Below are 131,229 nucleotides of genomic sequence, written 5' to 3' on the forward strand. Positions count from 1 at the left end.
ACTTCAAAGGATATACAGTAAATACTGGTGGTTTTGGTGTTGGCGGACACTTTGCTCTAGCATCTGCCTGCAGGCAGGGGGATCTTAGGGTGAGCAGCATAATAGTTTAAAGGTCTTGAGCAGGAGCTCTTTGAGGTGAAGGGATAAAGGTTTGCTCATACATTTGGAGTGTCTGCGTTATGACTGTTAAAGATTGGGGAACAAATGGCGAGCATTTAGGATTAAGAAGTGGAGGTTTCCTCTCTCTCTCAAAATTCTAAGGCAACAAACTTCAAGGTATTTTTAGGTGTAGGACTTCAACTTAACCACTTAAGTTTTGCTTTTGACTAATTACTAATTTCTACATTTTTGTAACTCAACCAAAAGTTGTAAAGACTTAAAATTGTAGGCTGTAAGAACTTTGATTCCTGAATTTACCCATCCCTTTTTTCCCCAGGGAGCATTGGGCTGCACAAACACCAGTTGAGCCCAGGAAGCATTCTGCAGTTAGGGACCTACAGGGACCATCTGAGTTTTGAACCAACAAACATTGCAGCCTCTCCAACCACTAGGCCACCAAATAACAAGTATAAGTCCTGATTACTGGTCACTTAACTATAAGTTGTAGTGTCTTAAATAATTCAATTCAAATTAAATTCAAAAACACTTTATTATTTTCTAATTTCCCCTTGGGGATCAATAAAGTATCTTTGAATTGAATTGAATTAATCCCAAAGGGAAATTAAATGTTGTAGCTCATTATGAGGGTTTCCTCAAAGAGCCGTTGTAGATGCTGATGGCTGTGGGCAGGAAGGATCTCCTGTAGCGCTCCGTCTTACAGCAGATCTGAAGAAGCCTCTGACTGAAGACACTCTGTTGTTGTAGGACAGTCTCATGAAGAGGATGCTCAGGGTTCTCCATAATGTTCTTCATTTTATGAAGAATCCGTCTTTCCACAATGATCTCCAGAGGTTCCAGAGGAGTCCCCAGAACAGAGCCAGCCTTTTTTATCAGCTTGTTGAGCTTTTTTAAGTCCCTGGCTCTGATGCTGCTTCCCCAGCAGATGATGGCAGAAGAGATCAGACTCTCCACAACAGTCTTATAGAAGATATGCAGCATCTTGCTGCAAACACCAAAGGACCTAAGCTTCCTCAAGAAGTACAGTCTGCTCTGTCCCTTCTTGTAGATGGCTTCACAGTTGCATCTCCACTCTAGTCTATTGTCCAAGTGAACACAGAGGTATTTATACTCCTCCACCACCTCCACTTCTTCTCCCATGATAGAAATAGTTTTTGACTTATTCCTGTTTCTCTTAAAATCTACAATCATCTCCTTTGTTTTAGTCACGTTCAAAATTAGATGATTGTTTCCACATCATGCCACAAAGAGGTCCACCACCTCCCTGTACTCAGCTTCTTGTCCATCTCTGATTCACCCCACGACTGCAGAATCATCCGAGTATTTCTGCAGATGACAGGAGTCTGTCTTGTACTGAAAGTCTGAGGTGTACAGAGTGAAAAGGAATGGTGAGAGTACAGTCCCCTGTGGTGCTCCTGTGCTGCTGACTACCTGGTTAGACTCACAACCCTTCAGTCTCACAAACTGTGGTCTGTTTGTCAGGTAGTCTTTGATCCAGGAGATTGTTGAGGCCTCCACCTGAGTTTTCTGGAGTTTCTGACAAAGGAAATCAGGTTGGATTGTATTAAATGCACTGGAGAAATCAAAGAACATGATCCTCACAGTGCTGCTGGCTTTGTCTAGATGACAGTGGGTTTGTTGAAGCAGGTGTATGATGGCATCTTCAACTCCAACTCCACCATGATAAGCAAATTGAAGGGGGTCCTGATGGTTTACTGTTTGCTTACCCAGGTGGGCCAACAGGAGTCTCTCTAGGACCTTCATGATGTGAGATGTCAGGGCAACAGGTCTATAGTCATTGAGGACTGATGGGTGAGTTTTCTTTGGTACCGGAACAAGACAGGAGGTCTTCCACAACACCGGAACCTTCTTCTGGGCCAGGCTAAGGTTGAAGAGGTGCAGCAGAATCCCACATAGCTGCTCTGCACAGGCCTTCTGGACTCTAGGGCTGACATGATCTGGACCTGCAGCCTTATTCCGATTCAGTCTCTCCAGTTGTCTCTTCACCTGACTTCTTGAGACACACAGGTGGAAGGGGGAAGCAAAGGAAGCATCAGCATCTTCTGATATGGTTGAAGGCAAACATGTAGAAGCAGAAGGGTCTAGGGCTGAGGTGGAAGATAAAAAATGTGTGGTGTTACTGGACAGCTGTGGGTCCTGTGGGTCAAAGGAAGGTGGAATGTCTGTTTGGCTGTGAGCAGGAGAGGAGGATGCGAAGCTTGTTTCTGAACTGAACCTATTGAAGAATGTGTTCAGTTCATTGGCTCTGTCCAGACCTCCATCGGTCTGATCATCCTTCTGCTTGAAGCCTGTGATCTTCTTCATCCCTGTCCACACATCTCTGATATTGTTTTGCTGGAGCTTGCTCTCCAGCTTCTTCTTATACACCTCCCTGCTGTCTCTTATCTTGACTTTAAGTTGCTTCTGTAAACTCCTCAATAATTCTCTGTCTCCCTCTCTGAAGGCTCTTTTTTTCTTGTTAAGCAGGTCCTTCAGGTCACTGGTGATCCAAGGTTTGTTATTGGGGAAGCATCTCACGGTTCTGGTGGGGATGATGTTATCCACACAGAAGTTTATATAGTCGGTTACACACTCAGTCATGGCATTGATCCCCTCTCCATGTGGCTGGCACAGTGCGTCCCAGTCTGTAGACAGCGCCCCCCTTGGATAATGGTAGGGAAACGCTCCCCTCAGTCAAACATGTTAGCAAAAACAGAATGTTCAAAAACTGACTATTAAATGAAAATCACTTTATTTAATCTGTTTAACTTGAACAATTAAATTGTAGGCATTTTATTCTTTTCAGCTCAAATTAAACATAAAGATAACTCTAATAACTAATAAACCTGCTTTTGTAATAACAAAAACTGGATCTCTTTTGAATTAGTCCCCAATAAACAGATATTTAAACCTACAAAATCAGCAACAGAACACTTAACAAGATAACTTTCAGGCTCACTATATCAGTTTGACGTTGTTTTCATCATTTAACTGAGCTTTAATGAGACACGTGAGATAGCTTGTCTTTGATAAGCTTTGATAGATCATTAGCAGAGCGTCGTGCAGGTGAACAGCAATGACACCCTTACTCTAGTCTTTCTCACCTATAGTTGCTATGTTGTAGTTTATTTTATTTTTGTCTCTTTTGGTTAATAAAAGCTTGGTGTATTTTACCCCTGGGTCATAATAAAGCATCACACATCCAAGAATCATCTCTGCTAACTGATAATATTTACCTGTAATCTTGGAAATAAAACATGAAATGTTTCCAGGTACCCCCTGCAATGTGCTCACGTACCACTAGGGGTACAATTACCCCCGATTGGGAATCACCTTTTTACATCATTTGCTATTTGTCTTTTCACCTGACAACATCTCTACCTAATGTTGCATTGTATCTCTATTTCCTATAAATCATTCTATAACAACGTTTGATTTGCACCAGATGTTCTGCTTGAAGCTCTTCTGTTAAGGTTCACGTTCCCTCACTTTTACATAACATTTCTCCTTCTTCTGGATTTAAGAACTCAGTTTGAGAGTTTGCTTTGGAAGCTTTACAGGAAGTCTCTGTGATTCCATCAGTCATGTTTACCTTAGTTTAATGCCAATTGTGTTGTTACTGACTTTTAACTTTATACTAGAAAATGTAGAAAATATCACATTAAAAGGTTGTAAATTGTTCTTAATTAACGTTCAAGTGTTTGTAGATATAAATCTTACTCTTACATTATATAAGGATTTATACATGCCAGTGATTTGACTATAAAGCACATATGTAAGTGTGGCTGTCATGATCCTCAGGTTTCGGACTTCTGTAGATGTCTACTTTTCTTGTTGTTTTGTATTCTCAGTGTTGCTATTTTAGTTAATCCCATGGTTTACTTATTTCTTAAGTTTATTCTTTAAATTTAGATATCCTCTGCTAGATTTCCTTTCTGTGTCCCCGTCTGTGGGTTCCTGCTCATTACTCTTCTCTCCCTCGGCTCTCTCACTCCATTGGTCTCAGCTGTTCCTCATATCCTCCAGATTACTCACACCTGGAGTCTTTGTCATGACTCCATTCATTCCTCAGTATCAAAGTTCAACTGTTGCATTTGCTCCCCGCTGGGTGCTTCCATTACTCTACCAGTTTTCATGTTGTTCTCTGTTGCTTGTGACTCCACTGTGTTCCTTGTCATGTTTCTTTGTAAGTTTCCCATTTTTGTTAAATAAAGTATGTTCATCCAACATTCCCGTCTGCACCAGGGTCTTGCTCTTCCACCACATTCTGTGACAGAGACAACCTTAACACATGAGAAAATGTCAAGTCTACAAAGATATATGCAACACCTTAAACTGTGAATGAATTATTACCATTTCATTTTCAGGAAGTTACTTCACAATAAATACATTTAAACATAAGGAAATGGAAAACAATACTCAAGATCATGTAATTGGCTTTACTGTAACTTGAATTGTCTTTATTACTTAAAAAAATAAAAAAATTGTTTTTAAATAAAATAAATTAAAAATAAATTTTAAAATGTATTCATTAAAATTATGTTTGCATTAATGTCTAGCTGAAGTCTAATTTTAAAGCTTATATATACAAATAACCAGCACAAGCACTTGTCCCAAACCTATGTGCACAGTAAAGCAAGGCAAGTTTATTTATATAGCACATTTCAGCAATTCTCTTAAGCATTTGGGTAATAAACCTGGGTCCTTACTTGCAGTTTTTAGTTCTGCTCACTTCATCTTAACTCACATATATGATAGAAACTATCTTAGATTTGGGCTGAAAATGCAAATCTGACACAGGTTAATTGGTGTAACCTTAAATGCTGTCGATAAAAAGTTGTAGACGTGCTGATCTGATGTGCCGGCCGCAGATGGAGCAGTTCTTACTGTAGTTGTCTTCACAACATCACAGACACAGGTCGATTTGTTAAAACGGATGTTCATTCACAGACATCTTTTCATGAAGGGTCAGTAGAACATAACTCATATCTTCTTGCCATCACCATCATGACATGGCAGTAGTGATGTGTCCTTCTGTGTCGAAACTTCAAAGTATGTGTTGAGTAATCCAGGAAAATGTTTGTGAAGCGGGTATCGAGGGTTGTGTTCATGATGCATGTGGTGGTGTTCAGAGCCTCTCAAGCCGGCCGTACCACGTGAATAATTTAGGAACTTGGTCGCCGGTTTGCACGTGATTCGAAATATAAGGGGCAGCAAAACGCTGCTGATTCCCCCGTCACATTTTGTTGTCTTGGGATTGTATCACGTGTGTGTTGGCAATCCGTTGGAGCTTCTTTGTTTGAGATGGAACACTGTCTGGCAACACTGATCTAATCTCTCCTAAAAAGTTATGCACGTGGTAACGAATCATTGATAATAAATACTGTTAATCAATAAACAACACACCTGATTCTGTGTTCTAATTTTAAGTTGTGTTCAACAGAGCCTTGCAGGAAACCTAAGCAAGACGTGCCAACTGATCTACAAACCAGATGCAAATTGCGTGTGTAAAATCAGCAAAACAGTGGGTGCAAGCTTTTTAGTGTGTTTGCCTTCATTGTAAATGGACTGAACTTATATAGTGCTTTTCCAGTCATGCAGACCACTCAAAGCACTTTACACTAGAGCCACTTTCACCCAATTGCACTCACTAACACTCACACATTCATACACTGATATGCAGATCAGTAGGCAACTCAAGGTTAAGTGCCTTGCCCAGGGACACATCAACATATGGCAGGAGGAAGCTGGAATCAAACCTACAACCTTCTGATTGCAAGACAACTACTCTTCCTACTGAGCCACAGTCGCCTTCATTAGGGCAAAATGACCCATGAGAGAATGACCCAAACGGGCAAATATATGGGAGGAGGATATGCAAATGTAATCCTCCCGCAATGTGATTTATCAAACCTGAAACATATTGCAGTTGCTGTTTTTGCGTCTATATTCTGCACTTCCTAAAGGCATTTGGCAACTGGCACACAAAAATGTTATTGAACAAACAAAATGGAACATTAACAGCCACAAGCCAAAGGGACATTGAAGGAAAAACAATTAAAACACTGTCCTGTGCACTCGCTGTGAGCAAGACAGATTATGAATTTTTTTTTCTCCCTTAATGTTCTGTTATGGGTCTGTACAAAGAGCATTCATGTTGTATTAAATTATTATGGGCGTACCTTGGTTTGCAATGTTTGTGTCAAGCAAGTCATATCTCTCACATAGCAGGTTGCAGACGGAGCTGCTGGAGCCTGCGCCGGATGGGTGGGAGGTTGATCTTGTCTAAATACAGATGTTTAGAGTTATATTTCAATGTACGTCTGACAGGGGCTGTGAGCTTTGCTATGTTTAATTATTGATACTTCATGGTTTAACTGTAGGTAGGTAGTATTTTCATGTTTGTAATTATGCAATTTAATATTATTATTATATTTTTCATTATTTTTACTATCTCCAACTCCATGGCTTCGAACTTTATCTTTCTTTTACGGCCACTCTGCTCTCTGACACTCTCCATGGTGACAGCCAGTAGCACATGCAATTTCCTCATTTAAATAGGGCAGTCTGCACCTCCTTTGTACATGTTTATCTGTTGTGCACGTAATCAATGAAGATCACATGCAAATGCGGACTTAAGGCGCATGCAAATTTTTTTTTTTGCACAAGCAATTTAGTGCTCCTTGTTTTGAATCTTCAAGATCAGGTCCACAGAGTACAAAATACAGGGGTTGGACAATGAAACTGAAACACCTGGTTTTAGACCACAATAATTTATTAGTATGGTGTAGGGCCTCCTTTTGTGGCCAATACAGCGTCAATTTGTCTCCGGTTAATGACATATACAAGTCCTGCACAGTGGTCAGAGGGATTTTAAGCCATTCATCTTGCAGGATAGTGGCCAGGTCACTACATGATACCGGTGGAGGAAAACGTTTCCTGACTCGCTCCTCCAAAACACCCCAAAGTGGCTCAATAATATTTAGATCTGGTGACTGTGCAGGCCATGGGAGATGTTCAACTTCACTTTCATGTTCATCAAACCAATCTTTCACCAGTCTTGCTGTGTGTATTGGTGCATTGTCATCCAGATACACGGCACCGCCTTCAGGATACAATGTTTGAACCATTGGATGCACATGGTCCTCAAGAATGGTTCGGTAGTCCTTGGCAGTGACGCGCCCATCTAGCACAATTATTGGGCCAAGGGAATGCCATGATATGGCATCCCAAACCATAACTGATCCACCCCCATGCTTCACTCTGGGCATGCAACAGTCTGGGTGATACGCTTCTTTGGGTCTTCTCCACACCGTAACTCTCCCGGATGTGGGGAAAACAGTAAAGGTGGACTCATCAGAGAACAATACATGTTTCACATTGTCCACAGCCCAAGATTTGCGCTCCTTGCACCATTGAAACCGACGTTTGGCATTGGCATGAGTGACCAAAGGTTTGGCTATAGCAGCCTGGCCGTGTATATTGACCCTGTGGAGTTCCTGATGGACAGTTGTGGTGGAAACAGGAGAGTTGAGGTGCACATTTAATTCTGCCATGATTTGGGCAGCCGTGGTTTTATGTTTCTTGGATACAATCCGGGTTAGCACCTGAACATCCCTTTCAGACAGCTTCCTCTTGCGTCCACAGTTAATCCTGTTGGATGTGGTTCGTCCTTCTTGGTGACATTGCTGGATACCGTGGCTCTTGATACATCACAAAGACTTGCTGTCTTGGTCACAGATGCGCCAGCAAGACGTGCACCAACAATTTGTCCTCTTTTGAACTCTGGTATGTCACCCATTATGTTGTGTGCATTTCAATATTTTGAGCAAAACTGTGCTCTTACCCTGCTAATTGAAGCTTCACACTCTGCTCTTACTGGTGCAATGTGCAATCAATGAAGACTGGCTACCAGGCTGGTCCAATTTAGCCATGAAACCTCCCACACTAAAATGACAGGTGTTTCAGTTTCATTGTCCAACCCCTGTACTTATCACCAAAATGTAAAGCATAACATGAGGGCTACAAATTCAACTAGCATTCTGCTGTGATAAATAAAGATAAAACAAAGTAAAAGATTTACCTCGTTGGCTGCTTGTCATGGAAAGAGGTTCTTAAGTCCATGAATTCTACTCGGTTTCAGTCCTTTAAGCATTGTTCAACTTCACAGCATTTTTCTGTGTTTACAATCTGGGCAATTTCTGCTGCCTTGTTGCGGGATTTCTAATTCAGGAGGGATTTCAGAGCCAACTTCACATAATATTTCAGTAACAAGAATGTAAAGACTTTTAAACAGAAGAACTTACATAATGGCATACCAAAATGAAATCTAAATGAGTTTAAACTTAAATTTAGTATGAAAAACGAATATTTGAAGGTACCTGTGACAGCAAATATTTCTTTATTCATTCCTTGAACTTATTTAACAGATGCACTATAAATAGTCAAACAAGAACACTTACAAAGAATCAAGCCTGAAGAAGTGATTCAGCAGTTCTGAATGGTTGAGGTTCTCTTTCATGTGCTGCAGGATGGATGATGTTTAGGCCCATTGAGGCTTCATTAAGAGAACATAAAGAGGACTAAAGCACGAGGACAAACACTCACATAGCTCATTGCCCCCTGTCTGCCGTGTACCTTTCACACAGCCCCTAAAAGTGTGTGTCTGCATGTGTTCTATGAGTTTTGTATCCGTGCAGGCAGGACCACACGTTAGGCTCTGTGGAAATAAGAACTGCACCGTTGTATTTGCACTTCATAGTAAAGGCTGCAAAAAGAGCGACTCACAGAAAGTTGATTTTAAATATGTACCTGATCCAAGTTGTCGGAGGATGTACAACCAAACCATTTATTTCCAGACAAATGTTTTTGCCTAAACCAAAAGAGAAGAAGAAAAATGCTTGTTACCAATGAAACCATCTATTGCATTAGCATCCATTAGCTTCCAGATCAGACCTAAACCAGTTTCACTGACTAAGCTGGTGGTTGGTCTATGGTGATGCAACTAGCCTGCCACCCTTTTACACCACAACGTGAGTTTGGAGCTTCTTGTATCCACTGTGCATTTAAAACACACACTGAGACACAGATACATTTAATTACCCATTACAATTGTCACATAGAGGCTATCTCTCAAAAGGCCATTAAAAAGAGAGTTTACATAAAGCAGAACATAAGTCACACTTTATGTACATACAGACTGCATATATTTAGTCGGTCTGACGCAACAGAGTTAGTGGGATGTCAAAAGGAAGTTTTTGTACCCAGGTGTTAAAACCTGCCCTGGAAAGACTCTGTCGTCACAGGATGACAAAGACCCTCAGAGAAGAAGTATATTTTCAGTCTGAGGCCGAGACTGAATTTTCCACGTTAAAACTGACCACCAGGGATGATGCTGAATGATGTTTCCACACAAGAGCAGGTCTAAAAGCAAGAATGAATCAGTTAATGTTCCCATTAACTGATTCTTATTTTTAGATAAACATGATTAAAATGTTTTATAAATCTCATTCTTTACCAACGGTTCAGTCAAAACCTCCTTAATTTATCTCTTTTCTTTAATTAATTCCTGTTTTAGCAAGTCTCCCTATTATGGAATAAAAAGTTAAAGAAGCAAAACAAAAAATTAAATGTCTGCAGCTGCTTTCAGTGCTTTTTGACGTCATATTGAAAAATAATAAAAATGTTAATGGTTAGTTTGTCCCAATAATCCTTTACTGTTATAAATAATTAATTACAGGTATGATCATAATGTTTCATTTAAATTCTAGATACCCACATAGAAATACAGAAAATTATTAAAGTATTTATAAATTACTAGATAATAATAGTGCACATTAGAGCAAAAACCATAAGAAAATGTTTTTTGGAGGAAAAAAAGTAGAAATGATAAACAGAAAAGCACCTTGCAGGTAATCAAAGTTTTCAGATTATATAATTTCCTTGCAGTGCAATTCTTCAAATGCTATTTGCTTGTGTTTTTTTTCATGTTTTCTGTTTTTCTAGATGTTTTTCCACTGCAATCAGTGATCAATTTATCACATAGTTAACAAGAAAATATTTGTTATTGTTGTCCGTTGTGGATGCTTATCAGGCGGATATGAACATGTTTTCACACCATAAATTATGGTACAACTTATTTTTGGAGATGTATTGACTGGAGTCAAATCTATCTCTTCTCCTTTCCTTCCTCCTTCTCTCCCACCCACCCCGGTGACTCCACCCTGCAGCAGATAAAAGCTCTGTCCTCAAGGTGAGAATCTCTTATTGGCACATCTGCCAGGAGGGGTTTTCTCTGTCTGCTGTTTTCTCTGTTGGTGTGTTTGCAGTGATTATTCCCTCATAAACAGGCCCCTCAAAAGGTAAGCTCCTCACCTTATTCAGCTCTTGTCTTGTTTGTTTTGATTTACAGGCAAATTTTACTGGACTATATGAATGTTGGCTTTAATTACTTTCCCTTTCAGTTCAATTATGACTTCACTTCTGCTCTATATTAATGATTCGAGTTTAAACTTGAACTTTTTTTCTCATTTAAATGTATACTATGTGGAATTGTGAAAAACAGTGAGGGTAAAACTTTATTACTGCTGCATTTACTTCGTTCATTTAAAGTGGAATGATCCATTCTAAATTGCCACATTTAGCTTTATGACCTTTTAGTGTTTATACCTAATTCTTATTTTTCATAACAATAAGGTTTGACAGGCTTTAGAAATTTGACCTTTAGCTGTGCAGCATCATGTCTACACGTCATCATGCGGAGACCTATGCAGAACATCTCTTAACACTGGAGTCTTTTAAGCTGCTGTATGCAGTGCAAGTATGACACAGAGCGCTAAATGCATCCGTCTGTGCGTGTCAGAAAGAGACAGACTGTGTTTAAAGGCAAATATCCTTTCAGTCCCACCAAACTGACAGATAAATGCGATGGGGGCGAGAGCAGCAGTTTGGTGAGAGGAGACTGCAGAGTAAACAGCACCTCAAGCCTGCAGGAGCTCTATCTCTTCCATCTCATATGCGGTGTAATGTGCTTTTTCTCTGGCATATCTTAGTTTCTTTCCAGTCACAGCTACATGAATCCTTAATAATGTGGTTAAATTTCTATTGAAGGCTTCTGAATTAAGAAGGAATGCATCAACTGAGGCATAAGGGCTGTTAAAATATGTTCTTCCGGTGTTTTTGTGATTATTAAAACACACATCAGGTATTTTGATTGGTAAAGTGTCCTAACAGAGCATGGGTCTTCAACTTGGTTCAGAGATGACACCTTTTAGCTGGTTTTATGCATTAAATTTCCACCACAGAATAACTTAAATGGTACACGAAATATTTTTGTCACTGGCCACAAACTGTAGGCGTCCCGCTATAGTATGACACCCTGGTACGTACAAATATACAATGAATAAATATTGGTTAATAACTAAAGAACTTTTCAGCTGTATTGATTTTATTTTGGTAGAATATTGCATGACTAAATTTTATCTAAAACATTTGCCCTTACTATTTTATTCCTAAAAATATTTCAGGTAGTAACTTTTGCTGTGATAAACTTTTTTTTCAACTTTTTTTTTATGTAAGAAAGTGTAAAAAGAAAAAAAAAAAGTTTTGGACTATCCTCTAAAATGACTAAATTCATCCATTCTGGTAATTTCACATTCATGGTCTTGTGTTCTTTTCTTTCTTTACTAATCTTGCTATGCTTTGCATCATTGTATCAAGGACTGGTGTGTGTATTGATCTGAGTGTGTGAATCGTCCAGCAGACAATAAGACCTCACATTTTTTGCAGCTTCTCTTCAGCAATACATAACCTTTTAAATGGACTGTGTGCTAATACAACATTGCAACCCCCATGTTTGCATTATTCAGTAACAACCAGGAATACACAGCACAAAAGGGCCTACAGAATGCCATGACGACCAAGACTGATGGCAGGGAAAGAATGGGGGGAGAAAGGAAGGTAAACACTTACCTCATTTAGCTGCACAGCTGTGGCAGCGTGTGTGGAGGAGCTGTGTTCCAATAGTACGTGCACAGCGTCTGTTTGACTGAGAAAGTTTGCGACGTGACTTAGGGAGATGGTAATTTTACTAGGTGCTTTGTTGGAAAAAAAAACGCATTCAGGGCGGTGAGGGGCTGCAAATGTTTTTTCCTTCCACTGAGAAACCACAACCGAAGGCCACATGAGAATATGTGCAAGTGTTTTTAGAGTTTTTGCAAAACCAAAAACCTGACAAATGATTGTTGGTGCAGAGAGGAAGTTAGGGTGGTTTGGATGAATGGACATCTTACCAGGACAAAAGCGGACTTCTGCCTACTTAAAATGCCAATCTCGAAGTCTTTGCACTGGTTTATTAGTACATTTAAAGTGTTTATGGTCAGAATAACTGTCTGACATAAAAGTAAAGTGGTAAAATGTGGTGAAATGCAAAAATATTATAACAATTTATGAGAATGCCATATTATTCATTATTACACTGCCTTAGATTTCATTTAGGTACTTACTCTGACCAGAAACACTATGCAGATACTATTCTAACCATAACATTGCCATCATGTTTGCATTGAGCTGCTTTTTAGATAAAAGGCAATGGCTGTTTGCATAAGAAATGGAGGTTTGAGGTGGTGCAACACCAATGAGCTTCCTATGTAAAACATGTATTGAGAGCAGAAAATGTAAAGGTTTTCCGTTCAGAGTGACTGTCTGAGAAAAAAAGCAACACAGGGTAAAAATCAATGCAAAGAGCATTCAATGAAACTGCTTTATTTTAGGTTTTTGCAGCATTTTACATTTATATCAAATACTTACACTGACTGGAAATGCTTTACATGTTCCATTATCAGTATCTGTTTCACACAGGAAGATCATTGGTAGTACCCCACCTCCTCTTTCCATTTGTTTTTGTTAATAACCATCCAATGTAAAGTAGACAATGGTTTCAATGTTCATAAAATAGAGTTAGCATAAATCTCTGTGATGTTTTTGAGGCTGGAGTTCAGATTTGACTGGAAATGTCAAATGTCAGTATATGTTTTACACACGAAGATCAATGACACAGCCCCCCCTCCTGTTTCCTGTGAAAATATTCTTTAGTTTCTGTGTAAATAGCTGCTCAATGCAAATGTCACATCAGTCTTAGGGATCAAAGCATTCTAACAGTTTATGCAAACTGCTATGACATATTTTATATTGAAGTTGTTTAAAAATGTTAAAAGTCCACTTCCATCTTGGCCTCTCTTATACAAACTCTTAGCCTCAGCCACCACGACCATCTTATCTGGATTTATACTTAATGAACATACCAGGAGATTTATTTACTGTTATTCAACTGTTTGTAACCTTTTAGCAGAATAATTCAAGACCACAAATAACCTGAACTGTCTCCTAAAGTGGATTTTGACCACTAACTATCTTCACCTTAAGTCAAGTATAAGTCTGAGATTATACATGCTAATTCTTCTGTTTTACACACACAAACACACAGCACTGACTCAGTAGCAGGGGTGAAAGTGAGCCAGTGTTCTGTCCAGTCAGCATACATCATCAGATCGACATACGCGTACCACAAACCGACAGCTATATCTATAAATTCATACAACGAAGCCCTACAATTATATTAAAAAATAATCATAAACATCATGTGCTTACCGTTTTTCTCGTCCGTATGTTGAATTGACGGCTCGAAGTAACAAGGGGAATCATGCGCTAATGCGCATGTGCATTAATGCAAGGTATGCCAATCTGATTTGTATGCTGTTTGGACAGAACACCGGTATGGTCCGGTACTGCGTACCACTAAAAGAATCTGCACTGGTACTCAGTACTGGGAAGAGGGAAGAACGGCTGTCTGCTATGAAGCCGTCATCCAGAACCAGTTACAGCAGCAAAAATTCACGAGCACACAAAGAAGATCAGATCCGCTACCAATAGGCAGTCTAAAACACGACGTAATCTGTTTATAAATATAGCTTTTTCCTCCTCATTCCAAATAGTTTCTGAACTGTTCTGCTATGATGGAGCCTCAATGCTCTTGCTTTGCTTCTCTCCCTTCTGAGCTCGAGGCTTTTGTGAACGGCCAGCCTTTAAAACGAGCACCGCTACGTTTAATGTCTGTCTGCGTGCTGCTAAATACCCCAGTTAAAAGCAAAGGGAGAGAAACTAGTTGTGGTTCATGTTATTTTGCTGAATTACAACAACACAGTACAGCTCGAAAATGCCGCTTATGGCCAGAGATTTCACATACGCTACACGAGAGCGCATGCGCACTTACCTTAAAAAAGAGCAGTTGCCAAGGAGATCGGTGCGTTCGGTTTAATGGACTGGGAGATTTTAAACTGGTGGTGCACAGACATAAAAAAAACGCCGCTTGCATTAGGACACGACGAAAAATAAATCACTTACCATCTACAGACTTTTAAATAAAAACTGCGAAAACAACCGAACTGTCAAATTTTTATTTAAATGAAATCAAAACTTGATCACAATGCAGAGAACAATAACTTCTTTGTTCAAAAGAAAAGACGGAAACTGAAGATGAAAAGTTATGCATCAGAAAATGGTTTATCATTGCTTCATACATGGCAGTTCTTTAACAATTGAAATATTCTACATTGTCTCAAGTGATTCTAATTTCTGCCTTATAAAATATTGATATGTTTCAATTAGTTTCAGTTTGGACCTCTAGCTCCGCCCCTAAGTACCGGCAAGAATTTAAATCTACTTTCACCCCTGCTCAGTACCCCCATTAAAAAACCTCTCTGTGCTCACATCTCATCACCTTTCTGAGACATGTCCCTCATCTGTTTGCAAATGAAACAAACGATGCTGTCCTCTTAGCTCCTTTGCAATCTCTGAGTGGCTGTTGGTGACTGATCCACTGTTCCAAAGACAAAAAGAGGCAATGGTGGACAAGCACACAGACAAAGTAGAAATAAAGTTTTATGCTGCCAAACAGTCACAGCTCTGTGCAAGCAGATACACAGGAAACACAGACAGAGAGAGAAGTCAGTCACACAGTGGAACAGAGCTCGTGGAGACTCATAGAAGCTCAGCTTCATATTTCCATCTTGTTCTGATCTGAGGAAAGTGTTTTTCAGGAAGAATGTTGCACATTGCCATGTTTTGTGTAAATGGCTGTCACATTCATCAGCTGAGATCTGACACTCTGTGGGTGTAAGTGGGTGCTTTTGCATGCTTGCGTGTGTGTACACGATTAATCGAAATTCAGGACACCAAACACAGGTGGGTTTCCAGGACCAAGGTACCTTTCTGCTCTCTTTCTTCAACAGTGTCTGTGATTCCATTATAATACCACTATAAACTTGTTTAGTATCTGTTCTGAAAGAAAATCCCATTTTATTTAAATGTAAAAAGGTTTTCACATATCAAATTTTTTTCTGAAACAGAGTTTGTTTCAACATGTAGTCGCACACCATAAGAACAGAGGAAGTTCATGTTAATATCCTGGAGTTTTGATAATATTCTATTTTTTACCCCTCCGCCCAGAATATTGAAATATGTGGACACTTTTAATGAGATTCTGGACATTGTAGCGTTTATAGACTAACATAGGTGATATCATCTCAGAATTACAGCACAGCTTGCAGCCAAAGGAGACCCTGGATACTCTCACTCTGCACAGCTGATGAACAAACCGGTTTTGTTTTTGTGAAATGTCTAAATAACCGATGCCTTTAAACCAATCTAGGTGGAAACACATATGCATAAGTAAAACACATCATTTAAATTTATATTTTTAGTGTGTCATAGCGAGAGGTGAGTGATGTGGGATCAAGCCTTAAAATCATTTTAACTGCAGGTAATCACGTCAGGACATTTATGTACTAACCCTGAAAACATATACCTGTCCCTGTAATGTTATATAATGATAAGAGAGAAACATTTCAGACAGGATTTTTCTCAGGCATGCTCGTTGGATTGCTTTTAGATGGAAATATCTGTCTTTTTGATCCTGCTGAAATACCCTTGTAACTATTAGATTGATTGCACTGCATTTTAAAATGGAGCATCATATTTAAAATATTATACATCTAAATAGTTCACCAAATCTTAGTGTAGTGTAATCTTAGTGTAACACTCTTTTCTAATTTTTTCTTTTTTTCTTGTTTCAACATAACTTCCTAGTTCCTTTTCGTGCACCCAGTTAGTGGACGGCTTCATGCGACCCACATAGATTGGAAACAAAAATAGTCTTTTGCTGAACCTTAAATCTCTGCTTCTCATTTTTAACTGTTTTAGTGTATTTAAAGAATCTATTTGTGCAGCATTAACGTTGAGACCAGAAAATCTCACACTCAAGATGGCCTCATTGTTTGCTGAATGTTGTTTACAAAACCCAACTTAAAATCACATAAACACCTTGTCAGGACAATAATATCCCCGATTTGTAAATAGGAAAAACAGTGGAGAGGGTGAATAATATTAATTTCTCCAAATGCTGCTAACTAAATGAGCTTGGTTAAATAATAACTAGCAATAAATGTAGATGTTTATTATTTTGGTGGTCTGGAGCACATAGGTGTGTAGCACAATAACAAGGCAAGCAATCGTTGCCACCCATCAATCTGTGAAGGGTTATAAAGGTCATTTGATGCAGGTATGTAGGACCAAGGACATATCTTTATGTTGCTCCAGCCCCGTCTTAGACTCTATGTTGTTTGGATGTTCAGCAGATTAAAAATGCCAAGGTTCTTGAAACATACCATTAGAAAAAGATTGAACAACAGACTGAACAATACTTTTTGAAAGGGTTGCCAAGAGTAATCTTCTTCTCTCTAGAACAAATATTGGAGGAAAATTTTAAAGTCCCAAACACAACAGCAAATGTTCAACAGAATGGTTGATAAAGAAAAGAATCAAAGTGTGATGATGGTCTGGTAAAAGTCAAACCAAATAAGTTGAAGATAGAAATACTGACAGAAACTTTCCACAAAAAAATAAAAATACTTTTTCACTTTGGAGACCGATATTTGAAAGCACAACAATAGGGCTTTAAAAGACTAAAAATAATCAAACTAACTTACATAATCTAGATTCCTCGTGGCTCTACCACATTTTTATGCAGTTGCCATCTGTACTGACCCAGATGGATGAAACAAACAGTTGATCATATATTCAGCCTGCATAATAAACTTTCTCCTCAGAGTGTTTTCTTTAAAAACAACTTTAAAACACTTGGAATGCAAGTCAGTGCTTATGTTAGGGTCTGAGAGTAGATGAACCACAGGGAAAGCAACACTCACACAGAACAATGTGTTGGAGGAAAACCCAGCAGGTACAGAAGCTTTTTCTTTCACTCTGCTACTATACAGCAGGCAAAATAAGTATTAAACGTTCTTGCTGCTATATGCAAATTATTAACTGCTGTTTCAAACAAAATTCAACAGAATAATCAAGAGTTGTCCAAGAGCCAATGTGCACTCATAGAGAGCATCAGAAATGGCCTCTTTGCACATTCACTGCACAAGACTCCACCACTGAATGCAAAACACATTGAGGCTTGTCTACAGTTTGCTTTATAAGATTTGGATAGTCCAGTGAAATATTTGGATAATTTACTCTAATCAGATGAGGACAACACTGAACTCTTTGGATGTCATTGCACACCATGTTAAGAGAAAGAATCATTCTGCACATTATCCCAAAAACAAAAGTGAGGTGCAGGTGGAAACATTATGGTGTGGGCTGTTTCACTGCAGATGGTACTGACAGACTAACAGGCAGATCGCTGGAAAAATGTACCAGGACATTCTTGATAACAATCAGAGCATGAAATGAGTGTGAATTTTCAAAAATACCAACAATCCCAAACACAAAGCCAAGGAAACTCTTAATTGGTTTTCAGAAAAAGAAAGTAAAACTCATAGAATGGGCCTGTCAGTCTGATGACTTATATCCAATTGAAAATCTGTGGAAAGAAATTAAAATCAAAGTGCATAGAAGGATGCCCAGAACCTTCAATGTTTGACAACAGTTTAAGTGGAAATATTTATTAAAATTACAACAAAGCAATGCATGTCACCTGTTTCTCCATACAGGTGATGTATTGAAATCATCAAGGAAGCTTTTTCCACAATGTATTGAAAGCCACTACTTATTCCCTGTGTCATTGTAGTTGTTTTTTACATATAACTTCATTTGTGGACTAATTTGCTTTGATTTCTTTGCATGTGTCATTTATTTGGATTGTTACTGATATCTGGTGTGGATTTCATGTCAGCAGAAATATTAGAAATATACAATATTTTGTCAAAAGTATGTGCTTACCTGCTTTGACTCGCATATAAACTTAAGTGACATCTTATTCTTAGTCAATAGGGATCAATCAGACGTTGATCCACCCTTTGCAGCTATAACAGCTTCAACTCTTCTGGGAAGGCTGTCCACAAGGATTAGGCGTGTTCATGGGAATTTGTGATCATTCTTCCAGAAGCACATTTGTCAGGTCATCGACTAATGTTGGACAAGAAGGCCTGGCTCTCAGTCTTCACTCTAATTCATCCTCAGTCTTCACTCTAATTCATCCCAAAGGTATCCTATTAGATTGAGATCAGGTCTCTGCGCAGGCCAGTCAGGCACATCCACATCAAACACTCTCATCCATGTCTTTATGTACCTTGCCTTGTGCACTGGTGGAATCCCTGAGCTCCTGAGAGCGACCAATTATTTCACTAATGTTTGTAGAAACAACCTGAATGCCTAGGTGCTTGATTTTAAACACGTGTGGCCATGGAAGTGATTGGAATCCCTGATTTCAATTATTTGGACAGGTGAGAAAATACTTTTGGAAATAAAGTGTATTTGCAAAAACACTCATGTGTTCAATACTTATTTTACCCACAGTATGTGACTATGAACAGAAACTGTTTTACGGGCCAACTGATTTTGGAGCTTAAGAGTACTTTTAACACTTTAAATATTATCACGGACACAGAGACACATACACAGTCTTTATGGGATACATCTAAAAGGCTTAGTTAACAAGAATACATTGATTATGCCCCAGCTACAGAGTCCTCATTGTTTTAGATCTTACATTCATCTACTTTTCCACCAACCAACTGTGCACTTAGTGAGTAAAGAAGCAAGAAGCACAAATGGGGGATCTACTAATTCCAATGGATATGTATTGCTCAATTGTCTCAAAACGCAAATAAAAGTAAATTTCTGAATACGTTTTTTCAGTAATGCCAAATAATTTGTAGATTTTTCCTGATTTAAATTCTGAGCTAATCCTCTCCATTAGCAGACTTGGAGATAGCTTCCTACCTTGAGTTTTTCTCAAGCTTCTGGTGATTTTGACATAGCTGTGTAACTGTCTGTTTCAATGACAGATAGCCTTTGAAGGAGAGATCCTACTCTTGATGCCTTAAAGGCCAGGCATACCAAGACGAGCACAGCAATAATAAATTTAGCCAAAAATATGTCTTTCAACTAGAACTGGGACTTTTTGCCTCATGGCTGGAAGTGGTGGTCGCCATTATCACGATGGCTGTATTGGAATTAACTGTATTAAATTAAATTTAATTAAATGCATGCATTAGCTGCAAGGTATGAAACAGGATTTGAATTTGACCTGTTTGCTTTAATGCAAATTCCCTAAGTAGACTTCTGTTCTGAAATGGCACAACATAAAAAAGAGAACCAAATATTATGAAATAGAACATTCTGTAGCACCCAACCTTTGTTTTTAATAAAACCAACAAGATGATTGTAGATTTTAAGAGAAACAGGAATATATCAGACACTATTTCCATCATGGGAGAAGAAGTGGAGGTGGTGGGGGAGTATAAATACCTCGGTGTTCACCTGGACAACAGACTGGAGTGGAGATGCAACTCTGAAGCCATCTACAAGAAGGGACAGAGCAGACTGTACTTCTTGAGGAAGCTTTAGTCCTTCAGTTTTTGCAGCAAGATGCTGCATATCTTCTATAAGTCTGTTGTGGAGAGTGTGATCTCTTCTACCATCATCTGCTGGGGTAGCAGCATTAGAGCCAGGGACTTGAACAAGCTCAACAAGCTAATAAAGAAGGCTGGCTCTGTTCTGGGGACTCCTCTAGAACCTCTAGAGATCATTGTGGAAAGACGGATTCTTCATGAGGAACATTATGGAGAACCCTGAGCATCCTCTTCATCAGTACAACAACAGAGTGTCTTCAGTCAGAGGCTTCTTTAGATCTGCTGTAAGACGGACCGCTACAGGAGATCCTTCCTGCCCACAGCCATCAACATCTACAATGGCTCTTTGAAGAAACCTGCATAACGTGAGCTACAACAACATTTAAGTTCCCTTTGGGATGAATAAAGTATTTCTTAATTGAATTGAATTGTACTGAACCAACACCTGTCTGCACTGCAATGGACCAGTCAACTGTCTCTCAGGTACACCTTGGAAAGCAAAGCAAATATCCCTGGAAATGAAATAACTAACTCAGAATCTCAACTTATCTGATCTGAAAAGCTTTCTTCTTTCTTTCTTTATGTTTTAAATGTTCATTTTACAATTTCTTTTATATTACCTGTCATATATAATGTGTAATTCCTTTTTTGGTATTTCCTTTGACCTTTCTATTTTAATTTGGCTAAACAAATTTGTTTTGTTTTTTAAGTAGTTGGAAGATAATGTTTGATGTAATTTTCCATCATTTTTGAGGTTATTATTATTTAGTTTTTTTGCTACATAAATATTTGCAAGAATTAAACCCTAAAATTGAGTGAAAACAATGAAAGCATAGTTCAGGATTTTTCAGGTGAGGTTCTGGGAAAAGGTTATTAACAGATAATATGTTACCTGGAATGGATCACACTTCTCGTGTCTTTATCTAGTATAAAACCATTATAGGTTTTCCTGGAGGTTCAAGCTAATGGCTTGTCCAAGAGGGCCTTTGGTCTTGGCTCCTGTTGCACTCGCCATTAGCTTTAGTGTCTAGGATCAACTAATCTATCTTTTTTGCATAGGAAATGAAGGCAGTGTGCAACCCAGGATGTTCCTGTGTGAAGTGAAAAAAAAGCAAAAGTAGCATATCGAAAGCTACTTTGATGATTTATGCACAACCTTACATTTATATCCGATAGCTACTCGGAGCAGAAACGCTGTACATGTAACATTCTCAGTGCATATGCAGCACTGATTTTTTCCTGTGTAAATAATCATCAGCCCCAATGTAAATAACTGCCAAATGCAAATGTGATGACAGTTTAAAGGTGCATTAAATAACATTTACATGAAGCGGTGCGTGGTGTATAGGTGGAGTATAGAGAGACTAGGAGTCCTCGACGAAACCATCCAGGGTTTGATTCCCAGCCCTGCGACCTAAGCTGCATGTCTTCCCCGATCTCTCTCCCTGCCCATTCCCTATCTATACCATGGATAAAGGCAATTTTAAAAAGACAACAAACTTGATGTTTTGGAGATTGAAGTTATTTGTAGACAATAGACAAGTCCGATTTGTTCTTGGCCTCTCTCACAGTATCAGTTGGCTGCAACCTCCAGGACCAACTATTCTGGATGTATAATAAATTAAGATGCCAAGAACGTTATTAATTCTTTGAAATTACCTGTTTATAAACAAAAATTTTAATTTAAAAATTCGGACTGTCCCATTGGAAAGATAGGGGTGTAGTTGCTAGAATTTCCACAAGAGAGAGACAGAGTGTGGTTCTTGTTTCCTGTGTAAATGTTCAAAGGTAAATAATAAGAAATGTATTGTTTGTCTGCAAGAGATAAAACAGCTGTCTCCTATCCAGTGTTGTTACATATTTACTCTCTGCACAGGCTTAGGTCATGCCTCCCCTTCTTGGCCCCCTCATCACTGTTCTCCTGCTTGTAGTCTTCACAAATTTGACTAGTGGGGCATACTACGGACACAAGCAACACCCCCAGCCATACCAGCCAATGCAGCACATTCAACACATGAACATGGGCAAGGGAGGTTTTCCTCAGCAACAATACCTTGGCAAAGAAATGCCCTACATGCAGTATCCACACTACGGGAAGGAGCTCCCCCAGATCCCCATTCTCAAGGGCAAAGAAAATCCACGCAAAGGCGGAAACTACAATGGCGGCAAAGGCAAAGGTTAGAAATCCTATTGAACACAGTAACACATCACTCATGTGCATATACATGGACATATGGCAACATCTGTAGAAATGTGAAAACTATAGAATTGTTCTGTTATTTTCACATTTTATTGTGCAGATAATAAATAAAGTTTTTTGAAGTATCATTTGCACCTGGCTACCCTTACCCTGGTCATCTTACTGATGCAGCCACTGAGAGGTTAATCAAGGAATATTGCTAATTTTTGGGTGGATGTTAATTTCACATTCATTACATCCCTAAATATTTAGCAAAACTGTCCCACAACTCCTCATAAAAAGTCCCCTACAGGAGTGGCCCCCTTCAACAAGACAGCTCTGGTCCCCAAATAAACTAATGAAAACTCAAAGAACTTTACACTGAGTCAGATGAGTCATATGTTTTCAAAAAGGCCCAACCAAGCGACACAAGAACAGAGAAATTTGTTCTCACTCTCAGGGTGGAAAATGCAGAATGATGCCATTTCTGTTCTTGCAGTCCTGATTTTGGAGTTTGTGCAACTTGCTCTTGAAACATGTATGGGACAGAACGTTTTGCTTGTATGGTATGCTGCTATAGGAGGAATATATAAAAACTTCCAGTAGTTTTGCACTTGATTTATTGTTAAGTATAAAATGCCCATGCTTGAAAGATCTTTGTTTTTATTATTGCCACTTCAAATACAAATATCTCTGTTCTTGTAAAGTACTTCAAGGGCTTTACTCTTCAGATACCTATTTCAATCTGGAGAGAATATTTACCACAGTCCACTGAGTACAGTGATTATTTTGCTGATGTTCCAGAACCAGACATCTCTGGACAGCCTCATGTTTTAACTGTTTATTGCCTGATTGGTCATAGATGTTTTGGTCACATAAGAAGGCTTAACTGCTTCATCATAATATTATTGGAGGTCAGATTGGATCACGGTTTGTACAGGAATATGCTCTTTCATGATAATTTCAAAACTAAGTACTTCACTGTATTTTTGTCAATATATACTTTCTGTATTTAACATCTATATAATTACTCACAGGTCTAACAATTCCTAGTGCCGTGGCAGGAGTTGCCCAGGGAGAACAAGGCCCAGTTGGACCACCTGGACCAGAAGGACCTCCAGGACCTCCTGGACCACCGGGAAATGGACTACCTGGTCCTCAGGGCCACACTGGAACTCCGGGTCCACCAGGATTACCTGGAATAGCGAAACTAGGGTTGCCTGGACTGCCAGGGAAACCAGGTGTAAATGGCGAGCCTGGGCATCAAGGAAAAATGGGACCAAGAGGTGAAGAAGGTCCCACTGGTCAACCAGGTCCTCAGGGACCCCCAGGCCCGTCTGGGCTTCCTGGAATAGGTAAACCAGGGATACAGGGATTACCAGGTCAACCAGGTGCCAAAGGAGAGCCAGGTCACAAGGGTCTGCCAGGACTGCCAGGATTACTGGGGCCAAAAGGAGACAAAGGGATGGGCCTGCCAGGACAGCCTGGTCATAAAGGACTTCCTGGGCCTCCTGGACCTGCTGGCCCTAGAGGCCTGCCAGGTTTTGGAAAACCAGGGTTGGATGGTTTACCAGGTCCACAAGGACCCCCAGGGCATAAAGGACATCCTGGAGAATCAGGTCCCCCTGGGCCTGCTGGAGAACAAGGACAACCTGGCCCACCTGGTCTACCTGGTCAAGGAAAGTCAGGTCAAAATGGTCTGCCTGGACAGCCAGGAAGAACAGGTGAGAAAGGCCTTCCAGGACCACCAGGTTTGCCAGGAAAACCAGGACTTCCAGGATTTGGTAAGCAAGGACTCTTAGGACCAAAAGGTGATAAAGGATTGGGTGGACCACCTGGACCTCCAGGAGCCAAAGGAGAAAAGGGTCATGGTGGAGTGCCCGGGATGCTTGGACCCCCTGGACCAAATGGTCCACCAGGCCCTCCAGGACTGATTGGACGACCTGGAAGTATAGGTGCACCCGGTCCTAAAGGAGATTGTGGAGATGGAGGACCTAAAGGGCTTGATGGAGCTAAGGGTGACCTTGGTCCTCCAGGACTACCTGGTAAGAATGGTCTACCTGGGGAACTTGGGGAACCAGGTCCAAGAGGTCCACCTGGACCAAGTGGTCCTAAAGGTGCTGATGGGCATAAAGGTCTACCTGGTATGCCTGGCCCCCCTGGAACTCCTGGTTTAAGAGGACAGGCTGGATTAACTGGGGAAAGGGGTATTCAAGGACCTCAAGGAATCCCTGGAATAGATGGCACAGCTGGACCAATTGGGCCTCCGGGTCCTACAGGAGCTAAAGGCGAAAATGGTCTTCCTGGTCCACCAGGCACTGCAGACGTTGGGAGTCCAGGCCTGCCTGGTCCTGTGGGACCACAAGGAAGAGAGGGACCATCTGGACCCCCAGGACAGCCTGGCCAACCTGGTCCACCTGGACCACCTGGTGAACCTGTTTTTTCTCCAGAAATGGCTGGAGTACTTTCTGAAATGGGCCCAGGACTAGATGGTGTTAAAGCTGGAAGTTATGATAAAAAGATCAAATATGGTGGGGCTGAAGTAATGGGTTCCAGTGGGCTTGAAATGCCAGCATTTACCGCTGTAGCATCTACTCCCTTTCCACCTGTGGGTAGTCCAGTTATTTTTGATAAGCTCTTGTACAATGGCCGCCAAAACTACAATCCCCAGACAGGAATTTTCACCTGTGACATCCCGGGCATTTATTACTTTGCCTACCACATTCATTGCAAGGGAGAGAATGTGTGGGTGGCATTGATGAGAAACCACGAGCCTGTTATGTATACATATGATGAATACAAAAATGGTTTCTTAGACCAAGCATCAGGAAGTGCAGTACTACCTCTTCAACCCGGGGACACTGTGTACATTCAGATGCCATCAGATCAGGCCTCCGGACTTTACGCTGGACAGTATGTTCAGTCCTCCTTCTCTGGGTATTTGCTCTATCCAATGTAAAACCTCATACTTCAGGGAGAAGAAAAGGAGGAAGCTTATTTTGTATAATTGATGCTGGTATTATAAATTATCTTAGACTAAAGCACAAGAATTGTACTGTATAACCTAAAAGCCATTTCAAATGGGAGACCTAAGACTTGTTGTTGTTTTTCAGAAAGCACCTGAAAATAGTTAGAATTGTATTTTCTTTTTAAAAAACTTGTCACAAAACAAAGCAGTTTGTAATATGCCAAAAAGTAATATAGAGAGCTTATGGAGTGTATTTACAAGATGGTAAGATGAACAGCTCTCTGTTGATTACAGTGTTACAACAGTGTCAAATTCAGTCCCTGCACAGTGTCACAATTGGCAGCTAACCCATGCAGCAGGTAATGTGAAAACACCAGCAAAGATGACAACATAAATGCCTTTTGACAGGAAGAAATTATTTGTTTTTGCATTTGTACCATATGTCTCTCGGGATATTATTGTAAAAACATAAAACGACCATTTGTATGAATTTTGTTTTTTGAGTTAACACATTTATTGTTGTGCAAGTTGCAAATGTCTACATTCTGGGAAATTATCTGAATGCTGAATGACAAACATGACAACTTTGCAAAGAATATTGACTACAGTTTTTATAGGAGGCAAAACAGAAAATATGTTATTTTTACTTTGAAGTGTTTGCTGATAATTTTGTGAATCTGCTGCTGTGAAAAAACCCATTAGACTCTAGACACATTATTGCTCTGAACTATAAAGCCACTCAACAGACTACATTAGACCATTTCAACACAATGAAAATACTGACATTAAATATCATCACAAGCACCATACAGGTATGATGTCCTTGTTTGCTAGCATTCTTTAGTGAGGAATGGTATTCATTTAGATTTTCATAGATTACCACTTCACCGGTAAGAAGTAGTGGTTTTGTCCCTAATGACTTTAGTTGGACTAGTTTATTTTGTTACACTACATTAAAGCAGTGAATGTTCCTTTGTAATTATTTTTATATAACAGCTGTAATTTAAAATTCACCATTTCAAAACTGTTTTGCAGGACATGATTTCATATTAGAAGCATATCATTCATAATTTATTTACCATTTAATCGATTGTGATGCAAAATTGAAGTATGAAGGGTTTAATGAAGAGTAACCATGATGAAGTCGTCCCTGTAATGAAAACTTTACTGTGTTAATGTTTAAAGCTTGTTATGACCGTTTGTTTTTCTAAATAAAGGTTGTTTACTTAAAAAATGTCAGAGACCATCTTCCTAGTAAGTTGCAAGTGTAATGTAAAGTATTTTTGAAGTTGTTTAATGGTATTTTACTGTGAAGGATTAACATGCATTGGGAACATCTAAGTGTAAGATCGCTTATTTAGCCAAATCGCCATATTTGTGGGCAATATGGCTTTCCGTCCAGGGTGGCACAGCATAGGGGGCGGTACAATAACACACTCACAAAATGTTTGTTGTTAATAGCACCCTTAACGAGTGTTATATATATTATTGTCCAGTCCAGTCAATGGGAAAGGGCGCACCCCTGTGATGTGTGCCTTGTAAGAAAAACGTTGTTGTACACGTGGTAGATGAGACTGAAGTTGTTCTCTGAATCTGCAGTAAATTATAGGGCTAATTTAGCACATTTGGCTATCTCTAGCCCAAAATTGTACAGTTCTAAACTAATTAGATCTCAAATTCATAATTTTAAACTGAACAGAGATCCTGTAAGAAACAATTGGAGATTAGTGAAACCTTTATTTTGTTTAATACAACACAGAAAAAGGGTATTTTCAATGTTTTCTTGGCAATATGACCACTTTAGATTGAAACAGGCATTAAAGGAAAAGTTACAGTGGCCTTTTCCACCATAATTAACGATGGTTCAAAACACAGTTTGTGATTGGGGAAATCTCTGAAAAAAATTATTCTTAGTTTTCTGACAAATATTGTTGAACTCGTTTATATATCCCTTTTAATAGTTCTCAGCTCATATTTGAAAAATGTGTTAATATTTATTAAAAAAAGCAACACTGTGTCTGACAATCCTGGGGAAGTTTTTTTCCACATAGGGGCCAGCGACACAGTTGCAATGAAACAGATTATAGATGTTCTTTTAGTGTTTCCAAAAGAGGAGAAACAATTTCCCAACATGGGTGTCAGCAGGATCAACTGAAGTGAAAATAGCAGAGCATCAGTGGATATAGCTTTCATAAAAACACAGGAGGAGATAGCATCAAACAATGGCATATTATTTAGTGATAACAGGAAATTTGATAAGAAATTTTAAACTGGTCAAGAAGATTACTTTCTTGTCTTAACTGACTGACTGACTGTCAAAATTGTTTAAATCCTCTGTAGAGGAATCGTGATTTATTTTTAGAGCAAACAACTTTATTGTCTCATATAAAATATATTTTTGGAGAAAAAGTATGTCTCTATATTCAGTTTGCTCGTGGAAATGTGAAAAGCAGACCGAAATCTGTAAAATACAATAATTGGAGATCAAAACTCAATTATTAGAGGACACTCTGTTTATTTACTTTATTTACGTATCTAATTTCCCTTTGGGATTATGGAGATAAAGTATTTTTAATTGAACAGAACAGAATCTATATGAATTGGGGATACAATGCAAAATGCAATGGCCAATCCAGTTAATCTTGCACGTATTATTTATCGTATTGAAACCAGTGTAACTGCATGTTTTATTATAGCCGTTCATCAGAACAGATGTTCTGGGTGGGGTCAGAGTGGAGATGCTGATGCTGCGATCCGACTGTGCGCATGCGCACTGCTATCTCCAGTTTTTCCATCACTTCTTTTATGGTATTGTACCAACACGTTCAACCGCCGAGCTTGTCCAGGGAGGTAAGTTAATACGCAGCATTTAATAAATTATAACTTGACTTAGTCGTTAAGCGTCGTTCATGATGCTAAGACGAGGTTTGTCCAGGATTTGATGCGCAAATGTTAGAAGCAAATACAGGAAATAGCCAGCAGCTAATGCGCTAACCTGCTTTCAATGTTCTCCCGTATTATCGGCCTTAAGTTTTCGGTTTCATATCTAAACAGCAGTTTATTGTATACATGTTAGCCACACTAGAGTGTACTGCGGCAGATGTAGTGTTATTACCTAACCTTATATCCATCACATGATTACAGGACTGCTAAACATGTCAAATGCTTTTCATAGCTGTTTGTATTCATTTTAAAGCAACAAAAGTGATATATTAAAAGTGAATTATGTGATAGACTAGCAGAAAGCTTTGAATCATTGCAACCTGGAAATAAAAATGCATTATTTTTTTAAAATGAAAGTTTGAAAGGTTATGGCATTCATTAGTAGTCAGCCCCCTTTCCTAGATAATGCAAATCAGCTAAATAAAATTCGGTGCCACCAAGTGCTTTCAGAAGTTAATATTAGAGTCCATCTACAGTGCCTTGCGAAAGTATTCGGCCCCCTTGAACTGGTCAACCTCTTGCCACATTTCAGGCTTCAAATATAAAGATATAAAATTCTAATTTCTTGTGAAGAATCAACAACAAGTGGGACACAATCGTGAAGTGGAATGAAATTTATTGGATGTGTCAAACTTTTTTAACAAATAAAAAACTGAAAAGTGGGGTGTGCAATATTATTCGGCCTCTTTACTTTCAGTGCAACAAACTCACTCCAGAAGTTCAGTGAGGATCTCTGAATGATCCAATGTTGTCCCAAATGACTGATGATGATAAATAGAATCCACCTGTGTGTCATCAAGTCTCTGTATAAATGCACCTGCTCTGTGATAGTCTCAGGGTTCTGTTCAAAGCGCAGAGAGCATCATGAAGACCAAGGAACACACCAGGCAGGTCTGAGATACTGTGGTGGAGAAGTTTAAAGCCGGATTTGGATACAAAAAGATTTCCCAAGCTTTAAACATCCCAAGGAGCACTGTGCAAGCAGTCATATTGAAATGGAAGGAGTATCAGATCAATGCAAATCTACCAAGACCGGGCCGTCCCTCTAAACTTTCATCTCGAACAAGGAGAAGACTGATCAGAGATGCAGCCAAGAGGCCCATGATCACTCTGGATGAACTGCAGAGATCTACAGCTGAGGTGGGAGAGTCTGTCCATAGGACAACAATCAGTCGTACACTGCACAAATCTGGCCTTTATGGAAGAGTGGCAAGAAGAAAGCCATTTCTCAAAGATATCCATAAAAAGTCTTGTTTAAAGTTTGCCACAAGCCACCTGGGAGACACACCAAACATGTGGAAGAAGGTGCTCTGGTCAGATGAAACCAAAATTGAACTGTTTGGCCACAATACAAAACGTTATGTTTGGAGTAAAAGCAACACAGCTCATCACCCTGAACACACCATCCCCACTGTCAAACATGGTGGTGGCAGCATCATGGTTTGGGCCTGCTTTTCATCAGCAGGGACAGGGAAGATGGTCAAAATTCTGGAAGAATTCTGGAAGAAAACCTGTTGGAGTCTGCAAGAGACCTGAGACTGGGATGGAGATTTATCTTCCAACAAGACAATGATCCAAAACATAAAGCCAAATCTACAATGGAATGGTTCACAAATAAACGTATCCAGGTGTTGGAATGGCCAAGTCAAAGTCCAGACCTGAATCCAATCGAGAATCTGTGGAAAGAGCTGAAGACTACTGTTCATGAACGCTCTCCATCCAACCTCACTGAGCTCCAGCTGTTTTGCAAGGAAGAATGGGCAAGAATTTCAGTCTCTCGATGTGCAAAACTGATGGAGACATACCCCAAGTGACTTGCAGCTGTAATTGCAGCAAAGGGTGGGAGCCGAATAATATTGGACGTCCCACTTTTCAGTTTTTTATTTGTTAAAAAAGTTTGCCTTCAATTTTTCTGTCTAAACAATAAATGAAATTGTTGTGTCACATAATGTGTAAAGTTTTGTATTTTTTGTGGTGCAGGATTGTCCGAACATGACATCCCGTCTTGGCCCCAGAACAGCCAGTACAAATGGAACTGACTTCAAACACAGAGAGAAGGTGGTCTCACATTATCAGATGAGGCAAGTAAATTGTATATCGCAAATATTTACCTTTTTTTTTTCATATCCAAACAGCAGTCTGAATGTTGACTTTCTATGTTACAGTGCTTCCCTGAAGTCAGAGGTACGGAAGCTGAACTGGGTCCACCTTCTGATCTGGTTGCTAGTGGCTGCACAAGTGACTGTGAGCCATCTCAACCTGGTGTCACATGACACAGTGTCCATACCATACCAGTGGGAGTACCCCTACCTGCTCAGTCTCATCCCGCTCCTCTGTAGCAGCCTGTCACTCCCAATGAACAACATCAGCTACCTGGTCATATCCCTGATCAGTGCAGGGCTCTTCTCTGTGGCGCCTCTCATTTATGGTGGCATGGAGATGTTTCCTGTAGCTCAGCAGCTCTATCGCCATGGAAAAGCTTACCGCTTCATTTTTGGCTGCTCTGCTGTGACTGTTATGTACCTCATAATGGTGGTTGCTGTTCAAGTGCATGCATGGCAGATATATTACATGAAAAAACTTTTAGATTCATGGTTTGATGCCACTCAGGAAAAGAAGAAGAAGTGATCATGTAAAAGCAATTGCTACTGGAAAATGTATTTTTTTTTGTTTGATTTATAAATTATAAGTTTCATTCGGGTCTATTTATTTGGTCAGTAATGTCACACGACAAAGCATCTTTAGGATCCTAGAACAGCAATATTTATTAAAAGCATCAGGTTAGCTTGCATCTTGTGCCAGCAGTAACCAATGAAAACGTTGCGCCTTTATCAATATTAAGCTTTTCGCCTGCTTTTCTCTAAAAAGAATGAGAGGCAACTCAGGTTACAATGATTTCATTTTGAGGTAGTCATACTTACACTACAATAAAGACACAAACTATATCTGCCTACATTTGGCTTCTAAACTCTCACCGTGTTTATTCATAATTGGTGATTTAAATTGTCTCATCTGATTATGTTACCAGCAAATTATTATCATGTCTCATACAATAATTCTCAGTGAAACCTCTGCTCTGTTGTTCAATGCTTTTTCATGACACTGCCTCGTTGTAACTTGTAGAAACAAAATTAAACAGTTTTTTCCTGTTTACATTGTGTTTTATGTAAGCTATAGTATTAAAGTGTCCAAAATAAACAGTACAGTGCAACTGTAGTACATTTTATCATGGTAAATATGGTGGTAAATAAATTTGGCATTTGATAAATTATGACAAAGACTAGAGAGTAAAGAGCAGGGATCCTAAAATGGAGCTCTGGGGAACTCCTTTAGATGCTGGGGAAAATAATAAAAAGGACACAGCATAGTGGACGAGCTCACAAGTGATTTGAAAACCAACTTACAGCATTTGCAGACAATCCAGTGTGATGTCCCACAATGGTGTGGTCAGATGTGTCACAACTATTCTGTCATTTACCAGTTTAAAAGCAGTAGTTATTGTTCTGTGATATTTAATTTTGACTGATGCTTGAAAAGATTTAAAATTTTGTCCAAGGATTGTTTTAGTTCATCTCTGAGACTGTAAGCTTTTCAGTAACGTTTGCTTAAACATGCAGTTCAAATGAGGGCTTCTAGGTATTAACGACCATCTGTGAAAATATTGGTGGAATTCCACAGAGCAATATTCTACTTATTGTTACTAATAGTGATCTTGGATACATCTATGTACAATGTAGTGGAATGTATACTATGACAAAGGGTTTCGTGATATTCAACATAGTGACGATTTGACCCTGTTCATCCCTGCAATTAAGAGGGGAGTGGTACCAACGCACTTTGTTCCAGACGGTCTGCGGCTGCGCGTTGAGAATGCCACGTACTGGTTGACGTCGACAGTCTGGATGACACTTCCTGGTCCTTAGCTAGGCCAGCTAACAAATTAGAATTTCACGGTTGGGAGAAACCTGTGAAACACAGCGTGGTTAAGTCGCCTGATTCAGGTAAAATATCGCACTGGAATGGATGTTTAGCTGTGATCACATAGCGGTGTCATCACTGTCTGTTAGCTGCTAGGCTATGTAGCTAGCGGTAGCTGGCTAATGTTTCATTTGTTAACCATGTAGCTAATGATGCGTTGGTTCACCCAGAGACTGATTCAGCAAAATGTCAGTTCTAAATGACCCGTGTGTGCTATTCTTTATCAAATTTAGACATAGATCACGTTAATATATTGTAGGATTTAAAAACAAGCTGTCTTACCCGGCTGTATATTTTTGTTAAATGTAGAACCACTGAAAAGTCCCTTCTCACCTCCTTTTGGTTTAAACTGAAAATAAAGTAAGGCGTGTATTACAGTCGATGCTATTATGTATAGATTTTCTAATGTGATTGTTTAATTTTGTTCAGTTGGCGTGGTTTATTTTGTAAACATTGACAAGTCAAGTACCGAACGGGCCTGGATTGTCAAAGTTGAGTCAGTAATTTGTTGTTAATGTGCTAAACTGGGTGACTTTGTTGCGACCAGTAAACGCAAAGCTGCCGTTTACCATCAATATAACCGTCAAATTCCTGTTTTTTTTTTTTGGGGGGGGGGGCCATGAACTCGGAAAAACTGCGGAAAAAATCTGTTTCTCAGTGTCGCCATTTGATGTGCTTGTGTGCTAAACGTTAGCTACAACACAATCCTTAGCATCTAGCTAATTACTCATCTGGCCAGGACTGCCAGAGCAGTAGGATTCCTGCAAATAAATCCACAGTAGGGCTGTGTTCGGCCTAAACCCACAGACACTGAATATGCAGAGATAACTGACATGTTAGATCACAGCTGATGTTGACTAGGGATGGGCAAGATGGACTTAACGTTTATCACATTTTGTAGAATTTAATGTGACACTGAGAAAAGTCTCCCTGAAAAGTGTTTAAAAAAAATCCTCAGTTCAATAATCTGCATACAAATCTGTGAGGCTGCGTACAGTCAGAGCCTCACAAAAAACAAATGCTACTCTGAAAATGCAACTTGGACATTATTAGATGAGGATACTTCATTCAGTGGTTATATTTACCAGTACAACTGTCCTAATTGGATTCTATAATGAGAACGTTGTGTGCCATTAAATAAAATAGGCATTTGAATAAGAGAGGTTTCTTTAAAACATAAAATTAATTCTAATGACTATAGTAAATCATTATGGTTGATTATAAAATTAAGGTGAAAGGCTGTTCTTATCAACAAGATTGAGAGTTTTGATCAAAGTCAGCATAATATAATCTTTTCCACTTCACAGGCTGATGTTTGACCCTTAGACTCTTCAGTTTACTGAATTTCTCTGACATAATTATTATTGTGGTAGAGCTTTCAGTAAATCGGAGTGTACTTTAAACTTAACAAAGTAAATTTAAACGGCCAAAGTAAGAAAAAGCGAAGAACTGCTTAATACAATAGCATTCACCTTTCTACTGTAACATATTTCAGTCCTACATGCTTCTTACTGCAGTCAGCTACCTGACCTGCTAACCTACTTTTCAGGAATTTCTGCTCCACATTGTTTGAGTGGAATCCCAGACTGCAACCAAATGTATGGCAAAATGTTACAATTAGCATTAAAAAAATTCCTATTAGTCATACTTATATTAGCTTTTTCCATTGCAGGGATTTTCTGCCATTACCTGGGATTTTGAAAGCATTCTGTGTGTTGTGACAGTGGTACCGGAATAATTTCGGTTTCCTCTGTCCACACTTTCCTGATTAAAAAGTCCTAGTCTGGGCATAGAGTTTTTAGATTACTCAGAGATTGTTGTGGGGCGGAGTAATGTGCTAAGCAACAATGATTGGTGAACCAATAATGGGGATATTTAAGATCTGCGTGGTGGTGTCGTTTTCAACTTTATACAAGAATCGAATTAAAGCATACTTTTATACTTACAATGTCGTACAGCACCACAAGGAAAAAAGTCAGTTGTGCATTCTTCATCTTGTTTTGTAAAGAAATTGTGGGATACAGACGTCTCGGTCAGGAATTGCTTGTTTTGCCTTTGGCTTCTTATTTACCGCCACCTGCTGGGCTGGAGGTGTAGTGCAGTTTTCTTCAGAACCTTCCCGTACGTCATTAAGTTGATTTAAATAAATCTCCGCGGTCTGTCAGAGCAGTGCAAACAGAAAGCACACAAATTACCCAGGATTCCTTTTACCTGGGCAAAACTAATTCCTAGGCATTTAATTCCCGAGAATTTTGGTGTAAAAAGGGTTATTGTGAACCAGTGTAGTTTTCTATGAGGGATGTGCTTCCTCCAGACTCTTCTTCTGTTACCAGTTGATGCATAGAGGAACGTTTTCACTGCCGCTCATGACCTAAACATGCAGTATACCCAGAGTCTTATGTAGCGGTTTTTTTTCTGCTTGTCTAATAAATGTATTGATTAGCCTCATTTTTTAAAATGTTTATTTTATAGTAAATGTTAACTTTAACAGGAAAGGTTTTTTAAAAAAAACTTCAGGTAATAATATAATAATTTTAATACCATAACCAATATTCTTATTTCAGCCGTTTTGAAAGTCTAAACTTGAATCGAATTGTAAAAAAAGGGAAATAAAACTTAAAAACCAGGTTTATTTTTCTGGTTTTGTTTCTTTCTTGGTAAGGCAGTGGGAACAGTAGAGATCAGACGGCACCATGAACGGCCAGCTGGACCTGAGTGGCAAGCTGATCATCAAAGCCCAGCTGGGCGATGACATTAGACGCATCCCTATCCATAATGAAGACATTACATATGACGAGCTGGTGCTGATGATGCAGCGCGTCTTCAGAGGCAAGTTGCAGAGTAACGATGAGGTTACCGTCAAATACAAAGATGAAGGTGAGTCAGTCCTGTGTCCAGACATGTAGGTTAATTCTGCCCTAAATGCTCACAAGGGGTAAAGTGTGCATGTTTATCTCAGTGGTGTCATGCATTATAATTTCAACGTGATAACAGCGTGAACACTCATTCGGTTTCTCTTCTTTCTGTTTACAGATGATGACCTCATCACCATTTTTGACAGCTCTGACCTGTCCTTTGCCATCCAGTGCAGTAGAATACTCAAATTGACATTATTTGGTAGGAGTATTTTTTTCCTTCTGCATCCGTTTCATTTTTACAAAAATAAAGCATATTTTCTTTCTTTAAGCTGTTCCATCAGTCAGTCACTGGAGGGCAGTCCAGCTTATGTTATCTCCCAGAAAACCTTTGCTTTGAGCTGTCCAGATGAAGTTAAGGCACTGCCCTTTGACTCAATTTCTGTGGAATTTTAAAGTGGTCGAGCAAAAAATTGGTGACCAATCATGGACAGATTTCCCGCAAAAACCACAAATACTCTTCTCTAAAAAAAAAAGAAATAAAAAATAAGGGGTAATCACTCCAAATCCAAGCGGAGCGTTGACTTAATATCAACTGCTATGACCTCCTCTAGAAATTACACTCTTTAACTTGTGCCAAGATATAAAGCATACATCATGGCTATGATCTCAGGACGGCCAACACCTCGGGCCAGAACGTCATGTCCCGACAAGTCTGTTCAGCCGTATCCACAAACAAGGAAACCGATATTAGGGACTGATATGGAAAACTTCTATTCTGTTTATTCTTCAGATTTTTTTTCCTCAGTCAGTTCACAGTGGGAAGATGAGTGAGGGTTGAAGGTAGTTGTTGTCGAAAGAAACATAGATATTACATTTCGATTCTCTTCTGCACATAATCCTGCCAGTTTATTATTTATGTGAAAAATTCAAAGACATTTCCACAATTGTTCTTTCATAACGTTTAGCCAATGTACAAAACATGGGAGCAACACACAGAAACACTGCAAACATGACAGATATCACCGTAACCCTGTTTTACACTCTTCTAGGCAAGACTCATTCTGCAAACCAGCCTAACCATGTGGTTACTCAATGTTTTCTGTACCAATGCACAGTATTAACCAAATCATTGTTATTCAATTGTGCACGTTGTATAATACAACAAAACAAGACAATGTTTCCCTGGGATCTTTAATAGTTAGTGTGAGAAGACATTAAATGGATAAAAACAGGTGCAATAATGTAAAGTCCATTAGCTGAACAGCTGTTGAGCAATTTAACAGTAGTGTGGTTGTTCTGTTTCTGATGTTGAGGTACTGTTTGTCCGATGGCAGCACTGTAGAAAAATCTCATGAAGAAGGTATGAGGAGTCTCTGCCAATGTTCAGTGCCCTGCTTCTGCTGCAGCTCTGTAACAGATCCTGGACAGAGAGGGTAGGGAGGCTTTAAAGGCCTTTTTTTGGCTCCTCTCACTATCTTATGCATGGCCCTTTGTTCATATTACAGTATTTTGAAGGAAACCACCTTTAAAACTCTGTTGATTTGTTTTCTGTTTGGGGCAGTTGTTGCTGCTCCTGAGGTCTAGCTGAACAAAATATATAACTCCCTTAACTAATTGAAAATTTGAATAATGGTTAAGAAATTGCATGTAATTTTATTTTCTTGGATCTCCTCTCTTTGTGGTTTTATTTGCAGTGAATGGCCAGCCGCGGCCTTTGGAATCCAGTCAAGTGAAGTACCTACGCAGGGAGCTGATTGAGCTTAGGAATAAGGTCAACAACCTTCTTGACAGCCTGGAGCCCCCCTCAGAGCCTGGAATGACTTCCACAGCGCCTGAAAATGGTGAGCATCTCACCTTAATTTGATACAGCTACATCTAGATGTACATTCAATTCAATTCAATTCAAAGATACTTTATTGATCCCCGAGGGGAAATTAGACTTCCAGTACAACCCATCCAAACAGACATCATGACACAAGACAAGGGAGACGGGTCACCGAGGCTTTGCTGCCCACATCCAGATGCTACTAACTACTATTACTTCCCTGCATATAAGAAGGACTTAAAAATGTTCTGTTGTATTAAAATTGCACCATACTAAAATACATGGAAAGGTTAGGGGGTTTGCATGAAACACAAAAGAATAATTACTTCAAATCAAGCTAAAACTATGGCCAGATGCTTTGTGCATTAGCTCTTTCTAAGACATTTTTTCCCTGTTCTCCTAGAATTAGTGGATGGACGCGAAGGCAGAGTTTTGACAGCAGACTCAACAGTGAAACATGCACCTCCAGTCAGCGCAGCCAGCATGTCGGCCTTCGACCCATTAAAAAACCAGGATGAGGTCAACAAGAACGTCATTTCTGCTTTTGGTCTAAGCAAGGACCAGGCCCCAGGTAATGCACACTATGTGACTCTTGATGAGTGGAATGTTTTCCTGCTAAGCATTAATTTATGTCTCTAATATGCATCCCCTCTCTTTTTAAACAAATTTAGTTGCTCCCCCTGCTGTTGCAACAGAGGAGCGCTCAGGGACTCCTGACAGCATTGCTTCCTCTTCTTCTGCAGTGCCTCAGCCAGGAGTGCCCCCTCAGCCGCAGGCTCCCTATGCTGGGGTACAACAGGGACCCCCTGCTGGAGTTGATGGTAAGAAACTGGCCCACAAAGATGTTCTTTATAAACAGAGGAAAAAACGTGTACTTCCTTGGAGGTAGAAGACTGCCTAATAAAGGAAGCACAGTGGTGTACAACCTGAATAAGCAAAGAAAGGCTGTTTGGTTGGTCAAGTCCTTGTCTTACAGCTTGGCTTTCAGTGTTGCTGCCAAAGTAGCATTGCAAATACCATTCTTAAGTTATCTTGATAAAACTACCTTTCTTGCACTCCTAATTGGTCATTTTAATCATTTTTATTATTTGTGGAAACTGCTCTTTAAACAGGCGACCGTGCAACCACTGAATGTAACCACTGAATAAAAAAACTTTAGCCTTGATCCCACTTTGCCATCAAACTTTAGGCCTATTTCAAAGCTTCCCCTTTTCTCTAAGATTTTGGAGAAAATCCTTTACAACCAATTTCTGGAGGAAAATGAGGCTTCAGAAGTTTTTATGTCCAGCTTTCAATGTCTCCATAGCACAGAATCTGCTTTGTTGAGTGTTTTTAATGATATCCTCCTAGCTACAGATACAGGGAACCATGCAATCCTAGTTCTCCTAGATTTACCAGCTGTGTCTAACACAGTAGGCCATAACATTCTGATGTCCCACTCAGAGCATTGTGTAGGCATCTGGGCTATTGCACTGGAGTGGTTCAGATCATACATGGCTGAGAGAACGATTGTGTTGGACTAAAGGATTGCAGATCCTCCTGTTTTGTTGTTGTCTGGGGTCCCGCGGGGCTTGATTCTTGAACTTTTGCTATTTTCCCTGTATCTCTTACCTCTCTGACTGCTCCATTTTCAGAATGCATAAGATTGCTTTTCATTGTTATGTAAATGAGGCTCACGTTTGTGCCCCTTAAACAGAAAGATGACTACCGTATGTATGCAGGTTTTAAATGAACGTCTCGAGGAATTAAAGGCTTGAATGCCTTTTTAACATTTTAAGTTTCAATGAAAATAAGACTGAGGTGATGATTTTTAGTCTTAATGTCACTGGTGGGTCTTCTTCGCATGTAGACGTTGACTGTCTGGCAGATTACAGAAAATGTATTGTCACAAACCTGGGTTTTAAAATAGATTGTGATTTTAGACTGGACGGGCAGATCGGTGCAGTATTAAAATCCATCTTCTTAACAGTAATCCATTCCTGTGTTACAACTCGGCTGGATTACTGTAATTTTTTTTGGAGTTAGTCATCCTTATTGCACCTTAATTTGGTGCAAAACGCTGTTGCACGGCCTTTAACTGAAACATGGAGGAGAGACCATTTAACTCCCATTTTTATCCTCTCTGCACAGGTGTCTGTCCATTTTAGAGTTCGTTTTAAACTCTTTTATTGTTTTTTTAAGTCTTTAAATGGTCTTGCTCCTCCCTACCTCTGAGCTTTTGCATCTGCAATTCCCTTCTCTCGGTCACTCAATTCAGCTGACCAGCTGTATATTTTTGGTCCACGAATGGCCAAGAATGCTTTAGCCACCATTTTGATATCATTTTGTGAAATGGGTTTAAGTCCATTATTTGCTATATGTTGCAATAATGGATTGTCATGGATCCATAATAGTTTAGATATTGGAAAGTAAAGAGAAACACAGAGAAAAAGTAACTTAAGATAATTTAAGATGCACTTTATTCATTCTCCTTCACACTGACATGTTTTCTTTTTCTCCTTACTTACTCACAGCTGCATGCATTTTGAACTTGTTTTTTTTTTTTACTTTGGGAACTCACATTCTTGATGTTGAATCATATGTTTTGAATGAGAAATCACCACCCTAATCCTAAACAAAGTGTAAACAAAAGTATCCAAGGAGGTTATCTCACTAATCAGCGGTCTTTCCATTGCTCTTCTCAGCTTTGGTCCAAGCCAAAAGCCTGACAGTTATAGATGAACGAAGAAATGTGCATATTGCATATTGGAAAATGATTTTCCCAGTTCTTAACTTTGTATTTAGTGCTGCTAAAATAAGAAGATGCCTCATGTTGCTTCTTTTCAAAGAGCAACAAAGATCAACACTGCTGTTGTGTGGCTTCATTTAACAGGTGATTTTGCCTGGCTAGAGTCACAGAACTAAACCTGGCTAAACATCTGGGATGTTTTTGTAACACAAAAGGTAGTTTCTTGTCGATAGGTAAGTAGCTCTTCCTGACCTGAGCGCAGTGTCTGTTTGGGTGGTTGTGCCCAGAAAGTGCCTTTTTAAACTACAGGAACCTTTTCTGCAAAAACCCAGATGTTTGATTTTTTAAGTATGTTTTTAAAAATCATTTGCATCGTTTCCACTGCAGGAACCAGAGTCTAATTAGTTTGCTGGGTTACAAATCCACCCCACAATGCGGCCCTGTTAGTGAGGTAGTACTTGTTGGATGGGTGGTTGTGATGCTCGTTATTGTTACCTTTTAAATAATAGAACAAGAGTAAAGAGTAAAAGTCGGCAAAATTTTTTGAGAATGTTATTGAAACTAATTAAAATAAGCGATGTTCCTTTACATGTGTTGAGGCTGAGAGAGTAGATGCTCTCGTCAAAGATATTTTTTAGGAATTTCAACTTTCAGTGTTAGAAAGTCTTCCAGTATGTTCTGAGATACACATTGCAACAAACAGAAAGAGTGTGTTTTGTTCACTGAGTTTGACAGAAGTAGACGGGCTGCAGCTCCTGCTGCTTTGTTGTGCCATTGTTCTTCTAGTATGTGTCGCAGAGGCTTTAGTTTTCACAAATCTGTGGAGGGATACAAACTCATTGTGACCAAGAAGTGAATGTAATTCAGTTTCAGTGTGAAATGACCACAAGTTATGGCTACGTAGCAACAGGTGGTAATCCTGACCGCGGCGCGCTCTCTCTCTTCATATGCTCTGCAGCAAAGTCGAGTAAACACATAATTTTACATTGGTGAAATTTTAAAGTTTGTTGTGGTTCCACGGTTTCCATGAGGTTGGAAGTGACGCAGCATAAGTCATGAAGTGTGATTGCTGTAACAGAGTCAACCGGTACATCTTTATTGCTTCAAATCGCAGCTTTTTCACCACTGGGTCTCCTCCTCTCTTCCCTCCCTCGCACACACTCAGGAATTAAATCGGCACAGTTCGTTTAAAATCCGATGTAGTTACCGATTTCCTTAAATTTTGGAATTACTTTATTTGGCTGTGAAAGAAATCTGAGAAAGAAGATATATTCATTTGATTTCACTGTGCGATTGGTGTCCTCAGAACGCCAGGCAGCAGCACTCCTGCAGTCGGATGTCCACCTCTGCATCAACGGGTGTAATTTACGTCAACGGCCTAATTTGTGTGCCACAGAGGAAGAGCATGCAAGAAAAGCCGGGGTGACATTAAAGGTTCTGGTAAATACAGTGCTGGGGGGGGGGAAGCATTGTGGTTCACATAGTCAAAATGTGCTTGAGGTAAGCTCGCTTACATAAACCTGGTTGCAACCGAGCTTCGCTTGCTGCCAGAATTGTTTAAACCAAACAGGTTTTTAAACAACTTGTCAGCTGGATTTATTGAAGGGTGTGTAAACTCACATCTTTAATTGGTTTGACGTTTTGCTTGTCCTGCATGTAGCTCCATGCCAACCTCTTTCTGAATTCAAACAAAAACATTTCCCCCTCAGAAGTCAATACAGAGTAAAGTTTTCCTATCATACGTTGGCAGCTGTAATTGGAGATATCTTTTTGCTGTAAATACATCTTTGAGCCCAATATAGTGACAAGCAGTTTGTCTTCATAGGCTTTATTTCTCCTCACTTCCAAGGCTACAGATGGTTGGCACACAAAGATGATAAACCCACCCCTGTGGTTTCCTGACTCTCCACCCTCATACTAGTTTCTCTGGTTGCAGTCTGACAGCCTGGAGGCAAATCAGACCAGCCAGTCTGTGCACCAGATTTTATACAGTAAAATATGAGAGCTTGGATGCCAACAGAACATTTGTGTTAGCCAGAAGGTTACTTTTAATGGAACCGTAGGCTGCTTGTTAACTCAAGAATGCTGCTAAAACAATTTGTGAACAACTGGTAAAAGTTTCATCCTTTTTTTTTTTTTTTTTTTTTTGCTGACGCTGATTGAACAGTGGTAATAATTTCGATCTGTGCAAGAATAAAAAAACAGACGTATCTTTATCAGATGGACAGAAGTCGGTTTGGTGTAAAATGTACTTTTATCAATCAGGACTTTGTTTTGATGACTCCAGCTGTATCCATGTAAATACTTTTTTCTGATTAAAGTGAAAATGCTTTTGTTAGTTTTGGTGGAATCGATATTCTGATCCCTTTGTCTGTCTGTCCTTCTGTTACCCTTACATAAGTGTGGTCATAATGGACTACAGATGATGGCAACGCAAGAAAAAACTCTTTCACACATATGGCTCCTCTTACTATAAAGATCACTGTGTGCATGTTAAAAGAAGTTGCAGATGACTCTTGTCTTTTAAAAAGTTTGAAGTACGGTTCAGCCAGGCATTTAGTTGTCAGGTGTCTCTAATGCAGAGCATCATGGGAAGTTGTGACAATATATTTAGTCATTCTCGTCCTAAATGGAGACAAATATGATGTATATGGAAAACACTGGAATCATTGGATTCTTTATAATCTTTAACAACATTTGTTTTAATAGATTTATTAAAAATCATCTTGAATCTATCAGTTTTTTTTCTAAAGAGAAATCGCCAAACAATCTGCAGGTCCCTACGGGTGGTTGGAGATTGGAAATAAAATCTTGGATCGGTGCATTTTACGTATGATGTTTTTATTGTGCTGAGGTTTGCCCAGAACACTGTAGTTACTCTACTGGCTTTTACGTACTCCTGAACAGCAGAACATCAATAAGAACGTCTGTTTACTTGGAGTCTAGCTTTTTCAAAAAGTACTATGCCGTCTTCTCATGCTGCTTGTGTCATAACCGCAGTTATATACCCGGCTGCAGATCTGGAAGTACTATTGTGACGTGACCTCTTTTAGAGAAAGCACTAGTTTGTCAAGTCTCTGCATGCGTGTTGCACACTTGAGAATTTGATGGAAAATGTGATAAATAGGATCAGAAAAATGGATTGTGTGTCTTTTACATTTAAAATCATGCAGCTGTGTTGTGGTTTAGCAATAAATGTTTTATTTTTGTTCTTCTTTTGTCCAAAAGTAAAGAAATGGTCAAAGAAGTAAAAAAATATTAGACAATCAGAGGCCTTTTTGAGGAATATTATTCCGTCGCTTCAGTTCATAATTTTGATAATGTTTAACAGTGAAGACTCAGTTTGAGGAAGAAATTACTATTCTCAAGCACAGTTGTGGGTTGCAAATATCATTTACCTGTTGTGATACAGAAAAAAGGTGTTTTCTCTGTACAAATGGTGTGCTTTTAGCTGCTCAGGCTTTCTGCTCCCTAAGTGATAATCTGATTGTTCTGTTTCGTTACAGGAGATGTTACAAATCATTTACAGCCGTTTTCATTGAACCATTTATGTCATTTTATCTCCAGATAAATGCCAAAAACACATCTCATACAGACAAAACCGAAACCATCTGATCATTTAACAAATATGTAACCGAGCCCAGAATATTTCAGGATGTAGAAAAGATGTAAATGTGGCTTTGTTTTTCCTACTGCTGCTTCCCACTTTCCTACTATGGACGGTTGTTGGCCTAGCTGGTGTGTAAATTAGGTCATAATGGTATCAGGTAGTCATTTTATTGTCGGAGGGTAAGTAATACTGGCGTAATCATACTGTGTGTCTCTGCCTCTTCAGGTCAGGTGTATCAGCAGTATCAAGCTCCAGGTGGTTACCCTCCTCAGCAGCCAGCACCACCGCAGCAGCAGTACAGTATGCAGTACTCTGGTAAGATGGAAGGGTTTTAGGAAAAAGGGGCAGCTGCTATATTCACTTTATTTAATATTTAAAGAAAATTAATAAGATCTCCCATTTTCCAGCTGGATACAGTTCACAACCTGGAGCCCCTCAGCCTGTCCCTCCACAGCCCCAGCAGCAGCAGCAATTTCAGAATTACCCTCCACCTTCATCCCAGGCTCCAGGCACTGGTCCTGCCCCAACTCCTGGCTTCCAGACCGGGCAGCAGCAGCAGCCTCATCCACCTCAGGGAGCTCAACAGTATCCACCAGGAGCCTTCCCTCCCCAAAACTATACCTCCCAGGGCTCGCAGCCTGCCAACTACAGCATGCCACCTAGCTCCCAACCTGGCTCAGGGTTTCAACCCCGCCCAGGGTTCACCCCGCCCCCAGGCACTGCTGTCACTCCTCCACCCGGCGCTGCTAATCCCTACGCCCGCAATCGCCCCCATTACGGCACGGGCTACACTCAGCCAGGTCCTGGGTACCGGTAAAAGAGGGCAGCGGGTGGTAATAATCCCCCTCCCCACCCCCATTATGTGGCTCCAACTGTTTAAGGTGTGTGCAGAAAAAAAGGTCTACTGCTCTGCGCTCCACCCGTATAAAGTATAAAGTCCAAATATTTAAAAAAAACAGACGGTCCCTCCCTCCCAGTCTGAAGGTTAGTGTTTGTACACACCTCTCTGTTCTGGCCCTGATGTATTCTCCACATCTTATTTACCCCCCTTGTTCTCCTGCCAGCTCCGCTGGCTGTTCTGCCCTCTTGTATCTGTCATTGTAACAAAGTACCAGTCTGTTTGCACACACCTGGGAGACCAAAACATGCTGTTGCACAAACTACTATTGTCCTTTTCATGATAAGGTGTTGTTTTGCGAGTCGGATCAGAATTTGTGATGCAATTCTTAAACAGCTGTGAGTTTACCGTGTGTAGGACACTATCATGGCAAAAGTTATCCCAGTTTTTTTTTTTTTTTTTTCCTTTATTTGATTAACTTCACCACCATGTTGGTATTAATGTGTCTGCCCCATGTTGGGAACACTAGCTAAAGGTTCAGGTTATGAAGAAGGCTTCTGTTGTTTAGTTTCTCACTGTTTATCACCTCCAGCACAGCTTGTTTTCCTTTCTCTCTTCTCACTGGTTTTTACTAATATATCAAATCAAATTATTCTCTCAAGTGAGATTAGTTGTTTATGTAAAAATGTTAACTTTTCTTCTTCTGGAATCTAATAAAGAATTGAGACCCTGTTTGAGTCATTTGCCTTTTCTTAATGTTGTGCTGCTTTGAATTCAGTGTTTTGCTTCTTAATCTTCTATTTTCTGTGGTTTGTGAGTTCATTCCTGTTAAGTTTGGTTTGGCTCATCGTCTTCTCCTCACCCTGCTTTGGAAAAACTGCAGTAATGCTGGTATTCTTGCTTTGTTTTCTTGCCTGTGGGTTGGGGTTGGTTGGGATTTGTGACATGGAAGTATGTGGTCTGGTCTGCCATGTGAAACTGTCTGAAAACATGAGGTTATTAATAATTTGGAGAAGCATAAGCGTTGAAATCTCTTAGCTGACTCCATTATAATGAAGATTGAAAAAGAAAAAACCTTTGTTTGCCTGCTTTCTTATGCCACTGATTCTGAGCTGTAAGAAAGTTTTGAACTATTTATAAACTGCCGCGATGATTGATCCAGTCCGACACATAGTCCACACAATAGTCCAGGCGAGATATAATAAAAGCATTAATAACTTTCTCCAGAATCTTAAGAGATGAGGCTTTGCATTAGCAGTGAGCCGTAGTTGGAAAATCTTTACTTAATAAGGCACTTATCTGTCCAACTAAAGACAGGCATCAAGAAAACAAAAATTCCTAGTAGTAGTCCAAGTGTAAAGTACCAAGAACATCGGCTGCTCCGGGGGGTTACTTTCTTCAGACCAGATGACGTCAGTGTTGCTTTTAAGGTTTAGAAAATATATCCTCAGCCAGGTTTAAATTTCAGACAGTTCAATAAGACTGTCAGTGCATTCCTTCTTTGTTTAACTAGCATATACACCTGAATGTCATTGGCAAAACAATGAAAAGGTGTTATGCTTCCTAAAGATTGGCCTTAGTGGCAACATGTACCAAAACAAACTGCAGTGGTCCCAACTTGGAGCACTGAGTATCCTTTTGAAACAGTTAAAAGTCGATTAAAAACCTTTAAAAGAGCTGTCTCTGTAAAACCTGACAAACACTAAAAACCTTTAGTTAATTAAAAGCCATCCATCCATTTTCTAGACCCGCTTCTTCCATACAGGGTCACGGGGGAGCTGGCGCCTATCTCCAGAGGTACCCGGAGAGAACCCACACATGCACATGGAGATCATGTAAACTTCATGCAGAACGACCCGACGACGGAGGTCAAACCCAGGACCTTCTTGCTGCACGGCAACAGTGCTACACTGATTAAAAATCACTTGCTCCAAAACGTAGGAGAGAAATAGTAGATTGGATATTGGCCTGTGGTTGGAGAGAACAGTTGGGTCCAGGTTTATCTTTTTCATAAGAGGGTGCACATCTGCATGTTTAAAATCATTACGAACAGCATGATTATAGCAACTTGGTAATCAAAACAAGAACACATTGACCGACAGCATGAAAACATCTATAAACAGATGAGAGGGAATATAGTCTAGAGGAATCTGATACCCTGATCTCCTTGCTGACCCTGATTAAGTATTTGCTTTAAAGCAGTAAACATCGCAGGCTCAAACTGCTCCAGAACAACTGAGCATGAGGGAGAAGATCAGGGATCTTTATCCTGATGATGAGACTTATTGTAGCATTGTAAAAACCTCTCTTACAGAGCGGAGGAAACCACAGAATGATTAGTAACACGGATTTACAGTTAAATTAAAAACATGAAGCTAAGCCTGAGGTCTGTTGCTGTTGTTCAGAATTATGTTGGACAGAAAAGCAGTCTTGGCGGTCTTTACAGCCCTTTGGGACAGTGAGTTAATTTTTCTAGAGAGTCCAGATATTTGTCCTTTTTCCACTGTCTCTCAGCCCGTCTGCACTGACATCTGAGAGAACGAGTAGTTTCATTTAATCAGGACTGAGATAATGGTTTGCTGTGTTTGGTTAAAGCTGTCTGAAAAGAAATCAGTGTCATCATGGACACTAATGTCTGCAGTTTGCATGTGCATGTTATGATTTGAGCACACAAAATGTTTTGACAGGTTTCCCAGTCATTTCTAACAAAAATATCAGTGGAGTGAGAACCTCTCCAGAAATCAAAATATAAGTGCTATTTGTAAAGCTTATTTATGCTATAAATCTTACAATTAGTACTTAAAAACAGAAGATATTTATTGATACTTGATGCTGCTTCTGTGGTAATACACCCCTGTGGTTGGGGTATAACGTCTCTTCTGCTGCGATTTTGGGGGTTGGAAGCTGACAGGTTTGGGAATTTCGAATTAAAACTGTCTCAGTGTTGTCACAGTGAAGAAACAGCAAACTGGAAGTATAAAAACCAAATTTATTGCTGGAAGCATAAATTGCACAATAAACAACTAAAATCAGGAAAGACAATAACATTAATACATACATACATTTGACCTGTATTTGCCTATAAAAAAAGAAAATCTCTACTACTTCTAAACTTTGGCTTTCTTATATTAGGTTAAGATTTGTCAAAGCCACAGAAATGTATTAAAACAGAGAAATGTATCATTTTTCACACCATATACATATATGAACATAAGTTTAACACTGTGCAATCTGCAACTGATTTTAATCCAACATCCGAAGGTCAGTTTTGCATTTCTGTGTTTTTGCACTGTACACGTACCATGAAAGTAGTTTTTCTCTGTACACACATGGCCACAGTGTGTGCTCTCTGACAGAGAAGTATTGGACACATTTTTCTCCTTCAACATCTCAGACATCTGACTGCACACAGACTGTTCATTAACAACACCTCGATAAATATTATCACCCAAGTTACTACAGTTTGGGAGCCAGCTTCCCAACAGTATCTTTGTGACCTACTGTCATCCATAGTGAGATTTTGTTTCATAAATACACAAATTGTTATAGTTTGGTTTTGTGAGACACAATAGTCCTTTAAAGGTTCAACCCTGGAAGGTTGCAATGAAAAATCAAACAGATGTTGCGGTCCAAGAAGATGGTCTCAAGTTCCTTCAGGCCTGATCAGGCATCTTATCTTTCTTCTCACAATGGATAAAGACATCATCCAAGAAAGCCATGGGGAATTTTACCATTTTCCAGGTATGGGTGTGCCACACTCATACCAGCCAACGTATGTCACATGAGACTTTCCTCCAATCTGTCCGAACATGACCGGTTCCTGTCTCAACGCTCTGAAGAACCCTGAAAAACAAACATGGAGGAGATGAGTGTCATCATTACAAGAGATATCACATGAACTGGTAATGGGTGAACAAAATACAGCTCCTGTCAGATGTTTATATATTCAATAAATTAAAATATGCGTTCTGATGAGGCGTGTTTGTCCGATTAAAACTTTTGAAAATAACAACATTTAATTAGGTTTTAAACATCAGTCTATTAAGCCCACATGCCTGTATTAAAAAACGTTTTTTATTGGTCTGATGTAATATTCTCATCTTAAATGTTGCGTTTTTATTAGCTGCAAGCAGAAAATCCTCATAATTAACAGAAACAAAGGCTTGCATACATCAGTCTCTGTGTAATTAATTTATATAACATTTTTCACTTAGTGGCTTGAGTTGCTTAAATAAATTAACTTTTCAATAATATTTAAATTTATTGAATATGGTTGTATATCACCATGGTCATAAGATTCATTCATTGTTATTTTTTCATGATTTATTTCAGCCATACATTTTTCGGGGTGAAATGATGTTAAAATAAATCAAGCTTGAATCAAGTTTAAAACGATACTTGGTGCACAAGTTTGATTTTATTGTGGATTTTCTCTAATCAAGTCGATTCAAGCAAAAAATATATAATAAAGACATCATTATATACATGCACCCCCATTATTTTTGCTTAAATTTGCCATAGCAAGTTACAAATTTTTGTTTGCAATCAACAAGGATGGATTTATTGTCAGAGCATATTTGACCTTTCTTCTTGGCAGGATTGATAGACTTGCTATAAATTGATTAGTTTCCTGGTGCAAATCCACCATTCAGGCATAATCAGTTAAAATTTTAATAGAGTAGAGAGCTCTACCATTTTATAAGCTCAATGTTACTCTGCTTTATCCATATCAAAATCAGTTTTTAGCTGACTTTGGGATCACTGTTCTGTTGAAACAAGTAATCATGTCCAAGTTTGAACCATCTAGCTGTTGATTTGAAGATAATTTAAGTAATTTGGGGATAAGCCACTTTTTTCATTATTCAATCCACTTTGTGCAGTGTTCCCATACCACAATGCTGACGGGCTATTTGCCAACTGTGGTGTCAAAGCCTCATCTTGATTTTCCTAATAGTGCTCTTTTAAATGTAACCTGAATATTTAATCTTGTTCTCTAACCATACAACATTTTTCAGGAAGACATTTCACTCTTTAAGGGCAGCTGCAAATTTTGTTCTTGATGCTGTCAGTTTAGATCAGTGCCTTCTTTCTGTGTTGGAACCCTCTCATACCATGATGGTGTTAAAATGAATTTACTGTGGACAGTGACACTGGTGATCCAAAATTCTCCAGTGTATGATAAGCCTTGATCTTTGGTGGTATCTGGGCTGATCGGGAGCATCCCAACAATTCGCTTTCATTCGAGGGTGAATGATTGGGTCAGATGGTTGAAAATTGGACACCATTCAGTGTTCGAACAGGACAGTGATCCAAGGCAAATTGTTTCTTAAGCATAAAGCAGGCCAATACTACGCTTCCTAAATGGCCTTCCCAAAGCCCAGACTTCAAGCCAAAAGAAACTTGTTCACTGTTCTCAACCAATTCAACAAAACTGTACCAATTATTGTTAGTAAAAGTAATTGACCCTATGTAGACTACTGTAGCAAACTCTGCTTCTGCTTTTAATGCAGCCAAGATGATGGTGATGCCTATTCTTCACACACCAAGTTTTGTATTAGAAACACTTTGCGTCGGTCTAGTGGCTAGAATGTGAACTACATGTAGTTATGATTTGACAGCATTAGGTTGTATTTGAAATACTCTGGTGATATATTAGATCAGAAAATTCAATTTCAAAGCCACATTTAGCTATAGAGAATCCATAAAATGATATACACCCCTGAGACTGGTAAAGGTGCGTAATTACTTGTATGTCTAGTTATGCCTCACATCGCTAATTTGCATCATACTTAAATTTCAATGTTTTTTGGACTGTATTTAAAATAACATCTAAAATATCATCCCTATTTTAGCATCTGCTTGACAGTAAAACACATTCATTTATTCATTTTTATATAGTTGTAAAGGTGCAAATATTAGTGGGGGTATATGAATGTAGTCTGTATGTATAACTTTGAATCAGAACATTTGAAATATTCTGAAATACTTGCAATTCTGTGACAAAAAAAAACATTTTTCAGATTTATCATTAAAAGCCAAAAATGACATGATGTTATATATGTATAACTTATGAAATGTACCTGGCCGGCTTGGTAGCTGGTCAGCCAACATCTGGGTTCCAGTCCGACCGTCCAGGAAAGAGTCTACAAACTGACAGTGGTCTTCACCATGCCCTGTCTGATCCCCGATGTTGTAAAACTTCCCTGGAATTGGAAGAGTTGCAATTTGGTCACTTCTGTAAGGTTGGATAGTCAGATAGTCAAAAGCTAGTTCACTTTCTAAGATAAATTCTAATATCTTAAATTTGCAGCTTGTGTGTTTTTATGCTGTTCTCCAAATTCAGGTTTCTCATTCACATTGGGTTCATATTATGCATAAATACCATTAAGGGAGTCACTCAAGTAGATCTTGTATCTCAAGGAGTTACAGAGCTGGATTCCCACGAATTTTCTGTACCAAGTCCTCTTTATGTACTGCTTTCCGCTACATTCAGAATAGGCATCAGCTTTAAATGGGAACTGTGTCCAGATGGCATCTTTTCCTGTGGGAAAACGCAAAACCTTTAATATACTGTTTGAGAACTGAAATACTCTGAAAAGAAGAACAAAATATTCACCTGAGGCCTGCTCGCTTACACGTGGATCCGCTGCAAACAAGATGGAGAGCTCAATTCAAAGCATGGTCATAAAATGCTGCGCTGCAAAACCCCAGACATTTAGAAGACAGCCTGGGGCAAGATGCTGAGTTAACAGAGTGTTTATTAGTGAGGGATAAAACAATTATAGAAGCTATTAGTTATTAGCCAACCTTCTGAGATACAAAGAAACTGTCACCATCACCCAAAGGAAGTAAGACAGTAGATTAAACAAGTGAGAAATTGTTCTTTCTTTTAATAGATAAAACATCAGGGTTTATCCAATGTTTTTAGAACTTGCCTGATTCTGTGTTAAAAGTGACAGGATCACTGGATGGTCCAGTTCCAAGCTCATTTTTTGGTGTAACTTTGAATTCATAACTGAAATGAAAGAAAATTAATGGCAAATACGAATATAATGAGTCATCTACATAAATAAAAGGAATTAAATACCCTAATCTAAACTGTGAGTCCTTTCTCATCTAAAACCCATCCATCTCCTGCGCTGGGATGCTTCGGATTTTAATGTCTTTGACAGATGAGCATGGGCCTACTCTGAAACCAACACACACACACACACACACACACACACACACAAACACACACACACACACACACACACACACACACACACACACACACACACACACACACACACACACACACACACACACACACACACACACACACACACACACACACACACACACACAATGGTTATTCCACATGCTGCATTCAGATGTGTTGGCAGCGACCTGAAGGACAAACCCAGCCCAGCAGGGAAGGGTTCTGTTTTTCTTTACTTTTCTTTATGTTCCTCTATCATGCCACCACAGTGTACTTTTTAAAAATGTTTTTTCCCTGCAATGTACTTTTGTCATCATGTAAAGCACTTTGAATTGTCTTGTCACTAAAATGTACTACACTGCTCAAAAAATAAAGGGAACACTCAAATAAAACATCCTAGATCTGAATGAATGAAATATTCTCATGAATACTTTGTTCTGTACAAAGTTGAATGTGCTGACAACAAAATCACACAAAAATCATCAATGGAAATCAAATTTATTAACCAACGGAGGCCTGGATTTGGAGTCACACACAAAATTAAAGTGGAAAAACTCACTACAGGCTGATCCAGCTTTGATGTAATGTCCTTAAAACAAGTCAAAATGAGGCTCAGTATTGTGTGTGGCCTCCATGTGTCTGTATGACCTCCCTACAACGCCTGGGCATGCTCCTGATGAGACGGTGGGTGGTCTCCTGAGGGATCTCCTCCCAGACCTGGACTAAAGCATCCGCCAACTCCTGGTCAGTCTGTGGTGCAACGTGACGTTGGTGGATGGAGCGAGACATGATGTCCCAGATGTTCTCAATCAGATTCAGGTCTGGGGAACGGGCGGGCCAGTCCATAGCTTCAATGTCTTCATCTTGCAGGAACTGCTGACACACTCCAGCCACATGAGGTCTAGCATTGTCCTGCATTAGGAGGAGCAAAGGGCCAACCTCACCAGCATATGGTCTCACAAGGGGTCTGAGGATCTCATCTCGGTACCTAATGGCAGTCAGGCTACCTCTGGCGAGCACATGGAGGGCCATGTGGTCCTCCGAAGAAAGGCCACCACACACCATTACTGATCCACTGTCAAACTGGTCATGCTGAAGGATGTTGCAGGCAGCAGATCACTCTCCACGGTGTCTCCAGACTCTGTCACGTCTGTCACATGTGCTCAGTGTGAACCTGCTTTCATCTGTGAAGAGCACAGGGCGCCAGTGGTGAATTTGCCAATTCTGGTGTTCTCTGGCAAATGCCAATCGTCCTGCACGGTGTTGGGCTGTGAGCACAACCCCCAATTGTGGACGTCGGGCCCTCATACCATCCTCATGGAGTCGGTTTCTAACCGTTTGTGCAGACACATGCACATTTGTGGCCTGCTGGACGTCATTTTGCAGGGCTCTGGCAGTGCTCCTCCTGTTCCTCCTTGCACAAAGGTGGAGGTAGCGGTCTTGCTGCTGGGTTGTTGCCCTCCTACGGCCTCCTCCACTTCTCCTGGTAGCGCCTCCAGGCTGTGGACACTACGCTGACAGACACAGCAAACCTTCTTGCCACACCTAGTATTGATGTGCCATCCTGGATGAGCTGCACTACCTGAGCCACTTGTGTGGGTTGTAGAGTCCGTCTCATGCTACCACGAGTGTGAAAGCACCACCGACATTCAAAAGTGACCAAAGCATCAGCCAGAAAGCAGAGGTACTGAGAAGTGGTCTGTGGTCCCCACCTGCAGAACCACTCCTTTATTGAGTGAGTCTTGCTAATCGCCAAAGATTTCCCCCTGTTGTCTATTCAATTTGAACAACAGCTGTGAAACTGTCAATCAGTGTTGCTTCCTAAGTGGACAGTTTGATTTCACAGAAGTTTGATTTACTTGGGGTTATATTGTGTGGTTTAAGTGTTCCCTTTATTTTTTTGAGCAGTGTATATAAATGGACTTGCCTTGTCTTCTGGTGAGTATCCAGAGATTCTAAGATCTAGTTTAAAACTCAGTGACCCACTTCATCTCCACACCTATTTCCTCTATTTTGGTGTCAGTGGGAACAATTTTCTACGTGCAGACCAAATGTGGTTAACTGCAAATAAAGTACGTTCAAAGCTCTGTGGTGCCATTTAATGAATTTCTCTTGACAATCAATATTGAGCATAGTCAATGTAATTCTTGTACTGTATTTTAAAATAAAAATTCAAACCTGACTAAATGGGACATGGATGTAAAATAGGCATGACATCTCTGCTGCATACCTGCTGTCTGGTGTAAGATTTTCCACCGTTGTGTGTGTCTGGTTGGTTGTCAGGATTGACACTTTCTGTCCGTTCGGGCCTGTGGTTGTTGACACTACCTCATACTCTGACAAAGAAGATTAATAAACAGTTTAAACATTTCAGATGTAGTCAATTTAGACCAAAATCAATAACCCGATGACTTGAATCAAAGTATGATTAACCAATTTACAAATCTGGCGGACATTTATATGGAGTCCCCCCTCTACTCTGATACCCCTGAATTAATCCAGAGGAACCATTTGCCTTTAAACACCCCCTAATTAGTCAATAGGGGACTATAAAGACCAAGGAACATAGCAGACAGGTCAGAGATTAATTCATGGAGACATCTAAAACAGGGTAATTTTATAAAACAATATCACAAGATTTGGACATCTCACAAAGCAACAACTCCACAGCTCAAGAAGGATTATCTGTTGACAGGACACCTATTAACTGTAGTCAAATCTAACTGCTGTAGAAAAGTGGCAAGAAGAAAGCCACTGCTAAAAGAAAAGCCATAAAAAGTCTAGTTTATAGTTGCCACAACTCATGTAGAAGATGCAGAAAACATGTGAAAGAAGGTGCTAATGCCAGATGAGAGGAACATAGAGCATCCTGGCCTACATGCAAAATGCTATGTTTGGCGGTAGAGCAAAACTGAACATCCCACACAATCAGTGAAACATGGTGATGGCAGCATAATCCTGTGGGGGTGCATTTCTCCAGCAGGGAGAAGAAAGCTGGTCAGAGTTGATGGGAAGATGGATGGAGCTAAATACAGGGAGTTTCACCTGGGCCATATTAGAATGGCTTAGTCAAAGTCCAGAAGTAAATCCATTGAGAATCGTTGGCAAGAAAATGAATATTCACAGACTTTCCCTTTAAATTACTGATAATGAACTATTTTACAAAGAAGAATCGGCAACTATTTCAGTTTCTAGTTGTGCAAAACCGATAGAGATATTCCTCAAAGACATGCAGCTGTGTTCAAGGTGGTTCTACAAAGTATTCACTCAGGGGGGCTGAATACTTTTGCAAGGCATTTCAACATCACCTTGTCACCAAACTGCTCAATATCCAATGACAGTTCCCGTACCTCTGGTTTCATTATCAGATTTCTCCCAGTCCAGAATGACGAAGGAAGGGCAGCCCTCCACAGTAACCACAGTGAGGTTGGATGGTGGTGTGCGAGGAGGACCAGTGACATTCACATCACCGCCTTCCTCATCAGAGAAGTAAGCCAGGGAGGAGGTGATGGAGCACGGCTCATCTGGCTTCTTATCTGTCTTGTAGATGACATGAGGAGCTATAGGCAGGAACATGAAGAACATTAGTGTTCCCTTTTAAGGCTGATAAAGCTGTAAAAGAGTCCTGATTAAACCTTACCTATAAAGCGTTTTTTGCCCATTATGTCTACCTCTGATGCAGGCAAGGAGCTGAAAATGGAGGAGTTTTCATTTAGATCCAAACGAGTGCCTAGGAAGGACAAAACAGATGGGAGGTGGGGTTAATTGGGTGCATCCAGCAGTAACTGGCAGCTCTTTGTGTCCTCTTATTTTACAGTCCTGACCTTGTTTGTTTCTACAACAGCACAGCACGTGCTCTGATCTTCTCTCAGATCTTTGATAGTCAAATTTGTCTTCCTTCTTTCAGTAGCTCACAACTATGTTCAAATGTGCAGCCATAAAAGTCCCTTTTGCATGGTCGTGTGCATGCTATGACTCATGCGACTTGTTTAAAATCTACGTAGCTCTTACTGTTAACTGCTGGGACCACTGTGGTTGTCTGCTGCCTCTGTTTAGGCTTTGGTTTGGGTGTGACCAGCAGGAATGACTTCAAGGTGGACTCCTGGTCTCCTTGTTTCAGATCCATGGGTTTATCTGAGGACAGGGTGCAGGAAGATAACAGATCAGTTCAGTTCTTCTCCCACATCATTTGACTCACCGTCATGCACAGTTGTTATCCATCTACAGGTCCTTCTCAAAAAATTAGCATATTGTGATAAAGTTCATTATTTTCTATAATGTAATGATGAAAATTTAACATTCATATATTTTAGATTCATTGCACACTAACTGAAATATTTCAGGTCTTTTATTGTCTTAATACGGATGATTTTGGCATACAGTTCATGAAAACCCAAAATTCCTATCTCACAAAATTAGCATATTTCATCCGACCAATAAAAGAAAAGTGTTTTTAATACAAAAAACGTCAACCTTCAAATAATCATGTACAGTTATGCACTCAATACTTGGTCGGGAATCCTTTTGCAGAAATGACTGCTTCAATGCGGCGTGGCATGGAGGCAATCAGCCTGTGGCACTGCTGAGGTCTTATGGAGGCCCAGGATGCTTCGATAGCGGCCTTTAGCTCATCCAGAGTGTTGGGTCTTGAGTCTCTCAACGTTCTCTTCACAATATCCCACAGATTCTCCATTGGGGTTCAGGTCAGGAGAGTTGGCAGGCCAATTGAGCACAGTGATACCATGGTCAGTAAACCATTTACCAGTGGTTTTGGCAAGGTGAGCAGGTGCCAGGTCATGCTGAAAAATGAAATCTTCATCTCCATAAAGCTTTTCAGCAGATGGAAGCATGAAGTGCTCCAAAATCTCCTGATAGCTAGCTGCATTGACCCTGCCCTTGATAAAACACAGTGGACCAACACCAGCAGCTGACACGGCACCCCAGACCATCACTGACTGTGGGTACTTGACACTGGACTTCTGGCATTTTGGCATTTCCTTCTCCCCAGTCTTCCTCCAGACTCTGGCACCTTGATTTCCAAATGACATGCAGAATTTGCTTTCATCCGAAAAAAGTACTTTGGACCACTGAGCAACAGTCCAGTGCTGCTTCTCTGTAGCCCAGGTCTGGGGAATATGGCACCTGTAGACCATTTCCTGCACACGCCTGTGCACGGTGGCTCTGGATGTTTCTACTCCAGACTCAGTCCACTGCTTCCGCAGGTCCCCCAAGGTCTGGAATCGGCCCTTCTCCACAATCTTCCTCAGGGTCCGGTCACCTCTTCTCGTTGTGCAGCGTTTTCTGCCACACTTTTTCCTTCCCTTCAGACTTCCCACTGAGGTGCCTTGATACAGCACTCTGGGAACAGCCTATTCGTTCAGAAATTTCTTTCTGTGTCTTACCCTCTTGCTTGAGGGTGTCAATAGTGGCCTTCTGGACAGCAGTCAGGTCGGCAGTCTTACCCATGATTGGGGTTTTGAATGATGAACCAGGCTGGGAGTTTTAAAGGCCTCAGGAATCTTTTGCAGGTGTTTAGAGTTAACTCGTTGATTCAGATGATTAGGTTCATAGCTCGTTTAGAGACCCTTTTAATGATATGCTAATTTTGTGAGATAGGAATTTTGGGTTTTCATGAACTGTATGCCAAAATCATCCGTATTAAGACAATAAAAGACCTGAAATATTTCAGTTAGTGTGCAATGAATCTAAAATATATGAATGTTAAATTTTCATCATGACATTATGGAAAATAATGAACTTTATCACAATATGCTAATTTTTTGAGAAGGACCTGTACTCTGGCCATCCTCAGTGAGCAACTCCATGGCCTTTTCGTGCCTCAGGGCAGATCAAAAGACAGTACTATATTTTGAGTCATGTCCTTTGAGCGCCTAAAGGAGGACACAGACCTGTCAGAAATCGTCTGGTTAACAAGAATGCCACGATGCAAACAAGCCCAGTTACATGTTAACTTGCTTTGTTGCCCAGAAGTATAATAAAACAACAGGAACAAGATAAATTGCCTGTATTTATTCGCAAACACTTTAGACTAATTTGTTTCCAACTATGCAACATCTCAAGGTACTGTAGCTTAGACCCTTTATAGAATTAATGTATGTTGGAATAATTAACATCCGTGCTTATTTGAGGCTGATTCTATTTTGAGTTCAGCAAGTATCTTTCAGAAAACAACACTGAAAAAACAAAGCTGATATTTCTACCTAAAGCAAGAGAAGGAAAATTTAGGAAAAAGTGGGAGGACAACCAAAAAACCTGTTGCTCCAAACTAAATGTCCACACAGAGGGGTTAAAACATTTAATACTGGCGACACATCAACAACCTAGATTCCTCCAACTTCAATCTCCAGGTGCTCACTATTAATGAACAGCTGGTGACCGCCATCTTGCACAGAGTCAATCCACACAAAGCCAAAGGGTGCTAAAAGAATGCTCCACTAAGTGGAGTCTTCACCCGACTATTCCAGCACCTTTTGGACTCTTACTGCGTCCCTGAGTACTGGAAGGAGTCCACAATAATTCCAGTAACCCAAAAAGGACCTGCAAAGGACCTGAGGGGTCATAGACCTGTGGCTATAATGTCTGTGCTTTACAAATGTAGCAAGAGGGTATTGTGTATTTACCTATCGGGTCTGGTGTCAAACTGGATACACTTCTGTTTGCCCATTAAGCAAAGCAGTTCTTAGCAGAAACAAACACCTGGACTTCTTAATACAGCTGCCAAATACTTGAATACCACACATTCACACACCAAACTGTGTAAATATTTATAACCTTTTGCATAACCTCTCTAACCTTTGGGCATACTTCTTAATCTCTGGACACACAACAGGTGTTTTTTCTTTTGTTTTTTTTAAATATATTTTTTCAGCACTAGTGGCCTTTATTTATTTATTTATTTTTGACATTAGGCAGACAGGAAAGAGGGGTAGAGAGAGGGGGAGACATTCAGCAAATGTCACCAGATCCGGGACTCAAACCCGGGACAGCCGCTTCGAGGACTATAGCCTCTGCACATGGTCGCGCGCTTAACCCCTACACTATCAGCGCCACGCCCAACAGGTGTTTTTTTAATCATATAAAGTTTAGTATGCTGGTTTTAAATACAGTTCTCCTCCAGAGCTGTGGTTTATCTTCTAGCCTCTTCTGTGTCGATATTAATAACATCTCATGCAGCAGTGAAAGTATGGCATTCATATATGAAATTGCTCTGGTTACATACTCAGCGGGCACTGATGCTCTTACACCTTAGCAGCAGGGTGTTAATAATCTGTTGCCAATGTTTGCTGAGCATACCTTGGAGCTCAACAGCTCAGAGACCAAGGAGCTCTCATGTGGAAGCAAAGATAAAACACTATCAGCCTTGTTCCAGTGACAACATCCAAGGGCAGATGGTGGATCCGGTTCAGACATTTAAATACCTGAAAACAGTAAAACCACATGCCTGTCTTTCTCACAGCACACTGAAATCGTCTCCAATGCCGCAACATATTCTGCAAATTGAATACGTTCAGAGTCAGTACTATAGGCGTGGCAGCATCTTGCTGTAGAGATGCTTTTCTTCAGCAATGACAGAGAAGCTGGTCACTGTTGATGGGACGATGGGTGAAGCAAAATATGGAGCAAAGAAAAACTGTTAGAGTCTGCCAAATACTTGAGACTGGGGTGGAGGTTCACCTTCCAGCAGGAGGACTCAAACACTAAACACACAGCCAGAGCTACAAGGGAATGGTTTAGATCAAAGGATAAAAAAGTGGACCAGTCAAAGTTCAGTCTTAAATTCAACAGAGAATATGTGGTAAAATGTGAAAATTGGTGTTGTCAGACACTCCTCATCTAATCTCACTGATCTTAAGCTGTATAGCTTACAAACATGTCTGTTGATGTGCAAACCTACAGTTGTTTTTGCTGCAATGAAAAGCAGTTCTACAAAGTATTGAGTCAAGGTGGTGAATACAAATGAATGCTCTACTTTTCTGATTTTTGGTGGTAAAAAGTTAACAAGAATTTATTTCTATTCTTCCACTTTACACTCATGGGCTATTTTGTCTTGGTAAGTTTAGAATGTAAAAAAAAACAAAACAACTTGGAAATATTTGAATGCTTTAAGTACTTTTGTTAGGCATTGTTAAAAACCATGGGGCACCCTGCTTCTAGCCTGTTGACTGGGGACATAGGTATCATCCCCCTTACAGCCCTGCAACCTTCGACCCTGCGTGGGTGGGGAATTTCCACATTACAAGGACATAAATTATCAACCACCACTAAATGCATTGTTAGGAAGTCATCCTAATTTTGCATGTTTTTATAACACATGGGCTTTGGATAGTCAGTAGAAGTGTTTTCACCTGCTTTCTCTTTCCTAACTCTTTTTATTGGGAGTCTGAGCTTGAATAAAAAAACTGAACAAAACTTTTTTTAAAGCTCTCACCATGATCACTTGTTTTCCCCACCAGGTTTGGTGTCTTGTTGCCAGAAACAGAGGGTCGTTGAACTGCAGAGAATTGTGGGAAACAAGAGCCTGTTTGAGGCTAAACTCACAAAGGAAACACAGCAACAAATGGCCAACACAGAGAATCTGAAAACAAGTGTTGTTAAAGTATTAAAAAGTGCAATAATGATTAAAGAATGTCAGTTTTAGGGGAAGAGGAGCAGATTTAGACAGGCAGAAGTCTTCAGGAATACTTTGAGCTGGAAAAAGTAGTGCACAACACATACGACAAGCAACAATGAAGCAACCAGGCACAACGCATGTTAAATACTACAAAATCACTTTTCATTTAATATTGACAGAGCACCACTATAACCTTTGAATCAATAATATTACCTTAAACCATGAAACTGTTAAACAGAACTTAAACACATGTTCAAAATTACTCTGAAAACTAAGTTAGAAATGAAAAATGGGCCCAGTTCCACAGAAAAAACTTACAACAATAAAAATGCTGGCCTCAATAAACTTAATTAGTCATAGTTGTTTTTAAAAGAGCAATTTGATACCAAATTAGTGCAGGAACTCAGAAGAGCTAAGGAGCCTCAGGGGTGCTTGACATGTTAAATGTTGTTGTATTTATAAATTAGTTATAAAGATAGCAAATTTGAAGAGTTTCTATTTTCTTTCAGGGCATGCACTCTCTTTATAATTTGTCATTTCATATCTTGGAGATTTGTTAAATGTCATTAAGTTGACCAAGAACAACTTTCTGGGTTTTGAGGACACTACATATTATTCTTGGATTTTTTGTATATTTTGTGTAGCTGACTGCCAAGACAAAAAGGTTGTCTTAACAGCTTAAGGAACAGCTGCCAGCCTTCAGGTGAAGGCAAACATCTGCTCACATATGAAGTCAGGTCGTGGCTTGATTTAAATGCAAGCCCAATAATAAACAAAACAAACTAAATCAAAAGCTTGTCTGATGAGTGATGTCAAGATCAACTTGGGCAAATGTTGGCTTTAGGGTCTAAAAAATATGATGCTAATTACACATCTTCATAGTATGAGATAATAGATGGTATGTAGTTTCTGCAGCAAAGGTGTTTGGTTTGCATCCCCTCTGAAAGAATAGCCGTGACCTATGATGTGTCAAAGACTTTAGGTTTAGATTTAAAACAGTCACAGTGTTGGGAGCACTGGTTTCTATCAGATAATCTACTTATTTTCTGGTGTGAACTAAAACACATGTTCAGTCAAAACAGATTTGGGGTATATTATTCTGGCAAAAAAAAAAAACAATATCAAACAAAAATGCAGATATAATGAGACAGTTTTTAATAAATTTAAAGTGATCTTGCAACTAAACTGAACCATTAGGAACACAAAAGATGATTTGCGAGTACTGTAAAGATTAGCAACAAATCAATAATATGTAGCTGCGAGTTATTTACTCGGAGACGTTAAGGACTATTGTGTGCTATTTCTGATAGCATCAGAGAGAAAGGCAAAGGTTTGAATGATGCATGGAGATTTCTGGCAGCCTTGGTCGCAAAGAGCTAAAAAAACAACCATACTTTTAGTATAGATGGCACTGGATCAACAGAATTACCATTTTTACAGAATGTTTTAAGGAAGGAAAAACAGAAAACTCAAGCTTAAATAAGATCAGCTTCAATACCAGAATAAACAGAATAAATTTCCTAAACTGGATACTGCCAGGACTGAAAATTAACAGAGTGCAGAAGCACAGTTGATACATGAGAACTCATGAATGGGAAAGAGTTATAAACTAAAGAGTTTAAAATATGTATTTTATTAAAGTTGCCAAAGGCAGAGTTTCTAAATGCAATGCTTAGTGAGCATTTAGAAACATTAATCTTTTCATTTTGTTTGAAAAGATGGACAAGAACATATTTGTCTTAAATATTAGAGAAATGGGGTGCCCAAACTTTCAGTGCATCAACAGTCGCTTGCATGTGCAGGACTTGCAGGCAAAACTGCTTTTTTTTCTGTAGAACTGCTTCCAGTGAGCCTTTCGACTCCATGAAGACCTCTGAAACTGTCCAAGTTTCCAGCAATAACACACACCAGCTGTGCATCGACTCGGGACTGAAGCAAAATCTCTCTCTGCAGCTCCTAATGCGTTTAGGCATGCCGTAACCATTAACACAGTTTGTACTGATGTGATTTGGATTTAAAGTTGAGATCAATTCAAGACGTAATTACCAGAGCCTGTCTGGCAGAATGGAAACTATGTGATTGACCAAATCAAGTGTGACTCCAAAAAAAGAACAGAAAATATTTTCAGATTAATTTTCAACTGGTTAAATGTGCAAACGTAGAGTAAAAATAAATATGTGGAGAGAATACACAAACATGCCCATAATAAAGAATTGAAACCAAATATTTATTTTCTCTTTTAGGTCAGTTAGGATTATAAAATGTATTTCTATTTGCTAAACAGATATATGGTAGAATTGCCCGTGAAACGTAGTGACTTTGTTGAAATATTTTACATATCTTTTCTACAAGCTTCTCACAATAGTTTTTATGGCTCATTTATGACTCATTCGCCCTGACAAAACTGGTTGTAATTGATTCAGGTTTATAGGCTTTTTCAGTTCTGTTTTCATATTTTATATGGGACTCAGATCAGGTCTCATGATGGCCACTCCAAAACACTGACTTTGTTGTCCTTGAGCCACTTTGTAATTAATCCAGGGGTGTGATTAGGGTCATTTGGAAGTCTGATTTGTGCCCAAAATTTAAATTCCTGGCTGATGTTTTCAGATATTGCTTCAATATTTCCACATCATGTTCTTCTCTTATAAGGCCATCTATTATGTGAAGTGCATACTGTAAGTTGTTAAAGCAGCAAAACACCAACACAACACAACGCTGGCATCCCCGTACTTTACAATTCAGATGGTGTTCTCAGGATTATAAGCACCTTCCCTTTTTCTTTAAATGTAACAATGGTCATTATGACCAAACCGTCCGATTTTAGTTTCATCCAATCACAGGACAGCTCTCCAAAAATTAAGATCTTTGTGCATTTTAAAACTGTACTGGCTTCTAGCTACCTGAGTGGCCTTTCAGCCCGTGTTGGTGATGGATTTGTTTAACCTTTGGACAACAACAACTCTATTACCAGCTTCAGTCAGCAACATCACAAGGTGCTTTTATTCTGGGGTCGTTACAAACAGTTCGCACCAAAACACAGACACAGTGCCTGTCTCCTTCCTATACAAAATTATTTCATGCATTCTTGAGTTTAATTGTTTAAATTGTATCCAAGAACGAACCAGACTGGTGGAGATCCAAAATTCTTTCTCTGATATCTTGGCTGTCTTCTTTAAATTGTTTAGTGATGAAAGAGAGCAGTGTGTGCGAGGTTTTGCCTCCATTTAGCTCAAATCATGTAATTTAACCTATAAATAGCTTACAAAGCATTGACATCATCATCTGGGCTTTCCCAAATTGTATAAAGACATAATGGTCATAGTGCATATATGTCTGAATTTGAAGTAAGTAAAATACATCTAAAAAAACATCCTCTCTCTCAATATCTGGCTTTTAGCAAATAGAAATGGTTTTGGTAATTCTAACTGACCTAAAACTGGAAGGTTTACTTTGACTTAATGAGACAAACAAGGTTAGGTGTGTCTTTTTTACATGGCACATGTAAATTTCAGTTGAAATAAATGCCTTCAGTCCCAGTCAAGTATAAACTGTAGTGACTACACAAACATAGACGATGATTTAATCACAAAAACAGCAAAGCATTAGACAGCTGGTGCAAAAGGACAGATGAGTGTGGCCCTCTGTGACAGAATACAATTGTGTCTCGTATTGGTAATTTTTAAGGTGTATCTTTACCAGGTTTTTCTCTTGACCATGCGACAGGTTTAGGAAGAGCATTGCCCCTATGTTGTGCCCCACTGGCTGTTAGAGGGAGAGAAATGTTGGTTATGACAAACACAACAGCAACAAGTAAAAAGAAAATCAAAAAGGGGAGGGAAGTACTTTGCGTTCTAAAGCTATTAAAAGGCAGATCAAAAATCTCGTTAAATTTGTGCTTTCAGTCTGTTTTTACTGGATGTACAAATGGAAAAGGCTAGTCTTCAACGCTTGAAGTTCTTGTAATTTTACATTCTATGGTCAATTGTCCACAACGTACAAAGAAAACGAGCACTAGAATAGATAGAAGTAAGAACTGTGGCAACTTTACTGTCTGCACTGTGTTAGACTTGGCATAGTAACTGTAAGATGTGGTGTGGCAGGGCCAGTTGTTGTGGCCAGACTTCCAGCTCGAACAAAAAGAAACCATAAATCATGTTAATGACCATGAGCCCTGTGGCGCTTCTAGAGAAGCTCAGAAAAATACAAGCACATGTTCAGCATACAGAGAATTTCTATTTTTTAAGAAAAGCTGAAGCAGAAGAATAAAGACAAGAAAAGCCGTTTGTGTGGCTAAATAAACAGGAAAGAGATTGTTCGTCCTCTGTACGTTTGGCTGCAGATGAGACAGCTGCTTGGGGAAAAAAGGAACAAGCATTACCGTCAGGTGTGTTGGAAGAGTGAGAGGAGGTAGCTGGGGAGGTAGCTGTCTTGGATGGAGAGAATGTTTGGACACCAGGATTACTGGAATGAGAAGCAACCCGGTTGCGAGTCACCGTGGCATTTCTTCCTCCTGTGGAAACCGATGAGCTAACGGCAGAACGGGGAACTTCAGCAATGGATGTTCTGGCTCTGGTTTGGTTTGGAGATCTAATGGTGCCAGAACCTAAAGAACCAGATAGAAAATTATAGAGGGTCTACCTTTAGGCATGAAAACTTGAACAAATATTTAATGCACGAAAGTGAAAATCAATGAACGCCCTGTGAACAATGAATGCAATGACAGAGAGGCATAAAATTAGATCCAAAGCTTGCCAGACTGGTGTGGTTAAGAGTGGTCAAGTGTGACAAAACCTTGCTGCAAATGGACACAAACATGGAACATTCACAACAATGGGGTAGGGTGTGTGGGCTGGCAGGATGGAGATGGAGGTGGGGAAACAAAGTACTCCATGACGCAACAAAAAAAGCTGAAATGGTGATGAGACATGGACTTGTCATGGCACTTTACCAAGATTGTAACTACCAGCCTTCTCTGTGGCCAGGCCAGGTCTTGATAGAGGTTTTCCCTCTTCTGGATGACTAGGAGCTGTATGAAAGAAAACGTACTAATTTATCTTGGATAACATAGGTATCGTAATGCATTCAAAAGGGGGCATGTCCTGCTTTTCCTTGTAAAAAGAATAGACAGTGTTGTTTAATAGAGTTTAGGGTGTATCGAGATCTTATGTGATAATAAAATGCTATAATATTTCTTGACATAGTAAAGTCTTTCTCAAAATGAGGCTATCATGTCACTGTCAGACCGTGACTTCAATTGGTAAAGAAATTTTAAGCTGTTATTATGAGCTCTGGATTTGAAGGTAAGTACTTTAAACTAAACAAACCCTATTTTATCAACATGTGGATTTTTAACTGGCCTGTTGTCTTGACAGAGTTGCCTAATTGGGTGTTTGCAATAACATCACAAAAAGGACCAGCGATCTTGGAAGACAAACAGCAAGCCTAACCGTGGGAAAGAAGCATGAATACCAAAGAAAGAAAGTTTTTAAAACAGTCAGTAAAAGAAGACAGTTTTTTTAACACAATTTTTAGCTTATAGATTGAGTAGACCCATACCAGATGGCAAATAGTAAACGTAGTCCAAATTATGAGTACTTACGCTACATGAAATGTTCAGTATGGACAACTATTTGCTCCCATAAACCAGTTTACAGTTGGGTGCAAAATGTGTCAGTGACCTACTCAAAGGAAAACATGGCTGTTGTTACAGGCAAGGTAAGATCCTTCTTTTTTCATATAACTATTGGCAAGCACTACCATCCACTAACGTTTAATTCAAAAACCTGCAACTGCAGTGCAGTAAGTCTAAATTTAACATGTAGCTAGCCTGCCTGAAATGAAAATATTGACAGTCTAGATTTGTTTTGCAATGTCCTGGCAGCTGTCCTGGCGATGTCCAAAAACCTTCTAAACCAATCTCCTTCAGGATATATGACAGTAACAGAGATTAATGAGGTGTGAAACTAAATGAGCAGATGAGGACAAGATGCACCAGTGAATCACTTAAACCATCCCCTGCTTTTTTATGACAATGATAATTCCTCTGTTTACTCATCCACATTTGTGATTTGGACTACCAAAATATTAAATGTTTTATCTGTTCTGTTCTGTCACAGTTGGTAACAGCAGATAAACTTTAATTTTGCATCAAAAGAATCTTTGTGAAGTAGGTCCAGTAGCAGTGTCTGGTAATTGCTCTGTTCTGTATGTCCTCCAGGAGCGATGGACATAAAGTTAGCTGACCTTCTATTGCAAACACCCTACGGAGACTTCCTGTCAGGCTGGCCAACAGCATTTGTTTGTGTTGTGGCATTTTGGACCCTTTGTAGACCAAAAACAAGGGACAGAGTGACAAATGTGATACAAAGGATTCGTAAGCACAGCATGATAATAGTTAATAGTTAAAAATTGGCTCGCGATGTAAAAATTAGCATTGCTTTAGAGCTTCCTAAACAAACAGGCTATTCTTTAAAATAGTTGTGATTTTTCAAAATCTGTTTTAGTGAAAACAAAAATGGATTCTTGGTTTTAATATAAAATATAGCTTGTCTTCTTGTGAGCTGGAAGTGTCATTACATCGCCAATTATCAGCACATGAATTTAAAACAAATATGGATTCAAATGCCCCCTTCATTGTGTTATTTGGACAAGGTATTTGTGCTTAACTGAGAAGTGCTAATGTGAATGGGTCTTTACCCCTATGAACTGTCTTCCTTGGAGAACCCTTGGAGTGATCAGACTTGGTCCTGGTCTGAGGCTGAGACTGAATCCTTGGTTGACGTTCCTTCGGTAGACCTTTAGGTTGAAATGGGGACTTTTGTGGAAACTGTGGCTGAGGGCGTGATTGAAGGTTTGGGAGACCATGTTGGTTCTTAATTCTTGGCTTTGTTGTAGGTTTTTGATATTTTACTCCTAAATTCATGGGTACATATTGTGGGGTAGACTTAGAATGATCAAATATCATCTTTGGTTTTTGTGTTGGTTGGATTAACTGAGGTTGTGTTTTTGGTGTTGTCGGTGCTGGTGAATGGTTTTGTGGATTTTTCAAAAAATAAATATCTGGCTGAAGTGGAGGTTGGGGGTGGGTCTTCGTTGGTGCCGCTTCTTCATAATCTATGTACTGGGGTGGTGGCGGCGTGGTTTGATGATGTGTCACAGGGAGTGGCAGAGAAGCTGTCTGAAGTTGTGTTTGCGGTTTGGTGTGGGTCTTTGGTTGCAGATGTGTTAGCAGCTGGTTTTGCTGTTTGGTCCGGGGTGATGGCTGAGGCTTTGGTTCAGAGTGAGGCATTACTGTTGTCCAAGGAACTGATTGGAAATCTGGTTTAGGTTCTGAAAGTGGCTCGGTCTGAGGTTCAGTCTGGATTGTCACTTGAGGTTCTGGTTTGGTTTGGAGGTCAGGTTGGGATGTTGTATGTGGTTTTGGCATACTTTCATCAATGGATTTCAGTGGAGGAAGGTGAGGTTTCGGCATTGGCTGTGGTGGGTGCTGTAGATGCTTTGAGTTAGGTTCAGTTTGTGCTTTAGGTAGAGGATGGGGGATTTGTTTTGGATGGTCTCCATGATTTTCCAGTCTGCCTTGGTATACTGGTACAGATGCTATGGTGACTGCAACAAGTACTTCAGAGCGAACCTTGGGAGCTAGAAGAACCTCTGGGAAAGGAGTAAAAACAGGTCTGGAGAGTTCTTCTCCTCCTGGGTTTTGTGTGACTGAGAGAGAAAATATAGCCATAAAGCCATCATGCTGAAACATGTAAGACAAAATCATTGGCAGAGATAGCCTAAGAAAAAGCAGCAACAACAAAAAACTTGTAATTTATTAAGCTCAAATGTAAGCCTTTGGACTGATATGTCACACAGAAGACTGAAACACAATAACTTGATTGGTCCTGTTTCAAATGTAGGCAAACCATATGAAAGTATTTGCAGTGTAAGCCATGTTACTACAAACAGGTTCAGCAAGAGGTTTGATTGCTGATGAGCGATGGTCATCCAAATCCATTAGCTATGCCTCTGAAATGCTGTGACAAAAGAGGTTTTAATAACTTCTGACTGATCGTTGTTGGTTCTTATATTTAGTCAGATGTAGGCCTTGAAGAGAGAATGGAGGGTAGAGAAAACACAAAGTAAGATTGTGAAAGGGTCTATAGACCGAGTGAAATACCAGATATTTTGTACTCCAACGTAGAGATACATTTAAGGAATTATTCTGTTCAGGAAGGTTATTGCCTAAGGCCCACACCAACATTGATATTTGGCCAGATTTCTTTTTCCACATTTGCATTACTTGTCCACATGCAGATGTGAAAAAAATAACATTTTCCAAACTGGATGTTTTTAAAAAATCTGTTTAAATATGGACTAATTATCAGGAGATTTTTCAAAACAATGACAAAGAGGCCCACTTTGCACATGCCTGACTTGGCCCCACTTGCAAAGTTGGCCTCTGATTTATAGTTTTACGAATTGCTCAAATGAATAATAGCTGAATAATAAACCTTTCATTTTACTTTATTTTACCATTTGCCCTCCATTATTAACAGTTTCCGCACAGGGCCAAAGATTTGTGGCCTTAGGAAAAAAATCTATGACTCTGTGCTATTGTTGCTTTTAGTGTATGCTTATTGATCCAATTAATAGAGGGCATTCAAAAATGACATTTTTATGTTCAAACATGTACCTTTGCTGAGTAGAAAAAAACCCAAAAACATCTGAGTTAGTTTGGTCATGGCCAGAGGCTGAAGAAATGGAGAATACTGGAAATACAGAAAGTAAGCCACTCCCATTCATTTTAAGTCATTGTTAAAAGCCTGTTGTTCGTTTACAGGCTTTCAAAGTGACTTTTAATTCAAATCGTATATTACAGTAACAGAGTAAACGCTTGAGAACATCACTAATGTCCCTTTCCGTTTTTTTGCCTACAGCCACACAGCTAAAATGACAAGTTTCAACTTCAGTAGAGTTAGATGGAATCCACAGGACAGTCTTAGTACTGTACTCATAAAGAATAAGCTACGCCTGTTCATGCAACAAAAAAGAAACATTAAAGCATCTAAACCTCCAAATTCTAGTTTGCCACAAGTCCTATGCTCAAGTGATTGTACACAGCTACAGTGAGAATAGTGAAGGATGTTCAAAAACAACGAGATTTTGTTTACCGATAGGCTGCTTGTTGATCACAGATAGTTTGGGTCCATGGGTTGGCAAAAATATCTGCTTAGCAGCTGTTGTAGGAGCTGAGAAATACAGTGAGCATTAGTAGACCTGAGGAAATATTTTTTTATTGAATGCCCCCTATGTAGAGCAAACAATGGCATTTCCTGCTGGAAAAAATATGCAGAACAGGTAAGATTCTTGGATCAAAGGTTCAGAATTGTTTCTGACTGCTGAAGGGTGCCAGAAAAGTCTTTACCAAGAGTTGCTTGTGGGATTTTGATTCTGGAGAAGGACTGTCGGGCCCGCGTCCTGTTTTTAGGAGCTGATGGGAACAAGAGAGACATTATGGATTATTATGAATCCGAGTCAGAGAAAAAGGGATAAGAAGCTGTGTGACATAATCACATTGCATAAACTATGTCTGGGTAAAGCACATATTGGCAAATGTATCTTAAAAAATGTGTTTATAGTTTTAATGCTATAAGATTCAAACACTAAAACTAAAATACTTCAAGCATCAGTAAATGTGCTTTGTTAGGTCACTAAATCATGTTCAGCCTCTCCCAGCGGTCAGCTCCTGGCAGGCAGATTTAAAATCCTTTTAGTGAGATGCCAGATAAATTTGTCCAAGCTTTTCCTTGGCTTTATGGAGAAAAGAATAACACAGGGGTCCACCCTCTCCACCTGACGGTGCACACTGCCGGACAGCTGGCTCCTGCATATTTCATCATATGCAAGAAGGACCAGTTCTCCTGGGTTTATGTTGTGGAAACTAAAGAAGATCCCACCATCATATTTATGAAGGGAATTTGCTTTAAAACTAGTTGGTGAGCTAAAAGCAGCATGTTTGTTAAGCAGTTAATACTAATCAGCTTTTAAAGGTTTGTTGTAGCATTGTTACTCTATAAAGAGTAGAATGGTAAAAGGTATTATATTCTACAGATGCACCAATTACTCCCCTTAAATGGCTGATCGATGATCGCCAGAGATATTTTTGATTCACTGAAAGTATCAAAACTAGCAATTACTATAATTTTTGGTCTAAAAATGCATCAACCAACAGCATGTAATTTGATGCACTTTGAGCTTAATAAAAATCACATAAGGGTTAGGGAAACATGCTTTGACGCATAAATGGCGATGATCGTGTAATTTATTTGTTTTCTGTTGGATTCAAATCTAGTTCCTCTATTACTGAACCTGCTTGAGTTGGTCAAAATCAAAGTTGGCACATCAGACAGAAAAACAAAAATAGGGCAGCCAGGAAAAATTGGCACATTAATCGATGCATCACTATTATATTTTTTGGCATAGGCTCTTAAAAACTACTGCTTAACATACTGGATTCTTATTGGTTTTTTTTTTGCATAAATCTATGCTTCAAAATAAAACAAATCTGTACATAAATGTTAAATATAGCTTTTTACAACATTTTTAATACATGACTTTTTTTGCAGTAGTAGAAATATTTGTTACTTTTCCAATTACATCATGGAACATATGTTTTATTATAATACAGTGATGCAGTTTTTTACTCAGAGATATTATGTCATAAGAATCTTATAGCAGCCCACTCTGCATTAAATCTTTGCTACAGTAAAGTATTGATAAAGAATGTTAAAACTGGTTGATTTACTAAGATGGGCCTTTTTAAAAAGGTTGAGATTATTCTTTAATTCTGTATTTATATTTTAGACAAAGTTATTCTGCAACTTGGTTCCAGCTCTCACAGGCCATTGAACATGGAGTCAATTAGTCAGTTTGAGATTGCACAATGAGAGATTAAACATAAGAGAACCAAAATCCAAAGAGGTGTGTCAACATCCTAATGATGCTTTGAAATATCGAGCAGGCATCTGCTGCAACGAGCCAACATGAAAAAGTAAGACAGGCTGAAATGATCCCATTTGCAACACAACAGATCACATGTCAAGTTAAAACTGTTTTAAAGCTCAGTCCAAAAATAAAGGAAAGGTAGAAGGCCTGAAACAGAAATGTATATAATAACATATGTTACACTATCACTGTATTAAATATGTTTTAGATCAACAGTGGACCAAGTTTCTCTACTGGCTTACTGTGTTGAGGAGGAACCAAGAAGGATGGAGGAGCAGGAGTGAAGGGTTTCTGAAGGAAAGACATGAAAAAGGAAAAGGGTATTAGTTTTTAAAGATCCTAACAACCCCGAATGTGTGAGTATTTCTGTTCTCTTTGTCTGCAGTGCATAGTTTATGAAGACTCTGTACACCACGTCAAACTGACAAGAGTCCCCGGTGAGAAGCAGGGTGTTCAAAGGGTTTTTGTTGAGCTTGGTCACATGACAGAAAATATCTACCATCTTTCTCCTCTCCACTTATTTGAGCTCTGTGATCACCCTTTGACTTTCCACTCAGACCTATCTGTTGTTTTCCTCTCTTTGTACTGCAGAGTGAGATACAGACCACTTTCTCTGGCTTGGCCAGTCCTGGCTTCACTGATGTAATTTCCATTTAGCAGTTCCATGGAAAATCAACAAGCCAAACAAGCCCAAGAATAGTATGTGCTCACTAAAATTTATAACAAGAACTCAACAGCAGAACATCTGCTCCAAATACATACACACAGTTTTTAAATGCCATTTGTTTAATATTTGCAGAAGAGGAGGTGAACCTGACTTCATACTCCACTATAGGATTTATTGTTTACAATTTGCATTGTAATTCTATCCATACTTTGGACCAGTAGAGGCAAATCTAAAACACAAATGTTGACATTTTTGGTTTTATTTGGATATGAAATATGACAATCACATACCACAGGGCTGATGGGATACTTGAAGATTCTTCTGACAACCTTTTCTAAAATCACAAAAAGAAAATAATTAAATTCAGACAGTACAGCAACTACGTTAATTAAAATCACTTTATTTATATGATATAAATGATCCATTTGCACTTATAACCACCATGGTCACACCATGTAACTTTATTCATTCATTCAGTCATCTTCTATATCACTTATTCCATAGTGGGTCATGGTAACTTGTAACCTCCTAATCAGCCTTTCCCAACAAAATATGGACCCATCCATCCATCCATCCATCCATCCATCCATCCATCCATCCATCTATCCATCCATCCATCCATCCATCCATCCATCCATCCATCCATCCATCCATCCATCCATCCATCCAGTTTCACTGTGTGCCCCGCCCTGCGCCAGCTTTGCAGTCACATTTCCCACATCTGACAGTAGGTTAAAATTCTGCCCATGAAACATAGTGAGCAGGAACAAGACAAGAGTTTATTAGAGAATGTATCTGTATAGCCAGAAATACCCTCTGTGTGAAAGTCTCAAAACTAGGGTTTCAAAATGCAAAAGATCAAATACGAGCAAATGACAAAACAAATAGTGGGCAAATTATTGAAAACTGCGTTTAAAGTCAAATCAATAGGTAGCCCCACTGCCTACTTATGATCAGTTTGTTTAGATGTCCCTCAATGGGAGTGTGTCCATTAGCCTGGAGGGAACATTGCTCCCTGTGTTGAAGATAGCTTCATAAACGGCACCCACGGTCTGGAACAGACATCCATTTTTGTAAACCTTCTTTGCCATCAGTCCTTAAATGTCATCAGTGGGATTTGGAGGAGGGAAACATACAGGATGGTGCAAAGCAGAAGCGTTATTCTCCTAGAAGAAGTCTTTTTTTGTTAGATGGATGTCAACCGCAGCATTATCCTGTTGAAAGACCCAGTCATCACTGCATAGATGAGGACCCTCAGTCAGTAGGGATGCCTGAATCTCCACACAATCAATTGCAGTTTGATACTCATGGACTGCCAGAGGCTTGTTACATCATGATGGAACCTCCTCCTCTGTTTAATGTAGAAAACTTCTCCAGTTTCTCTTTGTCTTGTCAGTAATGTTGGAAGTCGACAAGACCGTCCAGATTTAGTCGTTTTCTTGACAAAGAATAAAACTTGTCTTCCATGCACCTTCCATTGTCCCATTTTCAATGCTTGCTTTAAAAGTTAGAAAGTTTGAGAGGAAATGACGTTTTAAGATGTTTTTTGCTTAAGCACCCAAAAATACTGTCTAATGGTTATTAAGTTGTACAGGGGTTGGACAATGAAACTGAAACACCTGGTTTTAGACCACAATAATTTATTAGTATGGTGTAGGGCCTCCTTTTGTGGCCAATACAGCGTCAATTCGTCTTGGGAATGACATATACAAGTCCTGCACAGTGGTCAGAGGGATTTTAAGCCATTCTTCTTGCAGGATAGTGGCCAGGTCACTACGTGATACTGGTGGAGGAAAACGTTTCCTGACTCGCTCCTCCAAAACACCCCAAAGTGGCTCAATAATATTTAGATCTGGTGACTGTGCAGGCCATGGAAGATGTTCAACTTCACTTTCATGTTCATCAAACCAATCTTTCACCAGTCTTGCTGTGTGTATTGGTGCATTGTCATCCTGATACACGGCACCGCCTTCAGGATACAATGTTTGAACCATTGGATGCACATGGTCCTCAAGAATAGTTCGGTAGTCCTTGGAAGTGACGCGCCCATCTAGCACAAGTATTGGGCCAAGGGAATGCCATGATATGGCAGCCTAAACCATTACTGATCCACCCCCATGCTTCACTCTGGGTATGTTTTTTGGATACAATCCGGGTTAGCACCCGAACATCCCTTTCAGACATCTTCCTCTTGCGTCCACAGTTAATCCTGTTGGATGTGGTTCGTCTTTCTTGGTGGTATGCTGACATTACCCTGGATACTGTGGCTCTTGATACATCGCAAAGACTTGCTGTCTTGATCACAGATGCGCCAGCAAGACGTGCACCAACAATTTGTCGTCTTTTGAACTCTGGTCTGTCACCCATAATGTTGTGTGCATTTCAATATTTTGATCAAAACTGTGCTCTTACCCTGCTAATTGAACCTTCACACTCTGCTCTTACTGGTGCAATGTGCCAGTAAGAGCCAAAATTAGAAATATCCTATCTAGGGTTGACGCTGAAAAACTAGTCCATGCATTTGTTACTTCAAGCCTGGACTATTGTAATTCTTTACTATCAGGATGTCCACAAAATGCGGTTTTGACGAAAATTCAACTTGGAAGACTCACCTCCACTTCCAGCTCCATCTAATTACTCCACCACGTTCTCTGCTCCAACCAATGAGCTCCTGATCTACATTCCTCTTCAGCCAATCATCCCTACAGGCTTTGCTTTAAAAGACCTTCATATGCAAAATCTCCTGATCTTCAGCTGAGCTTCGACCCTCCTCCACCCCATCTCCACCATCAGGCTTCAAGCTCCTTCCGACACCTTGATCTCCTCAGGCCTCCACTTCACCACCAGTATCAGGATCCCGGGGGGAAGACTTCTCTAATTCTAACCCTAAGATGTTTATTCAAGCTCATGTCATTAGCATCCATGTCTTCCACCGGGGTCCGAGCGCCAAAAGAAATCAAACATCAGCTAATAAACTCCTCTAATTGCCATCTTTGTGTTTCTCTCATTTGTGAGTCTTTCCAGGTTGAAATGAAGTTAAAAGCCTTCAGCTGATTCCAAATTCTGTAGCAAGAGTTCTGATGAAAACTGAAAAGAGAGATCATATTTCTCCTATTTTAGCTCCCTGTTAAATCCAGAATAGAATTTAAAATTTTCCTCCTCACATATAAAGCCCTTAATGATCTAGCTCCATCATACATCAGAGATCTGATTGTTTCATATGTTCCTAACAGAGAACTTTGTTCTCCGACTGCAGGTTTACTGGTGGTTCCTAGAGTCTCTAGAAGTAGAATAGGAGGCAGATCCTTTAGTTATCAGGCTCCTCTCCTGTGGAACCAGCTCCCAGTTTCAGTCCGTGAGGCAGACACCCTGTCTACTTTTAATGTTAGGCTTAAAACTTTCCTTTTTGATAAAGCCTATAGTTAGAGTAGCTTAGGTTATCCTGAGCTATCTCTGTAGTTATGCTGCTATAGGCTTAGGCTGCTGGAGGACATAATGACCACTTTCACTCTCTGCTACATTCTCATACTACTCTCCAATTTTGCATTATTTGCTGTTATTTCAGCTTTTAACTTTGTTCTCTCTCTTTTCTCTTCCTAGAAGCTACCCTGGCCTGACTCTGTGTCTACCTGTGACACCATCCTGGAGGGGGCATTGTCCAAACTTCTGCTGGCAACAACTTAATACTCCCCCTCTAGCGATGATCCACTTGGCCCTGTCTTTCAGTTTTTAAGCCTTTCTCTCTCCTAGACATAGCTACTGATTGAGCTTTTGCTGTAACTAATTATATGTGCTCTCTTTCAGACTAATCTTGAAAACTGGCTCAGAGTTTATCTGTTCTTTCTTTCTAGGTGAAACGACTAAAGGAGCTACATCCATTAACATTTACTTTTCCTTCCCATAGAAAGTACTCCTGGATCAGTGCTTCTGTGTTCTTTTTGTGTCTCTGCTCTGTTCTCTCAAACCCCAGTCGGTTGTGGCAGATGGCCGCTCACACTGAGCCTGGTTCTGCTGGAGGTTTCTTCCTGTTAAAATAGAGTTTTTCCTCTCCACTGTCGCTACATGCATGCTCAGTATGAGGGATTGCTGCAAAGTCAATGCCAGTGACTGTCCACTGTCTCTATATGCTCATCCAGGAGGAGTGACTGCCACAAGTCTCTGAATGGATGCAATCTGCTGGGTTTCCTTAGATAGAAAAACTTTTTATCCAATTTCAATAAATAACTGAATCTGATTAATTGGAATGTATATACCTGACTTTGTGAAGTGCCTTGAGATGACATGTGTTGTGAATTGGCGCTATAAATAAACTTAATTGAACTGTTTTTCCCAACCCCCTTTTAAAAATACTACATTGACTCTAAAATAGTGTTTTTTGACTGTGGGAGGAAGCTGGAGTACCAGGAGAGAACCCACGCATGCACTGGGAACATGCAAATTCCATATAGAAAGACCACAGGCTGGACTTGAACCAAGGACCTTCTTGCTGGAGAGCAACAGTACTACCATCTGTGCCACTGTGCATCCCAACTTGGTATCAGCGAGGCAAAATCTTAAATGATTTGGGTCATTATCAGGGAATAAAAAACCTGATCTGGACATCCTCACAGACAAAGTAAAGTTAAAAGTGTTACATATGACAAAAAGGTTGAAATCAGAACATTACATAGATGATGAGACGGCTAATTAACAAAAACTCAAAGTAATGAGCTAGAACAGAGCTTTATGTTCCCTAAATAAAATGAGATATTTCTGTTAATCAATTTACTGTGTGCTATTTATTCTGCTATGGGCTCTGCTAATCACCATGTTGGTGCAAGATACCAGTTGTCAAGCACTAATACAGACCTTTTTGAAAAATATAATTGAATCAAATGAAACATGTGTCATTGCAACAGGCTGGTAACAAAGTATCTAATGTGAATGTACCATTTGTTCTTTGGTAAATTGACGTGTTATTTGTTGACACAACAATGATTCATACATTGAGTTCAGGAGCCTTTTAATGCCTGAATAAGTTAGGTGCTCAAATTAGCTAATTAAAGGTCTGCACTGTGAAATAAATCAAGGGATGATTGAAGACTGATGGTCTGTGAGGTTCATGAGCAGCACAATGAATCCAACATACCTTGGACACCTGCAGTGCTGATGTTGTGAAGCACGGGTTTGCTCCACAACCCGGTGCCATCTTTAGAATTAGGCTGGACACCAAATTCATAGACGGTGTGCGGCTTCAGATTGTCAATGACCGTATCACTAGTCGGGCAGGTCTGGTAGTTCCACTTCCTGTTCTTCTCACGGTAACGAACCGTATAGTGTCTGAGCCAAAGAGAGTGAAAAACAGAACAAAAATTTAATATAACAATGGTACTAAGAAAATTACAGCAGTGTTGTGTTTTCCAGGATTAGACAAAATTGTTTAAATATACTGCATGTTGTGTAGGAGGACTGCTCTCTCAAACACATTGGATCCAAAGACAGGAAACCTCAGAGTCCTCAGGTAGTGTTTTACTGTTACTGGCCAAGACATCTCCATCACACACTATAGGTGGAAAGGTTTTTCTCATGGGGTTCACTCAAATACTCCTCAATTACTTATAAAGGAGTCAATGGTTAAGTTGAGAAGTAAAAGTTATACTAATATTTATTTTCAAACTTCCTTTGAAAAAAGGATGCTGCTCTATAACACAAATTCTCCCACACTGCCTCATAAAAGCCAGGCAGTGTCTATTTCAAACCTTTTGGTTGCTCCTACTGGACATAAGATTTCTTGTCAAAAATCCACAAATTGTATTTAAATAAATGATATAAAATTAAAACCATATTTCCACAAAACACTAGTTTTTCATCCCTTTAATTTAGAAAAGTTGATATTGCACCTCAAGAATTAGAGATTAACAGCATCAGTTCAAAGATGTCACATTATTGACAAAAAACACAGTTTAAGAAGTTTAACAAGTCACAAAGGACTGCTTGGAAGCAGCTTTTGGTAGGATATTATATTTCAAGTCTAAGGCATTCATGTTCTGCATGCTCTTAGCACCCAAACTAGATGTCTATCTTTAGTAGATGACTTGCCTAATCACTTGGAAAATGGTGGGAACATTATATAATTGTAAAGAAAAAAAAACCAGTCTGATATCATGCAGTCCCAACGGAGACCAGGTAACATACCATGCAGGCCAGGTATGAAGTTGTGTAGAAGTTTACAGCACTTTGAAGTTCTGAAACAATACCCCAACACCTAATGGAGTAGAGCTCATTCCATCTACTGAAACTGGCAAGAATATGGCAAAACTACAAACTGGCTGAGACATGGTTGAAAGAAAGGCCTGGTAAGTAATACATTAATTAGAGAAGCAGTTTGAAAAAAAAAAAAAAAAGAGGGGCTGCACGGTGGCGCAGTTGGTAGCACTGTTGCCTTGCAGCAAGAAGGTCCTAGGTTCAATTCCCGGCTGGGGTCTTTCTGCATGGAGTTTGCATGTTCTCCCCGTGCATGCGTGGGTTCTCACCGGGTACTCCGGCTTCCTCCCACAGTCCAAAGACATGCCTGTTAGGTTAATTGGTCAATCTAAATTGCCCTTAGGTGTATGAATGAGTGTGTGCATGGTTGTTTGTGTGTTGCCCTGCAATGGACTGGCGACCTGTCCAGGGTGTACCCCGCCTCTCGCCCATAGACTGCTGGAGATAGGTACCAGCTCCTCCGTGACCCACTATGGAATAAGCGGTAGAAACTGACTGACTGAGTTTAAAAAGGTAACTTTGAAGGAGCTATTGAGAGCTACCACTCAGGTGGAAAAATCTGTTGGAACTGTTAGTTGAGCACTCCATATACAGGTCCTTCTCAAAATATTAGCATATTGTGATAAAATTCATTATTTTCCATAATGTAATCATGAAAATTTAACATTCATATATTTTAGATTCATTGCACACTAACTGAAATATTTCAGGTCTTTTATTGTCTTAATACGGATGATTTTGGCATACAGCTCATGAAAACCCAAAATTCCTATCTCACAAAATTAGCATATCATTAAAAGGGTCTCTAAACGAGCTATGAACCTAATCATCTGAATCAACGAGTTAACTCTAAACACCTGCAAAAGATTCCTGAGGCCTTTAAAACTCCCAGCCTGGTTCATCACTCAAAACCCCAATCATGGGTAAGACTGCCGACCTGACTGCTGTCCAGAAGGCCACTATTGACACCCTCAAGCAAGAGGATAAGACACAGAAAGAAATTTCTGAACGAATAGACTGTTCCCAGAGTGCTGTATCAAGGCACCTCAGTGGGAAGTCTGTGGGAAGGAAAAAGTGTGGCAGAAAACGCTGCACAACGAGAAGAGGTGACCGGACCCTGAGGAAGATTGTGGAGAAGGGCCGATTCCAGACCTTGGGGGACCTGCGGAAGCAGTGGACTGAGTCTGGAGTAGAAACATCCAGAGCCACCGTGCACAGGCGTGTGCAGGAAATGGGCTACAGGTGCCGCATTCCCCAGGTCAAGCCACTTTTGAACCAGAAACAGCGGCAGAAGCGCCTGACCTGGGCTACAGAGAAGCAGCACTGGACTGTTGCTCAGTGGTCCAAAGTACTTTTTTCGGATGAAAGCAAATTCTGCATGTCATTCGGAAATCAAGGTGCCAGAGTCTGGAGGAAGACTGGGGAGACGGAAATGCCAAAATGCCAGAAGTCCAGTGTCAAGTACCCACAGTCAGTGATGGTCTGGGGTGCCGTGTCAGCTGCTGGTGTTGGTCCACTGTGTTTTATCAAGGGCAGGGTCAATGCAGCTAGCTATCAAGAGATTTTGGAGCATTTCATGCTTCCATCTGCTGAAAAGCTTTATGGAGATGAAGATTTCATTTTTCAGCACGACCTGGCACCTGCTCACAGTGCCAAAACCACTGGTAAATGGTTTACTGACCATGGTATCACTGCTCAATTGGCCTGCCAACTCTCCTGACCTGAACCCCATAGAGAATCTGTGGGATATTGTGAAGAGAACGTTGAGAGACTCAAGACCCAACACTCTGGATGAGCTAAAGGCCGCTATCGAAGCATCCTGGGCCTCCATAAGACCTCAGCAGTGCCACAGGCTGATTGCCTCCATGCCACGCCGCATTGAAGCAGTCATTTCTGCAAAAGGATTCCCGACAAGTATTGAGTGCATAACTGTACATGATTATTTGAAGGTTGACATTTTTTGTATTAAAAACACGTTTCTTTTATTGGTCGGATGAAATATGCTAATTTTGTGAGATAGGAATTTTGGGTTTTCATGAGCTGTATGCCAAAATCATCCGTATTAAGACAATAAAAGACCTGAAATATTTCAGTTAGTGTGCAATGAATCTAAAATATATGAATGTTAAATTTTCATGATTACATTATGGAAAATAATGAACTTTATCACAATATGCTAATATTTTGGAAGACATTGTTGAAAGTCATCAGAAGTCCAGTTTGCAGTTTGCAACAACTCATAATGGAGAAAACGACGATTGAAACAGCTAAAATCCCTACTAAACACACCACCCCAACTGTAAAACAGGGTGGTGGCAGTATCATGATTTGGAAGGGCATTCCTTTAGCTGGAACAGAGAATTTGGTCAAAGTTGATAGGAAGATGAGCAGAGTTAAACACAGGGAAATCCTGGAAATAGAAATGTGTTATAGAGAAAGTGAAAAGGCTTGAGACTGGGACAGAGATTCAACTGAGAGTTTGTGGCAAGTGCAAAAACATTTCTATTTAAAGATGAAATATTCTGCAAAGAAGCATGGGGAAAAAAACTAAATTCTCAACATGTTCAAAGCCTGTAGAGGCATAAAAGCATTGTAGTTGTTATTTAAGCCAAATGTGGTTCTTGAGTCAGGCTAATCATAAATGCATATTTTTCAGATTTCTATTTGCAGTAAAACGTTGAACACTTCATAGACCCGCACTACTCTTTGCTAGTCTCCACTAATGCGTGTGCCAAAGGAAGTTTGTCTTTGTAAACCCTGAATTAAAAAGAGTTGTGATTCAGATAATGACGACTATCTACACTTACCCATCTTCTAAACAGTCATTCATAATGTTCCCTTCATAGGGGGTTTTCAGCAGTGTCCCCCAGGACAGAAGGACTGAGGTGGGGGTCACCGACCCAATGACCAAATGTAGCGGCTTTTCCAGTTCCACTTTACCTGAAAACAAATAAGTGTATTACTTTTACATTCAAATCACTGAGATATATTTTGGAAAGAAACCTTGCTGTGGTCCAAGTGATGATTCCTTTTTTTAAACATACCTTTGCACTGCTTTTTCACCTCATTGACTGGGATAGGCTGTACAGCTATAAGATACTTGGGTTCAGCATCTAAATACAGGAGAAACATGAGATTGGGTGTTAATGTGCTCTTAGACTCCACCAATATATTCATCTCTTTTAGCTGACACTGAAAGACCAAACAGATTATGTTTACATAGTAATTGTGGTGCAACTCCACCCCATCTTACCAAACTCAGTCTCATATGGCTGTCCGTTCTCAGGCAGCTGAATGAACTGTTTGGAGAACATGCTGCTGCCGTACCCCAGGATGTAGCCCTCAAGCTTGGTGTCAATGTTAGGACGCAGAAACTTCATCACGATGGTGTCTCCTGTGGCGCTGATGCGGACTTTCATATTCTGACGTCTCACTGGTGAGGCAGAGAGGACATTGGTCACATTAACATTATATAAGTGAAAGTAGACATGTTTATTCTGATAACATTTAAGTATTAAGGATGAGCAGAATGGGCTAAACAAAGCCATAACATAGATAAAAGGATAAAAAGTATCACAAAATACTCAATGTAAGTTCCTGGAATTTACAGGTTACTCTGTAACTTACCAGATCTTTTCCAGAAGTCACCATGTACCTTCTCTGATTATGTCAAGAGCTTTCCAGAACGTGCCAAGAACTTTCCCCAAATCTTTCCAAGAAATTACAAGGTACTATCCCAGAAGCTACAACTTAATTTTCATAACTTTCAAGGTCCTTTCCTGGAACATTCAAGAACTGGGGTGTGTTTTGAGCTGACTTTAATGGGGTACATTCCTGAAACTTACAAGGTACTTTCCAGAACTTACCAGATACTTTTTGAAAAAACAATCTAGCAAGTACATGATAAGTTACAGTAAAGTACCCAGTATTCTCTGGTAAACTATAGGGGAAAATAGCCGGTAAATTCCATGAAAGTTCCTTAACGTAACTGATCAAATCTGAAATGTAACCTCTAACCTCTGGGAAGTATGGACCTTATTATGTAGTGCTAGCATTTTTTATGCCAAAAGGATAATTAAAGCTTCTCCTCATATCAAAATAAACTTTTCTGGATTTTTTAAAATAAAAGTATAGATGTAGAAACTATGATATTTATGATAAATTCATCAAGAATTGCAACAACCTCTTGTAGCCTCTCCCATCAGCTATTTAAAGGAATGGGGGCAGATTACCTTTTCACACTGGGCCAGGTTTGTTTAATTAATGAAATATCACCGGAAAACTGCTTTTTGTATTTACTCAGACTATCTTTGTTTGATACTAAAATGAGCTTAAGTACCTAAAACATCTGAGTGAGACAAAAGGGCACAAAACAGAAGAAATCTGCAATGAGCATTATAAATAATGAAGTACTACAACTTAGACACAAACATGACCGGTAACCATTCACGCAAGCCTAAGGGCGATTTAGAGAGGCCTATTACCTTAACATGCATGTTTTATTACTGTGAAAGGAAGCAACAAAAAGAGCTGAAGGTACTGAATTTGTCTGGAATAAAACTGTAGTTTGGGAAAAAAAAACTAATTTCTCATTGAAAGAAGACCAAGTGCAATTTTCACACCAGATTGTCACTATATGCATCAGGACATTTGTAACTTTTACCTCACTTAACTTGATATTACTGTTTCTTATTTCATTTTAAGTTCAATTTATTTATTTAGTTTATTCTTTAAACCTTACTGTCCAAAAATAGAGCAACTGGGGCACGGTGCCTGGCGTAGCGGTAGAAAGCTAACCCCATAAAGAGAGGCCTCAGTCACTGACTCAGACTTCCCAGGTACGAGTCCCGACTCTGGAAGCCTGTGCTCCATGTCTTCCATGTCTTCTACTTATATAAAATAAAGACCACTAGTGGCACAATAAACCAATTAAAACCTTTTGGTCATAACTGGTTACTCCGGGCCTTCAACCTTATGTGGAAATCATATTTGGATCTTTGAACATGAAGTCTAAGAATCCCTGCTCCACAATCTACAAGAATAACCACTCCCAATGCCCAATAGAGCAAGACAACAATGTCTCCATCATCCTACATAGGACTAAATGCTGCTTTTGGTGGCATTCTGGAGACCAGCGAATGCTAGTGGTTTGAATGTTTGCAGCTGACAAAGTTTGGACTATGTGTGACATGAGCTCTCACTGAAGACAAACATCCTATGTAGGTACATGTTTAATAATGCTTTAACCAGATTCAACACTTCCACTGACATATTAAACATCAGATTGTTATTTCCAATCACACAAACAGCTCACCTGTGCAAATATTTGTTTTGATGCAAGCATACACTCAGTATAGAGTTAAATTGACCTGCATTTTATTCTGTACTGGCACAAAATGTGAGAAACCGAGTCTGCTTTGTCTATTTTGTCTATTTTTGCCTCTGATAGAAAAATTGTCACTTTATACAAGATGTGGCGATAAAAGTTGAAGAACTGAGACAAATTAGATTTGACATGGAGTGAGAGATTTAACTGAGAGCTGGCTGCAGCTAATGGAAAACAATAACCATGCAGGAAGACTTGGATGCGAAATAGTGAGAGTTAGATTTAAAGTTATTTTGTTAATTGTATTTCCATCACTTCTGTTTCTATTTATTATGGTTTTTTTTTTCATTATTTTGCACTGAAAATCCCAAATGACTGCCTAAAACCCCCACTCTTAAAACAATGGAGTGTTTGCCTGGATGAGGACCTGCACTGTGTTCTCCTTAGCATATGTCCTTGGCCAGGACTGGAGCTCTGAAAGAAATAATGGAACTTTGTGTTAGTGGTGCTGCCAGAAGCTGCAGGACGCCAACTCAGACACTGACAGTGGAAGAGGGGGAAGCCCTGGATTTGAAAAATACCCTCATGCTTTTCCAGCTGTGTTTTGTATGAAAACTGCATTCATTTTGATTCTCCCATAAATTTTTCTTGATAAAACGCAACAGAGAATGTCTCTTAGGACAAGAGACTCAGACCACATGAAGCACTGACAAATTGAGAAATCACAGCCAACTAATTTTGATATCCAGAAGAAGCAAACATTGAATCTGTCCTGTGACAACCTGTCCACAGCCTTGCCATTTGGCCCACACAGCAATAAAGTTCTGTTCTGGCTCATCAGTGTTTCCACAATACATTTAATATACTTTTGGAATGAATCCAGAGTCCTGGAAAGTAATAAAATATTTTACAAAGACAAATAACTGTCATGTTCTAACTAATAAAAACAGATATGCAGCAAAGTTATGGTGGGTGGTTTAATAGTTGAAAATTTAAGAAATGGGCATATTAAAGATATGTAACTTTACCAAAATACAAGTTACCTGAGTAAAATTACATCTACACTGTACTTAATATCACTGGTTGGATTATTGAACAGAAAAACTTCTAAATTTCTAATTTTGGCAAGAAAATCTTCCAGCAGGACAATGACCCTAACACACAGCTGGAGCTACAATGAAACGGTTTAGATCAAAGCATATTCATGTGTCAGAATGGCCTAGTCAAAGTCCAGATCTAAATCAAACTGAGAAGCTGTGCCAAGACTTGAAAACTGATGCTCAACAATATTCTCCAATCTCACTGATGGTTATCTATTTTTTATGAAGTAGAATGGGAAAAAAAGTTTTGCTCTCTAGATGTGCAAATCTGTTACAGACACATTTCATAAGACCTACAGCTGTAATTGCAGAGGTATGAAACTTTTTGCAGGCTGCTGTGTACACATTTGAACCCTGCTTTCAGGGTTAAGTTATGAGAAGATTCACCTTTGAGGCACAGTAATGGGGTGTTTCAGGTTTCTGTGCTGGAGATGGAGAAAAACCTGGCTCCTCTCACCGTGGAGATAGAGACAGATGTTTGATGGTGCTGCTTGGCATAGCAGTCACATTCAGTTAAGGCAATGAAGTGGGAAAATCTATAAGAACCCCATGTCAGTTAGAGACATGAGGTTTTGAAATAATTTAGCGGGTGATTTCACAACACATGATCTGACCTACATAAACTCTAATGGGAATAACTAATATTTTCAGTGCTGTAATCCAGCACTGAGAATATCTCCAGTAACCCAGCACACACCTCTCTGACCACAGGCTCATCTGGAATATTCACATATCTGGCTCTAAATGCATGCATCACCTTAAATGCTGGCAGCAGAAAGTTGTCCCTGGGATTCTTATGCTTTACCTCAAACAGTTATGCTGCTCCCATGTGGGTCTCCCCACTTTCACACCAAATCACCACCACAGCGTCAGACTCAGCTGTGAGCAACAGCTGTTTCTTCTTATCCTTGCAGGCCTGCTTTATCCTTCTCCTTCACTCACTCTTTGTGTCATCTGCATTATACCTTCAGCCTGAGTCTTAACTTTCCAAAAAATTAATCTCCTACTTTCATCTCTCCTGCCACATTTACCACTTTATTAGTTTGATCATGACATGAGGTTCTGTTTGGTCTGGCATGACTCTAGTTTAAGGATTATTTATTGTGCCAAACTGTGTCACTCACACAGTGCCATTGAACTTTTTCATATTATTTTACCGTTCAACCATACGGAGCCTGCGAGGGGACATGGGGGGAGTTTTTTTTCTTTTGCGTCCCCATGCAATACTTTTGCTTTCGCTTGCAATACTTTGTGGGAGAGTTTCCAAACCAGATAACTGCAAAAAAAAAAAAAAAAACACTACACCCTTTTTGAAATTTATTGAGTTTTATTTTGAAATCGGCCTTAAATATAAGGATATTCAGTCAGACTTAAAGACAGTTATTATCCACAAGCAGTCAGACTACTGAACTCTGGACAATAATACTGCTCTAAACCACATTTGTGACACTTTATGAGCTTATTGCTGCTTCACGATGTGTACTTTTTTTATTGCACACCCTTAGTGCTATTGTTTTTATAGTGAGTTGAACGGTTCTTCTTATCACAAGCATTTCATTGCAATGTTGACTGTGTGTTAACCTACATATGACAAAATAAACCATATCAATGCCATATCAGTGCTGTTTGTTTTGTGAACAGTTTGTCATGTGTGTTGCTGTTCCAAAATGCACAGCTTTTTAAGGTGATTAGCAACTTTTGCGTGGGAACACAAAAAGTATAGCGAGCGAATGCAAAAGTATTGCGTGGAGACGCAAAATAAAAAAATACCCCCATGTCCCCTTGCAGGCTCCGTACAACCACAACCTTATTTTGTGACGATTTTATGTGATTGTTTTCTGAATTTGTAACCATTCCAATCATAGTGGACAGTGAGGGTCCATGAACATGACCTCAGCACCATCTATCATCCTATTAATTCTGACAGACATCCTAGTTTCTGGTAAAGAAAGGCATCCCCACAACATGATGCTGCCACCATCATGCTTTACTATAAGGATGGTGTGATCAAGGCAAAGTGTTAGAACAGCTATAGTTATATTTAAATTAATTTGCACATGGATGGACTTATTTACTAATTGAAGGCAATTTAATTTGATTGATGAGGTTCAAAGTAAAGGTGGCTGGACACAAATTCACACCTTTACAATTATGCACTACGTTGTGCTAGTTTATCTCATAACATTTCAAGAAAATAGATTGGGGTTTAGTTGTGTCTTCACAAAATGTGAAAAGGCATAAGGTTATGAACAGTTGTGCAAGGCACTGTAGTTGATTTCTTTCACATTTTACTGGTGATCAAACTCATGAAGATGCAGACAGAGGTGTCCAAAAATGATAAATAAAGCCTTGGAAATCATAATGAAGCTTTTGTAGTGATATACGGAGCTAGGTAGTAACTAGTTACTCCAGTAACTTTAAAAAATACTTCTAGGAGAGGTTTTACTGCACCGTACCTTGTACTTCTAGTTGAGTAATATTATTTTGAAGTAAGGCTACTCTTACTTGAATACAATTTGTGGCTACTCTACCTACCCCAAGTTGGTTCACTGAATAACGAACAAGCATGTTTTTACCAAAAATGCACCAGAGACTTATGGTTTGTAAAAAATCTTCATGTTTTAATGTTATTTTAAAACTGCTGAGCCTCAAGTGAAGATACAGTAAACAGTAGATATTGTCACTGCAAATACTTTGCACTGTTATAAACATGGTAAATGGATTGAATTTATATCACTTTTCTAGTCATACGACCACTGGGCTTTACACTATAGCCACATTCACCCAATCGCACTCACAATACTGATACACAGACTGGTAGGCAACTTAATGTTAAGTGCCTTGCCCAGGGGCACATCAACATGTGGCAGGAGGAAGTTGGAATTGAACCCCCAACTTTCAGAGTGCAAGAGGACTGCTCTTCCCATCGAGCCTCAGTCACCCATGTATACATCACCTACTGAGAGAGAATTGGTTTCAAAGGTTTTATGTTGTGGAAAACTGACATTTGGAAATGTGTGTTTCTTCTGCCGGAAATTGTAATTTTATAATGAGGTGATTTATTTGTACTCATTTTTTATTTTGTTATTCTAAGCACCAAAACACGCACGTAATTTTAGATTTTGTCTCTACGATTACCAGTGATGGAAATAATGGCTTTAAAATAAACACCGTTTCTAACAGTGTTACTTTTTTCAGTAAGGAGTAATAAAATGAGTTACTTTTTTCATTGTTAAAACACTGTTACCGTTACCAACAATTAAATGGAGTGCGTAATAAACAAAAGCTACTCTTGTCATCTGTTGTGGCTCACAGCCACACGAGATAAGCTTTTCTTCTTTGGCAAAGGGAGGAGCGAGACAATTGCATAAGTGATGATGATTGGCTAATGTAGAGTAAGCTTTCATGGTAAGCCAATCAGAAGCAGTGTTCAGTTTACACACAAACCACAAATGCACACATCAGCCCTGCTCAGGCAAACTAGCAGATGTAAGCTGCAATAATGGCGGGTCTGGAGGGAAAGATTGCTTTTCAAAGTGGGAGTGCAGACACTACTTTATTCTCCTTGAGTTAAAAGGCTAGAATGTACATGTGAAGTAAATATGAAAAGTCCAGTGTAGGTAAGCTAATTGTCTATGTAATTCCACTTTATCCAGCTGGCTTGTAAAACCTTAGAAAAAAAAATGTAAATTCGTAGACATATTTAAACTTAAAAAAGTAAAGCAATAGTTGCTTTCCCTGTTAACTAGTTACTTTTATAGTGGAGTAAATCAGTTACATTTTGAGAGAAGTCACTAGTAACTATAACTAATTACTTTTTTAACTAATTACTTTTTTAAAGTAACATACCCAACACTGATGGTCACATGATTTGGACACATAAAATCAGATTAAACAGTACTACACAAGTATTCAGTATTTAGCCTTTTACTGAATACGTTTTAGACTTACTTAAGTAATTTTTTGGATGACAACTTTTACTTATAAATATACTGAAGTAGTGCTACTCCTACATAAGTAAAATCTTTGGCTACTTTATCCACCTCTGGTGACACAAAGTCCAGAATACTTTAACAATAATGTTTTTTTTTTAATTCTTTGATCCAAGAGCAAAGACATTTAACGCTGGTAAAAGGAAAAAGCTTATTAAATCTAGCAGCCAGAGCTGGCAGCCAATTTAACCCAGTGTGCAGTAGAAATGCTGAGTCGACTGTTCTGATTCTAGGTAAAGTTTTCACCACTTTACCTAGAATCACATTTACTGCCACTGACACTTTCAAAGGGCCGCAGAGAACAGAGTTATAAATGGAAAGCATTATCACAAGTATTCACATGTGAGAACTGAAAAACTGCAGTAACAGGACAATGTCACAATATGGAAAACATTTGTGGAAACTTTGTCTGCTTTCCAAGAATGTAGGAAGAATGTGAATTAGACAGAGAAGGTTTAATATGCTGTAATCTACTTCTTATGTAGAGTGTGTTTTATGGTTGCTAAAAGGGGAGGTAGAAAAATAACAATTTTTAACTTTAACTTATTTCTAACTATCAGTAAACTAGAAAAGATAGAAACATATGCATGTATATATCAAATAAAATCTAGAATATAAACAGTAAAAATAGAAATACTTAAATTAATAAATATAAAAGCTTAAAAAGCCTGGTGAAACATGGGCAAATGTGTAATCATATTTACCTGCAGCAATGTTGCTTCTAAGATGAACGCCCTCCAGAAATATTGACACCTTTGTATAAGATGTCTAAGAAATCCTTAAATAAATTCACTTTTACTGCAACAGCATTGTCTCACACTAAAAAGTTGAAGTAAATCCAACCATTAGTTTGAGCCCATTTAATTACCAGTGCAACACTTATTAGCAACCCTGCCTTCTACGGTCCCATTTTGACAATAGGACAGTGAGCACTTAGTCTTCCTCTATGATGATCCATTTTCAGTTTTCTGGTAGAGGACACCAGATTCAAGGTTAAAGTCTCCTAATACTTAAAAGACTCCTTAATGCTATCCTGTCTATCATGGTTCCCAGTGCCTTTTGAAAATAAACAGGTCCACAGCATCACAGATCATCCACTATACTTAGCAGTAGCTTTGAGGTGCTTTTCCAGTTATTGAGCCTTTGTTTTTCTCCAGATCCATCTGCAGTGTTTGTTGCCGTAAAGCTCAATCTTACTGTTTCCTTCTTGAAAAATCACACATTTCAGGTTAAAGTCTCAGGAGAGTTTAGGAAACTCCTCACATTTCTGATGGTACAAAAACAGGCTGTTTCCTAGAAAACGGTTGGGATACAGATAGCTTCTAATAGTTGTTATGGAGACTTATGAATCTCAGTATGCCACTTTTTGTTCTAGTTAAAATGAGCTTTGGATTTTTATTTTACCTCCCTTACCATCCTGTTCACTGTGCACGATGGCAAGAAAAGCTTGTTCTTTATCCAGTTCCTGTTTTTCCAGTTGTTTTAAAGTTTTTAACTGATGCTGCGACTTAGCAAATTTAGTCAAGCAGATACTATTTGTGGCAATTTCTTTATTTAGGAAGATCAACACACATCTGCCTTACTTGTATTGCATGTTTTGTTGTCTTTCCTGTTTTGAAAAGCAGCTGTGACATCTCTTATTTGTAAGTCTTATTTTGTAAGTCATGCATAACAAACTAAAGGTTCATACACTTTGGTCAGAATACATAAAAAATGGTTCAGTTATAGTTTTAGGGTGCCAATGATTGTCTCACCAGTGACTTTGTTCAAAATATTTATTTTTTTGTATCAGATTTATTTTATCTGTGAATAAATTTGCTCACATAAAAGACTACAATTATCTAAATTATTAGGAAACAAACTGAGCCTAAAAAGCAAACAGGGGTCAGATCTGTTCCAGACAAATGATCTAATCATTTTGTTTTACAAGTCAAGTCTTTGACTCCCAAACTGGAAACGGTAGACCTATTTCGCTCCGACTTTAGGACATAGGAATGTGGAGAAATGATATGGAACCCTCCAAAATATATTGTAAAAAAAGAGCTCACACATATTTTAATTAAATTAGTTAAATGACTGTCTCCCTTAGAATTAGAGTTCAGCAACATTTAACAAAATCAGGAAACTGAATCATGTTCACTTTAATATTTGTTTACATTTTCGGTTTGGGAAGAAGACAACCAAACACCTAGATTATCCTTAATGCATGACTTACAAACTGATAATCTATTTTTTTATCTAACTATGGACATATGTACTTATGTAATAAAAATAAATTGTGTGTGTTATTAATTTCTTTATGAATGTCTTCGGTGCTTGCAAGCAGCATCCATAATTCTGCATATTTAAATAAAGTTCTTTCTTTCCTATTTTATCCAGTCTCACATTCTATTACATATAGAGAAATTACCAAACCACTTATGGAAAAGACAGCTTCCATTTGCATTCATCTTAGACAGTAGAGGGACATCTATGACGTCCATGAAAACCAATAGATGCATCAAACTCATCTCATCATATGACACATGATCAAACTGGTGCCGGAATCACTCACCTCTGCTCCTGTGAGAAGTTGGAGGAAGGGACAGAACCATCCCAGTGAGGAAAGCCATGAGGAGAAGGAGCAGAGAGCAGTGTGAGTGCTGCTGCATCTTTATCAGTCTTTGGTGTAAATGGTCTGCAGTGATCTAAGCTCAGGGGTTGAGTCCAAAATACAGAGGCTGTGAGAAGTTTGTGCTTCTGCTGCAGGAATCCAGGTGGTTTTCCTGAGTGGCTGAACTTCTGTGGATGCTCTCAGTAACAGTGCAGCTCTCAGGACTGGGAGTGTGGATGCTGCAGGCTGCTTCTGCTCCATCTATAACTCTGCAATGGAGGGAGGGGACACGAAAAGCAAGGCACACCCAATGTCCTCACACTCCTATCTCTCAATTTCTCTCTCCCTCTCTCTTTTTGAAACGCTTTTCCCCCTTTTTCATTTCATTGTTTGTTCTGAATAAGATGCCATCTATGGTTGTAATTCTTAATCCTGAGTGTGATTACTGGAAGATGAGGAATCTGATTAATCATATTTGTACATGTTGTTAGTACATCGAGAGTTGTGCCATATTTGGTCACTATTACTGTTAAAGTAAAGTATAATTGTGGTAAAGTAGTTCTAACACTTGTCTCCTGGAGAAATTATTCATTTCTGAGTAACTTATTCCCATTTCCCATTTTGTTACATTTAAAACTCAAAATTCAGTGTATTTTATTGAGATTTTGGCAGACGAACACAAAGTGGGGCACAATTTTGATACAAAAAAAAACTACAGATGTTCTTCTTGCCTGGTCTGTCACTTGAGGTGGACAGCCATGTCTTGGTAGGTTTGCAGATGTGCCATACACTTTTCGATTTTCAGATGATGAATAGAACAATACTCTGTGAGATGTTTAGGGTTGGTCAAACTCGTTTATAACCTGGTTCTTTTTTTAAATGCTCTACAACGGTCTCCCTGGCCTGTCTGCTGTGTTCCTTGGTCTTAATGATGCTGTTTGTTCACTAATGTTCTCTAACAAACCTCTGAGGCCTTCACAGAACAACTGGATTTATACTGAGATTTAATTATGCACACATGGAAGCTATTTTACTGACAAGTGACTTCTGAAGAGCAATGAGATGCAATGGAATTTATTTAGGAATTAAAAGATTAAAATGTTTATTAAACAGAGAGACAAATGCAAACCACCCCTTTTTAGGTGTTTTTAAATAAAAAGATTAAATATTATGCATTTATGGCCTAGTTTGTGTTGGTCTATCACATAAGACTGCTATAAAATATGTTAAAGATTGGGGTTAATGCTACCACCTATATGGTTCTAGTTTCAAATTCTGACCAGGCTGGGGCCTGGAGGTATTTGAGTTTCCATGTTCCTTTTGTGCAATATGCACAATATCCACAATGTGCATGGATATTATCAGAGTGCTCCAGTGTCCCTTCTACTCTACAAGCTGATACTCTGGGATTATTAGATATTCAGAATTGCCTCCAGGTGTGCATGTGTGACTGGTTGCTTGACTCTGTGTATCCCTGTTCTGTACTAGCAACATCTCCAGGAGGACCCAGTCTTTTGCTCATTGACAGCAGGTGGTAGAGACCCTGCTCCCTGCAAGAATTAGGCAAAATGAAAGAAATTAATCAACAAGGGTTGAAGGATACATGGTAATGCAATGACTTGAACCAGAAATAAGGTTAAGAGGATGAGGTAAAATTAGCTGAATAAAGAAAAAAAAGATTGCTTCAAAAAAAAAATTCCAGCTTTGTCCAATAGTACCAACTTCTGTTTACTTACCAACACAAACACATTCACAACTGACTTTAGTCAAATCTAAGCATTCATCAACCACTGACACCCAACTCCCCCTCCACCCCACAAAAAACTCATAATTTTAACGTGCATGTTTTGGTGAAATGTGGGAGGAACCTGGAGGACCCAAGAAAAACCTATAAATGCATGAAGGAAAATACACAAACTTCACAAAGAAACGACTCGGCCGAGATTCAGACCCAGGACCTTCTGGCTGTGCAATCAAGTGCTCCGAAGTCTGCTTTTTATCATTCACTCAATAAAACAAAAATAGTAATAATTACATTAACATCACATAAATTACAGGCCTTTTGAAAATAGGTGCATTTTGCACCAGACATGACTAAGTGCATTGCAACCACATGTGCTAATATACATCCCCATTAACAACTAGCATGCTCAGTTTTTGCATCTGTTTGTGTACAAACGTGTGATCTTTTTCCAAAAGGCGGTTTTAATGCTTGCTTGCCAAAAATGTCTAAACTGAGCGAGGCCTCAAGGACACCAAGTGTTTGGCTTACACACATGTCTGCTTGCATGTGTGTTTCATTGTGTCCTTAATATCTCCACCCAGTATCCCACATGTCATCACACGAGAAAAGGAAATGATGTCACTTGCCAGAAGAGGTGTGTCTCCCATGGAAGTCCCTGAACGCACAGCTGATACTCCAACCTTCATCATGCTAAAGTCTATTCTTGCAGATGAATCATAGACTGTACACAGAGAAAATGATGGGACGTTTGAGTTGTGACAAGTATGACTGCACTGCTGATTGGGTTTGTTTATTGATAAAATCACTGTTAGAGATGAGGGATGAGGCAAAACATAGCAGATATTTTTTCCCACTGATGAAAGATCTTACACTAGTTCATGAAGACATTGTTTTTCTTGATAAAATAAAGTTCTATTAGGAAAACCTTTCAAATAAAACCTAAAAACAGCACTGCTTCTGCAGTAAAATTACCAACTTGTGTCTTGTGCTATATTCTTTATAAAAACAAAGTACACTATTGGAGTAAGTTTGTTGTTAACATTCAGTAATTCAGTCAGAAATGATTTTTCCACACCTGGTTTTTACACTTTCAGGCCCAAGAAGTTGAAGCCTGTCGGCTGTCTGTGTGAGAGGAAGGATACAGTCTGATCAGGTCACTTGTCCAAATTGATTTTCCTTTTAGCAGTTGAAACACAAATCCTACACTACAGCTAATCAACAGTGTGTCTTGAAATACCAGAAAAGCAGGAAAAAGATACTTCAGAATATCTGCTAAACTCTAAAATATAAAACTGAAGCTTAACTATGAAAGTTAAATTTTTAGAGATGCCCTGATCCAATTCTTGGTACAGAGAATTTTTGTTTTTTATTTTTTTATAACATTTCCTGTCTGGCAGAATAGCACTTAGAATTGTTGCCTGAGTACCAAGAAGAGGTCCAACAGATTTACTTTCACAAGTGGAGCATAATGGCTAATGTTACAATGCTCTGCCTGATATATATATATACATATATATATATATGTATATATATGTATATATATATATATATATATATATATATACATATATATGGCGTGACATATATATGCCACGCCACATTGAAGCAGTCATTTCTGCCAAAGGAATCCCGACCAAGTATTGAGTGCATAAATGTACATGATTATTTGAAGGTTGACGTTTTTGTATTAAAAACACTTTTCTTTTATTGGTCGGATGAAATATGCTAATTTTGTGAGATAGGAATTTTGGGTTTTCATGAGCTGTATGCCACAATCATCCGTATTAAGACAATAAAGGACCTGAAATATTTCAGTTAGTGTGTAATGAATCTAAAATATATGAATGTTAAATTTTCATCAGTACATTATGGAAAATAATGAACTTTATCACAATATGCTAATATTTTGAGAAGGACCTGTATATATATATATATATATATATATATATATATATATATATATATATATGTATGTATAATAACTTTATTAGAAACTGCTTTGGGATTATTTCAATTGCAATGGACACTGAGACGGAAAACAAAAAGGAAAAACAAAGCAAGAAAGGGACAGAGGTTGGGCAAAAATGAAAAAGGGAGAGAAGGAGAAAGTATTAGAGGAGAGAAAGAAGTATGAAGAGAATACAAGATAACACCCTGCCTGCTTCTACACCTGCAGAAATGCACACATAACAACAGCAATGTTACTGAAAAGTGCACAGAACTAATGAATGCAATATGTATTTAGTGGCAACTGCAGCTCAATATACAACATCTGTGTATCTGTTAACACCTGGATCCAAACACCTGTGGGTGTAAGTGTGAGCTCACTTGTGCATAGAAGGTTGCTCCATAAAAATATACAATAGCGAGTGTGAGGAGCCACAGACCTGCCCCCCTGGACCTGAAACAGACACGGAGAAGATCTGATCCATTGACATCCAAAGGCCCCCCAGAGAACAGGAACCCCAGGAGAACCACAGCCGGGACATCCGACAAGCCCCTCCACCCAGAGAAGAGCAGAGGACAGCCCCAGAGGAACCACCCAGCAGCCACAGTGCAGAGGGACAGAAAATTTTAAATGACCTGGTATCTAAGTCCCTGACTAAACCCATCAAACCAATCCCTGTTGTTGTTATGTCTGTAATGTTATGCAAGCCGCACCCATAGTGTTACTGTGTTAGGATTATGATTATTGATTAATTAATATTCATCAAGAATCATAAAAATCATAATTTGGGAAAATCAATTTCTTAACCAAATTTCCTCATTTATGAATCGAAACCAGAGATGTCTTCTGGTGTTGTAATTGTGGCTCAACGCCTTTGATAATTACAACTGTTAAATACTCAGTAATAATTGACAACTATTACCAGAGATGTCACTGTTTAATCAACCGTTTCTGCCGAAACGTGGGGAACTTTAACCTTATTTTGACTGACGAATCACTCTTGCACAAAATAAACACAAACAACTTCTCTTTATCTATGTGAATATTTATTAAATCACAGCCTGATACACCTCGCTATTTCGATTCAATAATCTTCACCTAATCAAACATGCAACGTTCCACATCAAAAAGGGCAAAATATCTAACTAAACAAAATAAAAACAGCAGTGAGTGTGTATGAGATCAAACATGCAGTTATGGCAGTTATGGCAAAATACAAAAGGAATATGGTTGAACGAAGCTTTGGGAACGGCCCTCCCAAAGTGTAGCTTAGGTACAGTGAGCCATAAAACTTCCCTCACCGCTGGGGATATTCGAGAACACATAGGGTTGTAAAACCTTTGACGGCAACTAATAAAACATGAAGTTGAAGACAAAGAAAATGGTTGATTTTCACCATAAGGTTATTACAGGAGTCCAGTTTCACAGCGCACCTGCTCTCAGGTGTTCGCACGGTAAAAGCACAACTTGTGAGACTTGGCGGCCTCAGAAATCAACAGTGATCAAGTTTCAATAAGATGGCATGCACATACATTTCTGAACACATGAGACTATAATTGGCGATTCTAATCGTACTAAAACCTCCTCTACCCTGCCCAAGCTATTCCTAATAAAGAAATAAAAATAAAAGGTGGATTTTACTTGTCGTTGTCTCCTCTGAGCAGAGGGCGAGAGAGGGGTGGGGGTGTGGGGGTTGGGGTGTGTGTGTGTGAAGAGTTCCACGCGTCTGTGGGTAACTCAGCAAAGCAGTCCGTTTTCTTCCTTGGTGGCCTCCGTTGCAGAAAGGTAGAAAAATTACGACGGACCGTCACTAGTCGACTGGTACAAAACAAGGAGGGAAAATTGCGTCTCCTTGAAACCTCCGTGGTTTTTTGGTTACGTGTTAAACTCACGTCTTCGATCGGTAAAGTTGAAAACTTACAAGCCTTCTTATTCCTGTAAGCTTAATTCGCTTAGTTTCTTGTTGACCAACAAAGGAGAATGAATGAAATCCACTTGGGACTTTTCTCCAGAGGGATGCGCTTCAGTTGCTGGTCCGGTTTCCAGCATGAAAAGCAAATGGTGGGCCGTCTCATACTCTGTTATATAGTTGGCGGTGGCCTCAGGGCTGCGACGCCGACGTCTTATCAGCTGCGGTGCCTGCTGGGATTTGTAGGAACAGGCTATCCTGTGGTACAAAATTGCCGATGACGTTGGAAAGGCATAGTGGCGTCCAGCAACAGGCAAATGGTCCAATATTCAGCAAACAAGTGGTCCAACAATTGTTAACTTACACTGACTACGCTCTGTCTGCTCCGTCATCTGTCGCAAATTTTATCTCTGATGGACGACGGCGGAGGGCTCTCCATCATGCCACAGCGGAGCCAGCATGAATTACCGCATTGACTAGAATGGCTTTTGTTTGCAACGGAGAGCAAAACACACAGGTGACGGAGTCTGTGTGAATGAAGGGTTAGTCAGATAGCTGTGCAGCATGTGCTGATATGCTTTGTATCATTGTTTTCCCAGATGGCAAAACTCTATTATAGTCCGATCACCTTATTTCTTTAATCAATGAATTGAGTTGTTCCCTAACAACAAATTTTGTTTACCCTTGACATGACATTCACAGTGAAAGAAGCAACACAGAGTGCAGCTAAAACACTAGTCATTACATTTTTCGATGTTCACAACAAAGTGCAAAGTGCATTATCCACAAAGATGTTGAACCCTCCCAGGAGAAGCCAACCTGTCAAAATTACTTCATGAGTGCATCGACAACTCATCCAGTAGGTCACCAAAGTACCAGGGACAACATCTAAAGCTCTGCAGACTTCACTTGCCTCAGTAAAGGTTGGGGTTCATGATGCGACAATATGACAGAGACTGGACAAAATGGCCCACCAAGGCCAGTCTTACATTTCCCAAAATGAGACTTTGGGGAAAATATTTCGTGGACTAAAACTTTTTGGAAGGTGCACATATTGTTTTAGAAAACATCTTATGAATGCATCGCTCTTTTAAATGTTTCATAACAAGATATATAAATGAAGTGTATTTGTCTTAAAGCCACTGAGTTTTCAAGCCTATAATTATTGCTGTTTGCTTGTTTTTTGCAAATACTAAACAAATTATTTGATCTTCATTGTTACAAACTCTTTAAATTTATTTTTGGCATTTGTGTTACTTTTTTAGAATATCGGAAAGTTTCTTGTGTGTATGCCGGAGTTTTGTATTGTGATTTTCTTTGTATTTTTGAGCTTGTCTGTTTTAGTTACCAAGCTTGCTGCCTTCTGGTGTATGAGCTCTGTTCTTTGGCATTAAATCTCCTGGGTATCAAACTCAATTTACTTTTAGTTTTGTAGCACTAAAAAATAAATGCACATTTTTTGAATTAACAAAGTTGTACTTTTATATTTGTTGCTGGAAAATCTGATAAACATGATGTGTAATCCACTATCTTTTATTTGATACTTAATACTAAACTAGCAATAACAATGTTAAGGTAGGTGACTATAGAGCAAAAGTGCTGTTTGACATAAAAAGTATCAAACAGTATATTAACAAATAAGACAAAAGTTTAATAGGAATTAAATTACCAGAAAACTTAATGTAATTTATGTTACTCCACTACTTTTCCATCCATAAATTTCTCATATATATTATGTTTTTTCTCAGAACAGGTTTCCTCCTTCTCAATCAACCCTGTGTGACCCCTGATGTAATTTCTCTTTGCGACTTTCTCTTTTGTTTCACATCCATTTTTTCATGTTGTTGATTGTAGTCAGCATTTTATCTTTTATTAACAAAAAAGATTTTATTCCATTTGGCAAATATTGAACCTCAGATGATATCCTGGTGGAATCCTGCCCAGACCACGGCAACACTCATTTGCCCCAAAACATACTGCATAAAGAAATCAACTTGACAGGCATTCATAAATAATTGGTTGTCTAGCATAACATAATTCGAACAACATATTAATGTCCACAAACACATGTATTCTGTTCATGAACAGAAAACTATGGACTGAGTCACCCTAAAATACATTTTTCACCTTGTTTTGGTGTCAGAAAACATCTAAATGTTGATAGCATTTAAATAAACCCCAATCAGATTTTTCATTGTTTTGAAAGCAGGTTATTTTTTAAAGTAACCTGCTTTCAAAACAAATACCCCGTTCTGTCACAATAATAATGTTTGGAGGAGGGCCTCCAAGGATTCCCAAGGCTGGATATGGGAAGAGGCTGGCTTGATTTTTCCCCATATAATTAACGGCAGAACTGATATGTTTTTTTCTCAGTGTCTGAGCCAAATAAATGACCATGTTTGACCACAGCTGCTGTGTAATTGCACATCAGTATTTTAACTTCTTCCAAACATCTACTGTGTAGCATTAGATAAAAGTAGCGTTTAAGGGACAAACATGTGAGAAAACTAACGGCAGAAGGACTTAAGGCTCCCACACTGTTGAGTGTACTTGACTCCACCAACACCCATGCATACTTGAGACAGACACAAAGTGGACTCAATGCGGACTCAAAGCTCCGTTTTTACGACTGCATATGCGTACGCTGTGTCACACAATAAACGGCTCAGCGAAATAAGTCTCCACATCGAACTGTTTTATATGTGGCACACTGCTCCAAGCAACCGGTCGTCTTCACGGAGTGTGTGTGGTGTGACGGACAGTGACCTTTTAACGTTTTGCCAGTTAATAGAATAGATAAATCATCAAGAGTAAAACATGGACTGATTATGTGTTAAAAGTGAGACTTTTAGCCGCTTCCATTCATTGCTGCTATATTTTACACAACCACTACATGGCTCCCTAATAATAGGTATTTTGGTGACACAGAACTGTTTTTACAGCAATTTACTGAAATCTGTCAGAATTTTAGATTTTAACATTTTACATTTTTCCACAAGCGGTCATTCAGCACTGTGGTGGACTACAAGCACCTTAGGCTTGTCACATAGAGCAGAGAGTGCCAACCATTGGTAGGGTCGTAGTTAGTGCCTAGTGATAACACTTCTCTTCCTCGTCCTCGGAGGACAAATCAGCAAGTAATTCTTCTAACTGTACAAAATCCAATGTGAGTGTGAGACTTTGCTGTTTCATCTTGGGTGACCATTATGTTATGCATTGATGATAGACTTTGGTGGTCTATACATAACTTCATCACTCTTCACGAACTTTCAGCTGTGTGCCCGGCTGCTTGAGCTTAGTTTCTTTCTTTTTTACGTAGTTCTTGAGTTCAGTCTTAGAAATAAACATTACTTTCATGAGCTAAAAGCCTGAGCACACGTGTAGAAGAAAAGATGAAAAAGTAATGAGTTATCTCACTTTGTGTGAATTTTCTCATCAGTTTTCTAATCATAGAGAAAAGAAAAAACTGAACATTTGGTTTCAGTTTGGTGGTGTTTACACTGGTATTTTTGTATTAGGATCAAATGTACCTAATAAATGATTAGCAAGGTAAAGACCTGAATAAAATGTATTTGTTCTTCTTCTCTCATCCAGGGATTGTACGGTGTAAGTAGATTTGAGGAGAAGGTATCAGGGAAGCTGTTCTTTTCTTTGCTTTTCTCATCATAGAATTGCTCTGTCTTTTCTTCATGGGATACATTTTTGACAAAAACTCATGAGGATCTGCCAACAAGTAGACCAGTCAGGCAAAAAAACAGTATAAAAAAAAAAGCAGTAATAGCACAAACTCAAAAGTTTAGCATTTGGTTTGAAAATGATGAAGGAGATGACTTTATGTGGCTTATCCAAAAATCATAATCTACAATAGTCAGATGGAAAAATTACTCAAAGGGGCCCTCTCTGATCAGTTCCCATTATAAAACAGTAAAATCATAGGATCATAGGATAGGCTTTTTTTAACTGTTGCATTCAGTCTGTCTAGGAAAGTGAAAAATGTGTTCTGTTGAAGCCAGGAGCTGAAGGTCTTCCCCAGCTCAGTCTTAATTCTTTATTTAGATAAACAGTTGTTTTTTTATTGTGAAGAGTTTTTTATATGAGTTGTTTTCAGCAGAATTACATCATTAACTGAATGGCTTGGTAAAAAACATACTTCCATACCAGGTTAAAATAAAACTGTTGCAGACACGGAAATACAGATTGTCATAGTTTTCACTGTCATGCCACACCACAGCAAACAGTTTTATGTTGTCATGTGTTTCCTAATTAATTCTTTTTGAGACACATCACAGAACTTCTAACCTTGTTCAATTTTTGCAGTGTCATCTGGTGACTGTTAAAACATGTGGCACCTCCTTAAGTAGAGTTTCAAGTCCAGATTAACAGATTTTCCAAATATTATACATGAATACAAATGTTCCCAACAAGCTCCACATTCACTTCGAATTCAAAGGTACGTAAAGTGTATAACGGTGTATATATTATATCAAACCATACAGATTTCCCAGTATGATGCAATCAGACAAACAACCGGTGTTATTGTCTTATACTCTTATTCAGTATAAGATAACTTAACAAAAGTCTTATTCAGACTTTTGTAAAATATTTGTTGATTTTTGTTAAGTTCCAGGGCAACACTTGAATAGATAGAGAAACTTTTTGAAGCTCTCCACACCAAAGCAGTGTAAGAACTGAAAGTAATGATGACTCACAGGCAAATGCTGTTTTAAATTATATTTGTGAAATCATTGCATGGTTCCAGTAATCTACAGCAGCAGTGGTGAGATAGTGGATGTATGAAAAAAACAAACATAATTAAATGCGCCAGTAGGGTAGACCAACATAAAGTAGTAATTGTGAAGAGGAAGAAAAAAGATATGTGGTTTTCTATTTTTATATTAATAAAAATCTGAAAAGAATGAAATGAACTTATAGTCATCCTTCCATGAGTCAATACTTTGCAGATTTACTTTCCACTGCAATCACAGCTGTCATGTGTTCCAACTAGTTTTGCACAGCCACATTTAGTTTAGACTATTTTCTTTGTAAAACAGCCCAGGTTGGATAGATAGCATCTGTGAAAAGCAATCTTTGATCAAAATCACTTTGTTGTAGCTCTGGCTGTATGTTTCGGGTCATTGTCCTGCAGCCTCCGTGATGTTCCAGTATTTCCCTGTGTTTAGCTCTATCCATCTTCCCATCAACTCTGACTAGCATCACTTTACTTGTTAAAGAAAACCACCCCACAGAATGATTCTGCCATTACCAAACGATTAAGATGACCTGTTTACGCAAATGCACACTGTTAGTTTTCTTCCACATGTTGCGTTTTGCATGCAGGCTAAAAACATTAATCATAGTGCCATCTTGCCTAAGCATATTCTTCCACATGTTTGTTATGTCCCCTACATGTCATGATCTGCCAGTATTAGGCTTGCACTCCTGTTATTTCTGTTTCATGTCAGATTCATTCTGGTGTTTAGATATGTGTTACTTCCCTGGATTCCTCTGTTAGGTGTTTTGGTAGATCTATTTTCTCCCCATTGGTTATGTTCCTCAGTTGCTGTTATTTTAGTTCATTCAATTGTTTACTTATTCCTGTTCTGTTAGATTTCCCTGATCTTTTGAGTTAAGTAGCCTCCCCACTTCAGTTGCCTGCATTTCTCTACCGCCAGCTGTTCCTGATTGCTCCGTGATTTGCTCCCTTCATTCATTGGTCCATTCTCCCTTTCTCCTCACTATTCATACTCTCTGGTTGTCATTGTCCTCCACTGGTTCCTCTTGTAAACTACCCTGGCTACTTCAAGCTCCATGTCTGATACCCCGCCTGTGTTCCATGACCCCTTGTAAGTTTTTCAGTCGCATTGCTTTTTGTTAATAAATAACTCTACAACTCACCATGCTGCTTCCAAGCATTTGTGTACGTGTTGGTCCAACCGAAAACCAGCCGTTTAAGACACGACATGGCATGTGGCAAAATCACACAGAGATTATACAGACTGTATAGCAAAAGGCCTGCACAGCCAAAACAAAAAACTGTCTTGTCATGAGGTCACAGTGTTAACCACGAAATCGAGAAAACAAGACCCTCAGTCATATTGTCAAGATCCGCTAAAAAACAAGAGTTTTTGCCAGTCACCATGTGGTAATCAGCAATTATTTTCTGGAAAGCAGTGGGAGAGAGCGGTGATGAAGATGATAAAGTAGGGCAATTTTGGAAAACAAAAAGACAAAAAAAAGCAAAAATCATATATCACCACTTTAAACTGGTCTCAAAAGCCATGAAAGAGCCAATGAATGCTCAGTGTGGTTTTTATTTTGTGTACTTGACTGTGGAAGTGTGCATGCTTTCAGTGCCTGTGCAAGCGTTCATGTATTTTAGGCATTCAAGTGTTCAGAAAGATAAATTACCGCAATAAATGGGAGGATCAGGCCAGCAGCTTAGGGCTGACAGCAGAAAGGATACCAAACAAATCCCCCAAAATTAAAGTAACTATCTGGGAATGTTACAGCAATACAAAACACACAGTTCATCTTCACATAATTCTAATTTCTTACACCATTTTCTTGTATTTCAACAGACAGAATGTTCAACAGCTGACAAATAAAGTATTAGCTGAAGAATTGTGATAAATAAAATGACTAGTTTAGAAGTATAAATGCATTCTGTTTTCACCTAAGAACTCACAAACCGATCACAGTGAGTCAACTCACTTTTTAAACAGTTATGTAAGTAACCATAAAATCAATCTCGTCAATTTTCCACACAGCTTACCTTCCCACTGAATAATTCTTGAAGAGCAAACATTCAAAAGATATTTGTTATACACTGTTTCTTTAGCTGGTGTTGGACCATGTTTTGCTGAATGTTGGACCATTTGCACAATGCTGGACGCTACCAGGCCTTCTGGCATCATCGGCCATTTTGTACCCCTGGATAGTCCGCTACTTCAAATCCCAGCTGGCACCACGGCTGATATGACGGGACCGTTCCAGTTCTAATGTCACAATGGGCTATTTAAGAAAGTGAGCCCTTTAAGGAGGTGCCTTTTCAGCTGGAAACCGAGACGCGGTTACCACGCAACCGAAGCGCATCATTCTGGAGAAGAAATCCCACGTGGACTTTCATTCATTCTCCCCGTTGGCCAACGAGAAACTAAGCAAATTAAGCTTACAGGAATAAGAAGGCTTGTAAGTTTTCAACTTTATCGATCGAAGACATGGGTTTAACACGTAACCAAAAAACCACAGAGTTTTCAAGGAAACGCAATTTTTCCTCCTTGTTTTTTTTTTGTTCCAGTTGACTAGTGACGGTCCGTCATATTTTTCACCTTTCTGCCAAGGAGGCCACAAAGGACGAAAAACGGACTGCTTTGCTGAGTATCCGCGGACGCATGGAACTCTTCAACCCCTATCTCTCTCTCCCTCTGCTCAGAGGAGACAACATCAAGTAAAATCCATCCTTTTATTTTTATTTCTTTATTAGAAATAGCGTGGGCAGGATAGAGTAGGATTTTAGTGCGATTTAGAGTCACCACTTATAGTCTAATGTGTTCTAAATTGTATGTGCATGCAACATTTTATTGAAACTTTGATTGCTGTTGATTTCTGAGGCTGCCGAGTCTCGCAAGTTGTGTTTTTACTGTTTGGACACCTGAGCGCAGGTGCGCTGCGGAACTGATCTGCTATAATAACCTTATTGTGAAAATCAACCATTTTCTTTGTCTTCAACTTCATGTTTTACTGTTTGCCACCAAAATCTTTATTGTTCTTTGTCCTCTTGGGTTTACAACTTTGCTTGGAGGAAGTTTTATGACTGCCTGTGTACCGCTGAGCTACACTTTGGGGAGTGGCCTCCCCGAGCTTCGTTCAACCATATTTCTTTTGTAATTTTGCCATAACTGCCATAACTGCTGGTTTGATTTCATACACACGTAATGCTGTAGTTTCATTTTGTTTAGTTAGGTATTTTACCCTTTTGTGTAGAACTTTGCCTGTTTGATTAGGTGAAGATCATTAAATCGGAGAGCAAGTTGTATCAGGGAAGTCAATTTAATAAATGTCACGTAGATAAAGAGAAGGCGTTTCTGTTTATTTTGTGCAAGAGTGATTTGTCAGTCAAAATACGGTTAAAGTTCCCCACGTTTTGGCAGAAACGGTTGATTAAACAGTGATATCTAATAATAGTTATCAACTATTACTGAGAATTTAATAATTGTAATTATCAAGGGCTTTGAGCCACAATTACAACACCAGGGGACATCTCTGGTTTCGATTCATAAATGAGGATTTTTGGTTAAGAAATAAATTTTCTCAAATTATGATTTTTAATTATAATTCTTGATAAATATTAATTAATCAATAATCATAATCCCAACACCGGTGTTAGCAAAGATACAGAACAACAGCTGATTTTCTATTTCCTTACAATTGTATGCACAGCAGCCAGTTTTAACAAGAAGATAAGACTCCATAACAAAAACTAAATCAGGTTAGTACTGCAAGACAACACCTACATTACCTTGCTTTTAAAATCTATCACACAAGGAATAAAAATGTTCAAAATCGAGTTTTTTTGGTCCACGGTCCTTTACAACACTGCTTCAGTTCATTGAGGTTTGCAGCTATGCATTCATTTATGCAAAGCTCCCCTGAAGTCATATAACAGCATTTTAATCTGGTTGAAGTCTGGACTTTGACTAAGCCATTGCAACACCATTTTACTTCTCAGCCACTCTGGTTTAAAGGTTCTGTTGTGCTTGGGATCTTCGTCCTTTAGTTATGAGCACGTTGGGCCAAGATTTAGCTGTATAACTGATGGCCTCATATTTAACGATGAAATGTTTTGGTATACAGAAAGACACATGGACACCTCGATGACTGCAAAGTTCCCACATCCTGTGGTCATAAAACTAATCCAAATCATCAGTAATGAGATATTTGTGCTGAGATGCTGCATTTTTTTTCTCCTAACATGGTGCCATGTAATCTTTTCAAACATCTCTATTCTGGTCTTATTTGTCCAAAGGACATAGTTACACAAATAATAAACACGTCCCTTTTGTCAGGTGTTTTCCCCCAGGCCCTGAAACCCCTATTGAAAAAGAGCAATTTGGACAAGCTGCTACTACAGAACTACAGGCCTATATCAAACCTCCCCTTCATCAGTAAGATTATTGAAAAACTGTGTTGCAGCAGTTAAACAACTTCCTAACAATGACCAACCGCTTCAATGTCTTCCAGTCAGGCTTCCTGCTCACCACAGTACAGAGACTGCTCTTGTCAAGGTGTTCAATGACATCCGTATAAATGGAGACTGTGGAAGAACCACAGTGCTGGTATTATTGGACCTTAGTGCAGCATTCGACACTGTTGATCACTCCATTTTATTAGAGCGCCTGGAAAACTGGGTCGGCCTTTCTGGTACAGCACTCAACTGGTTTAAATCCTACTTGAAGGACAGGGACTTTTTTGTGTCAGAAGGTAACTTTACATCAAAGACCACAAAAATCACATGTGGCGTTCCCCAAAGGTCCATCTTGGGGCCCCTCCTATTCAATATCTACATGCTCCCCCTAACTCATATTTTAATAAACAACAACGTAAGTTATCATAACTATGCAGACGACACACAGCTATACGATGTCACCAGGTGACCATGAATCCATTTAAGCGCTGGGTAAATGCTTAGAAGAAATCAATGCATGGATGGGCCTACATTTTCTTCAGCTGAATCAAAACAAAACTGAAGTAATAATCTTTGGACCAAAGTGGCCTTTGACTGGGCCATCTAAGCATAATTAGTAACGTTTTCAGTCCAATTTTCCTTTCATTTTCTTATCCATCATTCTATTCTCTTTGTTTTTATTTTTTTATTACCTCTGTTGTTTGATTTTATCATTTGATTTGTTTTTCTGTGTGTGTATCTGTCTTTATTTTCTTTGTGATTTTATTGTAATTGTATGTACAGCGCTTTAAGTGTCTCGTTGGATAAATTACACATCTTCATAGTTACGGACGTAACTGCTCCCTTCTGCTATGGGTGAAATTATACCTTATTTTTTTAGAAGACTGGGTTATGTGCACAAGCCTAAAGAGATCAGATGATTGATAGGAATAGGTTAGATAAAAGCATAATTATGTGCTTGAATGGCCCAGTCAAAATCCAGACTTAAAGATTTGGCAAGACCTGAGAACTAATTTTTACAAGAGTTCTCTATCCAATCTGACTGAGCTTGAACTATTCTCTATACAAGAATGTGCAAAGGTTGAGCCTCTAGATGTGCAAAGCTGGATTGCAGCTTTAATTGCAGTAAAACAATGACAACCATGTATCATTTGCCTTTTGCTTTACAATTATGTACTACTTTGTGTTGGTCTACCACATAAAACCCAATAAATTTCACCGAATGTGTAAAATGGTGTTAGGGTTAATTAATGATTATATATGTTTTAACTTTAATAGAAGTGAAGCTTGCTGTTCAGAGTGATTATATCTTATATGTACAAGAGCTGCAAGATAGAGACAGGATGTTCTAGAACATTCTGTCAGTGCAGCTGTTTCTAATCAATATGAGTGTGCATCTCTCCCTGTTTTGTGCTTGGAACATTTTGTAACCAGGGCCTCTTCTCTTATGAATAAAAGGCAGAGAGAGCAGGGGCTGTCTCAGAGTGTGTTTGGAGGATTGTAATTGAGCAGCCTCTGAGACACTCTCACCTGCAGGTTAAAATGAACTAACTTCTCTGTGTCTTTCTTTGTGCAGAATTGTGAAAGTGTTTGGTGTTTAAACCTAACATAAATGGTCCTTCGAGCCGGATACCAAGACGCTTGACGATCCCAGTGGGTGAGTGAGATTCCAGACAAATCTGTGGCCACAGTACTAATACCCTTTCCGGGACTGGTCCCTCCCTGACAGGCTGGGGTCTGACGGCTGACGGTACTCCCGAGGACACAGAGAACCAGTGAGTAGGTCTTTCATTTAAAAGGAATGAGTGATGAAATGCAAATGACCTAAAATAGTACAGTATAGAGAAACCCTGACAATTCTAGACACTATCAGGTGAACTAAAATAAACAGTTAAATTCCGCAGGAGGGTAGACTCCCTTAGTTGAAATAGACTAATTAAACTCTACACAGGACGGCGGAGTCCTCTGTTGAACTAAAATAGACAGTTAAATTCCGCAGGAGGGTAGACTCCCTTAGTTGAAATAGACTAATTAAACTCTACACAGGACGGCGGAGTCCTCTGTTATGTTTTTGTGAAAGTAATTACAGTAAGAGTAAAACGCGTAAAAAAAGTGTGACTGAAAAACGTGTGGAAGAGTGAATGGAATCGTAATGACCATTAGGTCCTTACTTTTCATATAAACTGAAAACAGATAGTAAATGGTGAGCCTTTGTGGATGCTTGTAGGCAAGAAAATCCCACCTGAACAGGGTTGAAGTGGATTTTACCACAACTGACTTCTTGATCACCATCCTGTTTTCAAATACATAAATCCAGTATTTAGAATACACCAGGTATTAAAAAACATACTGGATCTAAATTTAGTTCAAAATGGGAAAGGGGCAAAGTAAAGAGAAACAAAAGTTACTTGATAACCTTACATGCAAAGATTGGAAAGCGGTAGAAAAAGAAAATCAAGATGCAGTAGAACCCCTATGTTATTGGATAAAAACCTATAATTATAATGGAAAGCTGTCTACAAGTGCCCTAACAGAATTACAGAATAAAATAAAAATTAAATGCAAAAATAATGAAAAACAAATGAGAAGCAAAATGGAAAGAAGCAGGACATGAGAACATAATGTTTCACAGAAGGGAAGATAATGAATATTCTGGTCCCTACTTAGCGTTGCAACAGCAGTTACTGCAGCAACAGGGAGGGGCAGTGGGGAGAAATGATATAGATGCACCCACTGCTCCACCACCACCATCACCACCTGGATATACACCACGAACACCAATTGCTACTCGAAGCACTGGTGCAGTGGGTAAATGGTCTGCAACATTGGGACATTTATTATCTCCATTACCTAGGGTTAGTCCCATGACCCTAGATGAAGGAGGGGATGTGCAAACTTTTCCCCTCATTGAACTCCCTAACCCACGAGCAGGCGCAGAAGGCCAATCAGACATAATTAGAGTTTATCGAACTTGGACCCAAGATGATGTTAAAAAGGCTGTAGAAGGAATCCCACACCCTAGAGAGGATGTGGATGAGAGTGTGAGGCAGATGGAGGATCTTAGGAAAGCCTACCATCTGAATGGAATAGAAGTCCAACAAGCATGGATGTGCAAACTTGGCCCTGACTGGTATCACGTGAAGGGAGGTTATAATCCATCAACTACATTAGGAGCACCTCTTGCAGCTGGTAGCGGAGAGCTAACAACCCAGTTAGTTCCTCTCCTGGAAAGAATAAAAGGAAAATATAAAAAGAGAGCAAACTATACTGAAATAGGGAGATGTAAACAAAAACCAGACGAACCTTTTGATGAATATAGAGTAAGAATGGCAAAAGTTTTTAAAGTTCACAGTGGACTGGAACCAAGCGAGGATGAAAATGGTGCTTATCAGCAGCAACTAAAAAATGCACTCCACTCAGGCTCAACACCCGACATACATGGCTGGGTGAACCGGCACTACATAGGAATGAGTGGGGGCTCGCTTGCAGACTACATAAATCATGCGCTGCATGCTGAAAAAGTTATAAAAAGTAAAAAGGGTAAAAAGGACACAGTCAGAGACGCAGTGTTTTACCAAGAGGAGGACAACACTGTGTACTATCAACAGTCACAGGGCAGGGGAAGAGGCAGAGGCCGAGGTAGAGGAAGAGGTAGAGGACACTTTGGAGCACAAAATCTTAGAGCATGTTGGTCCTGCGGTAAAGAAGGACATCTAGCCAGGGATTGTAGGGGAGGTCCTCCCCCACAAACTAAAAATGCATGACTAGATCGTGAGACAAACGGGACAGAATTGGATCAAAATTTAATACAAGAGAAAACCACCTCAGAAGATGAGGAAATACTAAATTTAGATGACCTATTCTATGTTGAAAAAAATAAGACCTGAAATAACCCTGCTGGTACAAGGCACACCTATCACGTTTCTTTGTGATAGTGGAGCTTGCAGGACAACAATTAGAGAACAATTACCATATGTGAGACCCAGTGGGAAATGTACCACAGTTCAGGCCGCACAAGGTAAAATCAAACAAGTAAATGAAACAGAACCCTTATGGATCAGAGATCCAGAAGGAAAAACATGTCAGTTATCAGTTTTGATGTTACCAGAATGTCCAGTGAACCTATTGGGAAGAGATGGCTTAATAGCCCTCTGCCTAAGCCTAACACCAACCCCAGAGGGTTTGAGAGTGGTCAGAGGCAAACCTGAGGAAGTCTATGTAGTACAAGGGACGGGAACACCAAATTATTACTACACTTTAGACATCCCTAACAAACCGCCAACTGCAACAGGGGCATCGTTAGTGGATGAAGGCAAACAATCAATGCGGAGCCCACAAGATGTTATGTCACCAGATGAATTACATGTGACAATGTGGTATACTGCAAAGCCAGACACCAAGTACATGAGTGAACTGAACAGGATGACCCCAACAAAGATAACAGTCTCATATGTGTACTCAGATGTAGAAGCAAATGCAGCAGCTGCAGTAATATTGCCAGAAACTGTCAAACCACTGTTCAGACAACTTTCTGGGCCACACATATCCTTATGCAAAGACAAAAAGGAAGAATGGAAAAACTTAGCAAAACTAGTGGACAGAGGTGAAAGAGCAAGGGATTGGGTGGTAACCGGCATGAACACATGGTATAGCCAGTCCACTGAAATGACCAAAAAGGCATTGTTCTGGACAGTAACTGTCCAGGCTGGAGTGCACCTAGACCCAAAACAAAAATGACACATCTTTTTCACAAAAGAAGAAGAGGAACTATTTAAACAAGTTCCTGAGAGACTATGGTCACAAGGACCTACTGATGTTGGCCTGGTAAAAGGAGCACTTCCTGTTGTGATAAGACCAAAAACAGAGTACAGACCCAGAGTTAAACAATATCCTCTAAAACCAGATGCAATGGTGGGAATAGAACCTGTTATTGAAGATTTAAAGAAGGCTGGAGTATTAATTGAGTGTGCTGAATCACCCTGTAACACACCAATATTCCCTGTAAAAAAGGCACCCCCATCTGTGGGATGGAGGATGGTTCAAGATTTACAAGCGGTAAATAATGCAGTAATACAAAGATCCCCGTGTGTAGCAGATCCACACACGTTACTAAACTCCTTGAACCCGAAAGCAAAATATTTCACGGTAGTGGACATAAGTAATGCATTCTTTTCTGTACCACTACACAAAGACAGTCAATACTGGTTTGCTTTCACATTTAAAGGGAAAAGATACACTTATACCAGATTACCACAAGGATATGTGAAAGCCCCACCATCTACTCCCAAGTTCTTACATCCAGCTTGGCCACTTTTGACCCACCACAACAGAGCCAATTGCTCACGTATGTGGATGACATACTAGTTGCATCTGAAACCGAAGAAAAATGCAAAAAAGACTCCATAGCACTCCTGAAACATTTGGCTAAAGAAGGCCACAAAGTCAGCAAAAACAAATTACAGTTTTGTAAGGAAAGTGTGAAATATCTGGGCCATCAGCTCAGTTCAGGGGGAAAAACAATAATGGAAGAAAGGAAAACTGCAATTCTGCAAGCACCAAAACCATTGACAAAGAAACAAATGATGTCTTTTTTAGGACTCACTAATTACTGTAGAAGTTGGGTGCCAAATTATGCAGAGCTAACAGCACCCTTGCAAAGCCTGATGTACAAAGAGGACCTTAAAATGTCTGACTACCTAAAATGGAGTTCTGAAGCAGAAGATGCACTCTGTAAATTGAAACAAACTATGGTGGGAAGTTGTGTGTTAGCATTACCAGATTACAACAAAGACTTTGTACAAATGGTAGACTGCAAAGGAAATTTCATGACCTCCGTGTTGACACAGCTACATGGAAGTAAATATAAACCAGTAGCCTACTATTCAACCAAAATGGATGCAGTGGCGTGTGCCCTTCCACATTGCGTTAGAGCAGTGGTGGCTGCTTCCCTAGCAGTCACGTCTAGCGCAGATGTTGTACTATTCCATCCACTCACTTTGAAAGTACCCCATGCAGTTTCAGCACTGCTTTTGCAAACTAAAATGAGTTTTCTGTCACCTGCAAGACATCTTTCCTGTATGTCTATCCTGCTGTCACAACCACATCTCAAAATAGAACGGTGTACAGCACTAAACCCAGCAACATTAATCCCCACAGAGGAGGATGGAGAAACTCATGATTGTGAAACATTATCTGAGGAAATAGCAAAAAGCAGAAAAGACTTAAAAGATACTCCTTTGACAGAAGGAGAAATATTATTTGTAGACGGGTCTTCCAAAAAGGATGAGAAAGGTAAAACAAAAACCGGATATGCTGTAGTGACTCTTAATAAAGTACTAAAAGCAGAAGCACTCCCTTCACACTACTCAGCGCAAGCTGCTGAGTTAGTAGCCTTAACTGAAGCATGCAAATTAATGACAGGAAAAAGTGCAACAATATACACTGATAGCCAGTATGCATATGCAACAACGCATACTTTTGCACAACATTGGAAAAATAGGGGTATGATTACTTCCACTGGAAAACCTGTAACACATGCAGCACTATTAACAGAGCTATTGCAAGCAGTCCAACTGCCAAAAAAGCTTGCAATATGCAAATGTGCAGCACACACCACAGGAACAGACACTGTGACTAAAGGCAACGCCTTTGCTGATAAAACTGCTAAAGCAGCTGCAGAACAACAACCAAGTAGTCTTCTCCTAGTAACAATGGAACTAAAAGATGAAACATTACTGGAAATGCAACAACAATCACCCCAAAATGAAATACAAACCTGGCTAAAAAAGGGAGCTCAACTTAAAGAAGGAATATACACCTGACCAGAAAATAAACCTATCCTACCAAAAAACCTATACAAATGGGCAGCAATATCGAGTCATGGAGTTTCTCATGTCTCGAGAGGAGGAATGGTAGGATTAGTGAACAAAATATACACAACATATGGATTTAACTCTTATTCAAAAAATTTTTGTAGAACATGTTTGATCTGTGCCAAACACAATGCACAAGGGAACTTCAGACCAAAAAGGGGACAGTTCCCCAAAGCAAAATATCCTTTCCAACACATACATATGGATTTCATAGAATTAAATAAAAGTGAAGGAAAAAAGTACTGTTTAGTAATAATAGACTCTTTTTCTAAATGGATAGAGTTATTTCCTACACAAAATCCTGATGCATTGACCGTAGCAAAAGCACTATGTAAAGATATCATACCTAGATATGGAATTCCAGAAAAAATATATAGTGATAATGGAACTCATTTCGTCAATCAAATGATAGAAAAAATAGGAGAAGCCCTACAAATGGATCTTAGACATCACTGCGCTTATCACCCTCAAAGCGCTGGTCTAGTAGAACGAATGAATGGAACAATAAAAAATCGATTAAAAAAGTGCATGGAAGAAACAGGAAGACCATGGACTAAATGTTTAGACTTAGTAAAGCTCTACATAAACATCACAAGCACAGGAGGACTAACACCCTATGAAACCCTGTTTGGGAGGCCATATAGATTACCATTCTTTAAAAATAAATGGGAAACTGATGATGAAAGCACACTAGCAGATTACATGAGAAAAATGTTACAGCAAAAACAACAAACAGATGAACACGCAAGTGACCATGAGCCTTTTGTGTCTACACAGGAAAAACCATTAGTTGAACCTGGAGACTGGGTCCTGATAAAAAGCATAAAGAAGAAGCATTGGCATTCACCTAAGTGGGAAGGGCCCTATCAGGTGTTGTTGACCACTGGAACTGCAATTAAGATTGCAGAAAGAAACTCATGGATCCATCTGACACATTGTAAAAGAATAATAGAACATGACTAAAATAAGTTTCTTAATAGCAGTGTATATTCTAACCATCATAATTTGTGTTGTGGTTATAGCATTGTGGTATCTGCTGTAGCATTGTGACTTTTCAACAAACCTACAGAGGAAAGTCCGGCTACAAAGGGAATTGTAATTATAGTTTACAATTGTCTCAAACCGGTGAAGATCTCCACAACTCTGTTTAAAGGTGCTTAGGAAAGGTTCCAATCTATAAGTAAGATGTACACCCCCACACACAAGAAAATAGTGCTAGTAGCTGGAATAATCTCAGTGGTAATTGTAGGAGCTATTTTACTATGGGAACGTTTTTACGAAGAAAGAAAAGATTTGAGTAAAAGACAAATAAATGTTAATTCCTGCCCAAATGATGTAAGCATCAGAACCACAAAACTATGTGTACCAGTACAGAAAACCACTACAGTAAAAATACCCTGGGGAACGCTTGGAACAGCACGTGATGGCGCAAACAAACATGCCGCATTGTATAAGAAGTGGGAGTGGTATTTGACCTATGGAGATGTGCAATGGTGGAGTTGGAAATACTTAGTAGCAGAAACAGGACAGGACTGGTCTGATTGGTCCACAGGTCCAGCAATTAAATGGAGAAGACAATTGACCCTGATAAAAGATGGAGGAGGTCTAACCTTGACTGTGATCTCCCCCAACAACACGGGATGTACAGACTTTGTGGCGGCACCATATGTAGATTCTAGCCGAGGCCAATATTACTGGCAGATTCAAATATGCGTTAAAAACATTACTGAGCCACTTGCGGTAATACGGCATGATGCAGCCACACCTGAAAACAAAACAAACAAATGGCATATGGGGCTAAAACTATTAGTGGAGTTCAAGACAGAACCAGTAACCCCAGATGACTGGTTCAAAATAACTACAGGAATATCTAAAATAGATAACAACTGGCTCTTAATGGCAGAACAGGCTGCCCAGGCAGTAAAAACAGATTGTGTAGTATGCATGGGAGCCAGACCCCTGCTACAAGTGGTTCCCTCAACGTTGACAGAAAAATGCTTAGTAGAAGTAATGAACAGCACAAGACTCTCAACAAACTGTACTATGTGGGATAAGATTTATCCTTTGACTACCGCCGAAAAACAAAAACCGATGTTTTCAAATAAGGTTGCTCCAGGAAATTTTTCCTGTATAAACCGAACAGGTGTGGGATCAAACATAAGCAGACTCAATAAAGATCAATGTCACTCCATCATAGCAGTAGGTGTCAGCTTTAAACCTAAAGCACGCAGCGACATCTGGTGGTGGTGTGGAGACGATAAACTGTATGACAGGTTGCCATACAACACAACTGGATTGTGTGCATCAGTGTCATTAATATTTCCCGTGTCTGTTATTCCACTCTCAGTAGCAGAGTTGTTGGGTACAGTAGCCAGCATATTTCCACACACCTGGAAAAATAGAGAAAAAAGATCAGGATGGAGTAAAGACGACCCTACTTATATAGATAGCATAGGAATACCAAGAGGAGTTCCTGATGAATATAAGTTAGCAGATCAAGTAGCAGCAGGTTTTGAATCCACCATATGCTGGTGGTGCACAATAAATAAAAATGTTGACAGAATAAATTACATCCATTACAATGTGCAACGACTAGGAAATAAAACTGAAGAAGGATTCTCAGCCATCCATGAACAATTGTCAGCTACCTCTTTAATGGCTTTCCAAAATAGAATTGCTGTCGATATGCTCTTAGCTGAAAAAGGTGGAGTATGTTCAATATTTGGGCATCAATGTTGTACATTTATTCCAAATAACACCGCAGCTGATGGGAGCCTCACCAAGGCCCTGGAGGGCCTTAGGTCACTTAACAGCAAAATGAAAGATCATTCTGGAGTTGACACCACAATGTGGGATGGGTTTGGAGAAATGTTTGGTAAATATAAACAATTAGTGTTGTCTATCCTTATGTCAATAGCAGTCTTTGCAGCTATTCTCACATTGTGTGGATGTTGCTGTATTCCGTGTATAAGAGCTTTGTGCACTCGCATAATAACCTCTGCTATTCAGCCAGTCAAAACAGAAATGTCAGAGATGTATGCCCTCCTGAGACCTGAGGAGACAGAAGGAGCCAGTGATGATGATGATGATGACCAGGAAGAAGAAGAGACTTCTCTGCATTTCCCTGATCTGTATCCTGACCCTGACGACAATTAGTTGTATACAGTAAACTTAAAGACCTCCTGCTACTTTTTTAATGACATGTACAGATAAAACACACCATGATGTCTTAACTGAAAATCTGAGAAGAAAAGGTTAATGATTGATGTATCAAGTGTTTAAAACATTTATAAAGAGGAGGAAAATGTTAGGGTTAATTAATGATTATATATGTTTTAACTTTAATAGAAGTGAAGCTTGCTGTTCAGAGTGATTATATCTTATATGTACAAGAGCTGCAAGATAGAGACAGGATGTTCTAGAACATTCTGTCAGTGCAGCTGTTTCTAATCAATATGAGTGTGCATCTCTCCCTGTTTTGTGCTTGGAACATTTTGTAACCAGGGCCTCTTCTCTTATGAATAAAAGGCAGAGAGAGCAGGGGCTGTCTCAGAGTGTGTTTGGAGGATTGTAATTGAGCAGCCTCTGAGACACTCTCACCTGCAGGTTAAAATGAACTAACTTCTCTGTGTCTTTCTTTGTGCAGAATTGTGAAAGTGTTTGGTGTTTAAACCTAACAAATGGGAAAAGGTTTAAGTGGCATAAGTACTTTTGCAAGGCACAGTAAGTTCAATCAACATAAATTGAGAGCCAGCGAGGAGTTTTATTAACCACATATTTAAAATTATTGGCCGGATTCTCCATGGTTTCAAAAGTCTAATAATTATCTGAATTAAAACACAGGACATTCAAACACAAGGTGCAGAGGAAGCTGCATCTTCACTGATGGTTAAAACACAAATGCTTCACATTTACAGCTAAAATCACAAATTATCATGCTAAAATAATTTTTTAGGCTTATGCATATTGGAGACTATTCAACTTACGAAACTTGAAGCACGTTAAATGAAGGCTTATGTTGGAGCGTTGGAAGGTCATGCAGGCCCTGCAGAGTAGGTCAGGATGAACACAGTGGAACAAACACATACATGTATGCTCATATGGCATCTCATTTTCTTTATTATGACAATTTGGGTGAGTTGGACATAAATTAGTATTTGGTAATGACAAAAACACTCGTTCAGTGTAAAAACATTAATTTCACCCTCTAGAAAATGTAGCTTTTTATTCTTTTACGACTTGAAATACAACTTGGATTAAACAAAAAAAAAGTGTTTTAGAATAAAAAAAACATGGCAAAGATTTTGACATATTTAATGTAGTTTATTTCTTATCATGAAAGCAAACCAAACATCATTTTGCTTTCTGTTTTTCTGTCTTTAGCTAGCTTGAATGTGAAGTCAAATTGGAACAATGAAGAATTTCAATGGACAGAATCCAGAGTAAATCAGCATGTGATAGATGATGAAATGGCACGAAGCTGATACAGAACAGTCCTTGTTTGACCTCTCAAAATATATAAATCTAACTCTCAACAGGTGTCCACAGAGGATCATCTATCTGTCATCTTGCCTAAAGATGGAAGGCCACTGCAGCAGCAGGGACTATTCATTTATTAATAAATCATGGAAAGGTAAGGCAAAACTACAAAAACATGAATTTTGAAGGTACTTGAAACATGAGTATAGCCCTGCACAACCATAATAAAATGTTTAAGTTATCATAAAACATTTATTAACACAAATTCAGCACAAAAACTTTACCTGACGAAATTAAGTAAAACATGAGTGTTGCTTTTTTTGTGCCCCCATTTTATATGGAGCATACATTTTAGGATGTAGAGTGTAAAGTTTAGAGTGTGCTGCTGCTGATTATAGAACCATCTGATCTTAAAGTTCAATCTACAATACCAGGGGCCTGCAAGATTCAGCTCCAGACCACATACAGCTCTTTAGCACCTCCACAGTGGCTCTTTCACTAAAAACTATAACAGCAGTGGACCCACAAAAGCAACTGTAAAAGTATTTCAAGTAAATTATCTGTTTTTGTACAATGTATTTATTTATTTTGAAGTATTTCATGCATTAAATCTTCACAACAGAATGACTAAAATAATATAGGAAATATTTAGATGTTTTTAGATCAATATGTGTACTTTATTTCTTCAAGCAGGTCACATAGTTTTCTTTCTTTTACATAAATGTTTATTTATTTATTTAGTTAGTTAGTTTTTGTTTTACAAAGGTACTTTTTCTAAAGGCAAAAAAGGTTGTGTACTCCAAATAAACTTAATGGTCTGTGCACTGTCTTTGAGTACCTCAAAGTGCTCAAACAATTATCAGTAGAATTAAGTCAGAAATAAAGGTCAAATTGGTCTGCTGTTGCAGCAACTTCAAACATTCAGCATTCTGAGTTAAGTACATCTTCATCAGAGCAGACAGAACATCTGTATGGTGTAACAAAGTGTTGTTTTGATCAAATCATTGCTGCAACGGCTGCATTAATTTATGTAAATGGTGCCTCTGTTCAGCATATATTGTGTCTCAACTTTGCAACACTCCACATAATTTTCAACATGTCTAGTATATCGGTGGCTTAGCTGGAGATAAAACTGCTTATGCTACAGTCTCAGATGTGCAGAAAGATGATGCTGGAGCGTTGTTTCCTTCAAGCCTCTGGTTGTCACATGTCACTGAATTGCAAGACAGATTCGCAATAGTGTGAGGGAGGCATTTGGGGACCTTTATGATTGCTTAATTCAATATTAAATGGGGGCTGTTCTGTAGAGAAAGAAGAAAGATCTGAGAAATTCCTGGTGTAGAAACTACTCACCACTAGTACAATAAAAAAATAAATCATGCAAATATTCAAACTGATTCAAAAGACGGTTGTTTAGGTGTTGCAACACAGAGCAGTGTGACCAACACTTTTTTGTTTAATCACATGCAGTGATAATGTCTCTCTGACACAAATATAATGCGTTGGTAAATGTTACGGTCTCTGGCCTTGCAGTCTTTTCTTTAATGCAGATTCACATGTGGGAGCACACTCAGATGATTGGCTGCTTGGAAGCTGCTGAGGAACCTGATTGGACCTGCTGAATCACCAAGCCAATCAGTGGATGATGAGACCCAACTGCATCCTACAAAAGGCTCCTGGATTCATTCTTTCAGTGGGGCAGCTTTTGGAAGAGGTTTTGTACAGCTGACCCCCGCTTTGCTTTGTGTGGTTTGTTTGGAGACTGTTTTGGCAGCTGCACATTATTTTGGTGCTGCTGATCCTCCTTGCTCTGCTTACCAGTTTGGTTAAATGCTTGCTTGTTTGTTTTCTAGTTCAATCTAGAGTGTTGTGTTTGAGAAGATTGGGCTGGATTTGTCATTTTCTGTCAGCCGTATTGTATGTTGGAACGCTGCACCTTGTAATAAATCCCCTTAAATGTTCTCCTTTTAACTCTGGACTCATTTTTATGTTACCACCCCCTGATCCCCTAGACCTGGGGTCGTAACAGTAAACAATGAAGCAATTAAATTTTGGGCTGAAACAACAGGAAATGTAAGAGGTCTAAGTCAGTACAAATCTGGTGCCTGTTTGATGGCTCTGATTTGTGTGACTGATTAATCCCGATTCTTCCTTGACTGAACTGAGATCTAACTGACTGCTGTGTACTGCACATATCAACTATTAATACTGTACACTACCTTCGTTCAAAGAAACATTTGTACTCTTATAGAGGCTAGAAGAGAACAGTGTTTATTTACAATCATCATGTGACACACCTTCCAGGACAAGTCTTATTTTTAAACAGAGAATTCTCATTCTCAGATGGAGATCAGCCAGAGTCCAGAGTGTGAAGCATCACTTCTGGTCCAGAGACATCCTTAAGGTGCCAGACAGGCTCAGGATACATTGGCCAACGGTTGTTTACCATGTTTTCCATCTATTCTGATCACAAAAACACTGACTCATACTCAGCAAGAAATAAATTTTCCTCTGCTGGGAGAGGATTACAAAAAACATTTTCTGCAAAACAATGGGAAACGTTCAAGATTATAAATAATGAGACCCACCAACTCTGTGAAAAGGAAACAGTTACAGGAATACGAAGCAAAGGCAAATGAATGTGTGTGGATGCAGTTAGTCACGCTGGTAACTTCCAAGAAGATTTAATGATAAAATCTCTAAATTTATGCTGTTTTAACTGTTTACATGGCACCATTTTATACGTGTTTAAAGCAGGGTTTTGGTCAAAAGGCACTGCAACACTAGAGGAGCAGCAAAGAAAGTTGTTGTTTAAAGAAAGCAATAATAAATCCTCCTTATTTACCAAAAGCCATGTAGGGAACACAGCAAACGTGAGATGGAAAATTAAGATGGCGCATAATCCTGAGGAATGATCAGATGGAAAATAAAATTAGCATAGGCAAATGAATGCCTTTTTTCCATCATCTAAACCACCTCAGCTTCCAGGGAGGTTGCATTTTTTTAAAAAGCAAAACAAATTTATGTGTGATGCTTTCAGTCAAAAATAACCTTTTACCTGCAGAAGTTTTATGAACAAGCCAACCCTTAACTCTGTAATAATTCAGTTCCTGACATCCGAATTTAAAAGGGAAAAACTACAGCGGGGGAAACAGGTGCTCCTGGTGCGAAGGTAGTCAAGTCAAACCTCAGAAAAGGGATTAAACCTTTAACGCAGTAGCTGCATGACTAACACACACGCTGTAAATTATAAGACAGACAAGTTCATCCACACATCTGTTCCACAGTTACGAGTGTTTATCTGGAGTGTTCTTCTTTTCAGACCCTGTTCCTATGGATGCAATCAGAAACCCTCTTCTTCTATGAATTATTGTCAGGAGGAAATAAACACAAGTGATACACATCTGAGATTTTTGTCACAGACCCAAACTTCAACCTGAACAAGCACGGATTGTTCCTGAAAACAGCTGAAATGTGGATAAAAGCACACCCTGAAGGCATGTGCAGCTGCAGTCGGAGCCACGTCTCTAAACACCACCTTAATGCTTCACTGCATTTCATTTGCTACAAACAAGCAAATTTTTCGCAATTTAACAAAAGCAGGTTAATGCATAATGCTTCAGTTCAAATCAAGCTGACAAGTCGCATCAAAGACAAGTGTCAGTTACTGAACGTCTGGATTGATGTGTTTCTCTGCTCAGAGGAGAGGTGTGGGCTGCAGTAATAAACCATGATTCAGTGAGAACCTGCTGAAACACTCCTGACAGAAACAGGCAACCACCTGATTGGACTCAGAGAGGAGGAAAGTTGTAGCTCTTAATTCTTTTTTTTTTTTATTAATACTCATCCCTGTGTTTCCCATTAAAATAGTTTCCAGCTCCTGAAAACAGGCAGCCAGCCTCAGGTAGAAGGTTCTGCAGCTTCAGGGACTGTGCTCCTAATGTTTACTTTTCCAAACAATTTTAATACTTTTCAGCTACATAAACCTTTATTGTCGAAATTTTATTAATCTAAAAGGAAACACTGAATGTAAAAGCTCTGTATTTAATATAATTTGTGGTGATTACAGTTGAGGAGCATACCTTCTGTTCTTTCTCATCGTTTTTTCACCAAGAAACACAATCTGCTGGGTCACAAGGAACCTTAACATAAGTCAAACCAAACTGAAATTAATTTATAGGAAGGTAGATGTAAGTGCATCTTTTTCCCTTTAACAAAACTTGTCTTTTTTACATAGTTGACTTCCCCCTGATTTGAGTCTATAATTATATATATTCTGACTCTTACTGTTCAAGTACATTTGAGATGAATAATTTAACAATGGTTATCTGAAACAGTGTGGGCACTGCTCTCATCTGTCAATGTGAAGAGAGAGGTGTCCCAAGAGGCACAACTCAATGTAATTTTCTTCAAACAGAAATCAGTGGGGTCAAATCAAATCTTTTCTAGAACAACATTTTGTAACAATTACTGTTGAGGTCAATTGGGGGTGTGTCTCTACCAGCTTAACACGTCGAGCATTATTCTTCGATCCATCTTTGCAAAGGACCTCTAGCTCAGTGAGACTGAATTTTTAAGTCTACCCACAGATTCATAATTAGATTCTAGAATTGCACCGCTCAAGGTGGCAGCAGGTTGTAGTAGCTCTGGTACTTTTTCATTCTGATTAATTATTTTTTAGGAACTTGAATTGCTCTTGTAGTGGATGCTGTGCAGCTGGAAGAATAGTTGCTGATACTTTTTAACTTTTGGACATTTGTTTTAATGCTTCACCATGGCAACGGGGTGTTTTTATTTTTTTAACCGGTAGCAGCTGATTAATATCTCAAAAGCTCAAATAATACTTCAAGTACAACCCCAAATCCCTGATGAGTTAAAAAGGAGGCGCCATGGATGCAGAGCAGGAGCAAAGAGAGGAGAGAGAAGGAGGAAGTTCAAACCATCTCTTCCATCGATTATGATGGGCAATGTGAGATCTTTGGGAAACAAGTTGGATGAACTCCAAGCCCTACAAACGACCCAGCCAGAGTACCGGGAATGTAGTATTATGTGTTTTACTGAGACATGGCTGCAGGATTATATTCCTGACTCCAGCGTCTCTCTGCCTGGCTTTCTAACCATATGAGCAGACAGAGATATAAAGAGGAGCAGCAAACACAAAGGAGGTGGACTGGCAGTACTTGTGAGCAACAATGCGTTTGTGGCAATATCTGATGATTTTAACCATGTTTCACTCTGTGCTACACTTCCAATGTTTCAACAGTTTGTCAGCTGCTCTACCAGAGAAAACAAAACATTGGATTTGTTTTATTTAAAAGTTCAATACTCAAAAGGACTCATACATCTCTAAAGCAAGACCTCCTCTAGGCAAATCAGATCACAATCTTGCTTTTCTCTGCTTGAAATATAAGCCCCTTACTCAGAGACAACCTGTAATAATGACAACTGTGAGAAGATGGTCACAAAAGGCTGAAGAAGCCCGGCGAGGTTCCTTTGAGGCTACAGACTGGGACACACTGTGCCAGCCACATGGAGAGGACATCAATGCCATGACTGAGTGTGTCACAGACTATATAAACCTCTGTGTGGATAACACCATCCCCAACAGAACGGTGAGATGCTTCCCCAATAACAAAACCTTGGATCACCAGTGACCAGAAGGACCTGCTTTACAAGAAAAAAAGAGCCTTCAGAGAGGGAAACAGGGAATTATTAAGGAGTATACAGAAGCAACTTAAAGTCAAGATAAGAGACAGCAAGGAGGCGTACAAGAAGGAGCTGGAGAGCAAGCTCCAGCAGAACAAAATCAGAGACGTGTGGTCAGGGATGAAGAAGATCACAGGCTTCAAGCAGAAAGAAGATCAGGCCGATGGATTTCTGGAAAGAGCCAATGAACTGAACACATTCTTCAATAGGTTCAGCTCAGAAACAAGCTCAACATCCTCCTCTCCTGCTCCCAGCCAAACAGACATCCCACCCTCCTTTGACCCACAGCTTTACTGTCATACCTCAAATGTTTTATTTTTCAGCTCATCCATGGACCCTTCTGCTTCTAAATGTTTACCTTCAACCAAATCAGTAGAAGCTGATGCTCCTTTTGCCTCCCCCTTCCACCTGTGTGTCTCTAGTAGTCAGGTGAAGATGCAACTGGAGAGACTGAATCTGAATAAGGCTGCAGGTCCAGATGGTGTCAGCCCTAGAGTCCTGAAGGCCTGTGCAGAGCAGCTCTGTGGGATTCTGCAGCACCTCTTCAACCTTAGCCTGGCCCAGAAGAAGGTTCCAGTGTTGAGGAAGACCTCCTGTCTTGTTCCGGTACCAAAGAAAACTCACCCATCAGTCCTCAAAGACTACAGACCTGTTGCCCTAACATTCCACATCATTAAGGTTTTAGAGAGACTGTTGCCTCACCTGAGTAAGCAAACAATAAACTATCAGGACCCATTTCAGTTTGCTTATCATGGTGGGGTTGGAGTTGAAGATGCCATCATACACCTGTTTCAACAAACCCACTGTCATCTGGACAAAGCCAGCAGCACTGTGATGATCATGTTCTTTGATTTCTTCAGTGCATTTAATACAATCCAACCTGATTTGCTTTGTCAGAAACTCCAGAAGACTCAGGTGGAGGCCTCAACAATCTCCTGGATCAAAGACTACCTGACAAACAGACCACAGTTTGTGAGACTGAAGGGTTGTGAGTCTAACCAGGTAGTCAGCAGCACAGGAGCACCACAGGGGACTGTACTCTCACCATTCCTTTTACTCTGTACATCTCAGACTTCCAGTATATTTTATTAATCCCAAAGGGAAATTAAATGTTGTAGCTCATTATTTAGGTTTCTTTAAAGAGCTGTTGTGGATGCTGATGGCTGTGGACAGGAAGGAGCTCCTGTAGCGATCTGTCAGCAGATCTGAAGAAGCCTCTGACTGAAGAAACTCTGTTGTTGTACAACAGTCTCATAAAGAGGATTCTCAGGGTTCTCCATCATGCTCTTCATTTTATGAAGAATCCTTCTTTGCACAATGATCTCCAGAGGTTCATGAGGAGTCCCCAGAACAGAGCCAGGTCTCTAGCTCTGATGCTGCTACCTTTCGTTGTCCGATGAGCTAACCCCTCCCTCCTACTTCCCTATGTCTAAAGGGATTGCTCAATCCAGCTCTCCATCCAACGGGTCCGGACTTCCCTAAACCCGATAGATCTTACTAAGCAGGTTTACTGAAAGTTCTGTTTAAGCTGGTGTCGGGAAATGACTCGCCTAGCCTCTGACGGCCTTCATCCAAAAGTCTCGCTCTTCTTCAACTGGAGGTCTGGACGACTGAGTAGCCTATCGCAGTCATCCACACCTTCGACAGTCACTTTTGTTCACGGCTGCTCATTCCCTAATTTTACAACTGGCTCTTGGTATATGGGCTAGGTTAATTTTAGTGGCTTGGCACGAGCCCCAAGGGCGCTGTTTTAACAAACTTGGCTAAGGCAACCTATAAAAGCCTCCTAAAATATCTTAGAACCAGGCAACAAGACTTTTTACCACCAATGAAAAACCAAAAATATGGTGACTGAAATAATTGAATGTCCACGATTTAACTAGAATTTTATATGCTTTCTTTAATTAGTAACGCTTTTGCGGGGGTCAGTAACAGCTTAAATTCGGCAATACAAAATAATTTCAATAATAGAAATGAATCAATCAACTCAACCTGTCTTTCCCTGATGCTGAAACTAATGAGGTTGGAGAGGCTTTGAAAATGGAGGCTCATCCATGCACCTGATGGAGAAGTTTCTTCTGGTAACAACGAGTGGTTTCTTGAAGGGAATACAACTTAATCTTCAGTTTTCTTCCTTTAAGTGGCAGGCACTGATGCTCCAGGCTTCAATGGTTAAACAGGATCTTTGTTGTTATATGTCTCCGAAGACAGTAGTTTCCAGAGGCTGAAGAGTTAAGGGAAACCCGGGGACATAAATGAGGTTGATTTAGGACTTCCAGAAGCCTGAAACATAGAGCAATCATCTGTTCCCTTCTGTTGTCTGGATAAAAAGGGTTTAGATTAAATCAGATTCTTAATTTTGAGGCACAGTCCTTTCTGGGCCCACGGGTTGATCCTCTTTTTAATGCAGTCGATCAGTGGGGCTGTGTCTCTGTTCCTTTTCCATCTAAGCTTCTTTTCTCCGTCCGATCTTGTTTGCTGGTCTCCTGCGAGGAAACAACCCCGTTCCCTCCTTCAGCATTGCTTTTATGGTGCTTGATGCTTTCGCCAGTCAGCCCCTTATTAGGCTTCTCAGTTATTGTGCAACGTATTCAGCTCAGCTTCTTGGTTATTGCTCAATACTTTAGTCACGGTCATCGTGACCTACTGATTCTGTTTCTCAGCCTTGGAGATGCCGGTAATAGCCACGCAGCTGGCTGTAGATTCATCCTCCCTTCCTCCCGTTAGCCTTCAAAAGGTTTGCTGTCAGCATGCAGCTGGCTCTCGTCACTCCTAGTCATCCTACAGTTCTTTCCCTAATCTGCTCAGTTTTAAACTTTACACAGTATTACACATTTCATTCTTCAGCTTTCAGCATTTACTTTAAAACACAGTTACAAAACCATCACTTCATTCTTTTTATTCATGCTTCACAAATGATTAATGTTATATCTCTTTTATGTATAGCTGATTGAGAATGTCAAACCATAATGTTTTTTTACTCTAATTCTCAGTTCTTAACTACATTTCAATCATACATCTTTTAACTTGTTAATCAAAAGTTACTAATTTCATTCAATACATGTGAAAGAAAATAAAATCATCATACATCCTTTCTTTGGATATACTTGTTTATATTTTTGCAAAACATAAGACAGATAATATGTGGCAGATAATATGTGGCTCCACACAGACCTTTCCAGTCTCTCAGCTCCAGAATATGAGAACATGCTTGTTTCACTCCCTACTGCTTCAACTGTGTGTTTTAATAATTATTGCATGGATTACACATAAGGATATTTATTGTAACTTTTATGGAGTTAACTATGAGCAGTTACTAAATGTTGCATGGATTACATGGAAAGATCTCACCTTATTTTGACATACCCCTGCAGATGATGGCAGAAGAGATCATACTCTCCACAACAGATTTATTGAACTGAGTTTAAGTCTGGACTTTGACTAGACCAATTTAACATGTGAATATGCTTCTTCTAAACCGTTCCATAGCTCTGGCTGTATGTTAAATGTTGTCCTGCTGGACAGTAAACCCTGGCCTCAGTCTTTAATTCTTTTCCAGCATCAAATAGGTTTTCTTCCAAGACTGCCCTGACAGTTAGGCCCAAAATTATTCATACAACTATCAGATTCAAAACGTAATTTAAATTTTAACAAAGGGATTTGTTATTGATGGGAAATAATACAGTTATCTCTCAAAGGATAATAAAACAATGTACAATAAGTATCAGTTACAATAATTTATCAATAAAAATACAATAATGTATTTGTATTTGTTTGTATTCACATTTTATAAGAAATATTGAAGATGATTTATACTTATGTCAATAATCTGTGGGAAAATCTTTCCAGCAATCAAACCCTTCTTATAATTGCTGACCAGCTGTTTGCATGTTTCCACTTGTAATTTGACAATATATCTTTAATGATGATCTCCAACTCTTTGTGGTTGGAGGACCTCCTTACCATAACCCTAATCTTTATGGTAAATGGACTGAACTTAAATAGTCACACAGACCACTCAAAGCGCTTTTACACAGCCACACTCACCCAATCGCACCTCTCTAACGCTCACACATTCATACACCGATACGCAAAACGGTAGGCAACTTGAGGTTAAGTGCCTTGCCCAGGGGTACATCGACAAATGGCAGGATAAAGCTGGAATCAAACCCACAACCTTCTGATTGCAAGACGACTACTCTTCCTACTGAACCACAGTCGCTTAGTGCCTCAACAAACATGTTAATGAAATAAAGATAAATTTGTATTATGATGATGAAGAGCAAACTATTTCTTGACTCAATGGAAACTGGAATGTTGTTTCTTTAGTTTTTTGAATGGGGAGCATGAACAGGGGCATTAAAAATCAAAGTATGCCTTATAACAGCTTATAGCTCTGCGATCTAATTTCCATCTGCAGTCCTTGACACACACAACGGATGTTACATAAAGAACAGAGAAAAAAGACATACATAGCAGATGTACAGGTACAGTGATGGAAAGGTACCGTACATAAAATATAAAAGCATTATAAGGTATAAAAATATTGATATACCTTCCTATTTCTATAACCCACCACCAAATGTCACAAAATGTAACTTTTCTAAAATCCTCATAAATCCTGATCTCTGTTTGTTTACAAAGATTGTTGTTATTACTATGCAAAATATTTTAAATACTGGCTTATTTTTAATTCTTTTAGAAGTTTGTTCCACTCTGCTATTGTTTTAAATGTGAAAGCTTATTGTCCTAACGGTGCTTCTCTTTTCGGAATGACACTGCCAGCTGGATGTTGAACATGTTATTACACTATTTTTACATCCTCTGCATGAAACGTGCTTTTTTTAACGCTCCACCCCAGTCTGAATGCTGTATAATAAACCACAGGATATTAAAGTAATAACTGAAAAACTTTCTGGATTAAAAGCATGCTGGCACAGCAACACTGACACGTGTTCAGATTTTTTTTCAGTCTCTCTATTGGTTTAAATTTTAAATGTTGAAGTTCTGTAGTAATAATCATCCATGAAGTTTACTCCCTACATCTGTGTTCGAATTTACACTCCTGTTATCCAGGGATATTAAGTCATATAACACCATCCCAAATGGTCTCACCATCTGCTCTTTTTACATGCTGTCCTCTCCCATCCAACCACAGGAGGGAGGGGCAGTAGATGCATTCACTTGCACTGGGACACTAGACATTCACTAGTTCAGGTGGCATTTGTGTTCACATTACACAATATGCAATTAAATGCAGTAATTTTTGTGTTATTTTTCCCTTTAATTAATTCATCTAAATTATCGCTTTAAAAGTCTCAGCCTTTAAACATAAATCTGTCAGGGCTATGAATAATTTTGGGCTTAACTGTATCGCCATCGATTTCTCCATCAACTCCGACCAGCGCCGCAGTACCTGCTGAAAAACCATCTCCACAGCATGATGCCGTCCACACCATGTTTCACACTGGGGATAGTATGTTTAAAGAGACAACTTTACTTTCCGTCACACGTGGCATAACATTTTGGCCAAAAGATTTTGATCTCTTCTTCTTCTATCTGTTTTATTTAGGGCTATCAGACTGAGGGGGTAGAATACACATACAAAACACCCTTTTAGCTTAGCGTATTAGTAGAAATGTTGAAAATCACGAATCTCTTTCCTTATACTTTATTATTATGTGCTCTATTTATATCCCAACTAAATAAACAACTGCACCTGTCACAATCTTTTGATGTAGGAAAATTAGTATGACAATTTCATCTGGTTTCCATGTGTCTGTCATGAATGGTCAGAGAACCAAAAAATATCAGCAGTCGGTCAAAAAGCCTGGAGACGTCTGAACAGAACTGGGATACTTTGATCTGTTAAAACCCAACAGAAACAGACTCTTTATTATAACATCAAACATAGTTTCGGTCATGCACTTCACTAAATGCTGCATTCCAAACCTGTGCAGCAGAGTTACAACTGCAGTGTTCAAGGACGACTGCCATGCTGCATTCAGTCACAGAGCAATGAGAAATGAATATGGTATTTTCTGCATGTCTCTTTGTGGTTACATTCGAAAGCACAAATAATCCACACATGGTACTAAGACAAGGCATCCTGCTGGATCATGAATACTTGTATGCAGCATTTTGAAATCATTAATACCTTTAAACCAGCGACCCATCAGGACTCTGGCACAGCGGGCTTACAGGTTGTGGAGAGATTTGTTCTTTCACAGGTGAAGGAGAGAATAAAAAAACTGAACGAGACAAAAATGTACTTTGGTAAAGCAGAAAAGAAAGCAATGTTAATAATGACAAAAAATGTTTTGTAAACAGCATGAGACCTGACAAAAATGTTTGCAACCTTAAATTATGCTTAAAAAGCGCCCTTTGTTGTCAATTATTATTACTATTGCAGGTCCTTCTCAAAATATTAGCATATTGTGATAAAGTTCATTATTTTCCATAATGTAATCATGAAAATTTAACATTCATATATTTTAGATTCATTGCACACTAACTGAAATATTTCAGGTCTTTTATTGTCTTAATACGGATGATTTTGGCATACAGCTCATGAAAACCCCAAATTCCTATCTCACAAAATTAGCATATTTCATCCGACCAATAAAAGAAAAGTGTTTTTAATACAAAAAACGTCAACCTTCAAATAATCATGTACAGTTATGCACTCAATACTTGGTCGGGAATCCTTTGGCAGAAATGACTGCTTCAATGCGGCGTGGCATGGAGGCAATCAGCCGTGGCACTGCTGAGGTCTTATGGAGGCCCAGGATGCTTCAATAGCGGCCTTTAGCTCATCCAGAGTGTTGGGTCTTGAGTCTCTCAACGTTCTCTTCCCAATATCCCACAGATTCTCTATGGGGTTCAGGTCAGGAGAGTTGGCAGGCCAATTGAGCACAGTGACACCATGGTCAGTAAACCATTTACCAGTGGTTTTGGCACTGTGAGCAGGTGCCAGGTCGTGCTGAAAAATGAAATCTTCATCTCCATAAAGCTTTTCAGCAGATGGAAGCATGAAGTGCTCCAAAATCTCCTGATAGCTAGCTGCATTGACCCTGCCCTTGATAAAACACAGTGGACCAACACCAGCAGCTGACACGGCACCCCAGACCATCACTGACTGTGGGTACTTGACACTGGTCTTCTGGCATTTTGGCATTTCCTTCTCCCCAGTCTTCCTCCAGACTCTGGCACCTTGATTTCCAAATGACATGCAGAATTTGCTTTCATCTGAAAAAAGTACTTTGGACCACTGAGCAACAGTCCAGTGCTGCTTCTCTGTAGCCCAGGTCAGGCGCTTCTGCCGCTGTTTCTGGTTCAAAAGTGGCTTGACCTGGGGAATGCGGCACCTGTAGCCCATTTCCTGCACACGCCTGTGCACGGTGGCTCTGGATGTTTCTACTCCAGACTCAGTCCACTGCTTCCGCAGGTCCCCCAAGGTCTGGAATCGGCCCTTCTCCACAATCTTCCTCAGGGTCCGGTCACCTCTTCTCGTTGTGCAGCGTTTTCTGCCACACTTTTTCCTTCCCACAGACTTCCCACTGAGGTGCCTTGATACAGCACTCTGGGAACATCCTATTCGTTCAGACATTTCTTTCTGTGTCTTACCCTCTTGCTTGAGGGTGTCAATAGTGGCCTTCTGGACAGCAGTCAGGTCGGCAGTCTTACCCATGATTGGGGTTTTGAGTGATGAACCAGGCTGGGAGTTTTAAAGGCCTCAGGAATCTTTTGCAGGTGTTTAGAGTTAACTCGTTGATTCAGATGATTAGGTTCATAGCTCGTTTAGAGACCCTTTTAATGATATGCTAATTTTGTGAGATAGGAATTTTGGGTTTTCATGAGCTGTATGCCAAAATCATCCGTATTAAGACAATAAAAGACCTGAAATATTTCAGTTAGTGTGCAATGAATCTAAAATATATGAATGTTAAATTTTCATCATGATATTATGGAAAATAATGAACTTCATCACAATATGCTAATATTTTGAGAAGGACCTGTAAAATATAGAGCATTCCAAAACATGGTGCTTCACGTCCAGCTGTCAATAAAAAAACATCAAATAAGTTGAATCTGTAAGCAGGACCTGACCTCACAAATGAACTTGGTCTCAGGACACGAGGAATATTATTTTGCTTGTTGCAGTGAGGGCAAGGGGAGACCTGAGGCAGCAAGGGGAGAGATTGCAGGAACCAAGGCCAATTCCCTTTTACTCATCAAAAAGAAGAGAATGAAATAACAGTAAAGTGCAAATGTTAAATTTTTATACAAGGAATGCCTCGGGAACCTTTTTTGTGACAGAAGTCATGTTTAAATTGGCAAGCAGGAACAATTGTGATCCGACAGAAATTGAGGAAAATGTTCTCTCAAATGATTGATTTAATGAGCATATTTCCACTATTGTTCAATTGCTTTTTGAATCAGATGTGCAGCTTTAGACAATAATGCGCACAAAAGGCTGAGGCAGACGATCAGAGCCAGAATTTTGACATAGGACACAGGTTTGGATTCTTTACAATTATGAATTTAAAAACAAATTCTAAATATTTCAAAAAACCTTCTGTGGTTTGAAAAGTGGAAAGTTGGAAAATTACTGAAAGGTGATGATGGTTAAGATCACTGGAAACACTGCACATGAGGATTAAAAAGAAATACATTTA

General features: G+C 39.3%; 4 protein-coding genes and 1 long non-coding RNA gene across 8 annotated transcripts; 3 read left to right on the forward strand and 2 right to left on the reverse strand.

Annotated features, from left to right (window-relative positions):
• Positions 1–8,801: 8,801 nt before the first annotated feature.
• On the reverse strand, positions 8,802–32,066 carry LOC124871354. Its single transcript, XR_007039002.1, has 3 exons — positions 31,963–32,066; positions 8,929–8,989; positions 8,802–8,836 (listed from the first exon to the last, which is right to left on the reverse strand). It is a non-coding gene; the product is annotated as an uncharacterized LOC124871354 (long non-coding RNA).
• Positions 10,385–26,417, forward strand: col8a1a (collagen, type VIII, alpha 1a). Its single transcript, XM_047370611.1, has 3 exons — positions 10,385–10,478; positions 21,913–22,213; positions 23,253–26,417. The coding sequence occupies exons 2-3, from the start codon at positions 21,922–21,924 to the stop codon at positions 25,172–25,174; spliced, it is 2,214 nt and encodes a 737-aa protein (XP_047226567.1). The 5' UTR covers positions 10,385–10,478; positions 21,913–21,921; the 3' UTR covers positions 25,175–26,417.
• jagn1a (jagunal homolog 1a) lies at positions 27,910–31,279 on the forward strand. Its single transcript, XM_047370614.1, has 3 exons — positions 27,910–28,033; positions 30,107–30,207; positions 30,292–31,279. Exons 1-3 carry the CDS (start codon positions 27,950–27,952, stop codon positions 30,752–30,754), a joined length of 648 nt encoding a protein of 215 aa, XP_047226570.1. The 5' UTR covers positions 27,910–27,949; the 3' UTR covers positions 30,755–31,279.
• tfg (trafficking from ER to golgi regulator) lies at positions 31,983–44,693 on the forward strand. Of its 2 annotated transcripts, none has more exons than XM_047370612.1 (8): positions 31,983–32,127; positions 34,771–34,981; positions 35,138–35,221; positions 36,657–36,803; positions 37,191–37,358; positions 37,459–37,608; positions 43,351–43,440; positions 43,533–44,693. In XM_047370612.1, the coding sequence occupies exons 2-8, from the start codon at positions 34,798–34,800 to the stop codon at positions 43,940–43,942; spliced, it is 1,233 nt and encodes a 410-aa protein (XP_047226568.1). In that variant the 5' UTR covers positions 31,983–32,127; positions 34,771–34,797; the 3' UTR covers positions 43,943–44,693. The 2 variants fall into 2 exon arrangements, with proteins under 2 accessions (XP_047226568.1, XP_047226569.1); XM_047370613.1 differs by having other exon boundaries at positions 31,992–32,127; positions 34,767–34,981.
• A 2,239-nt stretch (positions 44,694–46,932) lies between these two features.
• Positions 46,933–90,956, reverse strand: LOC124870922 (target of Nesh-SH3). 3 transcript variants are annotated; one of them, XM_047369784.1, is made up of 23 exons: positions 90,671–90,956; positions 80,952–81,131; positions 80,743–80,811; positions 80,506–80,638; positions 76,584–76,774; positions 71,746–71,789; positions 71,031–71,079; positions 69,209–69,274; positions 68,955–69,032; positions 66,496–67,506; positions 64,748–64,825; positions 64,178–64,402; positions 63,496–63,561; positions 59,614–59,676; positions 55,176–55,298; positions 54,805–54,894; positions 54,515–54,724; positions 53,395–53,500; positions 50,899–50,978; positions 50,580–50,609; positions 50,346–50,504; positions 50,044–50,166; positions 46,933–47,806 (listed from the first exon to the last, which is right to left on the reverse strand). In XM_047369784.1, exons 1-23 carry the CDS (start codon positions 90,765–90,767, stop codon positions 47,691–47,693), a joined length of 3,387 nt encoding a protein of 1,128 aa, XP_047225740.1. In that variant the 5' UTR covers positions 90,768–90,956; the 3' UTR covers positions 46,933–47,690. The 3 variants fall into 3 exon arrangements, with proteins under 3 accessions (XP_047225740.1, XP_047225741.1, XP_047225742.1); XM_047369785.1 differs by lacking the exon at positions 63,496–63,561; XM_047369786.1 differs by lacking the exons at positions 64,748–64,825; positions 66,496–67,506 and having other exon boundaries at positions 90,671–90,951.
• Between the last annotated feature and the right edge of the window lie 40,273 nt (positions 90,957–131,229).

Source organism: Girardinichthys multiradiatus, chromosome 7, assembly GCF_021462225.1.
Source record: "Girardinichthys multiradiatus isolate DD_20200921_A chromosome 7, DD_fGirMul_XY1, whole genome shotgun sequence".
Classification (NCBI taxonomy): Eukaryota; Metazoa; Chordata; class Actinopteri; order Cyprinodontiformes; family Goodeidae; genus Girardinichthys; species Girardinichthys multiradiatus.

Bases quoted from the DNA above. Each gene is read 5' to 3' on its own strand.
- LOC124870922 (XM_047369784.1), bottom strand. From the start codon at position 90,767: ATGCAGCAGCACTCACACTGCTCTCTGCTCCTTCTCCTCATGGCTTTC. The intron at 71,790-76,583 runs GTATGTTGGATT...TTGTGATTTTAG, and splicing joins CAGCACTGCAGGTGTCCAAG to AAAAGGTTGTCAGAAGAATC. The intron at 63,562-64,177 runs GTAATGCTTGTT...TCCCTCTAACAG, and splicing joins CTCTTCCAACACACCTGACG to CCAGTGGGGCACAACATAGG.
- tfg (XM_047370612.1), top strand. From the start codon at position 34,798: ATGAACGGCCAGCTGGACCTGAGTGGCAAGCTGATCATCAAAGCCCAG. The intron at 36,804-37,190 runs GTGAGCATCTCA...CTGTTCTCCTAG, and splicing joins TTCCACAGCGCCTGAAAATG to AATTAGTGGATGGACGCGAA. The intron at 43,441-43,532 runs GTAAGATGGAAG...CCCATTTTCCAG, and splicing joins GTACAGTATGCAGTACTCTG to CTGGATACAGTTCACAACCT.
- col8a1a (XM_047370611.1), top strand. From the start codon at position 21,922: ATGCCTCCCCTTCTTGGCCCCCTCATCACTGTTCTCCTGCTTGTAGTC. The intron at 22,214-23,252 runs GTTAGAAATCCT...AATTACTCACAG, and splicing joins CAATGGCGGCAAAGGCAAAG to GTCTAACAATTCCTAGTGCC.
- jagn1a (XM_047370614.1), top strand. From the start codon at position 27,950: ATGCGCACTGCTATCTCCAGTTTTTCCATCACTTCTTTTATGGTATTG. The intron at 28,034-30,106 runs GTAAGTTAATAC...TTTGTGGTGCAG, and splicing joins CGCCGAGCTTGTCCAGGGAG to GATTGTCCGAACATGACATC. The intron at 30,208-30,291 runs GCAAGTAAATTG...TCTATGTTACAG, and splicing joins GTCTCACATTATCAGATGAG to TGCTTCCCTGAAGTCAGAGG.